This window comes from Nycticebus coucang, chromosome 1 (genome assembly GCF_027406575.1).
Source record: "Nycticebus coucang isolate mNycCou1 chromosome 1, mNycCou1.pri, whole genome shotgun sequence".
NCBI classification, from domain to species: Eukaryota; Metazoa; Chordata; class Mammalia; order Primates; family Lorisidae; genus Nycticebus; species Nycticebus coucang.
The window spans coordinates 195,128,353-195,254,172 of record NC_069780.1 but is presented as its reverse complement, the minus strand read 5'-3'; the positions used below and the strand labels follow the sequence as shown (position 1 = coordinate 195,254,172).

The window sequence follows — 125,820 nt, the reverse complement described above, 5'->3', positions numbered from 1 at the left end:
TTTTTGAAGGGGGGGTTCAGTCCTTGCATTGCAGGATTTCAGGAGATGATGCCATCTCGAACATGCGACATGCCCCTCCCAGAAGGACTGAACACCACCAGCTGCAAGGAAAAGGTGTCAGCTCCGGATGGGGCCCTCATCAGCTGGTGAAGAAAACAATGGCTTCTCCAGATTTGGGGGGTCAGTTAATAAAAGGAACACACGCTAGAAACGAAACACACTTGGGGGGACTTGCAAGTGCAGGAGGGCACAGTTGTGACCCAGACCTACAGGGAAGGAAGCAGCAGCGGCAGGTAACCGGCGGGGCGGCCTCTGCTACTGACACGTGCCTCACAGTTGGAGAAGGCAGGGTCCCTGATGCACAGAGTGCACCGAGGCGGTGCCCCGCATGGAGCACCCGCACATGTGTGACACACCTGCCGCAAGAAAGAGAGAGTTCCTGCCTCCAGGGCCCCACCCCGGCACCACCGGGCTCCCAGCCCCACCAAGTAGGATAAAGATTAGTTGAGGAGCTGTGCATGTTCTCAGTGCAGAACAAGTACAGCAGCCACCGAGGACAGAGAGAAAGCTAAGCAACGACCCGATCCATGCCAACATCCTCTCACAACAGAATGCTCTCTGGAATTGCGCAGGTGGAACCAGTGAGGTTATGAGCTGATCATACTTAATTTAGTAGTGACCTTTGCGTGCCTGGAACTTTGCCCCGGCTGCCAAGCTGGCTTTATCTCAGAGGTGGCTGCTGTGCTGAGGCCCTGGCCGGATGGAGCAGATGCAGCCGCAGGTGCCGTGCTCTTCCTGCTCGCCCTCCGTGCAGGTGCGTCCTCTGCCGGGGCCGCTGCAGCTGCAGAGCTGGCAGGGGGAGGCCAGCAGGGCCCTGCCAAGCAGCCTTGCCCCAAGCCTCACATGCAGCCCCTAGAGGCCTCAGAGCTGGATGTTGCCCTGTGCTCTGGTGTGCTCACAGGTAGTGACTCCGAGATGGCATCGGCTGCCCGCCTGCCTCTTTTGTCCATGCTGAGGCAGGTGTTTACAGAGGAAGTCTGAGGGGAGCCCACTCCTGCCCTCCTCACTGGGCAGGGAGGGCAGGAGGGGCCTCCCCCACCCAGCCTCTGCTGTGGTAGGGCCATTTGCTCACAGTGTGTACTAAACCCTCTGCTTTGTCCAGATGTGAGGACGTGTGAGGTGGGCACGGACATGGGTCCCGTGAGGTCAGCTGCCAACCCAGTGGGTCAGGGTCCTGAGAGTGATGGACAGGGGCTGCCGGGAGGGAAGCCCTGCTGTGGCCACAACCTCCTTATGCCTGCTGGGTGCCCACCCCGGAGGCCCTTGTTCTATCTCTGGAGCTCCTGGGGAGGAGGCAGACCCTAGCACACTCTTCCTCAGGGGGGATGGTCCTGGAAGCCACGTCTCCCTGTCCTTGTACCTCACGCTCTGACGTGCCATGTTACTGGCTCTCTGGAGCCACCAGAGACTTTGAGAAACTGGTGGCAGTGATTATGGAACCCCAGGAATAGCGACACCCCCCCATGAATGTTCTATCCCTGAGACCCTATGGAGAAAGCTGGAAGACCAGGCATATTGTCTGTGCTGCTTGGCAGTCCCTAAGCCATGGCCTCTCGGGTCCAGCGTGACCCCGACTATGTCAATGATAGCTGGTATCTCCTGCACCACACGCCCACAGTGCGGCACCTGAGAGCCTGGAACCTGCACTTCCTAAGTGCCATCGCATTGGGCTCAGTGTAGGGTCTGTTCATGGGAGCACCTGCCTGGCACAACGGCAGCAGATCCTATTGGCCAGAGGGTGGGCAGCTGCAGGCACTCGGCTCTTGCGGACACGGCACAGGTTCCCTGCCATTCTTCTGCCCTCTTGCTCTGGGTCCCTCCAAACCTGTGAACAAGTTTTAATCTAATTCTCTGCACAGCAGCTTGTGTTCCTTTCTTAGGATTGATTTTGTTTTCCTTTGAGTTAATAATTGCCTGTTTTTTCTTTGGTTGATTTTTAGTGCTCCTATAAAGTACACATCTCCTCTAGATAAACTGAAACATGGGAGGCGGTGTGCCAGTTTTTGGTGTTTTATGGGTGGGAGCTATTCAGCTATGGCAGCAGTTCTCAACCTGTGTGTCGTGACCCACAGGAACTGTATTAAAGGGTCGCGGCATTAGGAAGGTTGAGAACCACTGAGCTATGGTGTCCCTGAAGCCTTGCTTGGTGTGTGAGAATGAGCATATCTGGTGAACCTCTAATTTGTCACCACAATAGACTGTGGTCCCTCGTCCAATCCACATTTCAGAGTCCCTGGAATGAAAGGGCTACACACACACTGAGGAAGGCCATGCCACCTAGACATTCACCAAAGGGACTGGCGATCCTTTACTGGGTGACTGTAAGGGGAGCAATGAAACCCATGTGTGCAGGGAGTTGACTCTGAACTTACGCTGACCCCCAGATATCCGACTTGCTGTGAGACTCTCAGAGAGGAGCCTTATTAGGCAGGTGGCAAACGCAGTTTTGGTCAGGGTTACTGCTCACCATTACCCACCAGTCTGGAATGCATAGTTTAACTGACGTGCTGAGTACCTGGCAGATTCTCCATTTTTTTTTTTTTTTTTTTTTTTGAGACGGTCTCACTATGTTGCCCTTGGTAGAGTGCTATGGCGTCACAGCTCACAGCGATCTCAAACTCTTAAGCCCTTAAGTGATTCTCCTGCCTCAGCCTTCCAAGAAGCTGGGACTACAGGTGCCCACCAAAATGCCCAGCTATTTACTTATCTATTTATTTAATGTTTTTTTTTGCAGTTTTTGGCTGGGGCCGGGTTTGAACCGCTGGTATATGGGGCCAGGGCCCTACTCCTTTGAGCCACAGGCACTGCCCCGCCCAGCTATTTTTTTGTTGTACTTGTCATTGTTGTTTAGCAGGCCCCGGGCTGGGTTCGAACCCGCCAGCCCCGGTGTATGTGGCTGGTGCCCTAGCCACTGAGCTAAGGGCGCTGAACCAGATTCTCCACTTTTCCTGGCCCTCAATGGCAGGTTGAGTGAAGTGAAGTTTGATATGCCCTGCTTTGTTTTTATTCACTTCAAACTATTTTCTAATTTCTCTTTTGATTTCTTCCTTGACCAATTGTTATTTAGATATGGGATATGTTTCTAAATATTTGAGCTTTTGGATATAATTCTTTGATTTTTTTCTAGACACATTTATTATGTTAATATCAAACTTATTTACCTTTTTCGTTAGAGTACATACTTTATATCACGTGAGTCCTTTTGAATTCTTTGAGAGCCTTTTGTGGTCCACACAGCGGCCCATCCTGTTAAGCTTTTCACATGTATTTGAGAAGAATGTGTGCTCCACCATTACTGGGTGAACTATAATACACACATCACGTTAAAAGTATAAACACAAAGTGGGTGAAGCTAGTAAGCTAGTCTGTACTGTTTTTTAAGTTTTCTATATCCTTAAAAGTGTCTGCGTATTTGTTCTATTAATATCGGGAGAGAGGTGTTGAGATCTCCAAGACCAGCTGTGTGGACTGCTCTATTATCCTTGTGGGTCTATCAGTTTTTGCTGAATTTAGTTTGAAACTCCGTTATTGGGTGCACAAACATTTGGACTGTGACATCCTCTGGGTGAACTGTCTCCTCTATCGGGCGGAGTCCAATATCCTTGCTCTGGAATGTTTTTGTCTGATATTAAAGCCGCCATTCCACTCTCTCCTGGTCAGTGTGAGGACACTCTTCCATCCCACGCTTTTCCTTTTAACCTATTTGTATCTTTATATTTAAAGTGTGTATCTTATAGGCACCATACATGAGTCCACTTTTGTTTTTGTTTCTATTTTTGAGATAGGCTCTCACTGTGTTGCCCAGGCTAGAGTGCACTGGTGCCATCGGCTCACTGCAGCATCTACCTCCTGGGCCCAAGGGATCATCCTGCTTCAGCTTCTCGAGTAGCTGGGATGACAGGTGGCTGCCACCATGCCTGGATAATTTTTCTATTTTGGGGAGGGTCTCACTATTTTGCTCAGGCTAGTCTCAAACTTCTGAGCTCAAGTGATGATCCCACTTCAGCCTCCCAAAGTGCTGGGATGATAGGTGTGAGTCACCCCACCTGGCCAACTCTACTCTTTCATTAAGGGGCTTGAAGATGAATTGATACAGGCCGTCCCTGAGTTACAAATATCCAACTTACATACAATTCACACTTACAAACAGAGGCTGTTACAGTAAGTCCCCAAGACACAAACATGGGACTGATACACGACTTGCACTTTTACGGAAGTTATTACAGGTAGCAGGTAAATGTACCTGTTTCAACTTACATACTAATTCAAGTTAAGAACAAACCTACAGAATTTCCCTTTTTAAAATTAAATCATAACTGTGTACATTAATGCATTTATGGGGTACAATGGGCTAATTTGATATACAATGCGGAGTGTTTACATCAAACTGGTTAATATAACCACTACCTCACTTACCTATTTGTAGTGTCAGACATTTATACTCTACTCTAAATAGAATTTTGAAATGTACTGTTGTACATTGCATTGTGCAGAGTAGCCGAGGGACTACTTGTAACAGAAGCTGGGTAACCTAGGGGCTGCCTATATCAGCACCTGGGTAACCTGGGGGCTGCCTGTAACAGCAGCTGGTAACCTGGGGGCTGCCTGTATCAGCAGCTGGGTAACCTGGGGGCTGCCTGTATGGGTTGCTGAGTAATCTGAGGACTGCTTGTATCAGTAGCTGGGTAACATGGGGGCTGCCTGTATCAGCAGCTGGGTAACCTGGGGACTACCTATAACAACAGCTGGGTAACCTAGGGGCTGCCTGTATCAGCAGCTGGGTAACCTAGGGGCTGCCTTTAACAGCAGCTGGGTAACCTAGGGGCTGCCTGTAATAGCAGCTGGGTACCCTGGGGGCTGCCTGGATCATCAGCTGGGTAACCTGGGGACTGCCTGGATCAGCAGCTGGGTAACCTGGGGGCTGCCTGTGTCAGCAGCTGGGTAACCTGTGGGCTGCCTGTATCGGTTGCTGAGTAACCTGGGGACTGCCTGTATCAATAGCTGGGTAACATGGGGGCTGCCTGAATCAGCAGCTGGGTAACCTGGGAACTGCCTGTAACAAAGGCTGGGTAACCTAGGGGCTGCCTTTAACAGCAGGTGGGTAACCTAGGGGCTGTCTGTAACAGCAGCTGGGTAACCTGGGGGCTGCCTGGATCGGCAGCTGGGTAACCCGGGGGCTGCCTGTGTCAGTAGCTGGGTAACCCGGGGGCTGCCTGTGTCAGTAGCTGGGTAACCCGGGGGCTGCCTGTGTCAGTAGCTGGGTAACCTGGGGGCTGCCTGGATCAGCAGCTGGGTAACTTGGGGGCTGCCTGTGTCAGTAGCTGGGTAACCTGGGAGCTGCCTGGATCAGCAGCTGGGTAATTTGGGGGTTGCCTGTGTCAGTAGCTGGGTAACCTGGGGGCTGCCTGATCAGCAGCTGGGTAATCTGGGCTGCCTGTATCAGCAGCTGGGTAACCAAGGGACTGCCTATATCAACAGCTGGGTAACCTAGGGGCTGCCTATATCAGCAGTTGGGTAACCTAGGGACTACCTGTGTCAGCAGCTGAGTAACCTGGGGACTGCCTGTGTCAGCAGCTGGGTAACCCGGGGGCTGCCTGTGTCAGTAGCTGGGTAACCTGGGGGCTGCCTGGATCAGCAGATGGGTAATCTGGGCTGCCTGGATCAGCAGCTGGGTAACCAAGGGATTGCCTGTATCAACAGCTGGGTAACCTAGGGCCTGCCTATATCAGCAGTTGGGTAACCTAGGGACTACCTGTATCAGCAGCTGAGTAACCTGGGGACTGCCTGTGTCAGCAGCTGGGTAACCTGGGGACTGCCTGTGTCAGCAACTGGGTAACCCGGGGGCTGCCTGTGTCAGTAGCTGGGTAACCTGGGGGCTGCCTGGATCAGCAGATGGGTAACCTGGGGGTTGCCTATGTCAGTAGCTGGGTAACCTGGGGGCTGCCTGGATCAGCAGCTGGGTAACCAAGGGACTGCCTGTATCAACAGCTGGGTAACCTAGGGCCTGCCTATATCAGCAGTTGGGTAACGTAGGGACTACCTGTATCAGCAGCTGAGTAACCTGGGGACTGCCTGTATCAGCATCTGGGTAACCTGGGGGCTGCCTGTGTCAGCAGCTGGGTAACCTGGGGGCTCTCTGGATCAGCAGCTGGGTAACCTGGGGGCTGCCTGTGTCAGCAGCTGGGTAACCTGGGGGCTGCCTGTGCCAGCAGCTGGGTAACCTGTGGACTGCCTGTAACAGCAGCTGGGTAACCTGGGGGCTGCCTGAATCAGCAGCTGGGTAACCTGGGGGCTGTCTGGATCAGCAGCTGGGTAACCTGGGGGCTGCCTGTGTCAGCAGCTGGGTAACCTGGGGGCTGCCTGTGCCAGCAGCTGGGTAACCTGGGGGCTGCCTGTGTCAGCAGCTGGGTAACCTGGGGGCTGCCTGTGTCAGCAGCTGGGTAACCTGGGGGCTGCCTGTGCCAGCAGCTGGGTAACCTGGGGGCTGCCTGTGCCAGCAGCTGGGTAACCTGGGGGCTGCCTGTGTCAGTAGCTGGGTAACCTGGGGGCTGCCTGTGCCAGCAGCTGGGTAACCTGGGGGCTGCCTGTGTCAGTAGCTGGGTAACCTGGGGGCTGCCTGTGCCAGCAGCTGGGTAACCTGGGGGCTGCCTGTGTCAGTAGCTGGGTAACCTGGGGGCTGCCTGTGCCAGCAGCTGGGTAACCTGGGGGCTGCCTGTGCCAGCAGCTGGGTAACCTGGGGGCTGCCTGTGTCAGCAGCTGGGTAACCTGGGGGCTGCCTGTGTCAGTAGCTGGGTAACCTGGGGGCTGCCTGTGTCAGTAGCTGGGTACCCTGGGGGCTGCCTGTAACAGCAGCTGGGTAACCTGGGGGCTGCCTGGATCAGCAGCTGGGTAACCTGGGGGCTACCTGGATTGGTGGCTGGGTACCTGGGGGCTGCCTGTGTTAATGTGGTCAGATTTTAATCCACCACCTTGTTATTTGTTTTCTGTATTTCCGATGTGTCCTGTTCTTTTCCTCTCTTTTTCAGCCTTCTTTCGGATCAAGTAGTTTTCATTTTACCCTGCTGCCTTTATTAGACTGTGAGCTGCACGTCCTGGCTCTGCTAGTTTAGGTTGCCCAGTGTTTGTAGCTCCCTTAACCCGTCAGTCTGCCTTCAAGGGAGGTCACACCGCACCATACGCCAGGCGAGGACGTCACACAGTACACGTCCATGTGATCAAATATTTTACCTCAATACATTTTATGAACTCCGGAATACATTGTCAACTTTGCTTTAGTAATTAAATAGTCAATTATCTTTTAAAGAGGTTTAAATAACGAGGAAAAAAGTGTTTCAGTTCACTTAATGAGCATTCCTGTTACTCCTCACTCCTTCCTGCGGACCCAGATTCGGAAAGGGTGTCCTTCTTCCTTCTGTGTTAGAGACCTACTTTAACATTTCTTGTATCACAGGTCTGCTGGTGATGAATTCTTTCAGCATTTCTGTGTCTGAAAGGTTTTGTCTTTCTGTTTTGAAAGACAGTTTTGCTTGGTAAAGAGTTCTGGGTTGACAGTTTTATTTCTATACTTTATAGATGTTCTTCCACTGTTTTCCAGCTTCTATTGTTTCCAATGAGAAATCTGCTCTTTTTTTTTTTAAAGGTATTCAAATGTCAATTTTATTGATTGTCTACACACACTTATTTGCTACTACAAAGAAGATACAATACATCAAAACTTCCTTTCATTGCAATTTTTGAAAACCAGAAACTCTAATCATTTAAGCTCTAGCCAAACTGCCAAATGTTTCCTTCACATTCTTTTCCCACAAGTTACTTTGCTGCAAATTCTTTATCCTGCAGACTTCAGGCTTCTAAAACTCATGGGAATACTTGAGACCTATTGGTGATTCTTCAGGTCAAATAAAAAAATAGAGCTAAAGTATACTGGTCATTCAAATACATGCAAACTACACTGATACATTCATCAGTTACTGGGAGAAATCTGCTCGTACCTATATTTCTGTTCTTTTGTATGAAATGCCTATTGCTTCTGGTTGATTTTTAAAAATATATTTATTAAATTAAAATAAGTTTTGGAGATAGGGTCTTGATCTGTCACCCAGGCTGAAGTATAGTGGCAAAATCACGGCTCACTGCAGAACCAAGGGGGTAGCTTACCACATCCATTGTTAACTTACCAGTTTACCTTCAAATACTATTAATCCTTTGTGCAGAACCAAAGTTTTGGATGGTATTTTTATATTTCTGCTTGTAGAACTTTTAACATTGTTGATAATGATGATTTGCTGGTAATGAATTATCTCAACTTTTGCTTATTTAAAACGGTCTTGCCTTGAGTTTTGAAAGACTTTTCTTTTAGCACAGAATTCTAGGTTGACAGCTTTAGTATTTAATCTCGTTGAAGAGGTCACCTGTCTCCTGTACAGCATAATTTCTGCTGAGAAGTCTGTTGTTACTCTTACCCTGTTCCTTGTTATTATGATACGTTCTTTTTCTCTGGTTGCTTTTAAGATTTTCTCTTTATCAGTGACTTTCAGCAACGAAAGTAACTCTTACGCTCAGCTTTGCTGTATTTTTGTTACGCTTATCCTGTTTGGTGCTTATTGAATTTTGGGATGTCTGAATTTATAGATTTGGAAAAATTCTGGCCTTATTTTGTCAGATAACTTTTGTATTCTCCCCCCACTTGCAGGAGACCGGGCTCTTGGCCTCGTCTCACCCCTCGTCGCATCCTACCCGCCTTCTCCCTAAGCTTCACTAGGCTCCACATTGCTGTCCACTTGGCCTCGTGGGTACTTCCTCTTGGAGCACCTCATCTCCTGCAGTCCTGTTCAGGGCACAGCACCTGTGGACGTCAGCCTGCCTCTTCCCCAGACAGCCCCAGGTCCACTTGGTGGACTCACTCAGATGCTGGCAGAAGGATGGGTAATGAGTGTGGACCAGCAACACAGACTGATGACCAGCGGCAGCCCAGGCCGATGTGGTCCCCACTGGATTCCCCACCTGTCAGAGTAGGGCCCAGTCTTAGTTTTTGGTGTGGCACCAGTCCTGGTGGGTAACTGACCAGTCCCCATGAAGGCTGACCAATCACCCTGGGCCATCCTCCACTGAGGGGACCATCTCCTTGTTTTAATACATCCTCGTTCCCAGGCGTGGATTTGTTCTCTGCCATCAGCACTTTTCCACCAGCACCATCTGGACTCAGTGACCGGCTCATTCATTATCTCTGTCCTCACCCACACTGTTGAGGAATTTATTGTACAGCAAGGCAGCTGACCATAGGCACACACGTGTAGTCTCTGCTCACCCAGTCCCTGCAACCCAGAGGCGCTGTCCTCATGGAATGGAGGGTGACTTCCTTTGGGGGAGACAGCTCCCCCATGCTGATTACTGTCCTCATGCTGTGATGGTGCTCTGAGCTGTGGGCCTGCATACAGTGCTGTCATAGCCAGAACATCTGTGATGCTGAGGGGTCAGGGGCGGCTCCCATCACCACCATGTCCAGGACCACCCCAGGGTGGCTTGTGTAACTGTGGAGGGGCCCTCCCTGCGGGACCCTGCATCCCTGCCCCCTGGGTGCAGATGCGGCTGTGTGGCTCACGCAGGCTGACGAGACGGGGGGCATATTCCAGATCTGCACCTCCCGTGTGGCTCATCACCTCTCTTGTCCCTGTGTCACTTGACTGAAGAGTCCCGAGAAGGGGCTTCTCTGCCAGGCTGGGGGATGGTGATGCTGACACAGAGCTAACCTTACCTTTGCCACCCTACACGAATTAGCCTGCACAATTGATGAGCTCACATTGTTGCTGCTCTCCGCGACACTCGGCCTCTCCTCTTCAGAGGTCTTGGTTCCCAAGGTTGCAGCCTCCTCCTGGGACCACAGTGTGACAGTCCACTACACTGAGCGCTCAGGCCACCACCGGCCACTTGGGCCTACTCATGCTGTTGAACTCACAGGGCAAGGAAAATGTCCTCTATGGGATGGAACATCTCGTGCCAGCAACAGTGCCGTCATCACCTTGGGAATCCAGGACACAGACTCTGGGCGCTTCTTGGAATGCCCATGACTAACACCGTGACTAGTAAAGGCAGGATGATGAAGGCTCAGTCACTTAGGAGTGGACGTCTGAATGTGTCTCCAGGTAAAGGACTCTGCCCGTCCAAGGACAGAGCCAAGGAAATGCGGAAGCACTGACAGCTGACTGCGATCACACTGGTCATAGAAATGAGGGCAGTAGCAGGCGTGCAGATCATCCTTGCTCGGTTTGGGGGCAGGTGTATTTGGACATGTGTTGTGAGCAGCCATGTCGTTCTGTCAGCCACTCCTCAGCACCCTATTTATATGGTGAGCACCGGTGAAAGGACTGAGAACCTTCGTTTCCTGTGTTAGAGAATATCTGATGGGCCTAGACTAGGCCACAATTAACACGCCCCAGGAGAGGAGGGGCCTTGACCCTGCTGGGGGAAGGTAAGGTTGTCTGGAGGGGCAGTCCCAGCAGTGGCAGGAGACACAGGACGCAGACCTGCACATGGACGCTGAGCGGCCACAGGCACTGTCTGTGCTTGGCTGCGGGAACCAGGGCTCCCTCCCTCACTGGCCTCTGATGGGGGACAGTGAGCCATGGGGGAGCTGGTGGAGAAGGGCAGTGAGGGGCAGGGCTGACTCTGTCACCACTGCTGGGCTCTGATGGCGTCTCCAGAGCAGAAGCTGGAGCTTATTAGCTCTTGTGCGGACACCTGGAGTGGGGTCCCTCTGTGAGTGCCGCTCCTTTTGTCCCTTCCTTACAATCTGGGTCCTGCGCTGAGTGCAGCAGAGCTGAGAGCTCTGGGGGCAGCACCCGCCATGCCTTGTCCCACATGTGCACACAGGGCCACCTAAATCTTTTCCTGATGTAATAGGATGGAATGCAGGGCCACAGAGGCCACCCCTTTCCTCTGTTTTTACACCAGCTGACCCTCAGCAAGCACCCAGTGCAGCTTTGAATGCGGAATGTGTAGAGTGTCTCTACCCCTTTATTTAAGAAACTTAATTTTAAAGGCAATGTCCATTTATTAAACATGGTGAACGCATGAAAGCATGACAAAGTGAATAAAAATTGCTGTTATGGGTTGAAGAACAGCTGCTGTGTGCTCTTCCTTGGCTTCTCCTGTGCCCACAGGCCCCGCAGGCCACACAGGGCACACAGGCCACACAGACCTTGCAGCCTCCTGCTGTGACCTGTTTTCCTGAACGATACAATCATTACTCAACCCATCACACTGGAGAATACATAAGCTGGTTTTCCATAAAGTCTCTAGGAGTCTAACACAGTAGGTCTATTTCTTTTACTTTCATTTCTAAATCTTTTCCTGATGTAATAGGATGGAATGCAAGACCCCTTTCCTCTCCGCCTGACATGCTGAAGGTACGGGCACTTCACCTATGGGAAGCACAGAAACCAACACCCCAGGCAGGGGATAGCCACACCAGTTTGAATTCTGTGAAGTGTTTGCTGCTGTCCACATAATATCAGACACACCAGACTTCACAGCAACCTTCTGACCCCCAGAAAGCTTTTTCTATAGAATTTCAATTACTCTGTTTTCCAAACATGCTAGAGCCACACCACGAAAATACAGGGGTTGTCTCCTGTCATAGTGTCTAATAAACACACACCAAAATACACCTGCAAGTCTATAAGCCTTCGTGTTTTATTAATTCCGCTGAAAATCCAAAGTTCTCTGCGGTTGAGGGCAGGCGCCGTGGTCATGCAGAAGGGAGCCAACCCCATACTATGTACATTCACAGTTCCAAACACCGTGACATTGCGGTGCAAGAAAAGAGAATCAGGAGGAACAAACATCCATTCAAAGTCTGTTTATCAGAGATTTTTTTTTCTGAAAATGCACAGTGGCATTTCGTTAAAAAAACCCTTCATCCGCAGACTCAGGGAGGGGAGCTGCGGGCCCTTCCTTTGGAATATCTTAGTTTATTAACCTCCTTCACTGGTCACGTGCAGGCTGTTCTCTTTTAAAAATGAATCTTTATGCATTCTATAATTATAAAATCAATTGCTACCAAGGCTACGTTAGCATTTCTCCCGTGTCCAATAAGCCAGGAGCCCAGAAATCGGCTTCTGTCTGCCATCCCTGTCTGTGTTTCTGGCAGTGCTTGTGCTAGAGCCACGGGGTGACGTGACCAGGGTGGGCGGCTCCTTGACGCTAATGCCTGTCAGTGGGGAACGCAGGGCACCACACTGAGGAGGTTAGTAAACATTTTCTCCTGCACTTACTGGCCTCGTGGTCACTTTCTACAGAGACACCCTGAATACAAAATCAGTTCACCTCAGAAAAATTTGTTTCCCCAAATAAACCCAGAGGCTTTGCTTAGCAGACAAACCGAAGTCTATAGTTATTATTGTGCTTTATAGGCCAGCTTCTCATTATACCATAAAAATGGTGGAAAAAGTGGCGGCAGAAGATAAAGGTCACACCGAATGTCTCCAGTCCCAGTGCCTCAAAGCCCCTTCCTCTCCCCCTTTAAGAGGGGACAGAACCACCTACTCCTGGGACACACCCGGCCCAATGTCAGGAGGTGGTGCTGCAGGGAGGCACCACCTGGGCCAAATGTCCTGGTCCTCCCACACGCCACCATGCGGCGTACCCCTCCCTAAGCGAAGGCTGCACACAGGAAGGTGGCTGGTCAGCAGCTGCCACATGCCACACCCTGAAGGCCAGAGAACCCAAGCAGAGAGGAGGGAGGAGCTGCCCGCCTGGCCAGAGTCTCCAGGGCTGCTCAGGAGGTCACACACTACACAGCTTGGTGACCTCCCGCTGCTGCCTCTGCCTCTCACTTCCTACCATGTTCAGTCCCGACTGGAGGTGGAGGACACAATGAAGTAGACTGCGTTATAGTAAAACAGAAATACCCAACTGGTAACGTCGATACAAAAGAGGGGGGTCTTGAAAAAAGATCAAAAAAAGCAGAAAAAGTGTCCTGGAGCTGGGACCGGGACCTTGTGGCTGAATCTCCCCTGCTGGGGCCCAAACGGGAGAAGAGGAGTTTAACCTGGTGGAGAGAGGCCCAATAGAAATTTAGGTCAAAGCTCGAAACAGCCTCGAATGCTATCAAAAAAGGCCTATAAATAAATAGTCTCTGACCCTAAAAGGAAAATGAAGTAGAAAAACAATTTTCTTTTTTTTAAAAAATGTGGAATGTTTCCTGAAGTACCTAAATGAAGTTATAAAATCCTCATGAGTTTCACACAAATATAGAAATGTTTAAAAATCAGGCAATACCCTGCCACGCCATGATCCCACAGAGGTGGGCAGAATTTTGTGCTGGAATCACACGCAGGCGGAAGTTCTGCTTCCAGTGTGTGTGCGTAGGAGGCCCTGGCCTTGTGCACGAGGGAGTGAGAGACTGAGGGAGACCCACAGCAGGACACTGCAGCTAGCACCCCAGAGGGGACCAGCCAGGGGGAGCCCCTGCCCTCCACAGGTGGGGACACGTGCAGGCTCCTTCCGAATTCTCCACTCGCTGGTCTGAAATGGAGACTTCGCAAAGAAACGAAAACAAACCCCGAAGTCGTCTGTAACTTGGGCCTGGACACAGCGCCTGGACACGGGAGCAGGGAGCGAGACCCGGTTGCCACTTGCAGGGGGGCCAGCAGCTGCCTGGACGCAGGCAGTCATGCTGGGAGAGGCTGTGTCCCTCTGCAGCCCCATGCTACTCCAGTTTCTTATGGGATGGCCTCCTGCCAACGTCCACACTGTCAGGGCTGAAGTCAGTACAGAAGCCATTCGGGGCTGCTGCAGGTGGGGTCTGGGCACTGCTTTCAAAGTATGTCTGATCCGGATACAAATACTCTTCTGCAAAGTTGGGGTATGTTTCTGCAAACCTGCTGAAGTCAGCTGGAAAGATAAAGCCACCTTTGGTTACTGGGGTCTTGGAGGAGCAAATGCCTAGATTTTGGGGGCTCTTTTCGCTGGGTTCTGGTGGCACCACCCAGTGCCCCTCTGGGAGGTGGGAATCACAGGTCGACACTTTGGGGGAGCAAGAAACCTGCACTCAGCTTCCTGCTGGGCCCTGTCTTCCTGAGAACAAGGGGCAGCCAGCAAGTCCTTTTGGCTGTTCCTGCTTTTGGGAAAATCTAAAGTGAGCTTGTGACTCTGAATTCAATAAATACATCCTGGGTATCTGGCACTACTGGTTCAGTGGCAAGACCAAGGTCCAGGGGATATCTGACCCTGTGTGAGCGATGTGGGGAGCCAGGCACGGGAGCTACTTTGCAGACCCTGCACGTGGCCCTTTGGGAGCAGAAGCACCCAGGCTTCCACCTGCCACACTGCAAACAGGTTTGGCAGTGGTGGAGGATGGATGCAGGGGATGTGGGACACCAGAGCCCATGCCTACCTGTGGGAACCCGGGAGCAGTTGACAGCTGCCCGTGCTGACGTCACAGCAGAGCCTGAGCAGGCCCAGGAGAGTGGCATGGTCAGCACGGAACACAGTGTCTGAGCTTGATGTAGTTTTAAAAACACCCAAACAAGATACAAACGATAAACCATTTCAGAATTCCTTATCTTTCTGAGCAAATGCCCACTTGATTTGTGTTTTGTTTTTAGGGAAAATATACGTAAGTTAGAAATGAACCAGGGCTGCCCTCTGAGGGACCCTGACCGAGGGGGGGCCCTGAGGCCCTCTGCCACCCTCCCTGGCTCTGGGACCCCTCACTGGGCAAGATAGTTTTCCCAAAATTCTAGCTCTGCCCTTCCCAGTCGCTGGGACTCCTACCCTGTGTGTGTTGCAGGGAAGTGCAGAGAGTCCCTAGTGGGGGCATGGCTGGACTCTGAGCCCATCTCAGCCTCGAGGGATGCATCACCACTGCCCACACTCTGAGAAGGGGTGCTTTGGCAGAGGTTTGCCAGTTTTAAACAGCAATTTACAATATTATCTAGCCAAATGTCACCAGAAAAGTGAGTTGTTCTGGAGTGAAAATCACCCTCCCATCATGTCTGTGATGGCTCAGGAGCACCCACCTCCCTGTGCCCTCCTGGCAAACCGCCCAGGCAGGGGAACGTGCAGCTTGGAGCCCTGGCTGTCACTGACAAGGCCAGCACTTCTGAGGGAGAGAAGACCCTATAGCAAGGGCTGCACGGAGCCAGGGGTAGACATCCCCCTGCCCCTGGGAGCTGCAACAGCCTCTGAAGATTGTGTCCACACTGGGGCCCGGGGATCCAGAGCTGGGCTTGGTATTTGGTTCCATAAACTGCCTGAAGAAAGCCAGTTTCAAAGCTCCCTGCCTACCCCGGCCAGGTTCTGGGAAGAACCTTTCTTCTGAGGACGTTCTGTGTTGCAGGAGATGCAGGGCAGCCTGGTGCACAGAGGGGAGCCTGGGGACGCTCCAGGGGCATGCTCAGGCCAGCACAATGGTGAGTCCTTCCCACTCACGGTGTGACCCCACCTCCGCCACTCACCAAATGTGATCTTCCCCTTCTCTTCCTCATCAATAGCTCGAAAAAGGTCTGTGACAGGAAGTTCCGCCACCCCCAACGCGGTCTTGAGGATGCTGGACAAGTCGCCCTCCCCTATGCTGCCATCCTCCTGGGACCCATACATCTGCAGGGCAGAGCAGAGTAGACCGTCACCTCACGGCCGCCTCCTCTGTCCTGGCCAGGATGGGCCAGTGACCCCACAGATGTCCTGGCTCTCCAGCAGCCCCAAGGCCCTGAGAACTCGGATGCTGCTGACCTGACCCCCAGTGACCAATGAGCAGGTCAACAACCTGGTGAGGCCAAAGCCGACCCGGCCCCTCCTGCTGCCTGTTGGACACAACGGAGGGACCCATTCCTTGTCCCACTTTTTATACTGAGAAATAAACCCAGCCTCCCCTCCTGCTGCTGTCATCCCGCTATAGGCTTTACTGGGGGACTCTGGAGCAGGTGCAAACCCAGCCTCCCCTCCTGCCACCGTCATCCCTCTACAGGCTCCACTGGGTGACTCTGGAGCAGGTGCAAACCCAGCCTCCCCTCCTGCCGCTGTCATCCCGCTATAGGCTCTACTGGGGGACTCTGGAGCAGGTGCAAACCCAGCCTCCCCTCCTGCCACCGTCATCCCACTACAGGCTCTACCGGCGGACTCTGGAGCAGGTGCAAACCCAGCTTCCCCTCCTGCCACCGTCATCCTGCTACAGGCTCTACTGAGTGACTCTGGAGCAGGCGCTAGGGGGCTGTCTGAACAGGTACAGTGAGGCGGGGTCAGCAAAGAGGCCACAAATCTGTGAGGCCTGGGCCAGATCAGGCCGGCAGCCTGCCCAGGTCTGGAGGGAGGCCAGGGTTTCTTAGAAAGCGGTGACCACATGGTGACACTGTCCAGTTAGTTCCCCTGGTGTGATCAACATGAACCACCTCTCCATGTGGGGACCCCCAGCACTGCTGCGGAGAGGCTGTGCTGGGGCCAGAAAGGTTCTCAGGGTGGGGAGATAAGCCACTTCCTCACTTCTATTGTCCTGGGAGTCTAGCTGATGAGAGTTGTGCTCACTCGGGAGTCCCTGAGGGAACGGTCTCTCCAGACAAAGCCTGCCCAGCTCTATTCTAGATCCAAGTGTCCAGTGAGGCAAGCCCCAAGGCTTCCTGGGGGGGGGGGTGTCTGTGGGATCCCCCCAGTGGCAAATGGCTCAGCTCTGGCAGGACACATCCTGCTGGGTGTAGCCTGGGGCAGCTCCGAAGCCCTGCTCTCTTCACCAGGCAACAGGCCAACAGGGAGGCTGTGCAGGGAGAGAGGAGGTGTGCCGCCCCTTGTGAGACATGCGGACACAGAGCAGGTGGTGAAGTGACACCTGCCAGCCCGGCCCTGGGGTCTGGGGTGTCACTAGTCTATGTCTTTATTACAAGCGTGGGTTGCTAATTTCAGTTAGTCTTCTGGGTGTTTTATAGACAACAGCCAGCAGAGGCTCACAGAACAGCAGTTAGGCCAAGTCCCTTGCCCGCACCAAACTCATATGAGCGGAACCCACACTTGCCTTGAATGCCAGCTGGATGGTGTCCAACGTCTTGGCCGGCCGGCAGACCACAGACAGGGCGACCACGTACTCTCGCAGGTCCATCCAGCCGTTGCCCTGTGGGGAAAGGCCCTGTCAGGCATGCAGAGCTCCAGTGCTGCACACAGGTCCCGCATGTCACCCAAAGGGTCAGTCCAGGCTCACTTGACGTCTGGCTGTGTGAAAGGCGCTGTGGGAGAAGACTGGTAACACCTGGACCCTCTAAGGTCACTGTACTGTGCATGTGATTTTTGACCATTACCACGAATTGTCCAATTCTAAGACCACGATGGGGAGCTTCTCAATAAAGCATGTGCAAAATAACGATAGTCACCTGCCAAGACTTGCATTTTGAAAGACAAACCAGTAAGCACCAATGCTTGCTTTGGGCTCTAAGCACTTAGTCTGATTGTGGCAAGACGTGACAGGGAGCCCAGCACAGGGCAGCTCTGGGCTTCAGCCCCTGGCCTGCTGACCACCCTCAGGTGTACTTGTGGCCTCTACAGGGTGAGCTGCTGTTTTGGTGAGCGGGCTGGTGCTGTGCTGTGTGAGGGACAGGCCAGGACTGACAGAGATGGGAGACCACACTCCTGTTGGTGTTGGGCACACCTGGGCCTGGGAAAAAACCACCCCATCACTGAGCACAGAGTGCAAATGAATACCAGGGGAAGAAGGACTCCTTGGTCTAGAGGAAGAGGTAAGAGCACTTCAGGGCAGAGGGAAGACTCCCTGGCTAAAGGTAGAGGGGCGATGCACCCAGAAGGGGAAAGAGGGTTTCTTAACCAGAGAGAGGAAGTGAGGAGCACTCAGGGTTGGGAGGATTCCCTGATCAGAGGAGGGGAGGACCGCCTGGAGATGGAGGGAGGACTCTGATCAGATAGAGGTGGTGAGGAGCATTGGGGCAGAGGGAGGACTCCCTGGTCAGTGAGATGGTGGCAGAGGTGAGGAGCACCATAGCACAGGACAGCATAGGAGCCAGAGCCTCCCCAGTAGCAAATGGCTCGGCTGTGGGGCACATACAGGTCCCTGGGGCATTTCTGTCCTCAAGGCGTGGCATGGGTGGGGAGGTGCTCCAGGGAAGGAGGTGGGCACAGGTATGTTGAGTTTACTTCTGACCCAACAAGAGGACGAGGTCCTAGTTCTGGGAAGGAATCCCCTCTGGGCCTGAGCCCTGTGAAACAGGCAACACTCCCACCTCAAAGGATCATTATGAATTTGAAAGAACAGAAAATAGAAAATTAACAACTGTTTGTTGAATCAACATCTACGGTCTCATATCTGAAACTCGAGGCTGCTTGAAAGCATCTCAGTGGAAATGCAGCCAGAGCTGCGCTCCTATAGGAGATGAAGTCTGTGCCTGCCTCCGCTGCCCAGAGCTGCGTCCAGCACAGCCATCTGGTCTGCAGCAAAAATCACTCAATCACACCACCAATAAAAGGTGGCAGTGGCTCACACGCTCTGCACACCATGGAGGCCTCACGATGTTGAGGCCACTCTCTTGCTTCCCCTGGGTTCTACCGAAGTCCATGTACAGCTGTTCCTCATTGGTATAAAGAGCACACCATGTTGTCCCATGGCACACACTGTGATGGCAAAGGGACATGCTGTAGCTTCACACAGAACACGCAGGGCTGAAGGAGCCCTAACACGCCACGGGCCCAGCGGGACCCACAGCTCAGGTATCAGTGCCCTGACACGCACCTCCAGGTCAGCTTAGGTTCAGGGATTTCTGAGAGGCGTGACAGCCTGTCCCCCCTCAGGCACCACCCATGCCTTCCCAAGCCCCTCAAGGCCACCCACATTTTTAAGCCATGACAACATAACGTGATTGTTGACTCCCTTGGCTACCGTGTCTGACTTAAGGATGTGATGTGGAGGGGTGATGGGGCTCTGGGGGGATGGGGCTCTAGGAGGGGGGCGAGGGAGAGGGCGCAGTGGGGCCGCTGGGGGAGAGGATGTGGGGGAGGGGTGGTGGTCCTAGGGGAGAGGTCCTCACACGCTAACACAAGCCCACGGGGAACCTCTCAGGGGATCTCTTAGAAGGGGGCACAGTATCTAGAAATTCTGGTGTGCGGAAGAGACTCCAGCTGAGCTGGCTTGTGGTGGTTTAGTGCAGGGTCCCTTGGAGATCCCAGTATGGGGATAGCCTTTTGGAATCATTAGAACTTCAGTACTGGATACAGCACGGCAGGAATCTCTCCCTGGGACAGGGTGTGTAAGGAGGGTGGCTCCCCCTCTATGCTTGAGGAATTGTCTAATACGTGCTCGTATTACATTGAGGACAATTTACACGTTGAAAGCCAGAGGTTTCACCACCCTCAGTGGTGGCCCCACCTCATCAAACAGCGAGAACATGTCTTCCAGCACATCAGACACCGGGACTTCTAGGTACGCGGCGAACTCTGAAACCCCGATCTTCTCTTCTCTCATGATCTTAACACTTTCTGAATATTTGTCCAGATCTTTTTCAAGTTTTTCTGGTTTTAGCCTAGAAAAAACATTTACAGAGTTATCAACAAGAGGTTTACTGTTATGACTCCTTGAAATATTAAACTACTTTGTATGAAGAACACGTCGGTTTTCAAGGAAAGGCACCGTAGTGACTTGAGGGTGCACAGTAGGTGCTGAGTGTCTAAAGAGATGTTTGTGCTCCGTGGTTCTGTGGATGCCCCTTGGGCGGGGTGTCCTACGGGGTGACCTCCTGGGGCAGCACCTGCAGGGAGAGCTGCCAAGCATGGAAAGTTTTAAAGACAATCCTATGTGGATTGATGCTGGTATTTGAAAAACAAAGAACAGAATAAGCATTATTAGCAATTATCTCCTTAACTGCCTGCCCTGACCTCTGGTAGCCTCAGCTGGACCCTGGCAGCCCTGGTTCCAGCTCTCTAGGAAGAACGGAGAACTTACCCGAGGCCACGCACGAGTCTGGCAAATTCTAAGAGGCAGGTGTCAGCAGGGAGGCGAAGCTGTCCTTCTGCCAGGGCCAGCTGGCAATCCTCAAATGTATAGTCGGTCACAGAGATGCCCAGGGCCCTGCAAGAGAGCGCGGGGACCCATCAGCATGACCCCAAGACCTCCATTCTCACAGTCCCCTCCAAGTAGCTGAGCAAAGGGCTCTTCCCCTGGCTGTGTGTCCAGAGGATGGACACAGGGCAACGTGTCCACACCCAAAGGAAGGTTCTAGAGATGTAAGAGGTCGGCAAGGGTCACCAAATGTAACAGAGGCACCTTTGCTTCCCAAGGCACCATCTGGGGCTCTCTCGAATCGTCTTTGAGAACAGAAATCCCTGCAGTGGCCAAGGACTGCATGTGGCGCGTCCTGCTCTGGGACCATATGTCTACGTCATGGGGTCATCTGGCCAAAACAATGTGTATGGGTAAGGAGTTTCCTCCCTTGGTGGAACCCAGGCAGAAACAGCCTGGTGCTTTCACTCAGGCTCCTGTGATTTTATTTTACTTTTACAGTTTTTTGGCCGGGCCAGGTTTGAACCTGCCACCTCTGGTATATGGGGCTGGCGCTCTACTCCTTTGAGCCACAGGCACCGCATAATGTCATTTCTAGGTTGGTTATACATTAAAAAGAAATTACTGTGAATACAAGTGGGGGCCAAGCTGAAAGTGGAAGTCATGAACAGGATGGGTTTTCTAAGAATAGAAACTTCCGCCACCCAGAATTAGGCTGACTGTTTGTATGGAAGGGCCTTGGGGTGCCCTCAGGGCACAGGGAACTATCAACTCAGAAAGAACTTGAGGCAAAAGAAACCACCCCACACAAGAAGAAAACGGCATGAAAACCTTTAAAAATGAGTCTGCTACTCTAAATATGTGAGGATACGTCTGACCAATGGGCAGATCCTCTTTCACCCCAGTTCTCTGGGGGTCCCTGTCCAGCTGTGGGTCACCTTCTCCCACCTGTTGGCACATTAAAGGCAATTTCCAGCAATTCCAAAAGAAAAAGTTACAGGCAACAGAAGAAACTCATGATAAAGTTTATTTTCCCACTTAAATGAACCAGGGAAAGCAGGGTCTGCACACACCCCAGGCTGTCTCCCGAGCTGCTCAGTCAGTGCAGAATGGGTGGGAAAAGCCACCCCCTCTCTAGGGGATGCAGAGCACTCCCCCTGCAACTCTTCCCTGGTAGTGGGAACCTAGCAGGTGGCGGGAATGGGCACTGGAGGGGCTTTGGGCAGGTGTGGCACCCAAACCTGCAGCCTAGACACAGTCCTCTCCCCAGAGCCCTACAGGGACAGAAGACACCTCCTGAAGGTCAGGAAAGGTGCTCCCACCCCTGCCCCTGCCCCCAGAAGCCCTTATCAGAGACCCTGGGAGTCCCACTGATGTCTGTGTTCAGTGCTGAGCACACTCCTGCCTGGCAGCTCTCCCCCCCCGCCCCCCCCCAGCTCTCACTCGGAACAGGGGCTGCCCCTCACTGTTGGCTCGTGTCCTCATGGTTTCTGTCCTGCTGAAAAGCATGTGGTGGCCACATGGCTGCCATTTCATCCTGTGTATCCAATTCTACTCTAAACCAGTACAGCACAAGCCCTGAAATCCTAACAGCCCCACTCCACATGGGCGCATGCAGGGAACCAGGGCATCTTCACCAGTTGTGGCCCTGACCCCAGGACTTGGGTATATAGAGCGAGGTCTCAGGGCAGACAGTCTCTCCCTGCTTACTAAAACATGTTTACGGTGGAATTAACCAAGCATAAAAACCCAAACATCACCCCTCCCCTAAGGAATCTCCATATTGAAGGGGCTTTTAATAATTTCCCCAACACAGGGTGCCTTGGAGACACCGTGGGCTTGTTTCCAGACCCATGGTAAAGCGAGTGTCACGACGAAGTCACACACTCCTGGTTTCCCAGAGCATGAGAGGTTACGTCTACACAAGGCTGTAGTTTAAGTGCGACAGCATTATCTCTAAGAAACATGTACATGGCTGAATTGAAAATACTTCATCATTAAAAAAGGCAAATGATCATCAGAGGCTGCTGGTGGGGGTCCTGGGCCTGAGTGGCAGGTGCTGAAGGTGGGGTGGCCGTGGCACTTCCTTAGATGCCGACTGGCTTTTCCTTTCACCAAAGTTCTCTGTAGCAAGAGACGCTGTTCAGCATTATACACAGAACTTCCAAACTGGAGTTGATCCCTTCAAACCCTGCTGCTGCTCTACCAGTGAAGTGCATGGAGGATTCTAACCCCCTGACGGTCATTTCAATGGTGTTCATGGCATCTTCACGAGTAGATCCCATCTCGAGAAACCACCATCTTTGCTCCCCAGAGAAGCAGCTCCTCCTGGTCTCTTCCAAGCTCCACCGTGTGATGACATGAACTAGTCCCCCCTGCTGACTCCAGTTCCAGTTGTCACCTCTGCCCCATCTGCAGGTCCTTCCTCCTCTGAAGTCTGGAACTGGGACTCCCACTGAAGTCTGGGAACGCAGTCTCCACGGGGTTGGAAGCCACGTCTCTCAAACTCCTGATTGAGACCTCCTCCCATGAACCAAGAGTGTTTTGACAGCGTCCAGGATGGAGATTCTGTCCCAGGAGGTTTTCCACTGACTTTGGCCAGAGCCATCCAAGGAATCAGTATCCATGGCAGCTACAGCCTTATGAAATGTATTTCTTAGATAAGACTTTTTTTAAAAAAATTAAATCATAGCTATGTACATTAATGCAGTTATGGGGTACAATGTGCTGGTTTTATATACAATTTGAAATATTTTCATCAAACTGGTTAACATAGCCTTCATGGCATTTTCTTAGTTATTGTGTTAAGATATTTATATTCTACATTTAGTAAGTTTCACATGTACCCTTGTAAGATGCACCCTAGATGCATCTTTTTTTTTTTTTGAGACAGTCTTACTATGTCACCCTTGGTAGAGTACCACGGTATCACAGCTCACAGCAACCTCAAACTCTTGGGCTTAAGTGATTCTCTTGCCTCGGACTCCCAAGTAGTTGGGTTCACAGGTGCCCACCACAATGCCCAGCTATTTTTTTTTTTTTTTTGTTGTTGTTGTTGCAGTTGTCATTGTTACTTAGCTGGCCCGGGCTGGGTGCAAACCAGCCACCCTTGGTGCATCCATAGCAACCGCTGTGCTATGGGTGTCAAGCCTTCTTAGGTAAGTCTTGAAAGTCAAAATTAGTCTTCAATCCAAGGGCTGAGGAATGGATGCTGTATTACAGGCATGAGAACGTGAATCTCCTGTGTGTCTCCGTGGAGCACGGTGTCACTGAGCAGTAATACTTAGGAGATTGTTTTCTCCTCTGAGCAGGTCTCAACCATGCTGTAAACAGAGGTATTGTCATCTAGGTTACTCTGTGAACGCACAGCCAGAGTAGACTTAGCATGGTCTTTGAGGGCTGGATGACTTTCAGAATGGTAAATGAGTGTTGGCTTCCACTTAAGGTCACCAGCTGCACTGGCCCCAATGGAGAGGGTCAGCCTGTGCTTTGAAGCCAGACATGAAGGTCCCAGATGGCATCTTCTTCCACTACGCGGCTGCCTCATCCACACTGAAAACTTGTTAGTGCAGTCACATTCATCAGCGATTGTGCAGGTAACTTGCTGCGGTTTCTCTATTAGTGCTGCTGCCTCACCTTGCACTTTTGTGTTGTGGAGACGGCTTCTTTCCTTAAACTTCATGAACCAACCTCTGCAGCTTCCAAATTTTCTCCTACAGCTTCCTCACCCCTCTCAGCCTTCAGAGAAGTGAAGAGAGTCATGGCCTCACACTGGATCAGGCTTTGGATTAAGGGAGTGTTGTGGCTGGTTTGATGTGTCCAGACTCCTCAGACTTTCTCCGTTATCTGCAGTGAGGCTGTTTGGCTTCTGACTGCTCGTGTGCTCACTGGGCAGGACTTTCATTTCCTTTGTACTCACAACTTGGCTGTTTGGTGCAAGGGCCTAGAGTTTGACTTGTCTTGGTTTTCTATGTGGCTTAGTGCAGTGCAGAACTTGCCTCCGACACATCCCAGGACCTGCTACAATGCTGGAGACCCACCAGGAGGCAGCGCCACTGGTGAAGGCGCCCATCCCACCCGCCGCACCCCCGCCGTTATTTCTTCCATTTTCTTGGAGAGGATATTTGTGACGCAGCAGACCCCCCCTGACCCCCCCACCCAGGAGCCCAGATGTGATGATAGAACATGGTTCCCAGCCATTTGAAGGATTTTCAGAGAAGTCTGAATCACACAAAGGAAATGGCAGACCCATTCACTGACTGGAGCAAAACCTTCCAGTCCCTCAAAGTGTGTGAGACAGACAGATGGCTCTCAGGGAAGCAGGGGCCGCTCAGCATTCATTGAGTTTCATAACACATGTTCTCATCCTCCCATGTCCCCAACAGCAGACAGCACCACAGCAGAAGCCTCGAGTGACGGGCTTGGCCTGGACGGGCCAACGCACCTTCCCCCCAATTCAGTGTCCACTCGGCTACACATTCAGAGCAGCCTGTGGTGGAGGCTGAGTGACCTGTTTCCACCCTCGGTGCAAATGCTCTGGGAGGGAGGGCGCAGGAGTGGGTAACCCAGGCTGCCTGTGGTGTGTCCACAGAGTGTAAACCAAGGGACTCAGAAATGGGAGCCCCGAACTGTCAGCACCACCTGACCCACTGTGTCTGTACTGCCCTCAGCAAGGGAGCCTCCTGGGTGACCTGCTGTGTCAGGGTCTCAGGGGTGTCAAGGAGCCTCTTGGGTGACCTACTGTGTCAGGGTCTCAGGGGTGTCAAGAAGCCTCTTGGGTGACCCACTGTGGCGGAGTCTCAGTGGTGGCAGGGAGCTTCCTGGGTAACTGGCTCTGTCAGGATCTCAGAGGGTGGCAGGGGACCCTCATGGGTGATTGGCCCTGTCAGGATCTCAGGGGTGGCAGGGGACCCTCCTGGGTGATTGGCCCTGTCAGGATCTCAGAGGGTGGCAGGGAGCCTCCTGGGTGATTGGCCCTGTCAGGATCTCAGAGGGTGGCAGGGGACCCTCCTGAGTGATTGGCCCTGTCAGGATCTCAGGGGTGGCAGGGAACCCTCCTGAGTGATTGGCTCTGTTAGGGTCTCGGGGGTGGCAGGGGAGTCTCCTGGGTGACTGGCTGCAGCTCAGGGCTGAGTGCCACCCGCCACAGGTAAGATGGGAGTGGGGACAGACCCCAGTCACTTACTCTGCCATGATGCGCCGCACGTTGCTGGCGTACAGTGCGGGGCTCCTCTTCTCCTCCTCCGAGGGTGTGTAGACAGGAAGGAACTGTACACAGAGAAGCCACGTTACCTCCGAGAGCACCCGACACCACCCTCATAGCACCACCAAACTGCCTGTCCGCAGAATGCGGGTCACCTTCCATGTTGACACAGGTCTGTGCACGTGTGACGCAGGCGCTACATGCACACACACACCCACACGTGTGCAATGCTCCCAGCAGTGCCCCAGGCAGATGGCCTCACTCACGGCACACTGTGTGGGGCCTTAGGGAGGGGTCTGGACTTTAACTGTGAAAGAATTACATGTGTGTTTCCATTTCTAAAGGTCTGTTTTGTGTTGGGATAGCACAGAAATTATTTCTACATTGGAAACACACCATTAGCAGTTTTTTTGCCACCTACAGGATTTTGGAGTTAAAATAAATCGTTCTAGTAACATGCCCTTACCCGAGTAAATGCTTATACAGCATTTTGTAAGCCCCACACCCAGCCCCTGCTCCACGTGAAAAGGCAAAAGTCTAGCTTGGACTTCTCTTTCTTTAACCCATATTTAAGAACGCAGGAACATTCTGAAATCTTAACTATTCTTACTGTATAATTCTAATCTCCTACATTTCTAAAGATTCTATAAATTGTTATGGTTCCTCATAGTAACATTAGAATCTCATATGAACAACACAAGTAAAGACATTTAGTATGATTTTCCAAAGCAATTCAGTTTCTTTCTTTCTTTCTTTCTTTTTTTTTTTTTGAGATAGAGTCTCACTTTGTTGCTCTTGGTAGAGGGCTGTGATGTCCTAGCTCACAGCAACCTCAAACTCTTCAGCTCATGTGATCCTCTTGCCTTGGCCTCTGGAGTAGGTAGGTTAATAGGCACCCACCACAATGCCCAGCTAGTTTTTCTATTTTTAGTGGAGACTGGGTCTTGTTCTTGCTCAGGCTGGTCTCAAACTCATGATCTCAAGAAAACCACCTATCTCAGCCTCCCAAAGTGCTAGGATTATAGGTGTGAGCCACCACACCTGGCTAGCAATTCAGCTTCTTAAAATGAGAAACCAGGTCTGAAGTAGCTGCTCAAAAGTGGTGAGCCATGGAGAAGCATAAGCTCATACTCCAGGCTTCCATCCTCGGGGACTGGCCTGCATTCCCTCCTGCCCAGGACAGAACCAGTCACATAAAGCATCCTGATCAGCAGGGATCACCAGCCTCAGCCTCAGACAAGACACTTGGGCTAGTGCTTTGCAATTGGAACAGCTTACACGGAAGTAAACAGCCTCACTGAAAGCCAGTCTGATTTATACACTTAGCATCACTCTGCAATATTTATTGGAAGGTAGCAAATTGTTCTATTAAACATTTAAGTTGCATATGACTCATCTTTAATTTTCAGATGTAGAAATAGCATATTAGTTCATCTTTTTAAGAAAAGCAACTTCCTTAACCACTCAGATAAAAATTCACAGGCTGTACCTAAGTGACTGTACTTCACTTAGCCAACAGGACAGGCACCACGACCCTGGAGACCCACAGGCTGAGGACTGGGTGGCAGGTTCCACTGTTAGGCCAGGTACTGAACAGAGGATGGTGACAGGCACTTATCACAGCATGAATTCAGTATTAGCAACAGGTGAAACTAAAACCTAAAAAAATTATTCATTGCATGTGCCAATTTAATATGCCCTTAAACTATAAAAGTTGGCTTTCTCGATTTAAAAAATACTAGAAGAATGGTTCAAAATCATACAAGGAAAACTAACTGATGCAAAGTGATGGGGAGGCCCCTCCATGGAGCCCTGAGAAATGGAGAGGGATCCACAGGAAGGGCAGGGGACACCAGGTAGTGCTGTATCCAGACCAGTTCCGGGGTAGCACTGTGTCTACAAGTCACAAAACTCAGCCACCCGTAACACTGTATTTATACAAACCTCAATTTCCACTTGATTGTGAAACTGACACAGGGTAAGCCACAGGATTTTAAACCTTAAAAACATCACATTGAATAGATTTACAAGTCTGGTTAAAAGCTACTGTTTTTAATTTCTTTTAGTTACTTTCATTCTGGAGCAAAATTTCTAGTCCCACGTGTCTCTAAAGGGCACTGCTGTATAGTTAATGTCCCTTCAGAGAGGAGGCTGAGCCTTCCCCAGCTCAAACCCAAATGCTAATATATAGCCACAGGTGAAAGGCTCCTTTGGTCAGATGGGGTATGCACTTTTCTCATCCAACACCTGCTTGCATCTTTGGTTCATCTCTCCACGTTTGCCCTCCAGCTCAGGAGACCTTGTCCACCCCATGCCTGTCCCTTTACAGCCATCCCCAGGCAGCACAGGCCCTATTTCACGCCACCCACAAGCCTGGCCCCAGAGTGCCTAACCTCCTTGTTAGCAGGAGTTGGGGCAGGGGACCACCGGAAGCTCTATCCTTAGGCTCAGGTCCCCTGATGGACAGTCCACCTCTGGACTCCTTCTACACCAATCCCTTTCCACCCTGTCATGCAGGCCTCTGAGACCCCCAGAACCTCTTCCCAGCTCTTCTCCCACTGCAGTTAACTGCTCATGGATCACCTGCCAAGCTCCAGTGTGAGAAGCACTGACAGCTGATAGGGCCACCAGATGTGCCAGCAGACCACTGCCTCCCAAGGTCCCTGGGCCCCACCTGCTCCCTCAGGCCACCGTCCTCCAGATGTTAGCCCAGACATAGCCCCCGGAAGCCCAGCTCCTGGTTTCCGTGGGCTTGTTAGCCACTGCACTGCCTAGCTTCAGAGTCTGTCTCAGGGACAGGGACACTGACTACAGTAGTCCCTGTCCCTCCTTCTCCGGCACTGCCCTGCCCTGTGCCTGCACTCTAGGGGCTTCTGGACACCCCAGAATCTCTGCTTCCTTTACTGGGGCCACCAAGGGGGTGATGGGACGAAGACTCAGGGAAACCTGAGATGGGACGAAGACTCAGGGAAACCTGAGATGGGACGAAGACTCAGTCACTTTCCCGCTGGACATGAACCAGACACCCTTGAGGAGCACCCTCGGGAACATGAGAGGGCCACATGTGCACCTGAGTTCTTACACCGGCTGCACCTGACTGTTAAAGGCACCACTGCCACAGTAACTAGAGCACAGGGCAGTCCCCATTCACAGGACGGTAGGACAAAGAGGACATGTGGCCTCCAACTTACGCTCCAGGGCCTTGCCACGTCCACGTGATAGTGTCCTGAGGAAGAGAGAGCAGAAGCTGTCAGTCCGGGCCGGGTGTCTGGTGCCTGTGTGTGCCCATCTCCACCCCCACAGAGGTACTAGGGCAAGGGAAGAGGAGGGTGCTCACCCCCAACTGCCCAGGGCTCAAGGACCAAGACCCTATCAAACCCCAAGGTCACCAATTTCGCCCCAACCCAGCCCTTTTCTGCCCTCCCTTTCTGGGTATTCCTCAGCCAAGAGCAGGCCCAGGGCCACCCCCCAGGGGTGTTTGTGAAGCTCCATCCCCAGACTGAGGCCTCCTGCCAGCCAACTGGTCTGTTCTTGCCTGACACCATCACCTCACACAGGTGGACACTCGGCTTCCGTGCACTGAGCTGAATACTTCTGGGAGAGGCCAGTTAAAGCCACATTGCTTCAAACAAGTTGAAACAAGCTTCACAAATCTAGATTTCTACACAAGATGGCAGGTCCCTTATTCTTGATTGTTTTACTCCCGGGAGCTGCCTCTAGGGTGTGGCTTCTGTAGCTCAGGAGGGGAGGGGTTAGGGGGAGCCCCCACTTCAGAGCTTCTGTTAAACATAGTCTAGAATCCTTTGGTCTCTGTGGCCATGGCCATGGCTCATGCATTAACTGGCTGCTCAGAGGGCCTCTCTGGGCCTTGTCCAAACACCTGCCCCTTCTGGTGGAGTGCAGCCCACAGGTGCAGGGGCTGGGGCACAAACCTTGGCATCACACAGGCCAGATACTGGGGGTGGGTGGGCTCAAAACCCCTTGTGTCCACACAGACCACTGCATTTGCTACACTCATTCTGTCTTGTCATGGCCCCTGTGTGTCCCTCAGTGAGTTTTCCTTTGCCACCATGAAGGTGAACAGCTGTGTGCAGCAGCTCACAGCACTGAGCAGCCAAGGGCAATTCCACTGGGAAGAGCCACAGTGAGCCCAGGGCTGGGCCAGGGCTGTAGGCAAGGTGCGTTCATGTGAGCAGTTTCTGCTGCAAGGGCCTAGTCCAGGGGTGAGGACACTGCTCAGGACGGTCACAGCAGCAGGTACAGTGCGGCTGGCACTGAATAGGTGCCCTAGGGAGCTGGGGCCAGGCCTGAGAGGTGCATGGCGCTGGGGTGCTTACTGCACCTTCGGGGTGCAGGATGGAGGCCAGGACCTGATCTGAGGCCTCACCTGGGCCTTCCACCCTGAAATGGGGGCCCGGTAAAGTCGCCCCAGGAGTTGAGCTTCAAGTATCCCTCTGATTATTTTGTTCTTAAACAAACCCTGGGCACTGACGGAGGCAGATAAAGGCTGGTTAGCTGTAATGTCAATTCTTTCTCCTGCCTCCATCCCTCCTAAAACGGAAAGTCCTGAATTAAAAACTGCCTGGAGGATGATCTGGGTGTTGAGAATAGCTGAGGACATGGGGGTGGAGTGTCTCTCTCCACAATGTCAGGGCCACTGCTCATCTGTCTTTCATGTGTCAATTTAAAATTATGAGGTTTATTGGAAACCGTAGAAGAAGCCCACGTGCGGCACAGTCCCGGGGCCAAAGCTGGAGAGAGGGATGTGGCGCATCCCTGGAGTTGCCGTGCCCTGTCCAATACCGAGGTGTAGACGCAGGGACACAGACACCTTAACACCTTCCTGCCCAGCTGCCTCCCCCTAGCACTGACTCCAGGAAAACACAACTCACCAGTTTATTAGGGTATCGTAGAACCACAGGCTGGACGGGGACGCCGGGTATGAATGCACCTGCCAAGGAAATAGACAGCTGTTTTATTTTTGCGGCCGCGGGTAAGGCAGGGAGGGCACAGCCTGGGCCGCATGCCTGTGTTGCTCTGGAGTCAATCAGCTTTTCTGCTTAGACCTTCCCGGTCAACAGAGTCACCACTACCTGGATGATCCCAATGTCCCTCCTGACCATCAACACAGGGCAGAGCTCCAGGGTCAGGGCACCAGCCAGTGAGAGACTGGGGCACAAAAGTGCCACAGGATGAGGGCACTGCTGAAATGGGCATGCACTGGGAGGGGCCTGTGGGAAGTGAGCATCCCCATGCTGTACCCAGGGGTCCACAGGACTGGCTAAGCTCCATCCATACTACAGGTTGGGGTGGTCAGCATTGGAAGGGGCCTGTGGGAAGTGAGCATCCCCATGCTGTACCCAGGGGTCCACAGGACTGGCTAAGCTCCATCCATCCTACGGGTTGGGATGGCTCCTGCCAAGCACACTGACCACCTCAGGTCTCTACCAGCTGTGCTGGCCTGGCCCTGAGCCCTGCACCCACCTCTCCCAGCGGCTGCCACCCGGTGGGCTCCTAAGGAACTGGAAGAAGCCCCCAGCAACATTAGCCTGCCACTGGAGGCCCCAGGAATGTCCTAGTTCCTGGTGAGGTCACGGACACAGCCCACTCTGTCTTCTACACTGGGCACATCAGACCCTTGGAGGCCTCAATAAGGCTCCACAGAACTGTCCTGTGTCGTTGTTCTGTTTCTATTCTAAGTTCTGTTTAAAGATTTTTTTTTTAAAACTGGAAAACTCAGGTATCAGAAGTAGTGAAATTTAAAAACACAGACAGATGTTTGTGGAGGACACCACTGCTGGCCAAGCAGTAGGGCTGTGTCATATCTGAGGCAGCACTTTCCCACAGACCAGCAGTGTCCAGACAGGAAGGGGCAGCATCAGCTCTGGGGGTGGGAGGGAGAGTCCTACGGGCCCTTCCGTTCATCAGGAAATCAGGGCTGGTCCTGGCTTGGGGATTTTGCACAACTCTGGGAGAATTAAGGCCACGTTGGCCCTGGGCCTTCTAGGAGCTCCCATTTCTAAGGCTGCTTCCTTTATGGTGGCCCAAGGCCAGAGGCCAGGATGTGAGCTGCATCCCTGCATGCATGGCCAGCCTGCACAGATTTCACCTTGCACAGGATGTCCTCTTGCAGCTGCAGCGTCTTGCCTGGAGGCCCATCCCCAGCCCGTTGTGCTGGGTTTCTCTCCACACCCAGGGCTGCAGGTGTCTCTCCCTTGCCGTGGGCCCAGCAGCACATGGGGACATGAATATGGTTTGGTCCTAACTTCAGGAAAAAGGAATTACAGGCAGTATAGCCCGTGGCAAATGCTCGCCACCCACGTGGGGACCTGGCTGTGTGTGAAGCTGGACCTTGGCGGTGCTAAGCATAACTGCATACATGGTACCATGGTGCCTCTCGATGCAACACTTGGGGCGGGGGTCCCAGGGTACACAGGCCTCTCAGAGCTGGAGGCTTCATAGGAGCACCAGTGGGAAGGCCTGCGGGAGTCTGTGGCCTCCCCAGTCTCTGAGGGGCCCTGTGAAGGCCAGAAGCACCTGGACCCTGCTGGTACCCAGAACCTGATGCACATGGACAGTCAGGCTGGGAAAAACCAACAAGGGAGCCCAGACCCAGTGTTTCAGAGCAGAGGGACAGGGAGGAGAGGCAGGGGAAACCTTCTCAACTGGACAGAAACCTCGATGTTCACATGCCCTGGGCTGGGTGAGGGTCTAATGTCACCTGTTCCAATGACAAGGCTGGGACAAGACAGCCAAACAGATGCCCCACCCCCATGGCCTCAGAAACCAATTCCCACCTGTTCAGACCTGCATGTCTCCACAGCACGGCACTGGGAGGAGTAGCCCCTGTTGCCAGGAGAGCCACATCTACCACCGTGTGGCCTCACACGAGGAGGACACATCACCCGGCAGAGCTGCGTCCATGGTGGGGCCACTGCACAGACCCGACCCAGCCCAGCCCAGCCCCTCCACTCAGGCTGCCCATGCCTGTCTAGGCTTGTGTCACTGCAGAAGCACTGGTGTCCCCCTGTGGTCTTCCTTCAGGTCTGAGATCTCAGTCTAGGAACAGGTGTGTAGTGAGACAGCTTGTCAAGGGTCTGGGACCCAAGCCTGCTGGGGGCTGTCTTTGGGCCCCTTGGTCAGCTGATCCCACCAAAGTCCTGACTGCTAACAAGTGGCCAGTGTGGCCTGTGGGTGCTAGAGCAGGCCAGCATGTCCCATCTGAAGCATCAGGCTGTGTGGGAGCACCTTTGTCCAGCGGCTCTGGGCAATTGCACTGTGAGGTGTCAGGGTCACGGCACTGTTCACCAACCTCACCCCCAAACAAGACATTCAAAACCTGATTGAAAAGCTCCTGGCTAAGAGGCGAAATGCCTGTGGAATCCTAAACACGTGACAGGAGGTAGGGATGGAGCTTCATGCCAAGGACAACGTAGCTGGTGCTCACGCTGGACCACAAACCCACTAAGCCTGGGATTGGAATCTGGCTTCTCCCTGGACACTACTGGGGCCTGCTGGGGACAGCCCTGTTTTTTTATCCAGCACACTGTAAGTTCTCGTCGCACCTGCTGCATGGGGCCCACCACATGTGGCTTCTCTCCATGTCACCTGAGCCCTGCTGACCTTCTTGACGGAACTGTACATCCCCCACCATCTCTGAATTCCTTCTTCCAGGGAGCATGGCTGGGAGCCCTTCTTAGGAGGCTTCTCACAGGAAGAGGACCCTTCGGCCTCAGAACATTTTCCCCAGATGACTGGGCCAGCTGGCAATCCCCACACCTGCTCCTGCATGCTCACCACGGCATTGCTGATGCCGTCCCTGTCATTCCTGGGGGGAGCCCGCCCAGCATACAGGCCACACCTAGAGGATGGGGTGGGGCACACAGTTCTCAGGCCTGTCCTCCTCATAGTCACCAGGTGCCGTGTCAGTCTGCTATGTCTCTGCTTCTGATCAGGACAACTTAGAACAAGTTATGAAGATGATGACACATTTGGGACCCGACTTTTCCTGTACTGCTGCACTTAAGTCTTTGCTTGTGCAACCTGCTATTTGTCCCCTCACAAAGAGGTGAGTGCAGGGGTGAAGCCAAGCCCATCTGAGGAGGGCAACCTGCTATCTGCCCTCTCACCAAGAGGTGGGTGCAGGGGTGAAGCCAAGCCCATCTGAGGAGGGCACAGCCATGTGCACCAGAAACCATGTGCACACACGTGGGCATGTGGCTCTGGATTTCCTCAGCCAAGCTCTCCAGAAAGCCCAGACATTCGGGCTGTGACCCCAGAGGCAGGGCAGCCTGAGGGGTCAGCCCCGAGCAAGGCACTGGCAGCTCTGGGAACTGGCCCACAGGCCCTGTGCACACAGTTTAGAACCACCACCACAAGCACACCAAGTGACAGCACAGGGCCCAGTGGACCTGCTGACAAGCATCCGCGGCTGTGCAGAACTCTAAGCACATTCCACACGGAGAGTCAGAACAGTGGGCTCTGCCCACCCTGACCCCAGCAGTGCATCTAAGCTCCAGCTTAGATAAGGCAAGTGCAGGAGGGGGTCCATGTGTTTGTGCATTTCACGCCCACCCGCCCTGCCTGCAGCGAAAGAGCAATATCAACCCGGGCCCTGAGGATAGGAGCAGAGCTCAGCCACTGGGCCAAGACGCAGACCAGGAAGGCAGGTCGCAGAGCAGACCCCAGGGCACTGTGAACCACTGCCAAGGGCACAGAGCCCCTTCCCGACATGGGGTCTACCACTCTGGGGCTCAAGCCAAGGCGAAACCGCCCCCCCTCACTGCAGATGCCTGGAATCGTGATCTCTGCACCCTCGAGCAAACACTGTAATCCTGCCTCAAACTCTGAAATTTATTTTGTTACTTTTCTTAGGAATATTTCTAAGAACCCCACATGCAGGGGAAAGGTAGAAGTTCTTATTAACATATGACATTATTTTAAAATATCACTTTAATATATTGTTCTTCCTAAGGAGAAAAACAAACAACTTAGAAGTTGACATACCAGGTTTGAAGGTGATTAGGCAGGTCCTATTTGTACACGTTCCTTCTGGAAAAATCATTATCTTGAAATAGAGGGAAAAAGGTCAGCATTAAGCCACACATGATTGTAATTCAGACTTCGTAAGTGCCAGTCTTCACAGTACAGGCCCTACTACCATGGACATCATCTGAAAACTCTGATCATATTCAGGTGAGAAGCATAAGATCGTGGAAGCAGACACAGATTCCCACCCTGTTGCTCATCAAGGCCTGGAAGCAACTCACATATGCAGACAGCACATGTCTTAGACCACTGCTTCCCCCAAACAGAGTCAGTGTGGTGCCCGCATCACAGGTGCTGTGAGAATCAGGCTCAGTTAAGGTAACCTGCAGTTAGCACCAGACAAGCACCCGACAGAAAGCAGCACCTCATTAGGAAGGAAGGTCAGTGGGAACACGTCCCCAGGTGGATGGACTCAGAGGGTGGAACCGTGGCTGTGCGCAGAGGGTAAGCCAGGCAAGGGGAGGACGCATAGCACCAGCAATGAAGAAACACCCTGTAACAGCTATGGTCAGACTGAGTTGCAGCAATGCTAATGCAATTCAGATTTGCCCCACATTTGCGGAGGTCCAGCCTACACGCCTGTCTTCCCTTCCAGGCTCTGAGGGGAAGGCAGTCCTCAGGTGAGCTGTGTGGTTTCCTGAGCACACCTGAGGGTTGGGCAGGTAATGAATGGAGAAGCCCGTGCTTGTTGGGGTGGCAGGGGGCCCCGGAGAGGCTGCCCCTGGGCACAGGTGGCCATGGCCCAGCCCCTGCAATGTTTCCTGAGTGACCAGAGCCCAGAGAGGCCTGTGAGATTTCCAGCTGTTAATGTTGGCTTGACTGAAAAGAAACAGCACGAGCCAAACGCACATATCTAAGCTGACGACCCCAAGGATGTGCCTACAGGGAGTTGGCGCGTCTGATGTTGCCCATCAGGTGGGCTAGGGAAGGTCCCTCAGGATTTCTGGAAGTGAGAATGTGCAGGCTGACATGTTAGCTCAGAAATTCAACTCCACCCAGGAAGGTGGGCTGGCCAGCCTCTAGCTGAGTTAGAGCTTACTTTCAGAAGGGATCATTCAGGAAACTGAAATGCATTTGAAAATCATTTTTCCTCATTTTCACTTTAAAACAGACACCATAACCAAAGGCAGCTGATACTCAACATATTCCTAGATTCAGATATTCTCCAAAAAAAAAAAAAAAAAACAAAATCCAACACCCAGTAAAAAATGTCCTAGCTCCTTTCTTGTTCTTTTGCCCCATTCTCCAAGTTCCTACCTTTAGAATGAAATCCTCAGAACACACAGGGCAGCATTACCTGTGGCCACTTTCCGTTGGACTGCGCCCGCCTCTTGATTTCTTCTACTGTCTTCCTGCGAGAGTCCTGGTCTGAGCGGGACACGAACACTGGGCGAATGTACTTTATTAGAGCTGGAGGAGAGAGGTGGGAGAGAGTGAGGGGGTGTGTGGCTTCTGCCTCAGCAGGACGGGGGTGCTAGGAGGCTGCCCACGGCGTGTGGAGAGACGGGAGCCTACAGGTCCCTGGGGGCTGTGCTGCTGGGCAGATTCTGAAGCAGTGCCTGACACTTAGGAAGTCAGGGACCTGCTCTGCCAACGGCCTCACATGATTTTAGGGATGCTCTGCAACTTACAAGGCCAAAAGTAACAGGAAGGAGCCCACGGGGCCACTGGGCAGGACAGAGCACACAGGAGTCACAGGGCCACGGGGCAGGACAGAGCACACAGGAGTCACAGGGCCACGGGGCAGGACAGAGCACACAGGAGTCACAGGGCCACGGGGCAGGACAGAGCACACAGGAGTCACAGGGCCATGGGGCAGGACAGAGCACGCAGGAGGGAACCAGATTCCACCAGGAGGCCAAGTCCTCGGTCACCCGTGTTAATGCAGCAGGGGCTCCAGGGCTCCAGCCCCCATGGGGGCTGACTGCATCCTCCAGAAGATAAGCTGAGTCCCTGCCTCTGTTAGCTGTGATTGGGACCTCACTCGGAAATGGGGTTGTTACCCATGATCAGGTTACAAGGATGAGTACAGCCCCCCATGGTCTTTTTGTCAGAGAGGAGACAGAATGGGGGAGCGGGCCGTGTGAGGAAGGAGTCAGACTGCCGTGATGTGGTTGTGACCAAGGAACTCCAGCCAGTGCTGGGAGCCGGGCGTGGAGCCTTCAGCACAGTCCCAGGTGGCCAGAATCTTGATTCTGGGCTTCTGGCTTCCCAGAAGTGAGAGCAAATCCTTGTTGTTGGAGCCAGCTGGTTTGTGGTACTTGAGGCGTCCTCAGGAGATGCACTGTTTCCGTGGGGGTGGGGGCTGGGTACAAGGGACCTGCCCTGTAGTGAGAATGGCACCCAACCCACCACACCAATAGCAGGGCCACAGCATCGTCCTTCTGCAAGAGGACGATGAGTGGAAAGATGAGTCTCAGAAAACTTTGAGTGACTTCTGAGCCTTGCTCTGGAGACAGGATGGTGAGCGAGGGTACGGTTTCTCCCTGGGTCCCAGTTTAGCTGATTCAGGTCTCTCATCATTTCTATTACTTGTAAAGAATCGTATCTATAACCTCTCTTCCCCCAAAGAGCAAGAGAAGATTAAAGGAAAAAAAGAATTCCTCTATCTTGCAATTCCCTGTTGGGTCCACGGGCCCTTCTGTTAACGGGCAGGGGGATGCAAAGCTCTGAGGTTTTCTTCCTGTGCCTGGAGTTGCTGTCACTTCACCATCCTCAGAGCCGGTTCACCCTTACTCATCAGGAATTCCCAATGCTGCCAAGGAGGAGAAGGAAGGCAGGCAGGATCGTCTAGGACGAGGCCCCAGGAGGGACAGTGACGCTGCCCGGGGCTCTTCCAGCTGTCTTGCCCAAAGTCTCCTGCCATCTCCCCAGAGGGATTCAGAGGTCTGGAGACATCACTTTGTAGCCTCAATGGCTGGTTCATTTCACCAGAGATGAAGTTTCCCTTTTCTGTCTAGAACAGTGAGGAAAAAGCAATGAAGGTGTGAGGCCCCCCCTCCATCCTCATGGGGTCTGGGGCACACACAGGCTGGCAGGGCAGCGCTGGAGCCCAGGAACGTGGCAAAATGTCGGGCTGCAGGTTGCCAGATGAGCCTCCAGATGGTCTCACTCAGAGAGCTGGAAACACGACGTCCGTCTGAGGCCAGAAAGCACACGGGCTCCTTCCAGGGAATCTGATGGCCCTGTCTGTACACTGTGGTTCCTGACTGCCCATTCTGCCCTCCCTACTTGGAGCATTTGGGCCCCAAGTGTTAGTAACAAATGGGTGGGTGTGTCCACAAAGGTGACTGCAAGGAAACTTACCACGGAATAAAAATAATTCATTGGGTTGGTCACTCTAGTTCATATTGATAAAAGTGAAAATAATCTGAGCATTTCAACATTCAGATCTTCCACGGCTCACAATTTTGTTGAAGGGGCCAAAGAGGACCCCGAAGTGTGACCAACTGGAACCCTTGGGGAACACTGGGCTGAATGGGAATGTGCTCAGGCCAGCACGTGCCAGGAGAGTCATTTGCTGTACTCCTGGGACAACAACCCTTCTAGGCGTGCATGACCTCAAAACCAGGCAAGTAGGAAATAAAACTTGGGAATATTTGAATTCTGATTACAATTTCCAGTAAGCTTGTCATAATCCTTCGCCCTCAGGCTGTGAACCACAGTGACAGGAGACTTCATTGCACCTGTGGAACAGCCATGGCCCTTCTTCACCCCACACTGAGTGAAGGCCAGCGAGGGCCCTAGAGCCTGAAGACTCAGCCCACACAGATGGTTTTGACACCCTGGCCTTGGGGCACCACCCTCCTGACACAGAGCTCCCCAGAAGTGCTCCTGTTGCATGGACCAAAGCCTCAGCAGGACCAGCACCAGGCTGCCTCGGTCCCGTCAGCAGGGACACGCTCCCTTGCATGTGAGGCCTTGTGATGACTTGTCAGTGTTACCAAAGGGAGCTGTAAATTTGCCAATTACCACAGTCTCCACCTGGCTCTCAGGGAATTTTGGGGATTTCATCTGATGGTCCAGGCACATGGCAGAGAATTCTCAATTACTGGTCTATGTCCACAACTGACATCTGAGCGTCTCAGACCTCCCTCTAGGATACTTGGTTGGGAAGGAGGTAGCCCAGCTTGCTGGGCACCTGGTCTGCTGCAGGCAGCTTTATTTTATAAGCAATGTCCTCAGATCAGATGGGTCACTTCTAAGCAGAGGACCTGATGCCACTCATGGGGCCTCTTAAGACTGTGTATGTCCTGACTGTTAGCCTCCTCACAACACCCTGGCTGCCTGGGAGGGTCAGCTGAGCCCAAATGAACTGAACAAAGCCACTGGGACTTTCACTCTGTGCCCAGGACAAACCACACCCTAGCTCATCATTGCTGGCCACATCCCAGCCAAGGAGGCTGAGTCCACAGCTTAGAGCAGATGAATGGATTCATCCTTGACACACTCAGCCCCAAACACCTGGCTCAGGACACAGCAGTCCTCACACCAACCCTGTGAGGAGGACATGGCCCTTCCATAGCAAAGCTTAGGGGTGAGACCTCCCAGGCAGAAGCTGTTTGTGGAAGGTCTGGGCTGGGCTGAGGAAGCGTCTGGGGAGTCACCAGAGAGGCTGTGCCTGCAGTGGGAGGGGTGGGAACTTTGCCAGCACCTGTGCTGTGGCCAAGGGCCAGCTCTTCAGCCTCCCAGAGGAGGGGCAGGTTAACAGGAGCTCACAGTCACGGTCACTGGGCACTGGAGTGTCCCCTGTGCAGCCACTACAGATGTTTCCTCAGGGTCTGGCAATGCGTCCACAGTATGTGTCTGGTTATTCTGCAGGAGACGGCTCAGCCAGTGTTGCAGGCCGTGGGGGTTTGGAAGCTGCGTAGCTGACGCCTTCTGGCTGCAGCTGCAGAGAGGATTACTGGGGTGTGGAAGTTTGTGTTGACAAAATGCTAGTTAAAAATGCCCGTTTGTCTTAGATTCTCAGTAATGAGGGAGGAGAACAGGAAAGAATAAAATTGAAGGACGTTTCAGAGAAGACATGCCAGCCTTTTGCCCACATCGGGAGACTAGCCTCCATTCAGAATATGAGAGTTACTAAGCGTTAGCCTGTGCCCAGGAAAACGGCTCCTCAGTGTACCAGGAACAGCCACAGTGAAACATTCAGCATCTGCTTTGCAAACAGCACACCACAGGCAAGACCTCCTGCAATAATTTCCTATTAGAGGAAATAGAACCCACACAATACTGGGCATGTGGCCGTTACACAAATGTGGATGCTGTCAGGTGTGCTGTGCAGACGCGAGCTCAGGTGCCCAGGCTTGTAGCCAAGGAGCTCCCTTCTTCCTGTGCAGCACTCACTGCCCTGTGCCTGCCCAGAACCTGCCGAGAAGCTGACGGCACCTTCGAGGGCACCTCAAGGACAGGGCTGGCGAGGCCAGGCTGTTTGTGGGCAGGTGTTTTCATCTGCAAAGTGAGGAGTGGTGGGTTGTCCAGGGCTCCTTATGGCTCTCACAGAGCAATGATATCGTGGTGGGCCCAAAAGATGTGTCCGAGTCTCACTCCCAGACCCTGTGAAATGGCTTATTTGGAAAGGAGGTCTTTGTAGGTCAAGACAGGGTCACTCTGGATGATCTGACCGGTCCCTCTAAGAGACACAGGGGGATGCACAGAGGGGAGACCCTGAGGCTGCGGAGGCTGGAGCCAGTGGCCATGAGCTCAGGACATCTGCAGCTGCAGAGCTGGGAAGAGCCCTGGCCCAGGACCTTGGGAGGGAGCTCAGCCTGCCAATCCCTGGAGGTGCTTCCGTTCTCCAGGAGAGAGAATGAATTTCTTCTGTTAGGCTTCCTAGCACCGGTGATTCCTTATGGTAGCCCTGGGACACATAAGCCCCCGAGCTGCCCCCTTCTAGCTGCTGTCTGATAAAGCTGATGCATCCTTGCCAAACAGACCTGAAGTGAGCACGCCAACATGGAATGATGTTGCGGGCACTTGGGTGCTGACAAAAGTGAAAACCACACACTAATATTACAGAAGAAAATAATAAAGAGAATGGGATGCAAGCCTGGTGCCCACTTCTACGGGTGCGACCTCCACGGCAGGCTCTGTGTCCCCACAGTGACCCATGGTCCCAGCAGGGGCTCCTCCCTGGGGTGGGATCATTCCAGCAGGGGAGGTGGGGGCAGTGGGGGGGCTTGTCCCTTCTTCTCAGTGGGGCAGGGAAACAGGGACTCACTCACTTCCCCAAATCGGGATGTCTCTGCTCTCCGCCTTCATCACGATGGAGGACATGGTCATGGTGACGGGGATGGCATCAAAGTAGGAGGAGTGCGGTGCTAGCGTGAGGATGGCTGCCTCGGTGGGCAGCGCCTGCCGCCCCTTCACCACCACTCGGTGGAAGCCGCCGGCAAACCACATGGTACGCATGATGATCTTGAGCAGGATGTCCACAACCCTGCAGGACAGGGCACAGCTATCAGACAGAGGAAGAGGGTCCACGGCCCCCTGCAGGAGAGGGCGCAGCTATCAGACAGAGGAAGGGGGTCCATGGCCCCCCTGCAGGAGAGGGCGCAGCTATCAGACAGAGGAAGGGGGTCCATGGCCCCCCTGCAGGAGAGGGCACAGCCCTCAGACAGAGGAAGGGGGTCCACAGCCCCCTGCAGGAGAGGGCATAGCTGTCAGAGGAAGAGGGTCCATGGCCCCCCTGCAGGAGAGGGCACAGCTAGCAGACAGAGGAAGGGGGTCTACGGCCCCCTGCAGGAGAGGGCGCAGCTATCAGACAGAGGAAGGGGGTCCATAGCCCCCTGCAGGAGAGGGCACAGCTATCAGACAGAGGAAGGGGGTCCACGGCCCCCTGCAGGAGAGGGCGCAGCTATCAGACAGAGGAAGGGGGTCCACGGCCCCTTGCAGGAGAGGGCGCAGCTATCAGACAGAGGAAGGGGGTCCATGGCCCCCCTGCAGGAGAGGGCGCAGCTATCAGACAGAGGAAGGGGGTCCATGGCCCCCCTGCAGGAGAGGGCGCAGCTATCAGACAGAGGAAGGGGGTCCATGGCCCCCCTGCAGGAGAGGGCGCAGCTATCAGACAGAGGAAGGGGGTCCATGGCCCCCCTGCAGGAGAGGGCGCAGCTATCAGACAGAGGAAGGGGGTCCATGGCCCCCCTGCAGGAGAGGGCACAGCCCTCAGACAGAGGAAGGGGGTCCACAGCCCCCTGCAGGAGAGGGCATAGCTGTCAGAGGAAGAGGGTCCATGGCCCCCCTGCAGGAGAGGGCACAGCTAGCAGACAGAGGAAGGGGGTCTACGGCCCCCTGCAGGAGAGGGCGCAGCTATCAGACAGAGGAAGGGGGTCCATAGCCCCCTGCAGGAGAGGGCACAGCTATCAGACAGAGGAAGGGGGTCCACGGCCCCCTGCAGGAGAGGGCGCAGCTATCAGACAGAGGAAGGGGGTCCACGGCCCCTTGCAGGAGAGGGCGCAGCCCTCAGACAGAGGAAGTGGGCACGGCCCCTTGCAGGAGAGGGCGCAGCCCTCAGACAGAGGAAGGGGGTCCACAGCCCCCTGCAGGAGAGGGTGTAGCCCTCAGATAGAGGAAGGGGGTCCCGTGGTCTCTGGTTCATATGGAACCTGAAGGTGCAGTGTTTGCTGAGGGTCATCTGTGCATAGCCCAGGCCGGGAAATCCCTGCAGGAGCTGCTGATGTGGCAAGAAAACAGCTACTATGTTGTATGCCCTCTGACCATGAGCTCGACAGAGGGTCCTGTTCACTATTTACCAAAGAACAGCAAAGGGCTTGGTGCCCTGGAGTCTCTGCCAGAGCACAGGACTTCTGAAAACCAACAGAAAAGCCACAGGCCCAAACTAAGGGTCTCTATATTGTAAATGAGTTTATCCTCATTCTTAGACAAAAGAACATTAAACACCTAAAAAACTAACCCTACCTACAATGTTACTGGAAGGGGAGTGAAATCAGACCTGAGGTCAGGAGCGGACACCTGAGTGTGGACAGCCCAGACCTCGTGTACCTTGGACACCCAAGGTTCCTGGAACCAGGTGTGATGTTACTAAAATGAACTCTTTCTGGAAGAAATTTGGACAATAAACATGGAAAGTATAAATCAGCCTAGATTAATGGAATATGTAAGAACTGAGCATCTTATATGCACACGTTCCCTTCTGCACTAGTCTCTGATGAGGATACATGTTGGGTCGCTAGCCAGCACATCACCGCGACAGCCCACATGGTGAGTGATCCTCAAGGAACCACAGGCCTCCAGCCTGTGTCCACGGAGAACAAGACTGTGTCCACGGAGAACAAGACTCACCCTTACTAAGGGTGGAGTCTTGTTCACTAGGTGGGGATTGTGGTGGGGGTGGGGTGGGGGACCTGCTCTGCCACTGACTGTCCTTCCCTGGTGTCATTTTAACGACTCTGATAAGATCAAACAAGAAAATGAGTGGAAAGAAACCCCTCTCCTTCCCGAGTACCCTCTCTGCTGGGCAGGGTTCAGGCACAGAGGGTGGAGACAGGAGCAGCTGCCTGCCTGGAGCTTACCTCCTAGTGGCACAAATAAGATCTAAGAAAACAAGTGAAACCTGGAATACATTTGCAGGAGACGGCATCCATGGAAAAATAAAGATCAAAATGAATAAAAATGAAAAGGGGAACAGAGTAAGGGGGGCCAGAAATAGCAGGGAGAAGCACCTGGGCAAGGGAAGGGCAGGGGCAGGCAGAGGACAGCCCGGCAAAGGCCCAGGGGGTGGCAGGTCCTGAGTGTGGATCCCATTGGGCTGGGGTATGGGGAAGGACAGCTGGGCAGCGGGGCTCTGTGGGGCTGGAAGGGCACAACTTCTGGTCACAAGGGAGCTGCCTGCTCAGGGCCAAAGGCGGGGGGCTGTTCTCTGACCCCATCTGTCAGGAGTTTCTGTGGCTGCTGGTACAGAGGGGCAGCAGGTCAGGGGAACCTCCCGGACCCAGGAGGACCAGGACCAGTCACATTCCAGGTGTAGTCTGCATGTGGACCCCACACGTCCTGCAGTGTGGTGGGAGGCCTGAGAGGGAGGAGGCCCAGGGACTTGCATGGCATCTCTATTGGCCAGCACAGGTGGAGAGGGACCCCAGAAGTTCCCTATGGAATTCAAGATCATCTGCAGACAGCAAAAGGCTAGGAACAGGGCTAGGTGAGAAGTTAGGAGGGATGCAGAGGGAGAGACCAGAGCAAGCTGAGAACACCAGGAGAGAATCTGCAAGGACAGAGGACAGCAGATGCCTGAGAGAGGAGGCCATGGGGCACAGGGGCTGTGGGAGGGGCCTCCAGGAAGCCGGGAGACCGGGGTCCAGGAGGGAGAGCAGCGGCATCATCTTGAACTGCTGGTCTAATACCCTAGGCCTGGTTCTGAACCCTGAGCCCCAGGGTGAGGCTCCCGAGGCCCCCACCCCAGGGCCTGTGTGTGGAAGAGCAGGGCAAAGCACTGAGCTGTTATAGGTGGAGACCACTGCTCCATGCATTTCAAATGGTCCCAGCAGGTGGAAGAGCTGGCCCTGGGGAGGAGATGGCTGCTTGCAGGTGAGCAGATGGGGAGGGCACAGACCAGAGGAGGGGCCAGGAAGAGCTGGAGGGTCCCCAGGGCAGCAGGCGGCAAGGCCGTGCTGGGCCACAGATACTCCACTGTGAGCTGTGGGTTCCTCATAGGTAATCCCAGGCTGAGACATAGGCAGGGACAAGGGAAGAAAGAGAAAATGGTTTGAAGTTCCCACCTCCAGCTGACTTCCATGGGGGAGCTAGAGCCACCACGGGGTAGACCCCTCCAACCTGGAAATGAAAGTCCCCACATAGCACTCAGGAAAAGGGACAATGAGGCGTCCAGTCTGCTGGGGTCACCAGAGGACCCCCACCACCTGCAGCAGCTCAAGACTCAGCCTGGATGGTCAAAAAATCAGCCCAGAAGGTTGGATTTTACAAAAAGATGCTGTGGGTTTTACAACTCTTTGCATTTTGAACATAACTTAAGGGCGGCGCCTGTGGCTCAGTGGGTAGGACGCCTGCCCCATATACCGAGGGTGGCCGGTTCAAACCCAGCCCTGGCCAAACTGCAACAAAAAATAGCTGGGTGTTGTGGCGGGCGCCTGTAGTCCCAGCTACTCGGGAGGTTGAGGCAAGAGAATCACCTAAACCCAAGAGCTGGAGGTTGGCTATGAGCCGTGATGCCATAGCACTCTACGGAGGCCAACAAAGTGAGACTCTGTCTCAAAAAAAAAAAAAAAAAAAAAAAAAAAGACAGTAACTTAAAATAAGTGCCTTTTGTGAAACTGTGTCATTCATTGAAAGCCTGAGATTTTTATTTTAGGAAGGTCTGAATGATACCAACTCACATGCAGTAAAAGTTCCCTTTACTCTCACGTCGATCTCATCAAAGCCGCATAGCCCGGCACCGCGGGAAGCTGCAGTCCCCAGATGACCATGTAGTTCTCACCCAGCAAGCACTGCACACACGGAGTCCCACCAATCCAAGTCTGTCTTCTCCTCACACATCCCTGACTAAGGTGCTCTTATTTTGACGTCTCCCTTGAGGAACTCAGCCTGAAATGTTTCTTTCTGTTCGCCTTTGAGCACCAAGCCCAGGCCAGGTATGAAGCGAGTTTCCAGCAACTGCTGCTGAGAGGTGGCCAGGCTGTGGGGGAAGTGGGGGGGTCTCTGCAGTTGTTTAAAAACACACACAGAGGCACGCATGCTTACAGATGCGTGCAAGTGCAAGCGGTACTCAGATATGCTCACGCAGTCCTACACATGTGTGCACTTCCACATGCATGGACACGCACGCACGGTACTCAGACACACACGCATGTGTACATGTGCAGTCACACAGGTATCCACACGCACTTCCACATGCATGGACACGGTAATCAGACACACACATACATGTGTACAGCCATATACATGCACACAAACACACGCACACGCATACACGAAACACCCATCTGCAGTCACAAGCACAGCATGCACATACATTCCACTCTCACACACGAGCACATTACACCCATGTGTGCTAAGATACTGTCACACTTGTACACACACATACCACATGTGTGATTCATGTGTCCTGTCATAGGGGAGACCAGAGTAGGAAGGGCCCGAGGACGGCACAGGAGACTAAGTGATGCAAAGCAGTGCTGAGCCATCACTGATATGAGAACCCAAACACTCTGGAGCCCCAGCAGTGCTGAGCCGTCACTGTGATATGAGAACCCAAACACTCTGGAGCCCCAGCAGTGCTGAGCCGTCACTGATATGAGAACCCAAACACTCTGGAGCCCCAGCAGTGCTGAGCTGTCACTGATATGAGAACCCAAACACTCTGGAGCCCCAGCAGTGCTGAGCCGTCACTGTGATATGAGAACCCAAACACTCTGGAGCCCCAGCAGTGCTGAGCCATCACTGTGATATGAGAACCCAAACACTCTGGAGCCCCAGCAGTGCTGAGCCGTCACTGTGATATGAGAACCCAAACACTCTGGAGCCCCAGCAGTGCTGAGCCGTCACTGATATGAGAACCCAAACACTCTGGAGCCCCAGCAGTGCTGAGCCGTCACTGATATGAGAACCCAAACACTCTGGAGCCCCAGCAGTGCTGAGCCATCCCTGTGATATGAGAACCCAAACACTCCAGAGCCCCAGCAGTGCTGCGCCATCACTGCATCATGAGAACCCAAACACTCTGGAGCCCCAGCAGTGCTGAGCTGTCACTGCGTCATGAAGACCCAAACACTGGAGCCCAAGCAGGGCTGAGCCGTCACTGCATCATGAGAACCCAAACACTCTGGAGCCCCAGCAGTGCTGAGCTGTCACTGCGTCATGAAGACCCAAACACTCTGGAGCCCCAGCAGGGCTGAGCCGTCACTGCATCATGAGAACCCAAACACTCTGAGCCCCAGCAGGGCTTAGCCGTCACTGCATCATGAGAACCCACTCTGGAGCCCTAGCCGTCGCTGCGTCATGAGGACCCAGACACTCTGGAGCCCAAGCAGGGCTGAGCCATCACTGCAAGGCCAGCCAGTTTCAGAGAGGAGGCAGCAAGGGGACAGCAGTGCCTGTGGAATGCTGGGCTCAAAAGGGAAGACAGACAGACCCCAAGCAGACAGACAGGACCCTGGTGAGAGCAGACCAAGGGCTGTTGGCTGTGTCACCCTATCCCCCGCAGAGCCCCAGCACCTGAGTGACTCACCTCCGCCACAAGGCCAGGGGCTGTTCAGGCTCCTTCTCAGCACATCCCAGAGATGCAACGAGAGCGAAGGGCCAGGCCAGCAGCATCATGAAGGCCGCCACGAGCAGCCGGACAGGGAAGAGAGTTAGCGTCATGACGGCCACCTGGGAGAACAGAGGGATGTTAGCTGGAGGCACACGGCCCAGCTACCAGTCAGCTTCACACGGAGCTGTCCTTGTCCACACCTCTTGGGGGGGGCGTAGGCACACGCAACTGACCAGTACTGACCAGTGTGCTGCCTCCTCACTGAAGCCACTGAGGGGTGGCTGAAAACAACATGAGGCTTTCTCCTGCAAATTCAAGGGTGGCTCTGACCCTGAAGGTACAACCCCGGCAGCCCTGCCCCAGGACGCAGAGCTTGAGTACCGAGTCTCCCCCAGCATGAGTTTCCTATGAAACCCTTGACGTGGACACGGGGATGCTTCCATGGTGCCAAGCACTACCTGCAAAGCAGTGAAGTAGCTGGTCTGGAGCTTGTGGGACCCACCGGATCTCAGACCACAGAGGAAAAAGGAGCTGCAGTGCCAGGGGTTGAGGCTGAGGAGGTTTACATGGGACTGGGACAGACCAGAGAGAACCAGGAGCCCAAGGCAGCTGTGACATGCTCTTTGTTCTGGTCTGGGTGGCCAGAGAGTAGGGGACGTGGGGACAGCCACCTTCATTCAGCGTGCAGGGGTGGGCAAGTGAGCATAAGGCTTGTCTCCCTCACCCACCCCAAGTCTGCACCCCAGCAAGCCTCAGAGCTTTAGATATTGGCCAGAACGACAATGAGTCCAAATCAACTACTAATGACGATTACTTAGATAACAGGTACCTGCAGCTTGATCCTGGTCACTCAAAATAATCTGGTACATCGTGGCCTTCAGGCGAGAAAGCCTAGTTGACTCATCTTCCCCAGTGGAATGAAGGTGGGACTGTCCAGCCCAAGGAAGACCCGGGCAGGAGAAGGGGCCTGAGACGTTCTGGCACCCAGGACAACAGGGGAGCCCAAGCCAGGGCCACGAGAAACTGTGGGGTCAGACACAGACCACAGTCCTGGCTGGGAGGGTGTGTGCAAAGCAGGCGGGGACTCCTTGGGGAGACAGATGTGGAGCCCAAGCAGGCCTTGTGGGAGCCAGGACAGACCCCAGGGGAGGAGACCGCAGAATCAGAAGCATCCCAGGGAAGGGACACGGTAGCCAAATACATGTCCTGTGGTGCAGGCTTTCCACAGAGTCTGAAAGGACAAGGCAGATGGAAGTCAAGGGTCTGCTGACCATGCCGTGACTTCTGCTGCCTGCAGTGTGAGGCCTCCACTCTGGCCCCTTGGGTTTTCTGTAGATTCTTTTGGGTTCTCAAGTGAGAACACAGCCCAACAGAAATACAAGGTAGCCACATACATAATTTAAAATTTTCTGGTGGCTACATTTAAAGAAATACAAAGGTGAGGACATCTAATACATAGTTTATTTCACCCAGTATATGAAACACCATTTCGGCATATACTGAATATAAAATTAACGAGAATATTTCACATATTTCACGCTGTCTGGGACATCTGGTATTTTTCACAGCACACACCAGCCCACACTCTGCACGCCTGAAGTGTCAGGCGGCCTGTCCAGTGTAGCTCTGGACACTGGTCTGCGAGTGATGGACTCTGACAAGTCTCTCCTTCCTGCCCTCTCAGGACTGCTCCTCTTCCCCACAGGACCTCCCAACGCAGTGTGTTCTTTTCTGGTGAGGATGCACCTGCCCAGGCCCCGTTCTCCAGGAGATTTATTTTGGTTTAACTCATGGATGGGTGCTGGATTTATCAAGCATCTTCCCTGCATCTGTTGGGCTAATCATGTGCGAGCTCTCCCCTGACATATTAACGGGCCGCACCGAACTCAGTTTCCCAGCACTAAACTCCTGCTTACAGTACTGTGAAGCCACCTGTTAGGACTTTTTTCACTTTGCTGGCTAATGTGTGTTTGGGGTGGGCTCTTCACCAGCTCTTAAGCAAGACTCACACACTATTTCCTGTCTGCTTCCTCATGTGGAAACGACATTGCGCCACCAGCGGGCGCCTCTGCTTCTAACACTGTTGTTCATCTAGATTTTCTATTTTTTCTTAGGTTAATTTCGGTGTTCTTGTCAACAAGGAAGTATTTTCTGAAAGCCGTCAGATTTTCCCTCCTGCTACCAAATTTCTCCTTGAGTCTGTTTTCAAGACAACTGAGTAAAGTTGCCCATCACATTCTCCTAGAATTTACATCCATGCAGATCTGCAGACTCACTCTAATGTTACTTGTGTCTGCCAAGACACTTCTCAGCCTACGTCACCAGAGACTTACCTATTTTTTAAATCTGTTTACAGAACCAGTTGGGAATTGCTTATGCTCTCTCTCACTGACTTCATCACGCCACTTTTGCCTCTTGCAAGTTTTCTATTCTGAATTTACTCTAATGTTCTTTTAAATTACTTTTTCCTTTTAATTGATTAAGGTAAAAGCCCAGATCAACTTCTGAAAGATCTCCTTTGGCATACTGACAGACAGCTGGCTGTCTCTTCCTAATTTGCAGAGAAATTAAGTTACTGGATAGGTTTATTTCTCATTCCCCTAAATTGTTCTTAAAACCTGGTGCCTGCACAGGCAGACAGAATGCAGATGTGGCTAAGAATATTAACAGAAGGCTTGGTGCTTGTAGCTCAGTGGCTAGGATGCCAGCCACGTACACCGGAGCTGGTGGGTTCGAACCCGGCCCAGGCTTGCCAAACAACAATGACAACTACAACCAAAAAATAGCTAGGCGTGTAAGAGGGACTTTACCTAACAAATGCAATCAGTATAACCTGGTTTCTTGTAACCTCAATGAGTCCCCAACAATAAAAAAAATAAAAGAGAGAGAGAGAGAAAAAAATAGCTGGGCCTTGTGGCAGGTGCCTGTAGTCCCAGCTACTTGGGAGGCTGAGGCAAGAGAATCGCTTAAGCTGGAGTTTGAGGTTGCTGTGAGCTGTCACGCCACAGCACTCTACCAAGTGCGACAGTGAGACTCTGTCTCAAGAAAAAAAGAATACTAACAGAAAATTAGGGAGTTGGTGGTGCTTGGGCTGCGCTACAGGAGCATCCACACCCAGGTGTGCTTTCCTATCACACATCTGCTCTGCGGCCATGGCCGCTCCCACCATAAACAGTGGAATAACACAACAGTATCCCATGGTGTTTCCCCAAAGAGCACCTGGCTGCCAGCTGCCCCAAGCCATGTGTGTGGGGGCCACCCCCTAGGAAAGAGACCCCGAGTGGCCCAGGGAGGTGCTGGGAGCCCTGCACAGTGGAGCCTGGCATGGCACCTGGGAGCCTGGCGTGTGAGCTGCTCACACTTCCCTAATTAGCACATGGGCTTCCCCTGCCCATCCCACGGGGGACGATACACGGCCACATTTGCGCCTCAGCTGAGACATCTGTGTGCCTGCTCACAGTGCGTCTTGGACCACACAATCTCAAGTTCTGGGTTTTTTCCCATTTGTAGCTTCCCACTTTATTTTTATTTATGTTGGTCTATTATGGGGTATTTTGGTTACATGAATTGCTTTTTTACAGTTTGAGTCAAAGTTGTAAGTGTCCCCAGCACCCAGATACCATTAGGTGTGGATTTACCTGTCCTTCCTCCCCCCTCCCAGGTGGAGTTCTGCAGAAGGGACAGGGACTGGGGAGCCCCAGATGAACTCTGACTCGCAGCAAACAGGCTGGGGAGTCAGAGGGCAGAGATGCCAAACAGGGACGGGGACAGAGCTCTCCACACCTCGGCGACCGTGCTGGCCCTGCCTGGACGATGGGGAGCACTGTCTCCTGGGCAGTGCTATGTGGACTACTTGGAAAGGGAGTGGCTGGCTCTGAGGTGAGGAACCCAGGTGTCTTCACAGCTGTCCTGCCTTCCACTTGGCCCAATCTCTGGGCCCATGTGCTGTAGGGGGCATCCTGTTAGCCATAGAGAGGCTGTCCTGCCAGACCCTCAGGTGAGGCTCTCGGTGGGCAGTAGCCCTAAGCAGGCAGTGGACGGGGAGGCCAGCCCAGGAAAGCTGGGGCAGTGGCCAGGCAGCTTGGGCCAGAGGCTGGATTGGGGGAGGCAGACATGAGAACACTGCAGTACTCCAGGCGACAACTCGCCAGAGGCTTCAAGCGGCAGGACACTGGGGAGGGTGCTAGGACCTGGGAGGATTAATGGCCCACAGACGCTGAGGCTCGAGTGCTGGCTCTCCCAAGGCAAGAGCTGACAGTGGGGGCCAGCAGGGAAGTGAGCCCCATCACCCCTGAGTGCCAAGTCGAGCACACAATGTGTCACCTCGTCAGCCGTCAGAGAGGGTTAGGGCGCACTCTAGGAGGAGCCACGTTTCAAGCTGAGGTCGAGTGAAAGAATTTGAGCTGAGTATAAACCACCATTGAAGGGAACTTAACCCCCCAGAGTGCTGGCACCACACTGGCAGCACCTGCATCACCCGAGGGGCCGACTGCTCAGACTCGCATCTCCTCTCCAGCCTGGCACGGCTTGTGGCGTGTACCCACACACCCTGGGAGCCCGCAGGGCGGTGACCCCCGCATGTAAAACTCAGCTCTGGCTGTGGCCCCCAAACACCCCTTCCTATCAGAGGGGCCAGGGGCTCCCTGGCGAGGCTGATTCGTGGTCTGGGTGGAGAGTGTGGAAGACAAGCAGGGGACACGGGAGTGGGGGCATCCTGTGAGCATCGGAAGCATCACACACGAGGCCACACACCACACACACTCACATGTGCCCAGCCACCTGTGAACCAACACCTGAGAGTGAAGCTGGTGCCTTTGGGAAGGACGAGGTGTAGCCATCCTCCCTGTGAGAACCGGCCCTCAGGCAGCCAGGGTTCCCGACTACCTCACACACTCTCGGGACAGCCACCCATGCCGTGAGCCTGGCTGGAGGCACACGGTGACGGCCCAGCAGGGACAGAGCAAACCAGAAGCTTCCAGAAAAAGCAGCTCTTTGACCCCCCTCATCTCTGCCAAGGCCACCCTGGGCCCTGAACATTATCCAAGCACCAGGATTGTGCAAGCTCCTCTAGTGTGGTCCACCTGCAGGGTCAGGGGACGGACGCCAATTGCCCTGAACAGCTTGTGGGCTCTGCTCTCCTCCCAGCTGGCAAAGGCAGCCAGGCAGGTGTAGCCTTCCTGACAGGGCCAGGCCCCAGCCCCGAGCACACATCACCTTCAGGGCCTCGACACTGCACACTGGCCCCCTGACCCCCAGGGAATCCCCTGGCTGCACACCCAGATGGCCCCTTTCCTTCTGCCCCCATAAAATCCATGGTCCTTAGTCTGGGTCCCCAGACAACCTAGGGTCAAGAAGGGCCAACTCTCCCTGACCTTGGGGAGCTTCCCCCGGGGCTCTGGGCTGGTGTGCATTAGTCCTATGTCCACTCCGGGTGGGGGCTGCTCCCCACATCACCCAAGTTCACATTCTGTCCTTGTCAGGGGCAAACTCTGCCCCTGTCCTGGGCAGACACCCACGATGGCCCATGAGCCATGGCTCCAACCCGTCCAGGCCTCACTCAAGAGCTTCCCCAGCTTCTCTGAGCCCATCCTGACCTTCATGTCTTACCACTGTGTTGGTGGCTTCAATGTCTGCACTGGGCAGGCCCCTCACTCACTTGGCCCCCTGCAGTCCTGCAAGCATCTGCCGACCCCCAACTCAGGTCTCCCCTTGTCCGCTGCTGCCTCTCCCCCACAGGGCTATTTCTGAGATCTGTGAGAAGAGCCTGGACAGTCCTACACAGATGTACGGGCAGCATCAGGAGGCAGATGCTGCACTATGTGTGGGGCAGGTGGGGCTAAGGTGGGGCCTGTGAGCACTGGCCCCGCAAAGGGGACAGCGTGAGGCTGCTGATGGCATTGCTGGTGGCAGCAGAGCTGATGCCTCCCGGGGTGCCACCCTGGGACAGTAGAGTCAAAGGTCACCCGCCTGATGGGTACCACCTGCCAGTTGGGGAGGAGTCAAAAGTTTCACCGAGTACCAGGGACAGATCCCAAGGTGACAATTAGCAGAAAAGGTAAGAAATGGCCAGGGGCTGGTGCATTCATGTTGTCTGTCTAGACAGTGTTTCCCAAGGATCACAGGTCCAGAGCAGTGTGTGAACGTGGATGGCTGGTGCAGCACAGATCATAACTGGGGCAGGGTCTGGGTGGAAATAACGGCTACAGCACAGTGAACGCGAGGGGCATCGACATTGCGCCCACAGCACCTGTGATCCGATGTGTGCAGGACAGACAGGGTGCTTGGCCCTGTGAGTGCCCCATGAGGACAGGGGCAGCAAGGGCCACCCCATGGGCCCCTGAGGGGAAGTGCCAGGGGCAGGGCGTCCCAGGAGGGACCCAGTGCAGTGGGCAGGGGCAGCAGGCACCACCCGCTACAGGGCACCAAACAGACGGTGAGACCCCCTCCTGGCCTTCCTTTCCCAGCCAAGTGCTACTGTCCCTCAGGTCCGGCCACAAATGCTCTGAGTCACAGCTCTGTGGTCGCCCCCAATTTCTGTTGGCTGTACCTCCAAAATAAATTAAGAGTGCTCCTGGCAGATGGGCCTTCTAGCTTTCTGTGTCTGGGACCACTAAGCACAGCTGCTCTCCTGCAGGGTAGCAGGGTCCCCAACATTCATTTGCTCCTCCATGTGATCCCTGGATGAGCCAGAAATAACAGCAGGCCAGCTGGAGCTCAGGACGTGACACTCCAGGGCTCATTCAGAAGTGACAGGAGTGGTAGCTTCTGGGCTGGGTCTTGTGCCTCCTTTCAATGCCACTGTGGGGCTGGCCTCACCCCAAGAGGATGAGGACTTCCCAGGGACTGAGGAGATGAGCTGAGGGACTCAGCACAGGGGCCCCAGGTGGCGCAGCCAAGCAGGGCAACTGCGTATGGGGAAGTGGGCGCGTGCACTGCTGCAACCTACCAGTAAGTATACAGCAAGTTGTTTCCTGAAACCTGATTCAGAGTAGAAAACACCTGGAAGCCGAACAGCTGATGCCCCCAGGTGTGTGGCCCCCAAGGAGGCATCTTGGCAGGGCCACTAAGGAACACTCCATACCTAAGGGCCAGCCTCCCGGAAGCAGGCTGTGGAACAAAGACACATCTCATTGTGTATTTCATTTTTTTCCTTTTAAAGAAAGATCAACTTTGCAAAGCATAGAGGTCCTCACAGCCACTGAGCACTGTCATCAGGAAACCCTGCCAGCCGCTTGAGGGCTGGAGAGTCTGCAAGTCGCCACTCTGGGGTCCAGGTGAGCACACCAGCCTCAGAAAACTCATTCCTCTGCTTCCCCCAGTCACCAAACACCTTTATTAAATAGGAAATACCCTCTGGTCCAAATCAAATGCTGCATTCAAATATGGAGCAGTCGTGTTCACAATGAACTCCAACAGTAAAATACTGAAGGCAAAAGTGAAACAAAGGTGCCAACCCCACAGACTACTGCCAGCTGGTCCTGTCACACACACGTGGCCTGCCAGCCAAGACCACGGATGGGGGCTCACACCCCAGGGCCAGCACCAGTGGGAGAACATTATGTTTATTACGTATTTGTACTTCTGTGTGATTTTCCCATTAACATAAATATTTTGCCCAAATCCATAGTGGGTCCACCTGTTGTCTCCACACTAACATGACTGTGGATTGTCTCCTGGATCTTGGGTCTCAGCCATGCCGTCTTGGGAAGCCTTGCACTCACGGTGCGGCTCTGGGAGGATGCAGACCTGCATGCAGGACTTGCCCCGACTCCTCACAGCTGCTGTTGTCTCACTCCACAGCCCCTACCCAAAATCTCGGCACACATCACCCCATCTGGAGGCTTCTCGCTTGCAGGATGGGTAACTTAGTGCTCCGCTCTGAACCTGTAGTGCTGCCTGCAGGGTGCTGGACCACTGCATCCACCATCTTCAGCACACCCCAGTTCAGGGGCATCTTACCAGCTGCACAGCCCTTTGGGATCACAGCCACTCTGGGCTGGGGCAGCCATAAACCAGGGAGTGTTGCCCCCAAGGTGACAAGCACAGTCCACTCATCAGGGGCCACACAAGCTGCAGAGCCTCACAGCAGGGCCTCTGGTGGGGAGGGGACAAGTCAGTGCCAGGTGAAGGGCTTGGTGCTAGGATGGGCAGGGGCCATGACCTGCTGCACGGCAGAGAAGATAAATGAAGGGTGCCCAGGGCCAGGAGGGCCTGGGAAGGGGAAAGAGGCAGGGCCTTTGCCACTGTGCCAGGGGATTCCATGTGTCTTGGCCACAGAGCTGCTTCCAGCAGGCACAGCCAGGGACCACAGATCTCCATGGCTGGGGTCAGGCTGCACCTGTAGGGGGCCAGGCCCTGAGCCCTCTAGTAGGGGCTCACCCACAAGCTGCAGCTCAGGGGCATGCACCTGCACAGAAAGGCTTGTGTTTCCCGGTTACCAGGAGGCCAAGACCTCCCCCGCTGCCCCTCAGCAAGCAAAAGTCAGTCAGGTGGTGCATCACTCGGGTGATCCTGCCATGCTGTGGGAACATGCAGTCCCAAGCTCAGCAGCTTGGAGCTTCTCAGTGTGTGACCCTGGGGGAAGTGGGGCTGGGCCCCACCAAGGCATCTCATGGGGAGATGGCAGGTGGCAAAGGCTACACCATGCTTCAGGTCCTGCTCACCTGTCAGCACAGCAACCTGCAGGGCAGCCGTCTGGGACAGGAGTCTCACAAGTGGCAGCGTCTAGGACAGGAGTCTCACGAGTGGTAGCAAAGACGGCTCCCTAAAGCCCTTACTCAAGTCTGACCCTGGCACAGGGAGCAGCGCCTGACAAACTGAAAGGCGCTCACACATTGCTGCTGGTAACTGAACAGAAAGGCGTGTGATAGAAAGCAGGGTACCTGCCCACCAGCAGAAACCTGCCTAAGTGACAGGGATCCAGCCAGAAATGAGAATGATCGGGGCCCACAGTGCCGCCTGGCCCAGACCCTGTGGGTAGAGCCAGTGTGAGGCAGCACAGGTGGGTGTCCGGGATTTAAGCTGAGATTGAAGGAATTCGGGGAGCAGGGTGGGGCTCCTGACAGCCGGGGAGAGGCCTGCATACTGGGGAGGTGTGTTCAAAAGCCCGGTAGCCAGGGAGGCCCAGGGAAGCCAGCCACAGCGGATACCCAGTCCTGCTTTACATGATGGATAGCAGCACACGTGGGGCCCCCTCTAGGGCCTCCCCTCCTGCTCCTGGGGCTCTTCGCACTTCTCTATACAAAATCTCCTCCCTGCAGGTTTGGGGAGCCCCCCGAGCTCTGCCTCTGTGGTCCCCATGGTTCTTACCTACACCCTGAGCTCTGAACATGAAATTCTGTAGCAATCCCCACCACAGGCCAGAGGCCCTTCCTCCACCTGGCCACTCCCGAGGGCCCAGCATGGGTGCTCAAGAGAATGGATGAGAGACAGGACCAGAAAACCCCCAAAAGCCCGAGAGTCTGGGCTGGGAAGGAGGCTCAGCTTCCAAAGCGGACACTGGCTGCACATCCATCTGAAAGCTGCAAGCACTTGGCTGCACCTGACCTACTTCCAGCTTTTCACCTGGGGGTGGGAGGACTGTAATTACATTTCCTTGGAAAGGGAGATTTTGGGGCACTGTGCTCCCATGTGAAGGATGGCCCAGGAGGCTTCAGCCCCAGGAACAGGGAAGACATTCAGAGGGGAACGTGGCCACCAGCAGGACCCAACTGGACCCGCACCCACCTGCCAGGAATGTGCCTCCCCAGAGACCCTGAGCAGCGCTGCTCCCACTCAGCAGGGTCCAAACGGACCTGCTCTAGCTCTGTGGCCAAGGAAGCTTCTTATCTCCAGGCCCTTTCTGTGTGGTCAGAGTAGAAAGAATCCTGAAATTCAAGATTTGTGGCATTTCCAGCTGTTCCCACTTGTTGAGTAAATATCTGCAGAAAGGCAACAGGGCTTGGGCTGAGTGCACTAAAACCCCCTCCCCAGCAGTCCTGGGCTCCTCCGCCTTGGGAAGCCCCCAAGCATATCCTGGGTCATCAGACTCCACCAGCTGCAGACAGCCCAGGGCCTGCCCTGTACCCCCCACAGACAGAGGGAGTACCCCAGAGCACCCTGACTCGTCCACCCCCAGCTGCAGGGGCTCCTCCCTCCCACCATCCCAAGTCTATCCTCCGAATTCAGGGAAACCCCCAAGCACATTCTGGCTTGGTCCCCAGCTGCCAGGGTGGCCACCTGGGGAGAGGCAGAAATGACCCAACCTCTCTGGGCTGGGGGGAGGCAGGGCTCCCATTCTGCTAGTGAACTTTGCCACTGGCTGCAGGTATTGGGTGGTCTCGGAGGCCACGAACCACCAGGACAAAGATAGCCTGGTGTGTAGGGGACAAGACAGGTGCAGTTTGGGATGTGCTGAGCTTGTGACCACATAGGGACCGTATGGGTATGTCACAGTGACAATTCACACAGCACAAAGTGATCAGCCCCTCACCCTATCAGTGAGAAAGACTCTCTGCCCCAGACAGGTGGATTCTGTGATTTGCCCTACACATGGGGACAGTTACCCTCTCCTGGGGTAGCCAGAAAGAGCAAATGGGCTCAAATATTAAAGGTGATCCCCTGGCCTGACCTGAACCTCACCCAGCCCAGCAGCATTCCTGCTCTCTCAGAGGTACTGAGGCCCTTGGAGGCTGTCCAAGACAGCTCAGCCTGTGGGTTTGAAATATTTAAAATTGCAGATGTTTTGTTTCACCTTTTTAAAAGGCTTGCATGTGGTGAATTACTTTTTTAGGAAAAGTAACTCACTCCTTTGGCTTTCAGAAGGACATATGACTTTCAAGGGTAAAATCCAGGCTTTGCAATGGCCTTGCCCCCAGGTGCCGGAACGTCCCTGCAGCGTGGTATGAGGCTGGGCCACGGCCAGCCCCTCTGTCCAGCATGGTTCCTGGCAGGATCTTGGGGGCCCACCAAATGCCACGGAGAGAGGGGGCACTGTGCCCAGGGAAGTTGGAAGTTGACAGCGCAAGTACAAGAACAGCATCTAAGATGTCAAAGCTCATGATGCTGCAATGTGGCTGAAAAAGCTAAAAAACACATTAATTATTCTTATTACACTAAAAGGCAGTATGGAGAGCTGCAAAGTGACTTGGCTGGGCAGGACAAACACTGGTCACATTCGAAAATAACGTTACATCCAAGCATTGCCCTTTCCCACAGGGCTCATCTTCAAAATAACTCACCCCCAGAGTGTAGCTAAGGAGATGGTAGGAACATTAGAGACCCTAACTGGGGGATGGTAAAGATGCCGGGACACACCGCAGGCTGGGTGGGGAGCGACGGCTGCCCCTGCCCATTCCCATTCCCAGGACACTTTCGTCTTGGGCTGTGTCTGGGTGAGGGGCTGGGAGGGGGCAGGGTGGCTAGAAGTCCCTCCTGGAGCCTGTGGGACAGATGGGGTGAGGACGCCTTTGTAGACAGGTGACTGTGGAAAATCTCACATAGATGCTCCAGCCAGCTACACCCAAACAGGAAGGCCCGTGGCACCTTCCCAGACGCAAACCCTGGAAAGGTGTGGTGGCTGCCCAGCAGGCACACCCGAGGGCACTCTGCCCCAAGGCACGGCCCAACACCCAGTAAGTGCAGAGGGAGCCTGCACTTGGTCCTGGTGGTGTGGCGCTCCAGCAGCCACTGTCTCAGGCACAGAGCCCCTGAGTTTCGATATGAGAAAGAGATAATTACATTGCCAAAATCATCTGTTAGGCAGAAAATATTTAAATGAAAAGGAAGCAGGTAGAGATAACAGCTTGAGGTTTTCTAAAGACTGTAGTTCATAGAGGAGCAGCTCCATGCAGCCTCTTACTAGAGTGTGAGGGTGGAGATGCTTTCAGTGGGAAGTTTGGGCCCCCGTGTGAAGCTGGCAGCAGAGAGCGGGAGGGTCTGGCTGGGCCGGTAACGTCACTGGTAAAGGCTCTCTACAAACTGATGTGCATGTGGGCCTGGCGGCGAACGGACAACTTGGGGCTCCCACCCCACATTGAGAGTGTGGCTTGTAACCCACCCACTCCTGAACACAGGAAACACAGGTGGGGCAGGGGCCAGTGTCCCAGGGGAAAGATGAAGGGTGTGTCCAGCCAATGCCCTGCTGAAGAGGTGGTGCTTGGCTTCCACCAAGAGGCCTGAAGATGGAACATCCATGAGAAAAATGCAGCAGAGAAAGAGGAGCCTGCAGGACATGTCCGACAGCTCTCACCCTGGGCACCCAAGTCGGACTGTGAGCAATGCCTGCAGGCGTCCAGAGATGTTCTCTGGCATGAAGACACCTGCATTTTCTGAGCACTCCCCAGAAGCAGGGTCAAAACCCAGGAGTGCCGAGAGAGCACAGAGCAGCGGCCCTGAGTGGTGCCATGAGCACCAGCAGGGGAGCGGCAGGGCTCCTGTGACCCAGCTGCCAGTTGGCTTTGGAACCAGCACGGGACCAGCAGTGAAGACTCAGGGCAGACACTTTCTCAGAGCAGAACATTAGTGAAAGGACATTCAGACGATTACGTTTAATAATTTAATTCCAAAGGCTCAATGTTAGTTTAAGACACGCTTTGTGCCATAATGACAGGTTTCTGCATAAAACCAACTGCTTTGTTCAGTCAGGTATAAAACAAAACTCTGTGTACACTTATGTGTGTGTACATACACACATACACACTCATGTTAAAAATCCACATTTAAGGACAGGTGGCTATAAAACATGAAAAATAAAAGCGTTTTGCAACCTTAAATCCCCCTTTCTACTTTTCAAGGTTAACCATGACTAAGCTTTATGTGTGCGTCCACTCAGGAAACAGACAAGATTACAGGGACACACTGGGTGACTTAAAGGAAGCCAATTCCCTAATGTCCAGGACTCTAGTGGGGTTGGGCAGACATCTGCCCCAAGCTAGTCCACACTGCCCAGGGCATTGGGGATAGCACAGCGCTCGACCTCAACACTATGGCAAGGCCTCACTTGCCTCCCAGTGGCTTCCCAGGACTGCACAGGCAGAGATCAGGGGTGAGGGCACTGGTGATGACTCTAGGAGATAGCCCGCTCCTGGGCCACAAACACCCAGGATGTCAGAAGGTGGCCAGGGCCATGGGTGTGCTGCCTGCCGCAGGGCCTTCCACGACAGTCTTATGAATCCCTCCCCTCCTGAGGGACACATGCCCTCCAGCAGAGCTCCACCACAGTACCACAGCCCCCACACTCACTGCGGGGTATGTTCCCTATAAGCGCCAGGGGCAGCCCTGTATCCACACAGCTGTGCAGTGCTGACCACGGAACTGCTCACTGTTAGAGCTCGGGTGGAGCATCCAGACACCCGACAGGCTGTGGGAGCAATTCAGGGAAGCTTGAAGAGCTGCCCTCCCTGCACATGTGTACAGGGTGGGGCACCCAGGGCCGAGACTGACTCCCTGCTCCAGCATGGCCATGTCTGACCTAGAGGCAAGGCCAAGAGAATGGGAGTCCTGCTTCCAATTTTTTTTTTTTTTAAATCACAGCTAGGCATTTAGACAAAAACTTGCAGAAAACAATGGCTGAGTTTTGGTTAAATTCCATGTGGGTCTGCCATGCAGGGAGGGGTAAACTCTGTCCTAGGTGCAGACCTTGTCATAATCCTCTTTGTGGCTTAGTCTGGGCAGCAGGGTGCTCAGAGGCTGTCCCTGCCAGCAGCCTGCAGGGACACTGAGAACTCAGCTTCACTTTCCAGGAAGTACATTCCCACTGACTCTGGTTCTGAGCAGCAGGGACTTCAGAAACCAGGGAAGCACACACAGCTGGGTGGGTCATACTCATACCCACGGGAAGTACCGTGGGTACATATTCCAAGGGAAGTACCGCAAAACCCTGGTGACAGAAAACCACTTCATGATTCCAAAAGCAACAAATTAACATGTGACTGTGAAGCACTTGAGCTGACATCACCAGGACCCAGTGTCACTCTACTCATGGCTTGGTACTTAAGCCCATGTCCTTGCATCAGCCAGGGGGTCTCATAAACCTCAATGATTCTGATCCTAACAGGCTGTTTCCTGTCCAAAGAGATGCTTAAGCTCCTCACTAAGTCTGCAGTTAATGACAGATGGATGGGCCAGAGGAGGAGGTGACCGCACAGGGCATAATCCGAGGACACATGACAGCCCTCTGAATGCTCATAAGTAATCATGGGTACTCATGTTCATCTCAGAATTCAGTGGGTGAGTGTTCAGTTACCACAGTACCCAGTTCTTCCTTTATTTGGGGAGCAGCCTTTCTATGAAAGATAGGCTATTTCACACTCTGGAAACTTTTGATAATATAGCACATAAATGTAAAAGCTTTGCAAAGCAAAGCTTTTGATGAAAAGCAAAAGGAGCAAGGTTCTGCAGGGGGGAACTTTGAGAGCCTTTACAAACTATATCCCTGGCCACACACTGTAAACATCTGAGCTGTAACATTTTGTTACAAGTGCACACAATTACTCTGACTGGGGCTCCCAGTCAACAAGCAACAAGGTGCATACAAAGCATCCCTCCCGTTAAGGGAGGCTACAACATCCCCACCTGTTACTTTCCTCATCCAGGAGCTGCCAAAGCCCAATACCAGGCTCTGAGCCTCACAGTCCTTTCTGAGAACAGCCTGAGGAAGAAAGCCTCCAAGCTCCAAATCACATGACCAGGAGCCTCTCAGTGACCCCTCCCTGAGACCATCTGGGGCGAGTTGCCACCCTGAACTCCTGGGGCAGAAAGTAGGCCCTGGGCTGGGCATTCTGACTGTGCTGCCATCTGCTCCCAGCCCACCTGAGTCTCTGCCTTGCTTCCTGCTGGGCAGTGGGAACACTTTGGGCAGAACAGACCTGGCCCCTGTGGGGCTGTGCTTGTACACAGAGGTGTCCTCAGGGACCTGAAGGGAGGAAGGGGCCCGTCTGATGTTTCACTCAAGACCTAAGGGAGGAGTGATGGGAAAGGAGAAGACCAGAGGGGCATCCTGAACCAGCTGAAGTAGGGGGCATAGGGGACCAGGCTAGGGTGGGTGGTAGGCTGGAAGAGGGCTCCGACACCACACACAGGGGCAGGACTGCATCGGGGTGCCCACGGTGGAGGAGTGCCCCACACCCACCCACTGTGTGTATAGATGGATGCTGCAGAGGGGGCTCCAGGCAGAGGTGTCCCTGCAGAGAGTTGATCCTAACACCTGCCAGGCCTGGGCTCCAGTTTAGGGACAACCTTGCCCTGGGTGTCCCAGGGCAGATGGCACGGTGGTATTCTCAATCATCCGCTCATGTTCTTCCCACGGACCTGTAACTTAAATTCTCAACCCCTTAAAGAAGTTGTCTCACAGCAGGAAACACGCTCCCATAAACTGCAACCACAGGGGCCCCCGACACCGCCCACTTCTGTGCATGGTGTTGAAGTCGGAAAAAGCCCCCCTTGCGATCTCACAGACCCGCACCTCCCAATCTGGAATCTAAGCGACAGCAAAGTGCTCCCTCCCACGTGGGCACCTGGGCGTGTAAAGTTGATTCTGGTCCCCCAAAGGAGGGCCCCCCAAAGCAGGAATAATGTACTCAGCCCGGAAAACCACCGTAAATATAGAGGTGGAAACACTCCCATCTCCAAGGCACCCTCCCCCCTGCACCCGCTGTCTCGGGCACTGATTCAGATGATCAGAGAAACCCCCGCAAAGTCAGCCTCCCGCCCGCTGAGCCGCCCCTGGCTCCGGGGTTCCCCGCGGGCAGCGCGGGGCCTGCGACGTCGGGACCCGGGACCGCGACCAAACGCGGGGAGCCGAGCCGGGCTCCGGGTGGGGTCGAGATCAGGGTATCGGGACCCAGAGAAAGGGATGTGGGGCCGGCTCAGAGTACGCGATCCGGGTGTGCGGCCGAGTTCGGGGTGCGTGACTGGGGTGCAGGGCCAGATTCAGGACGCGGGGACCCGGAGAGAAGGGGTGAGGAGCGGGATCTGGGAAGTGTGGGGACCGCAGTCCGCGGGGGGCTGACGGGCAGCCCCGGGGTGGGGGGCCGCGGCTCGCAGGGCCGGGCCGGGCCGGGCCGCATCAGGCCCCCTCCCCAGTCTCCTCCCCGGCCGCGCATCCCGCCCGTGCCCCTCCGGGCCGGCCTCGGGGCGGCGGCGCCGAGCGCGGCGAGCGCACCCACCTGGGCCTTCTGCAGGGCGCGGAGGCGCAGCTCGTGCACGAAGGGGTTCCGACCCGGGGGCGCCAGCCGCCGAGCGTCGCCGGCCCCTACGCCGGAGGCGGGGGCGGCCCGGGGACCGCATCCCCGCAGCCTCATGACCGCGCGGCCCAGCTGCAGGGGAGCCGGGTGGGCCGGGCGCTGAGTGGGGCGCGGAGCAGGGCCGGGGCCGGGGGGCGCCGGGCGCTGGGCGCGGGCAGAGGATGCACCGCGGCTGGAATGGGCCGGGCGCGCGGCCGCGCAGGCGCGGAAAGGCGGCGGCGTGACGCGGGCGGGGCGGGGGCGGGGCCGGGGCGCCGGGAGGGCGGGGCCGGGGCGGGGCGTCTCTGTGCCCCACCCACCACCCGCCGCGCGGGGCTGCCCGGAGCGCACCCAGCACCCCTGCTGGCTGGTGGGGACCCGGGCATGGGCCGCCGATTCCGCGGGCGCAGAGGCTCTGGGGTGGGGGCGCCTCCCGCAGTCGCAGGATTCCCCCGCTGGGCGGGCTGCCGGGAGAGGGGGCGGTGCCCATGGTCTGAGGCCCGCCACGTCGCCCCTTCCGCTGCTCAGCCAGCCAACGCGTGGCCCGCGGCCGGATGGCCAGCGCAGACCCACAGAGCCGCGGGACGGAGGAAGGGACCGGCACGCGGCCAGCGCGCACTTTCCAGGCTGTGGGTGCCGAGTCCCAGCCGAGGCTCTCCTCCCACTCTAACCCCCAGGGACCAGGGGCCAGGGGCAGGGCCAGGGCTGTCCTGGCTACACGTGTGAGAGGCCAGTGAGGGTTCCCACTGGCTACTGGTTCCACTGTGACCATAGGGCCCAGTTGGACCACAGGGCCTCCTTTGGACACAGGGTCCACTCGGACCTTAGGACTCAGTCGGACCACAGGGCCTCCTCCTCTGGACACAGGGTCCACTAGGACCCCAGAGCTCAGTCGGACCTCAGGGCCTCCTCTGGACACAGGGTACCTTAGGGCTGCCTCATGTCGGGGCTCCAGACAGGAGGATGCCCACAGCGGCCCTTCCTGAGGGAGATCTAGAGGTTCCAGAGGCAATGATGTAACCCACGTGGCTCTTTCTCCCTCCCCAGCTACACCCTGGCGGCACTCGCCTGTCAGGGCAGATGTTTGGAGATCCCTACTTTGTGGCACATCATTAACTAGGGCAAAAACATAGTAGCCTCCTAGTCAGCATTTGTGCATTTAAAACATCACCGAGTCCTGTAGCAATAATGCTGAATGTCTCCACACGCCTTTCCTTGGGGCCAGACAGGCGGCAGGTCTTGGATGGGGAAGGATTGAGACAGCCGGTGTCTAGCCCACCCTGTGAGTTCACATGGACATCTGAGGTCACCAGGAAGGTGCCTAGCCCTGGGACTTCCTGCTGACACCTGCAAAGCCCTGTGGCTCCTGGCAATGTCACTGCTCTGAGGCTCCCCAGCTTCATCTTTCTCTCTGCAGAGGGTCAGGGAGTGACCCAACCTCTCTGATAACCTGGCCGATAGGCTCGCTGGACAACACAGGGAAGTGTGGCTGTGCTGAGGCCCTTCTGTGTTTGAGGCCTGAATGATGAAAGAGACCGGCAGGGCCAGGGGCGCAGGGGCAGGGGTCCTGGCACCTGTACAGTGTTGACACCTCTTCACATTCTTGTTCTTGACTGTGGCCAGTGACCTTCCCTGGGACCCCTGTCCCTCCTGTAAAGCGCTATTCTTCCTCTGTGCCCTGTGTTGATTCTTTCTGGCTGGTGGGTGTGGGTGGGCTATGTTTCAGGGGCCTCCTGGCTGGGCCATCAGCCTTCAACTGGTCTCTTGGGCTTTCGGTTGCCACTTGTTCTGGGTCAGACATAAGAGCTCAGCATCTGAGGCCACCCAAGGCTGCTGGTGAACCTGATTATTAGGAAAACCCCACAGCACAAAAACCTGTCAGCCGCCAGGCAGCACCTTCATGCCAGGTGAGATGGGCTGGCCCCAAATGTGTCCTTAGGGCACCATATCACAGGATTTGTGTGGCCCCTGAGTAGTACAGGAGTGCTGTGGCTGTCCTCCCAGAAACAGGTGCCAGGTGGGATTGAATCTTCCCACTGTGTGTTGGAAGAAGTGCCTGGTGGAGATGTGGCCGGAGCCTGGCCAGCCTGGGGGGGCTGTCTGAGTGTGCTGTGTGCTGCATCATGCTCTCCAGCAAACGCTGAGGTCCTCACACCTGCATCATGCCCTCCAGCAAACGCCGAGGACCTCACCCCTGCATCGTGCCCTTCGGCAAACGCTGATGTCCTCACCCCTGCATCGTGCCCTCCAGCAAACACTGAGGCCCTCACCCCTGCGTTGTACCCTCCAGCAAACGCTGAGGTCCTCACCCCTGTGTCGTGCCCTCTGGCAAACGCCGAGGTCCTCACCCGTGGGGACTTGTTTGGAACCAGAGTCTTTGCAGATGGCCGGGGGAGCCCGGCTGGCTCCTTCATCTTGGATCTTGGCCTCCAGGGTCCTGAGAATAATATCTATTGTTTTAATCCAGTTTGTGGTAATCTGTCACAGCAGTCCGAGGAAACTCAGAATAAAACCTGAGTCCGAGCCCAGGGAGCGGAGACTGGGGCAGCTCCCCACACGGCCCCGCAGTCTGAGTAAGTTTGGCAGGCCAGCTGGGGTAACCTCGTGTCAGGCTCAGAGTCCACACCCCTGCTCTGCCCTGCTTGGTCCTTGGCATAGTCACCATGGGCAGTGAGGCCTCTGTGTCAAGGCTCAGGGGGTCCTGAGTCATTCCGTTTGAGGAGGTCTGGAGGCTCCTGCTCTGGTGCCTGGAGGGTAACCACATGTTGGGGGGGTAGTTGCAATGAGGGGCCATCAAATGGACTGAGGGTGGGGACCTGCTTACCCTCTTCTCTTCCCCTGGCTGTTTCCTGGGGATTGGAGTGGGGGTCCAATCTCTGGAGCATGAGATTCGAGTGGCCGTTGCTGGGGAGGGGTCTTCTGACCTGCCTTTCCTAGAGAGACAGGCTCTGTGGGTGCCCTCTGGCCCCTCCCTCCCCTTCTTGCAGGCCAGAATGTGTGCGCAGCCTCTAATGTGGCAGTGAGTCACCCAGTGATCAGGGGTTGGCAAGCAGGGGGGTAAAAGTTGGCACCCTAAGGGTGCAGAGTGGAAAATGCAAAGACTATGTTCCCAGGACTCCTGTGGACCAGCACTAGTAATAGGCCCTCTTGTTTGTGTCAGGAGCGAGCCCTGAGTGTTTAAGCCATATTGGTCGGATGCTCTGATGTGTGCAGAGAAGTGATTACCAATCTGATGGGGAGTTGGTACAAAAGTGCATTTCTCATGGACCCTAACGATGGCTTTCCCCGTACACCTCTCACTCCAAGGGTGTCAAAAAGCTCTCTGGGAAGTTCAGAACTGTGACAATGTCTGGAGAGCAGCCAGGATCGGATGAGGGAGTCCTAGGGAGTGAGAGTGCAGCAGGACCCACGGGCGGGCTGTCCCATCCAGGGGCCCAGCCAGTGGTGATATCTGTCACAGCAGTCCGAGGAAACTCAGAATAAAACCTGAAACTCAGAATAAAACCTGAAATGGCGCATCCAGAGCTGATGGTGAATGCTGTTATCTGGTCTCCGGTCATGGAGACCACCCTGCACGGTGCCATGGAGTGGCCAGGGATGGGGAGATCCAAGAGACCTGGGCGCCCCTTTCTCAGCAATTGATGGGTCTTGCAGGGGAGGGTGATAATCCCGAAAGGGACTCAGGAACCTGCTGTCTCAGGCCCTGGCCAATCCCATGGGAGAAGATGAAACCCTGTCAGGGGTGTGATGAGCCATCTTAGGTGGGAAGGACTCAGAACCCAGGGGAAAGGCTCCCGGGCCCTGGAGTGGGGTAGGGACAGCACCCAGCACAGACTCACCTTGGGGTGCAGAGTGGGGTGCCCTGTGGGTGCAGAGTGGGGTGCCCAGAAAGTCCCCAGCTTTCTGTTGGGGACTCAGAGGAGTGGGGCAGAAGTGTGGCTGCAGGCTTAGAGGAGTGTATGGGAAGTTCCTGGCTCAGTGGTCACTCATGCTTAGGCTTCAGTTAAATATATGATGGAATTTTCTAGAATGTCTGGAAAGTTTTGAAGGCTTAATTAGGAGAAACTGGTCTTAGGAGAGAGGGTATAAAAGGTTTTCCTTCCATAGAGAGGGAAATACTTCAGTTCATTGTTGGAACATTGTTTTGGAAAAGCCACTGCATGCTTGCTCTGCAGAGCATCCCAGGGAGCAGACACTTCTCCTGGGTGGGGCCTGAAAGGGAGGGAAGCTGTGCCCTTGTCTGCTTCTGCTGCAGAGCCTGGACTCACAGAGAAACATGTCCTGTGCTCCAAAGGCTCTGAGAACATGCACCTGCTTGTTCCTGTGGAGCCGAGAATCTTGAGGTGGTTTATTTTTGAATTTTAGAGTTGTTTATGGGAGAGAAAGAGATATTCTCCTTCATTATTTTCTAATGTTTCTAAAGGTATGTTATTAAAACCCAGTGGTCCACTACAGACCAGTGGAATGAAATGGCGCATCCAGAGCTGATGGTGAACGCTGTTATCCTAAATAACCATCACGGGCAGGGTGCTCTGGGCAGGCCCTGGCGGGCTGATAAGCCTGCATGCTGCTATCTAGAGCTGCGTATTCACGGGGAAGGCCTTCTGTTACAGATAAAGTTAGGATCTGTGAAGTTAGGTCCTTGGATGTGCCAAGGACCATGGTGCTGGTCAAGGGCCAGAGTAAGGAAGAACACTTAGTAATGTACTTAGTAAGATACTGGCTATGGATTTACTCTAAAGTAAGAACGCTTTGAAGTATACCACTTAAAGGTAGAGAAATATTGTGTGACCTTGTGACCTATGAATAAAAGCCTGTTTAATGTATATTAATATTTAGTTTTATTGTGAAAATATAAAAGTAACAAAGAGAAACAGGAGAGCAGAATAGTTCTTTGAGGAGATAACCTCTCTGTTCTCTAGAATTTCTGGCTTTTCTGTAAATAAAAGTGAAATTGTTTATCTCTCATTCACTTCTTTGTTGATTGGCTAGGGTAACAGATGGATGGACTCCTTGGTCAACAATGGCTAGGGTGACAGATGGACGGACTCCTTGGTCAACAACACATTTTTTGTGACCATGAAGGGACCCTTATCTGGTGGCTTTGTGAGTGTGGACTCATGCGGGGTCCTGCTGATCCTCCTGCACCAGCGAGCCTGCTCGTGCCTCCTGGCTGCCCCTTGCTGCGCTGCTGGAATACTTTCTCCCAGGTATGGCTGGTGTGGCATCCTCCTGCTCTTGCCATAGCCTCACATTTATAAAGAGAGACTTTTCACTTTTACTCAGGTGCACACTAGGGATCAGAGCCCCATAGGCTTTTATTCATTTGGTCCTACACAGGAGTCAGAGTCCCCATCCAGTTGTGCACATGGGTCAGAGTCCCTGCCTGGTCATGCACAAGGTCAGAGTCCCTGCCTGGTCATGCACAAGGTCAGAGTCCCCACGTGGAGCTGAATGGGGGTCAGAGTCCCCATGTGGAGCTGCATGGGGTCAGAGTTCCCATCCGGTTGTGCACAGGGGTCAGAGTCCCCGTCTGATCATGCACAGGGGTCGAAGCTCTTGTCTGGTTGCCCACAGGGGTCAGAGTCCCTGTCTGGTTGTGCACAGGGGTCAGAGTCCCCATATGGTCCTGCACGGGGGCCAGAGTCCCCATCCAGTTCTGCACATGGGTCAGAGTCCCTACCTGGTCATGCACGGGGGTCAGAGTCCCCGTCTGGTCCTACATGGAGGTCAGAGTCCCCATCTGGTCCTGCATGGGGGTCAGAATCCCGTCTGGTCCTACATGGGGATCAGAATCCCCATCTGGTCCTGCATGGGGGTCAGAGTCCTATGTGGAGCTACATGGACGTCAGAGCCCTGTGTGGAGCTGCATGGAGGTCAGAGTCCCGTGTGGAGCTGCATGGGGGTCAAAGTCCCTCTCTGGTCATGCATGGAGGTTGAAGGTCTTGTCTGGTTCCCCACAGGGGTCAAAGTCTGTGTCTGGTTGCCCAGGAGTCTACATTTTTCATGAAGTGCAACTGTGGGAGCTCAGTGGTCAATTTCAGAGCATGGACCTTTGGGTCATGTATTATCTAATTGGCCATCTTATGGGTACGCACCTATGACCAAGAAAAAGATGAGATTTTACTGTGGTACGGCCTGGCGTATGTATAATCTTAAAAAAATATGCCATTAAAAGGATCCTGAAGTTACTATACCACTTTACACCTAGAGCTCTTCTGTGAAAAGAAGGCAATGGAAATGTCAGGGAAATGGGACGAGATCCCCCACGTTCAGATTTCTGTTTTTGTTTGTGTGAACACCTATCATGTCTGTGTGTGCTATACTTGTCTCTGTGTGTGTGGATACACCCGGACAGGAGCCAGTGAGACAAGTTCTGTTGGATTGGGCCACTAAAAGGAAATTAACCTTCCGCTGTAGCCCTGTTCAGCCTGTGTGTGTTCTGAGTTCTGAGGAAGGATGGCTCTTGAACAGTTCCTTGAATTATTATACTACTTTACAGCTGTAATTGTTTTTCAGTGGCAAGCAAAGTGAGGTGAATGTCTACAACTTGTTATGTCTTTATATAACATAGATGCAAGAAAAAATGGGCATCTTCTAATAGTGCAGAGAACAGAGGGGGAAAGTCAACCACTCAGGAGGAAAAGGTTACAGTTCAGGGTGAGGATGAGCTCTGTGAGGTGTTAAATACTCCAGCTACCCTGGCTGGAGAAGGGGCTGGGAGCGTCCACCCTGCTTACCCAAGGGCAGGGCCTGGGGGTGGTGTCCCCCCTGCCAGCCTGTGAAGGAACTCAAGGGCCCGGAGCTCCCCAGGAGCAGCTGTGTTTCTCTGGGTCACTTTCCTTTTGCTTGCTTTTTCCTGCATGCCTTGCTGAGGTTCCAGCTTGCCAAGCTTTCTGCCCTAACTCTGCCTGCTCTCACCATTTCCGCTTTCCAGAAAAGGTGTCTCTGGATTCCCTCATTCCCACTTTAGATCCTGAACACTAGCAAGAGACGATCTATCCTGGCCATGCATTCCATCTCCCAGTCGACTGTGATATTTGGCATAAACTCCAAAAGCTTGTGAAGGAGCCTCAGACTCCACAAGCAGAATTCCAAACCTTTGATGACTGACTGGAGACAGAGAGAAGGGAGTGAGAAGATGGTCTGCAGCAGGCCCCGGAGCAGAAAGCTTTTCAAACGGCTCTAACACTGTTTCAGAGGCAGAGGTACCCTGGAGGCTCAGGCAAGCTGGGGGCTGCACCTGGTTCCTCTGCAGCCAGCTGGGTCTCGGAGAGAAATGCCCCAGGGAGCAGAGCTGCCACTTGGAACTGGCTTCCCCCGAGCTGGCATCCTCCACACCCATGGACCCTCTGGGACTCTCTGGGATGACTTCAGCCTGATGGACAGACCCCAGCCTCAGAAGAAGCTCAACTTTGTCACACAGGAATGGCTGAGCCTGGAGCAACTCTCTCTCTGTTTAAAACACTGACTTGAATAACACTGGAGCCACTTCTGTTTTCCCTGTTTGAGACTTCTATCTCCCTCTGCTATCTCCATGTTGGAGTCAAAGATAAAATACACCCCCCTGTGTATTCCAAGCCTCTCTGTCTGCTGGGAGCTCATGCCTGATTGCCCTGCCCCACTGTTCTAACGGAATCTCAAGGTTATATTAAATGCCTAACTCTTTTAACCTTACAGCCTTCCTTTTTCAGACTCTTAGAAAAGCTTGACTAAGACTTTATATACAACCTTCTTTTCTTCCTTTTCAAAGTTTAAAGTTAAAATAAAAAAAACAACAGTAAGTAAGGGAGTGCTAGAAAGATGTGTAAAGAGCTGTGAATTTAAAATGCACTTGTTTTTTTTGGAGTTTTTGGCCGGGACTGGGTTTGAACCCACCACCTCTGGTATATGGGGCCGGTGCCCTACTCCTTTGAGCCACAGGCACTGCCCCTAAAATGTACTTTTAATAAGAAAAAATATAAAGAAAAATAATTTTATATAAAAAACCTTGTGTAAAAGATTTCTTTCATAAAATAACTGGTGGTTTAAAAAAAATTAAAAAACAGAGTACTTAAACATGTCAAAAATAGTTCATATAAGTTGTAAAGGTTTGTAAAGAAAAATTTAAAAAATTATATGTAATTAAGTTAAACATAAAAAAAGAGAATCTCTAGTTACAACAAAATTTTCTGTTCTGTGTTCATTAGTTTAAAGCCTCTTAGATTTCTGTTCTTGTGTACATGTTTAAAGTAATAAATAAATACATCAAAAGTTCAGAACTTAAAGGGTCAATCTGCCACTATAAAGTTAAAATACAAAGTGTATTAAACTGTTTATCTTTTTGCCTGCTAAAAACTGTGGTTATGGAGTGATGGGTGTCCTCGAGATAAGGTACAAACATTCAGCAGAAGACCCAAAGTCAGTTACTCATTTAAAATTAAAGAAAAAAAGAAGAAAAAGAGGATCTTCTTTACTTTTTAAAACAGCACCTGTTTTTCTTTGCTAGTTGGCTGCATCTGTCTCTTAAGATAGCTGGACATATTCTTAACAAATGACTACTTCGGTTTATACTGTAGTCTAAGACTTGATTTCTTCCCTTCCACTTGTACTGAAAGGTGGTCAGGGGAGGAGAACCAGAAATTAACCAGTTCTAATTTTCAAACCCTGTATTTTCAACTATATAACAAGATTTATTTCTTCCCACTTAGTGGCTATCAGCTTACAGATGCTGGTCTCCACTGAGTGTCAACATTTACAACAACAACCAGACATCCACCTGTACAAAAACAACCACACGTGTCAACATTTACAACAACAACCAGACATCCACCTGTACAAAAACAACCACACGAGTCAACATTTACAACAACCAGACATCCACCTGTATGAAAACAACCACATGTGTCAACATTTACAACAACCAGACATCTACCTGTATGAAAACAACCACATGTGTCAACATTTACAACAACCAGACATCTACCTGTATGAAAACAACCACATGTGTCAACATTTACAACAACACCCAGACATCCACCTGTACAAAAACAACCACACGTGTCAACATTTACAACAACCAGACATCCACCTGTACGAAAACAACCACACGTGTCAACATTTACAACAACCAGACATCTACCTGTATGAAAACAACCACATGTGTCAACATTTACAACAACAACCAGACATCCACCTGTACAAAAACAATCACACGTGTCAACATTTACAACAACCAGACATCCACCTGTATGAAAACAACCACATGTGTCAACATTTACAACAACAACCAGACATCCACCTGTACAAAAACAACCACACGTGTCAACATTTACAACAACCAGATATACACCTGTATGAAAACAACCACATGTGTCAACATTTACAACAACCAGACATCTACCTGTATGAAAACAACCACATGTGTCAACATTTACAACAACCAGACATCCACCTGTATGAAAACAACCACATGTGTCAACATTTGCAACAACAACCAGACATCCACCTGTACAAAAACAATCACACGTGTCAACATTTACAACAACCAGACATCCACCTGTACAAAAACAATCATATGTGTCAACATTTACAACAACCAGACATCCACCTGTATGAAAACAACCACACGTGTCAACATTTGCAACAACCACCAGACATCCACCTGTACAAAAACAACCACATGTGTCAACACTTACAACAACCACACATCCATCTGTATGAAAACAACCACATGTGTCAACATTTGCAACAACCACCAGACATCCACCTGTACAAAAACAACCACATGTGTCAACACTTACAACAACCACACATCCATCTGTATGAAAACAACCACATGTGTCAACATTTACAACAACAACCAGACATCCACCTGTACAAAAACAACCACACGTGTCAACATTTACAACAACCAGAAATCCACCTGTATGAAAACAACCACATGTGTCAACATTTACAACAACCAGACATCTACCTGTATGAAAACAACCACATGTGTCAACATTTACAACAACAACCAGACATCCACCTGTACAAAAACAACCACACGTGTCAACATTTACAACAACCAGACATCCACCTGTATGAAAACAACCACATGTATCAACATTTACAACAACCAGACATCTACCTGTATGAAAACAACCACATGTGTCAACATTTACAACAACAACCAGACATCTACCTGTACAAAAACAACCACACGTGTCAACATTTACAACAACCAGATATCCACCTGTACGAAAACAACCACATGTGTCAACATTTACAACAACCAGACATCTACCTGTATGAAAACAACCACGTGTCAACATTTACAACAACCAGACATCCACCTGTATGAAAACAACCACATGTGTCAACATTTGCAACAACAACCAGACATCCACCTGTACAAAAACAATCACACGTGTCAACATTTACAACAACCAGACATCTACCTGTACAAAAACAATCATACGTGTCAACATTTACAACAACCAGACATCCACCTGTATGAAAACAACCACACGTGTCAACATTTGCAACAACCACCAGACATCCACCTGTACAAAAACAACCACATGTGTCAACATTTACAACAACCAGACATCCACCTGTATGAAAACAACCACATGTGTCAACATTTACAACAACCAGACATCCACCTGTATAAAAACAATCACACGTGTCAACATTTACAACAACAACCAGAAATCCACCTGTATGAAAACAATCACACGTGTCAACATTTACAACAACAACCAGACATCCACCTGTATGAAAACAATCACACGTGTCAACATTTACAACAACAACCAGACATCCACCTGTATGAAAACAATCACACGTGTCAACATTTACAACAACCACCAGAAATCCACCTGTATGAAAACAATCACACGTGTCAACATTTACAACAACCACCAGACATCCACCTGTACAAAAACAATCACACGTGTCAACATTTACAACAACCAGACATCCACCTGTATAAAAACAATCACACGTGTCAACATTTACAACAACAACCAGACATCCACCTGTACAAAAACAATCACACGTGTCAACATTTACAACAACCAGACATCCACCTGTATAAAAACAATCACACGTGTCAACATTTACAACAACAACCAGAAATCCACCTGTATGAAAACAATCACACGTGTCAACATTTACAACAACAACCAGACATCCACCTGTATGAAAACAACCACACGTGTCAACAACAGCACACCACTTGCTGCGGCCCTCTGTGTGGACATCCACTCTGCCCTGACAGAGAGCTGATTGCAGAGCCCACTGCTCACGCTGCCCCTTTCAGTGAAGAAGCAGAGTGGTCAGTGGCCCGTTTCCCATAGAACTGGGCTCTGCAAATCAGAGAACAAATTTAAGCTGTTTTAGACTGACTTGGAACTTGGGGGCCTGAGTTGTCATGCTGAATTAGAATGAGAATGGGACTGATTGAAACCTCACAATTTCCTCAAGTTAAAAACCAGTCAATGTTCCAGAGACTTTCTGATATAGACAGATAGATGTGGTTGCGTGTCATAATAACTTGGGTTGTTTTGAAAACAGCCTGATTAAGACCCTGGGGAGAAGGTCCCCAAGAAAAACAGATAACATGTCAAAAAAGTCTCCAAAGACTGACCAGATGTTCAGTCTGCAGTAGAAGGTCTTTAACACACATGTTAGAGGTCTTTAACATCAACGTTGTTACGTTGATGAAGTAACAACGTTCCCAAATCAACTATTCTGAACACCTGACCGGGACTTGTGGGCTGTGATGGAGCAAGAAGACTCAGGCTCTGGTTAAAGTGTTGCGTCCCACCTTGTTAGCTTAACTTCAACTGTAATAATCTCTCAAAATGTGAACATTATGCCTTTCCATCAGGCTGAAAATGTGTAGACTAATTTAGTTCACACTATAATAAATATATCAGATTTTTGATAAACAATAACAAAAAACCTGTGCAAAACCAACACTTACATCCTGTCTGATAGAAATAGTCCTTTAAAACTCTTAAACTATGTTTTCTTTAAAACCAAAGACAGTAACTCCAAGTGACTCTTGTGTGAACTTCACAGGGTAGTATATTAAATGTCAATCCTTAACAAACCAAGTCCTCCTATGCAATCAAAAGGCCACCCTGTCTTATGCTATTACACATCTTAGAGTGGCAAGGGGATGGTCTTCCCTTTGTTTTTTTTTTTTTTTTTGTAGAGACAGAGTCTCACTTTATGGCCCTCGGTAGAGTGCCGTGGCATCACACAGCTCACAGCAACCTCCAACTCCTGGGCTTAAGCGATTCTCTTGCTTCAGCCTCCTGAGCAGCTGGGACTACAGGTGCCCGCCACAACGCCCGGCTATTTTTTGGTTGCAGTTTGGCCGGGGCCAGGTTTGAATCTGCCACCCTCGGTATATGGGGCCGGTGCCTTACCGACTGAGCCACAGGCACCGCCCGGTCTTCTTTGTTGACCCTGAACTTACTGTCATGTCCCAGCTAACAGTACTGATGGGCCCTGTGCTCCTGAGAGTCCTACACCTTTCCTTCCTGGTATACAAAACCCACCATACCCTCTCCGTGTGCCTTATATGTGTACCAGAGAGTCAGCCTGCCCAGCCCTTATCATGGTGATGGTCACCGCTTGGGTCCTACTAAATCAGTGGTTCTCAACCTGTGGGTCGCAACCCTTTGGGGGTCGAATGACCCTTTCACAGGGGTTACCTAAACACATCCTGCATATCAGATATTTACATTACGATTCATAACAGTAGCAAAATTATAGTTATGAAGTAGCAATGAAAATAATTTTATGGTTGGGGAGTCACCACAACACAAGGAACTGTATTAAAGGTAATGGCATTAGGAGGGTTGAGAACCACTGTACTAAATAAATCTGTCTTTTTGTCCATTTTTGTGGTGCCTGGAATGACAGTCTTAACATTCAAACAAACAGAATGACTCATACCATGACAAAAACTCTAAATGCTACTTCTCAAACTTCTCTAAACACTATTAGTAAAACTTGGGACAGATTGAAGAAACAATATTAAAAAATCAGACCACAATGAATTACTTATTCCTAAAGAATAACCATTAGTACCAGGATTCCAAAGATAACCCGTTTCCCTGAAAATAAGACATCCTCCGAAAATAAGACCTACTTACAGGAAAGATAAGAAGTCCTCTGAAAATAATACCTAGCGCATCTTTGGGAGCACACCTTAAAATAAGACACTGTCTTATTTTCGGGGAAACAGGGTATGTATGTTTTAATTTGTAAGATGATATTTACATAATTAAAAACATACAGACTTAATAGAATCCAGGACATAACTTAGGAAAAAAGATTCTTTGACTCAGAAGTACAAACACTGCAGTCCTGGTTACCGGACACTGAGTGACCCACAGCCAGAGCTGTGTGGGGGCCCCTGGGGAGGCCCCTCACATGTCCCTGCATGCGCTGCTCTGTGCAAAGCTTCTGCTTCCCTGTCCCTCTGCTCACTGCGGGGCCACTAAAGTGCCTTACGACCTCCAAGTTAATACTTTAAATTATAGCTGAGATCCGTAGATATGGACCTGTAAACAGTAAGAATAAGGACTGATGGTGAACGCTGTTATCCTAAATAACCATCACCGGCAGAGTGCTCCAGGCAGGCCCTGGCAGGCCGATAAGCCCACGTGCCGCCATCTGGAGCTGCGTATTCACGAGGAAGGCCTTCTGTTACAGATAAAGTTAGGATCTGTGAAGTTAGGTCCTTGGATGTGCCAAGGACTATAGTGCCAGTCAAGGTCCAGTATAGGAAGAACACTTGGTAATGTACCTAGTAAAACACTGCTATCAGTCTAAAGTAAGAACGCTTGGAAGATACAACCACTTTAAGGTAGAGAAATATTTGTAAACTTGTAACCTGTGAAGAAAAGCCTGTTTAAGGTATATTAATATTTTGTTTTATTGTGAAAATATAAAAGTAACAAAGAGAAACAGGAGAGTGGAACAGCTAGCTCTTTGAGGAGATATCCTTGCTGTCCCAAGGCCAGCCAGGAATTTCTGGCTTTTGGGTAAATAAAAGTGAAAATGTTTATCTGTCATCTGCTTCTCTGTTGATTGGTCTGGGTGATAGGAAGATGGACTCCTTGGTCTGACAACAGAACTATTAATCGCTTTATAAATACTTGTGTTCATGCTGCAAGTGTGCCCGTGAGTGTGAGAGAGACGGTGAGTAGCACTGAGAGCTCGGATCACCACGTGGAGACGAGTTTTCAGATGAATGAAGAAACAACCAGGAGAGGCGGGGACACCAGGGCGGGAGCCTTGACTGTGGCTCCTGGGCAGGATGGTCAAGGAAGGGAACACATGTGTGGTGGCCAGATTGGAATGTGTCAGTGGGTTCTGGGGGCAGAGGCTGTCCCCAGGTGTCCAGTGCCCAGCCCTGTGCTGACTAGGGCAGGGGAATGGTGGCCCTGAGCACCGGAGCCAGCTCAGGAGGTGGCAGGTTGAGGGTGGGTGGTGGGTCTGCGTTGAAAGGCAGGCTCTGCCCTCATGACTGCACAGTCACTGGCTCTGAGAACTGGCTGGCCTTGGGACAGGCAGTCCCTCCAGGGTCAGCAAGTCTCCGAGACTTCAAAGCATCAGAAAATACACAAATTAAGAAAAATAAATTGAATGAATACTTTGACATTTTAAGCAGTATTTTTTACCAACAGTATTTTTCTTCCATTTATTTAGTCTTTTTTGTCTTTTGATTTTTCTACATAAAGAGTCCACATTTTTATTAGATTAATTCAGTTTTTTATATTTATTTATTATTATTTTGAGACAGACTCTCACTTTGTTGCTCTCAGTAGAGTGCCCTGGCATCACAGCTCACAGAAACTTCAAACTCTTGGGCTCAAGCGATTCTTTTGCCTCAGCCTCCTGGTCATGTCACACTCTGGTCTCCAAAGCTTTATATTAAGTCTTCAATCAGATAATGGAAAACCTCCAACTTTGTTTCTTTTCCAAAAGCCACAACCCCTGGCTATTTTTAGAGACAGGGTCTCGCTCTTGCTCAGGCTGGTCTTGAACCTGTGAGCTCAGGGCAATCCACCCCTCCTTTGCCTCCCAAGTGCTAGGATTACAGGTGTGAGCCACTGTGCCCGGCCTATTAGGTTAATTCTGGGTATTTTATACTCTTGCAGTGGAAAAATAATTTTATTTTTTAATTACTTTAAAAAAATGTTTATGGATCATGTGGAGAAATACCATGATTCTGTTGGCCTGGGGTGTGTGTGAAGACAGACCCCTGGGGACAGAGGCCAGCTCCACACAGCCCACAATGAGGGAGCCCAGAGTGCTCCATGGAGGAAACTCCCACACCTGAGAATCACGAGCAACCAGATTGCTGTGGTCCCCATCTCTGGGGCAGAGGTGGCTTGTTCAGCAGTGAGAGTGTCTTTCGAAGACCAGAGGTTTTGAAGTTTGATAAAGTGCAACTTACCAGTGTTTGCCTTTTAATGGCTCATGCTTTTGGTATCCTCTTACACAAATGTTTACCTCTGCCCAGGTCATTCAGTGACCCTCAGTGTAAACAGGAGGCGAAAGGATCATCTCCTCAGTGGGTCTTTAGGAAAACTAAACAGGTTTTTGAAAGGCAGTTGCATGGAACTGTTGTTAGTATTTGAATTCATCCTTCTTCATATTTTGGGTTTGCAGATGTGTGTAATTTCACTTCCTAAAGTGTCAAAAATGGCACAAATATGAAAACAAGTGTTCTCAAGAGTGATCTTTGATGAGAAGACTACTTACACTAACACCTTCTAGCTGGCTTTGAAAATACCACATCGGATTTTTCCCACACACTTGGGAGCAGGGAGCACGGTGCAGGGCGTGGGGTTTCCTGGCCATCTGCAGAGCCCCAGCTCTGACTACCCAATGAGGGAGGCGTGTCTTTCCTGTTAAAAGCATGGTTAGATGGGCCAGGCTCTGTGGCTTACGCTGTTTTACCCAAAGCGAGTAGAATAGAGAAACACCAGCAGACTGAGTCCAGGGGTCCTTTACTGGCCGGGGGTCAAGAGCAGGTTAACGCCTCAAAGTCTCTCAACCCCCAGAGGCAGGGGTACAAACTTTTTATAAGGTGCTTTTGGTAGGGGAGGGGAGTCCTTAACACAGGCCAAGTCTCCTAAAGCCAACACCTGCAAGGTTAGACCTATAGGATAAGGGGAGTGCTTCCAAGGGAGAGCTGTGGTTTCACAGCATTTTGCAGTTTTTGCTAAACTCTGCGGCTTTCAGTTGAGCTTAAACAGGGGTTGTTGAAAACCTTTAGCAAAGTTCTTAGCAAAATGGAGTCAGTTTGGCTCTATGTACAAAATGGAGTCAGGTCATTACAATGCCTGTGATCCCAGTACTCTGGGAGGCTGAGGGAGGTAGATCGCTTAAGCTCAGGAGTTGAGACCAGCCTGAGAAGAGCAAGATCCTGTTTCTACTAAAAATAGAAAAACTAGCCAGGCATTATGGCCAGCACCTGTAGTCCCAGCTATTTGGGCGGTTGAGGCAGGAGGATTGCTTGAGTCCAGGAGTTGGAGTTGCTGTGGGTTATGACGACACATCGCTCTACCCAGTGTGACAGACTGAGAGACTCTGTTTCAAAAATAAATAAGTAAAAGCACAGTTAGTCCTATATTTTCTAAAAACTCAACGTGGTTAATTATAGCATCTCTGTCATTTGTAAGGAATTCAATGTGAAAAGTATTTCCTCGAAGTGGCAAAGGCAGAGCCCTCCCTGGCTGGAAAGGAGGGAATCCCCTGTGCGGGGAAGGCAGAGGCTCTGGCACCTCCCAACACAAGTGCAGCCCCAGGGTAAAGGCTGAGCTTCCCAGCCCACCTGGTGCCCAGGTGTGGTCTTGTGACTGGGTCCTGCCTGCAAGTTGGACGGAAGCCCAAGATTGGGGAGCTTCTGGGAAGCTTCCAGAAAACTCCCAGGAAGGGCTTTTTAGAGGGAGGGGCCTCCTGCTGGCTAGAAGGTGCACGTGATGGCTGGAGCTGCAGCCTCAGGAGGAACCCCCCAGGCTGAGCTCTCTGGGGCGGGGCCAGCAGGAGTGGGAGGAGAAGAAAATTTGTCTGTCCTAATGGATGCGCCCTGCTGGAGGTGCTTGGGCTGAGCTCACAGGGTGTTCATCTCTGCCTCCTGTATAGATACCAGCCCCTCTGGACACTCTCACTGCTGCCCTCCCCAGCCCTGGTGGTATTTCTCTTTCCACCTTCTGCCTGGTCCCTTGCCCTGCCCTGTGTTGCGGACTCAACAGGTGTTTCTTAAGGATGCCATTCTGGCTCTAAACGGCCAAGACACTGGTTACGTAAGATTCACTATCTGAGTAAACAAAGAAAATAGACTCATTTGGAGGATCAAAAATTTCATTTTAGAAAGATTCAGTTGCACAAATCCACATATTAATTAATGCCTAACCCATGTCATACCACATTGTACAACATGGAAGTGAGGGTAAGCATGTGGACTGTGCCCCCCACCCCCCGCCTCCTTCCCTGCTCTCCCTCTGTTCTGCAGTCACAGTGGGACATGATCCAGCTCCTTGGGGGGGCCTCACGTGCAGTTGGATGGTGTCAGTCCCCCACTCAGCCCTGGAATGAGCTGGCTCAGCCAGAGTGAGAGAGTTGGGTAGTGGAGAATGAGTGTTCCTTTATACACCTGCACCCGCACATACCTGCCCTGTGCACACCTGCCTGCACCTGCACACACACCTGTCCTGTTTGCATCGCCTCACAGGTACCCTGACACTCGAGCTGGAGCAGCCTGGAGGGTTTGCTTTGTCCAAGTAGCTCTGGGGTTAGCAAACAGGGAAATCATCCTGAGCTGAAGCACTTGGTCTCTGATAACAGACTTGAGAGTCACCTCATCTCACAACCCTTGTGCATATTTTCAGCCTGAATTGATAAGGCCAAGAACTCTTATTCAATCAGAACTGTTTTGTAAGCCACTTGATTTTAAAGACAACATAGAGGACATAGCTCTCGAAATGCAACACAGAGGACATAGCTCTCGAAATGCTGAGGAAGAGAGTTTGTGTTTGAAGGAAGAAGGACATTTGAGTCAAGATTTTGTGACACAGCTGGGTATGAGGTCCATGATTTCTTGGAATGTTTGGATCAGTCAAAATTCTTATATTTCAGTATATTGGTGTGTTTCTAGAATGATCCCTACTTAGAAAACACATTGATAATCCAGAATGAACTCATTTTTTTGCAGTGATATTTTTCAAGCTGAAAATGAAATATTTCCCTACAGACCCTTTAATCAAGTCCATTTCCAGTGAAATGGACTTTGCTCCGGCTCAGCCATTCTTTAGGCAGACGTTTATCAAGGTGAGGCTGCTGGATAGCAGTGTTTTTAGCAATTCTCTCCATGTTCAGAACTAAAGAATTATCCAAGAAACCCATTTGTAGCCAACCATTGTTCTGAAGCTGGGACAAATGGACATAAGCCAGGCTCTTTTTGCCGCAGGAGTCGCACTCCTTGGCACAGGCAGGCGGCCGTGCGGGCAGACAGGATCCTGGGCTCAGCCCTGTGACTGGGAAGTGACTTGGCTTTTCTCTGCTTTGCTTCCCTTCATCCTGTAAACGGGACACGCTAGAACTCGTCTTGAGAGTTTTGCGATGTTCAGAGAGTGAACACAGATTTCCAGAGATGGGGACTCTGGCTCTGGCAGGTGCTTCCTGGTTGTGTTTGTGGACCACCTGCTCTGGAGCCTCCTGTCTGCACTCTGGGGTCACTAGTCTTTCCAGGAACAAGTGGGAAATCTGGGGGTGGCCAAGAGCACGCCACTGAATTACCTGTAGTGTTCAAGATGTCCTGGCCGGTTAGTTGTAGTTGTCAAGCATAGATTTCTTTGCAAGTGTTTGAGAATTAGTCACACTTTTTTTTTTTTGAGCATTAGATCTTGGGTTGCAAATGGGTTTTATGAAAAGCTAAGTATTTCAGCTTCAGGTACCAAATAAATTACCACAAAAAAGCCCTGCCAATTTAATGTATTCCTGTACAACTCCAGGCTTGGCTAGCTCTGATCTCTGGAGGAAGAGGCAGCACACTCTGTCTGGAGCAGTCCAGCACCTCCTCTTAGAACATGCGCCCTTTTCTGCAGGCACCGGCTAAGTCTGGGGCCTCCGTGCTGTGACTGTAGTTCCTTCTCTGGCTGGTTTGAGGTTGTCAGGACACACACGGGTTTCTCTGCCCAGAGACAGGGCTCCTTCCCTGGTATGAGTCACTGGAGTGACTGCCTGGGTTTACTCTGTTGGTCCTGTGGGGCCACCACCTCTGCTGGTGGGAACATGGCTCCCACTTCCCCCTGTGAGTGCAGATCTGGGCCTCTGCAGGGCCCTCTCCTGGAGACTCAGAGGAATGGCCCTATCAGGCTCCTGGGGCTGTGGCTGGAGCAAGATGGACTGGACTCTGGCCTCGAAGGGAGGGTTAGAACCCAGCACCTTTGCAGATTTCTGACAGTACACCAAAGGCCGGGCCTTCCCCGCCTGGCTCCCTGGAGTCCTCACAGGGAAGTGTCCGTAAACGCTGCATTGTGGGCCGTCAGAATCCCCAAGCATTCCTGGCGCTAGGTGCACAGGGCTCTCTCCTCCCTTCCTGCCTGGTGTTATCAGGAGCATGGCTGGCACCCCGTACTCTGCCCTGTCCCTGACACATGACCCCTGCCCTGCCCCGGGGCCTGGGTATCTGCCGGCTCAAGGCTGAGGCTATCTTCTATCTGGGCTCTGCTGCTCAGGAGCCGAACTAGCTGGGCCTGTGCCTGGCTCCACCCTGCTCTCTGGGCTCCCAGCCACCTCCATAAACTGTTCGAAAGTCTGGACAATGGCCCTGTCTTGTGTATCCCGGGACCCCTCCCCACTGCCTGGACTAGGGGTTCGGACCTCCCCACCCAGGGAGCTCAGCTTTGCCTTCTGCCTGTGCAGACAGGACCCAGCGTACCCCCAGGGGTACTCATCAGCTCCTGGGGAACTGCCTGAGAGGTGAGCAGGGCTGAGGAACGTGGCTGGGGAACTTCAGCCACCACCCAGGCTGATGTGGGTTGCGACCCAATGGACAATCCTGACCCCTGTCCCCAGTGGACAACCCTGTCCCTTGAAGAGCCTCCCACCCTTGCTCAGCACCACATCTTCCCTTCAGTTGCTTGCTGTGTCCACAATGCCTGTCAGCCCTGCAGGGCAGCGTCGCTCCCACCTGGCACGGGGGCCGTGGGCTACAAAGCAAATGGGCCGTGTGCAGTGAGCTGTGGACAGAGACGGTGGGGATGGGCGCACGGCACCGTGAGGAACTATTGGCACCGATTTGTACACTTAAAATGGCAAATTTTATGTTATATTTATTTTCTTTGCCAGAATTAAAAATACCCAGGTGAATGAGTGACAAAATGTGGAAGAGTAACCTTAAAGTTAAAAAATAGGAGATTATTTTAATGACTTTGGGAGAAAGTCAGAGAAAACACTAATACCTTTAAACTAGGTGACATTGTCAACATCAGCACAAACTGTCTAAAAATGAAAGTGACAAATTGGGCAAAAACAATGAATGTAACTGGAAGAGAATTAGCGCGAATTATAAAGAAGTTTTACAGAGCTCCAGGAGAGTAAAACAACAGAAAACAGGCAAAGCGTGAGAACAGGTGACTCGAAGAAGAGAAAGCGCATGGGGAGGAAAAGCAGGGAACCTGGCCTGTCACTGCACGAGGAGTGAGGCCGCTCTGCGGGAGAGGTGTGTCCTGCCCTGCAGGCTGGCGAAGGGCAGACGCTTGGACCAGGCCGCGCACTGGGGTGGCAGAGGCTTGGGGACTGGGCGTGTGGCCCGGAGCGCCGCTCTAGGGCAGGTGCAAATATCCAGCACAGGACAGCGTGCAAACATCGAGACCAGGAACTTGCCTTCTGCGAGTGTCCCCAGAAGAGCCCACACCTGGGCAGGAGTTTCATCTTGGAAATGTAAGAAACAGCAAATGGCCTCTGTAAAGGAAGCCGGAGGGTGGAAGAAAGTGATGAAATGAAGTTTTATTCGATTATTCATCAAATCCTGAACTGAGTCAAATTAATAACCAAGAACTGAAGGCACCCACCGCCAGCAGCAACATCAGCACAGCCTGAGCCCAGTAGTTGAGTGGGAATCATTTTTGGTGGCGCTATGGTCCCTGTTCTAGGCAGCTTCCAGGTGGGGCCTCAGGTCCCGGATAGGACACAGAGGGGATTCCACTAGGAGGGAAGGCGGGCGATGAAGCCCCACTTGGAAGGTTGGGGGTGGGTGGGCAGACACTGGGCCATGTGATCTGGAACCCCCTGGGGTCTCTCTTGCGGGCCAATGGCAGGATCCCGGAGCAAGGTGGGGATGTGGGCCATGGAGGTTTGAGGGTTTAGTCACAAATTTATGCTTAAGTTTTTAGTTTTATTTGATTTGACGATGAAACTATGGTTTTATATTTTTTATTTTAATGTCAGCTTTTAAAATTTTATTTTACAATCAAAAGTAAGACTATTTTCCCACTAGTAAGTCCCTTTCTGCTCGCAGCTTTTGTCTGGTCTGGTTTTTGCTTCAGGTCGGCAGCCCAGCCCTTCTGCCTTCAGCACGGAGCTTAGGAGAATCCGCCCTCGTCCCTGGCTGTTGTCTGGTGGTGTCAGCACCTCTGTGACAATCAGCCTTTCCTGGGGCTTAGGATGCCAGCAAAGGGATTATTTCAGGCTGATGCTGGCATAGGCAATTCTCAGCCAAGTGCATTTTGGAAGAGTAGGATTTGTTCTCAATTATTCCACTCAGCTTTGTTGAGCAAAAGTGAGGGAGAAAAGAGTTACCAACTCCCGTCCTGCCATATTTTCATTTTACCTAGACGCGGTGACACTGGCTGGCGCCCAGCTTTCGGTGTGGACTGACATGGCAGTGGCTCTGAGTGAGCAACCTCATTCAGACAAGCCAGAGCTTCATGAACAGCTGCCCCACTTTCCTGCCGAGCTGTGCTGTGATGTTGACCCAACACAACACACAGTCCCTTCTGTCTCTGGCTGGGTGCTGGCCAGCAGTTCTCAGCCTCCAGAGCAAGAGCCCCAGTACATGAAGCCAGCTCAGCCCTGGAAATCCCAGGGCAACAAAAAGCCTCTGTTCCTCTTGAGACCAGGTCTGGACAGAAGAGGATGGCCTGAGGCTGAGGGTGGGGGATGCGGATGGCTTGGGAAAAAGCTCCTTAATTGGACCGGCCAGGTGGGGAGGGCATACCCACTTCTAGCCACTTCTGAATGCGGAAGGACATCGAGTGTGTCTAGATCCCTGTCCGAGTTGGTGCTCCAGTGCCAGTGGGAGTCTTGGCCCCGCAGTTGATGGCCTCCAATCATGTGGATTTTGTGGCAATGCCCTGTCCAGTTCCAATTGTTTTCACTTTGAGATCTGAGCTGTTTGCTGTTTCCTTGACATGGGGGGACCCCTATGGCTGGGGAAGCCCTTGTCCAGTAAGGCTCTCCTGTGGGCCAGGACGCTGGGCCTGCTGAGCCTGACAGCTGTTCCGGTCCTCTGTCCAAGGTGGGGAGGAATCCCCAGCCCTCACAGCTCATGGTGGCTGTGTCCACCCCTGACCTGGAAGGTGAGACCTCAGCAGAAGCTCACGGTTTGGGTGCTCACACTGAGGGCTGGAGATGGACATGGCAGACGGAAGGCTGTGGGGAAGGTGACGAGGGCGTGAGGTTCCTTGGCTGCCCCAGGAGGGTGGGAGTGGTAGAGGAACTGGCTGGAGGGGTCTTCCTGGGGGGCACATTGGCGAGAGCTGGAGGTGCAGCAGGCCCCATGGTGCAGCAGGCCCCATAGTGCAGGCATCTGGCTGGCTGTAGCGTGATTTGTTTAATGTGGCTTGTTGTCCAGATAAGCACACCGAGGTTCCTACTAAGACACAGTGCTGAGTCTCAGTGTCCAGAAGCTGCTTTGCTTTTGGAAATTGGGAGAGCAGTGGGAAGGAGTGATGCTGCCCTTGCCCTCCTTGGGCAAAGTCCCCCAAGTGACAGTGGGCCCAGGCCCCCAGTGTAGAAGCCCCTGGAATCACAGCTGGTCCCTCAGCCCCCAGGGGCAGGTGAGGCTGACAGCTGTGCAGGGCAGGTAGCCCCCTGGGTAGTGGCCTTCCCAGCCAGCCCTCCTCTTCCTCTCTGCCTGCCAGTCATGTTTAGGCTTTCATGCCTGTGTTGGGAAGGTTGGCCCCTGGAAATGGGAGTGTCCAAAGCTCATCTTTGTTCATAAGCGACCTCTTCTCTTATAAAGGACAGGGTGCGGAGGACACGTCAGGCGGTGGTACTGAGGGGGAGAAGGGGCAGGTCCTGCAGCCAGTGTGGCCCCCGGGAGGGAGGCCCCTGTGTGCACAACCCCAGGCCTCATCCTGGTCCTGGCAGCCTCAGGTGTTGTGTGTGGACCCGCGTTAGCGGGAGCTGGAGGTGGGAGAGGTGTATCTGAGTTGGATGACATGAGGTGTGGTGAGGGGCACCTGTGTGGACAAGTTCTGCAGGCACAGGGCAAATGAGGCAGGGACCCAGGTCCCTTGTGTCCTTGGTCAAGGCTTGGGACACTTGCATCTCCACCTGCCTCTGTGAAGTGAGGGCTGTGGTCCTTCCATCCCAACCTGTTCATAGATTTTAACCCTTTTACAAGGCAATGGCAAAGACATGTGCATGCAAGCCACAGCCTGCAGGCAACACGCCAGGGTCCTGGTCGGAGCAGCGTGTAAATGAGTGGCGGGAACACGCCCAGGGCACAGGGCAGGGCACCAGCACCCCCGCACTGTGCCGTGCTCCTGAGGGTGCAGTGGTTGCTTGGTACTGGTGTACCTGGCTCCAAGATAGTCTCTATCTAAAGGTTTATAAGACAGATTAATTTGAAAATTGTTCTACTAAAATCAGAATTATTTGGCCTTGCAGAAATGACTCTTAGTTTAAAAATTTCGACTTTCAATTGACTTTCAATCCCTTTTAGGCATTCAGCCACATGAAGCCCACCACTGCCTGATGCCTGAGCCTGGCCTCCTGTGAGCAGGAAGGGAAGGAGCAGCGTCTGGGGTTCCTGGTGGGGCCGTGGGAGGAGCCATCACAGACAGAGCCCAGGCTGGAACCTTTGTGTCCTGCTGACGGGACCCACATGGGGGGTTCCTTTGTGGGGAGCCTAGAGGGAGGGTCACATGGTCCAGCGCCCTCCCCCACTTGAAGGGCAGCTGACCGTGGCAGAGCCTGTGTGCTCACAGTGCCCTGAGTGTCACACGCTGAGCTAATATTTGCTAAGCCATCGAATCGACGATTTCCTTCCTGAAAACGTCTGTTAGGTGTTTGCTGAAATAAAGACACATTGAGATGGCCCCTTAGCTGCCACTTCTGTCCCTTTGCACACACCACTGAGCTTCCAGTCATGCCTTTGATTTTCCACAGAGTTTCACCTACTCGAAACACAGCTTCCCAGCTCTTGTCATCATCTCACAGGTGACGAGGGCTTTGTAGATGTGGGGGGAGCAGGATGGCCCACCAGGCACAAAGAGCTGCATTCACTGTCTGTCACATCCAGGCAGCGTCCGAGCAGAGGTGCGAGGGCGGTTGTGAGCCAGTTGTCCACGGTGAACTGTGCACATCAGGCCTCACCTGGCTTATTTTTTTTTAGTGGAGTGAAGCAGAATATAGGAGTGTCACATCACTGCAAGGACAGGCTGAGGTCTGGGAGATTTAGGAATCTAAATCAATCTAAATTGAGGAATTCATGCCCGCCAGGACCCTGGTGCCCTTTCTGACCTATTGCACAGGTGAGAAGCCTGAGGCTGAGGCAGGAGGGGTGCTGAGCTCTGAAGGCCTCCTGGGCCAGCCCCTCGTCTTCCCTCCTACCCCAGCAGACTCCGGGTCCAGCTGTGCCCAAGCTCCAGAGCCTCTTCTCAGAGTCCCTGGCATAAGGCCTGCAGAAGAAGAATATTTTTTTAACTTCTGGCCATTGGCTGACCTGGACATGTAGATGACCACCATCCTGCCCCTTCAACTATGCCCTGGGGTCAGGGTGGCCCCTGCCCATGGCAGCACTGAGCTCATGAGGAAAGTAGTTGGAGCTGCTGGGTCCCTGCTACAGGCCCCTGCCCCATTGAGAAGTGGAGGGACAGGCTGCCTTCCCAGGAGCCAGTGGCTGGCTGGGCTGTGTGGGGCAGGGGATTCTCTGCTGCCTCCTGCTTGTCCCCATGTCCCTTCCTCAAAAGCCACTGGCTGGGATCCCCATTTCAGGCTCTGAGAGGCTCAGGGGCAGGTGGTGTCCCTGGAGAACACCTCCTTGGGCACAGTGGGAGGATACGGTGGGCTAAGGAGGGACTGGGGGGAGAGCAGCACCGGGCCACCCTGCAGGGGCAGGACAGCCTCGTGGGAGAGGGGCATAGGGATAAGGAGAAGGAAACCAAGATAGCCAGCGTCGGGGGAGCCTTTAAAACTGCACCTTTGCAGACCTTGTGTGACAGGGAAACTTCTGAATACCACATGAAAATGGCAAGACATGAGTGAAACCACACCTCCTCAGCCCCGAGCAGGTGTGAGCGCAGAGCAGAGGCCCGTGGAGGTCCACACCGTGATGCTCATTTTCCTCCTTTCCTCTACCCCCAAGTTTTCCAGGGTTGGCACATATTGTGGGTTCACCTTAAAATGTTAAACTCCAGGTATTTGGTCAATTCTAAACCTGTTTTGGGTGACTATTTTTCTCAGTTTCTCGTAAACCAGTTGGGCTGGTAGAGGACACTGACTTTCCCAGGCAGCAGACCTGGGGCATGAGGCCCTGTGCTCAGGTGGTGGACAGCGAGGGGCCTCCTCCTGGAGAAGCCCACACTCCACCTGCTCCTGTGCAGGTCTGTAGGCCATGACCACTTGAGGGCTGTGGTTTTCACCAGGGAAAGGCAGGCCCCCATCACCGCCTGCCTTGGACAGGAGTTGAGTGGATTCCTGAGTGTGGACCTCCGAGCCGTTGGCCCTGTTAGCTGGGCCCAGATGCCTGCAGCTGGGCATCTCCAGGTCCCACCTCTGTCTGGAGACTCTGCCTCCCCCTAGGGACCTTGTGAGTCCCAGGCGGGTCCTTGCACCCACCTGCAGGCAGGGAAGCTGGGGCACCCATAGCCTCATGGGAGAGAGCCCGGGAGGGGAGAACTCCACAGCTCCCAGACCTCGGGTGGGAGCAGCTCCACGGAGGCTGTGCCAGGCCGTGAGGCCCAGCCCGAGATGAGTGTAATAAATGGTGACTGTCAACTGTCATCACTGAGATGTCTCCAGTGAGCACATCTGCTCTGCTCTGTCCAACAACAAACCACTTTCTAAGACAAAAACAAAAAAAGCAAAACCAGGCATTTGAGCAGTTGCCCTATATTTCCAGGAACACCTGGGACTATGGCCTGACGAGTCTCTCAGTTAAGATCAGCCTTGGCAAGACCTTCACCTCTTACTGAACGTATTCAGCTGAGGAGAGGAGTGCTGCAAATGGTTCAGGACAGCAAAATGACATGAAATTCTTTGAGGGTACCTACTGAGAAGCAACATAAGAACACATTGTGGGTACACACAGACATGGAGGTGCCTGAATTCAGGTCGCAAATTCAGTGAAATGAGTGAAGCACATTGGTGTGTGGCTTGCTCAGGTCTACACCACCCTCACAGAGAGCAAGCTGTGTTTTCAAAAGGCCCCTCCGACCAGAGGTGAGTCTCAGCCGCCCCACTGCTCTGCCCTGCAGGCCCGGATTTTGAGCTCCTGAAGCATGACCCCTGGCCCTCACACCTTCCCTGTGCCTCTGGCCTTCCCTTCCCTCTTGGGACTCCTACTCATCCCTCAGAATCCCATGCGAATGTCTCATTCTGGGAACCTTCTCTGACCTCCCCCCACCCCAGCTGTCATGACAAAGGGCACTATATGTGAATGTGCTTAATGTTTTTCTGAATTACATTTAAAATTTTAGAAGAGAAAATTTGCCTATGTTGATTTCTGTCAGTAGAAAGCCTTTTTAGCATTCCCTGAAAGATCTGGGTTCAATGGGGGACAACTGGGAAGAGCCCCCAGGGGCAGATAGGAACCAGTCCCAGCAGCTCATGGAGGTTTGAAAGAGCCAGTGGGGGAGGCCCATCCAACCGCCAGCTCCGTGGCCTGTGGTGGGGCGCAGAGGGAACAAATGACCCTGAGAGGTGGCCCTGTGGCTCTCTCTGCAGGAGGAGGAACTGTCTTTATCCTTCATTCAGACCCTGAGAACCCACCCATAGAGCTGGCTTCCCAGACTGCAGGGCAGCTCAGCAGGGCAGACACATTGGCAGGCATGGATGCTGACCCTCACGCCAGTGTACAGGGGCCAACACTGCGTGGTGGACACAGCCTCGTTAGTGCTCCACAGAGCCTGCAGGGTCCCCTACACCCCCAAGGACACCAGGTTGGCATTTCTGTCCCTGGGAACTGAGTGGCAGGGCAGTGAGAGGCTTGGAGAGCTGCGTGCCTTGACTGTGGCTCAACACTGATCAGCCACAGGCACTTCTGGCATCGGGCAGGGTCTCAGGCAAGGTGGTAGGAGCCCCCGGACTCACTGGGAATTTCAGATGGGAAGTGGGAGGTCCTCTGGAGGTTTAGTGGGCCATGGTAGCCCCCAGAGGGGGCACAGAGCCCTCACTTCCAAGGGTGGGGGATGGGGCGGGGGTGCCCTGTGCTGAAGGAGCCTGTGCAGAGACTTCCAGTCAGCAGGATCTGTGCCCAGTGGATGGCTCCTGTCTCAGAGGAAGCTTGTTAGGACCTTGAGTTTGTACGGGGGACCCGGAGCCAGAGTGGCTGTCCCTGTGTCATTCTCAGTGTCATCTTGTTTGCAGGGGCCTCGCTGCTCATGCACCTTGGATGTGTCTCTGTGCAGTGAGTCCTGGGGTTGTGTAGCTAGGACACCCTGGGGTGCCTATGCGATGCCCTAGCCCACAGGACATGGGTGCCCATACTGTGTGGGCCGAGACCCCATCTCACGTCGTTACCACAGTCAGTGGCCTGGTGTGATTGTCCTGCCCCAGGCAGAGCGTAGCCTCCCACAGGCATCTCTAACAACCCCCACACAACCTGGCCACTCCCTCCATGTCTGGACAGTCACTTCTGGGACACTGGGCTTCAGGCTGGGGTCCACTGGGAGTGGGGCTGGATGAGTTGGGTGAACTCTGAGTAGAGGGCGGGGCCTGTGGGTGAGGACAGTGGGGGATGCTGAAGGGTTCTCAGCCCTGTGGTACAGCCTCAGGAGCTGCCTCGCATGAGGTCCCCTCTCCAGCAGCAATGCAGGATTCCAAGGCACAGCCTCCTGTTTGCTGGGTTCATCTGTTTCCCAGGCCACTTGCACCTCTCACAGGCATCAGCCCCCAGGACAAGCTGATTCTGGGACCCTCTTTTCTTGGGCAGCTCTGCTCTCAGTGACAGCCCCCCTTCTTCCATTTCCTGGCCATCTGCCCTTCTGGGCTGGGTCTCAGGAGCAGGCAGAGGGAGTGTGGCATCCTCACACAATCGGGCTGTGATGGGTAGTGCCCAGCAGTCTGTGCTCCTGGCTTGGGGTGTGCACAGTTCCTGCTGCCCCTGAGGGCCCTGAATAGACCAAGCAGGTGATGTGTGACCTTGACGGGCATCAGTGCATTGGGGGAGCTACCCCCTGCAGAAACCACCACCATAGACTCCTTGTGCCAGGAGTTGTCCTGATGTCACCATTACTTGGAACCCTGAGGTAGCAAAGTGCCCTGGAGCCAGGAGGCAGCTGGCATCACCCCAAACCTCACTCACCAGCTTTCCCTCCTGGCCGCCATTCCTTCCTTCCTCCCCGCCAGGGAGAGGAGGCCGGTGGCTGCAGAGCTGCGAGGAAGTGAGGCTGCAGGTTTCATTTCCTTCCCAGCCAGCGCTGGACACCGCCAGCCTGGAGCTGCCCAGCCCTGGCACCTCGAGGGCCATCTCAGGACCCAGCCCATTCTCTGCCTAACCTGTTTTCTGGACAAAGAAGACAGTGGTCACTGGCCGGAGCTTCAGGGCACCCTGGCCGTCCTTGGGTTCTGGGGGTTCCTGGTGGTGGGGGGTTTCACGCCTGCACCTCAGGAAGAGAAGTGCCAGGGGCTCAGAGCTGGCCATGCTGCACTTCAAGGGGGCTGTGGCTATTTGTTCTGTTCATTCTGGAATATTCCTTAATCCCACTTTCCCCATAAGGTGAATTATAAATCAAAATAGTGCTTGGAATTTCTAGGCCTTTGAAGAAATCCCAGAAGAGGAGCCGTGATGAGCTGTATTGCAATTAATTAGCCTGAAGTGGATGGACGGGTGAAGACAAGCTTTAAGACACCTCTAGCAACTCGGGTGAAATGTTCTGCAGAAGAATGAAGATTCTCTAGGAAAACAGACGTGCCTGGAGCAGACTCCCCAGGCAGAGAGGCCCTGGATGGGTGTGGGCAGACGGGCACAGGTGATGGGCCATGTGGGCTCGATCCCACCTTCTCGCCTGCTCTGACTGTGGCAGGTGCTTCTTGGCGCTCTTCCTCTACTCTCCAACTTTGTTTCACTTCTTGTGTCTGTGGGGGTCTCATGCCATTCCCCACCTGGCACCCTGGCCCTGAAGGAGGACCACAGGGCTGTCCGCACCTCTCCCGAGGCTCTAGCTTGTGCTCAGCCCTGAACTTTCTCTGCAGCCTCTGCCTCCTCCTCCTAGGGGGTGGCAAGGGACACCTATTCCTCTCAGCCCTGTTCAGTGAAACTGTCTGGACAATTTCCTTGTTAAATAATACAGCATGAAAGCAGGCCTAAAGCTCCTGACATCAGGGCAGGACCACATGTGCCCAGACGGTGACCTTCACGGTGTGTCCTGGATTAACTGGTGACAGACCAGCAAATCTGATTGTGCTGGTTTAAACAGCCAGAGTCACGGTGTCTTGGCTAGGAGGTGAAAGGCACCATCCTGGCCCTGGGCTGGGTCACAGCTGGATTGGATGAGACTCTGAGGGGACATTGCCCTGTTCACTGGGCATACTGGCTGGGATTGCTCCTGCAGACTCAGCTGGCCACTGCACCCACCAGAGAAAGACCCCACCTTGTTCTATAGTCTGATGCCCCTCCCCAGCCTTTGGCTCTGGGTCTGGGCCACCTCCACACCTGCTGGCTGCAGGGCAGAGGAGCCCCTCCCATCTGAGCGCAGCCCAGTGCTCATCCGCAGTCAGCCTGGGGGCAGAGCTCTGTGCCCACTGAGGCTCACATAGCAGAGGATGGAAATGAGGAGACCGCTGTCCCGTATTCCACGTGGCTGAGAGGACTCTGCAGACAGAAAGGAAGTGCTGGCCAGAAAGAGGCCACGCCAGCCCAGCAGCTGGCCTCCATCTGCTAGGCCGGCTCAGGGGCACTGTCCACTAGACACAGACAGAAAGGGCACTTAGGCTCGAGAACTGCCCAACTGTGAGGAGGGATGGGCACCCCGTCCTGGTGCTGTCTGACCCAGCTCACACACTGCCCCTGCCTGCTGCACACAGACGTCTTGGCACAATGCGTTCCCGCCCAGACCATTTTCCTTGAGCCCATTTGGAAGCACCTGTATTCAGGGGAATGAGAAGATAAAATGCGAACATGCTATTTTTAATCTTTGTTTGCTGGCAGCCACACATGGGGACACACTGCACTATGCATGTCCTGGCTTGGTCTGTGTTGCCATGCGGGGGTGGGGGTGGGGGTGGTGGTCAGGACCTGCTGTCAGCAGGCCACCTGCCCCAGCTGGCAGTGTGGACACCAAGTGTCCTCCCCAGCAGGCTGTGCCCAGAGGGCTGCTCCTGTTTCCTCTCTGGCTCTTCTCTGCAGGGACGCGGTGACTCAGGGGTGGGCTGTAGGCTTCCCCAGCACCCTAGGGCCCATGCGTCGTAGCTCAGGCTACTCGCCTGGAGGAGGACCAGCTGCACAGTGACACGCAGTCTGGGGCAGCCACAGATGCTGCCCGTGTGGCATGGGCTCCCCGCTCCTCAGAACAGGCCCAGGTCCCTGTCACTCCCCCCGACTCCTCCCTACCTGCTCAGAGGGAGGCTGTCCCTCCTCATTTGCCTTCACATCAGGGATAATCGCACACCTGTGAGCTGCCGCCATTTAAAATGAAGTGTTAACTTTAGAGCAGTTTTCCATTTATGAAAATTATGCGAGGAGGGGGGTGCACAGAGTTCCCCTGGTGCCTTGGGTCCACACCATGAGCCCCGTTGTCATCATCCGCCTTACAAGGGTGTGAGAGCCATTACTAACTTGGGTCCCTGCCTGCACTGGCCTGGGGCTGACCCTGACAGCTGACCTGGCGATGGCAGCATGTGGTGGGGACTCTGCAGACCCCACTTGCTTCTTGGGCACCTTTAAGGCTGCCTCATTTCTTAACAGCCATGAGAGGCAGGGTCTTTAGAATCTGCATAAAACTCTGTCCTTCCTCAGTTTCCCCCACATACCTTTCCTGTCACAGAACCCCAGGAGCCCACGGGGCACACGGTCTCCATGTCTCCCCAGGTTCCTATGGCTCAACATTTCTCACTTTCCCTTTCGAGGACCTGAATAATTTGGGTGAGTTCTGGAGAATGTCACTCAGGAGGGGTCAGCTTGGGCTCTGTGTCTTGGAGAGGGATTGTTACGTCTGGGGCAGAAGCAAGCAGAGATTTTTAGAAAGGAGCAAAGTCACCACAGAAGCAGCGAAGATGAGGAAGTCTGCCCCTCACTATTGGCCCTGGGTGTGGCCATCCCCCGACACAGCCTGGCCCCAGGCTGACCCTGACAGCTGACCTGGCGATGGCAGCACATGGTGGGGACTCTGCAGACCCCGGGCTGACCCTGCCAGCTGACCTGGCGATGGCAGCATGTGGTGGGGACTCTGCAGACCCCACTTGCTTCTTGGGCACCTTTAGGGCTGCCTCATTTCTTAACAGCCATGAGAGGCAGGGTCTTTAGAATCTGCATAATGTGCCCAGCACTGCCAGGCCCAAGTAGGGATAGACGGCTGCGGGGTGAGCCGGGGTGACCATGGGGCGTCCACAGGGAAAAGACCCCACCCCACCACCGGGGAAGGGAGCGGGCCGGAGGCTGCTGTATCAGAGGCCCCAGGCCAGTGCAGGCAGGTGTCTGGAAGGCGTGTGCCAGGCCAGGCCAGCCCACTGCACCCTGGATGCCTCATTCTGCCTGGAGCTCCTGTCCCCACCTCGCTAAGCGGCTTTTCCTCAGGACAGAAAATGCAGGAACCTGCAGCTCATTCTGTAGTTCCCCTCAGCAGGTGGGCAGCTGCCCAGACGCCTGATTAAAGGGTTATCCCTGGGTGTGTCACGAAGGTGTTCCCAGAAGAGAGCAGCATTTGCTTCTGTGTCACCGACCCCTGACAGAAAGGGTGAATGGCCTTCTGGGCTGGGACGTCTGGCTCCACCTGCCCTCAGCGGGGACTTGTGCCCTCAGGGTCCCTAGTTATTAAAACTGAACTGCCAGCTTCTCTGGGTTTCAGAGCTCAGATCGTGGACTTCTCATGGTAAGTTACTCTCCCGCCCCCATCATCTCTCCGTGGTCTCCCACGGCTGTCTGCCTGCTGTGGCTTAAATGCTCATTCCCCCAAACTCAGCTGAACCTTAGCTCCTAATGTGCAGTGCTGGGAGGTGGGGCCTGCAGGAGGTGACGAGGATTAACCTATAACGGACCAGTGGGTTAACAGGTTAATGGGTTATCATGAAAGGGGAGCTGGCAGCTTTGGTAGAGAAGGAAGAGCCCTGAGATGGTGCGTGAGCATCCTCAGACCCGATGTGTGACACCCGGGCTGTGGGGGCTGTCTCGGGGCCCAGAGGCCCCAGCAGGAAGGCCTCCCCACATGCAGCCCCTGACTCTCAGCCTCTGTAAGAAATAAATTCCTTTCCTTCATGAATTACCCAGTTTTAGGTATTCTCTATAAGCAATAGAAGGAGAACTGTCATCTCCCTTATCAACCACCTACTTGTTCATTATCTACCATCTATCATCTCCATCTACGGATTACATCTGTCCCTCTGTCATCCGTGTCTGCCTATACCTGTTACATCCTCTCATTATCTGTCTGTCATCTGTCTTTGCTACTGTTAGCCCAGGCTGACCACAGGTGTGGCCCCTCTGCCAGCCCCCAGGAGGAGCCCCAGGCCCTGGCAATCTGCCCCTGCACCTGTTTTGACCTTGACTCTCCAAGGTCCCCAAAGTCTCCACGCTGGCTGATGGTTGGTCTCCTGGCTCATCTGCAGAGCAGGACCTGATGCCCTGGTGGGTTCCTGCTCATGGCCAGTCCTCACAGGCACTGCTGCTCCCACTCATACCACCTCGGGAGACCCTGCAGAGCCCTCCTTCCCTGGCTCTCACTGGTGCCCTGCTCACTTGCATGGCCTGCCTCGGCCACCATCATGTTCCTTCCCTGGAGGCAGGATGTCATTCTGCATCTAGGACGGTACCTGGCTGGGAGTGATGGGTGTGGAATGGTGCAGACGCTCCAGCTGTGGGTGGCAGTCCACCTCTATAAGTCCCACCAACCTCCCCTGCTGGAGGATCACTGAGCCCTGGTTTGAGCCAGTGAAGACTCTGAATTGGAGATTCTGTGTAAAGAAACACAGGTCAGTTTCATTAAAATAAAGGAGAGATGGTAACAAAAAATCAGTAACTATCCATGTGGTTCCAAGAATGCCTGCCACGTTCATTCTAATGAATTGATATTGCCCACATATTTTATAATTCAAAATTATTCACTCAAAAACAGATGCTTTAAAAAGTAAAGACCTCATGTTTACATGGATGGAGCTGGAACATATTCTTCTTAGCAAAGTATCTCAAGAATGAAAGAAAAAGTGTCCAATGTACTCAGCCCTACTATGAAACCAATTTATAGCTTTCATATGAAAGCTATAACCCAACTATAGCCCAAGAATATGGGGAAAGGGGAAAGGGAGGGTCGGGGAGGGGGAAGGATGGGTGGAGGGAGGGTAATTGGTGGGACCACACTTATGGTACATCTTACAAGGGTACATTTATATCTACTAAGATTTAACATGAATATAAATGTCTTAACACAATAACTAAGAAAATGCCGTGAAGGCTATGTTAACTAGTTTGATGAAAATATTTCAAATTGTATATAAAACCAGCACATTGTACCCCATGATTGCATTAATGTACACAGCTATGATTTAATACAAAAAAAAAAAAAAAGAGCGAAGACTGTGTACTCTGGGAAGTGTCGTGAATAGGCTTTAATCTCGTGCTTTCTCCAACACAGGCCTCTTAAACCTGTCTTTCTCCAGAGTGGCTTTGGAACAGCTGCATTGGGGGCCGGAGCTTCTGACCCACTGGATCATCTGCATCCGACTGAAGGTGGGGGTGGGGTCTGCAGGGTAAGACAACTGCCCACGGGCCCTGGGGGGCACTGTGGTGCTCCGGCCTCTGTTGTATCCCTCTCCTGGCTGATGTGTAAGCATTTGGGTGGCAGCAAAGAGGAATTCAAACACCGGAGGAGGCATTGCTGGGCACAAGGAGGGTCCACATGGTGGGCTTCAAGGTTGTCTGGACCATCGGGACCAGGAGGGCCCCGTGATGTCTTCCAGGAGCTTGTGAGATTGCTCACTTCCCTACGAAGTGCTGGGCTGGGGTCTTCTGCCGACAGTCCAGAGCTGATCTCAGGAATGCCCCATCACTTTCTCCACCCATGGTCTGAGCCACGAGACACACGATCTTCCTCGCCACCTCTTGAGGTCTTTCCCTGAAGTGGAGGCCTTTTCCAGAGATGACAATGAACTCAGAACTCTGGGTTACCTTCTTGAATTTGCAGAAGTTTGGGATGCAGCCGAGACAGACCTCACTCCCCTCTACTCCTCTTGCAACTCTTTTTCACACCTGTCGCTTGTGGTTAAAGCATTTTTATTCTTTTCTGCACTATTTTCTTTCTTTCTTTCTTTCTTTTTTTTGAGATAGTCTCACTACATCACCCTCAGTAGAGTGCTGTGGCGTCACAGCTCACAGCAACCTCAAACTCTTGGGCTTAAGTGATTCTCTTGCCTCAGCCTCCCAAGTAGCTGGGACTACAGGTGCCCGCCACAACACCTGGCTAGTTCTCTGTTGCAGTTGTCATTGTTGCTTAGCTGGTCTGGGCCGGGTTTGAACCCACCAGCCTCAGGGTATGTGACTGGCGCCAAAACCACTGTGCTATGGGCGCCAAGCCTTCTGCACTATTTTCTTCACCAGATTTTTCATTTTGGGGGACCTTGCAGTTAAGTTCACTTGCACATAAAGCTACAGTAGAGAAACTGTCACACATTGGGAGCCGAGAGAGGCTCATGTGTGCACCTGCACTCCCTGGGGGGGTGTAGAAGCTGCCCCTGTGTGTCCTCACAGGGAGAGGCTGTGGCTCCCCAGCCTGGGGCCAGCCAGGCATCCCAGGAGGCTTCAGACAAAAACCCACTGTGTTGACAAACTGGTGACTATGAATTTGCTTGAACCCATGAACCGGCAGTTCCTGAGTTCATGCACTCTTATGAGCTCGAATCCCTGTCAAAATATCACTTCTTCCATCATATTGATTTAGACGAAGAAGCTGTTAATCAAACAAAACAATGACAATTAGAGAATAATATAATTTGAAAATATAGATGAAATGGAAAATATCTAGAAAGATACAATTAACCAAAATTGACATGAGAATATTGTCCTCATGGGCGGCACCTGTGGCTCAAGGAGTAGGGCGCCGGTCCCATATGCCGGAGGTGGCGGGTTCAAACCCAGCCCCTGCCAAAAAAAAAAAAAAAAGAGAATATTGTCCTCAGAAAAGCTGTATCACTTCTGAAGATCCCTTATAAACAAAAGTTGTTGCTGAACAGCATCTGGGCAGGGCAGGCTGGGCAACTAACAGAGGTGAGCTGAGATGGTGAAAGTACTTGATTAATCAAGAGGAAAGCAAGAAAATGTGAGCACAGGTGCATGAGTGTGTATGCATGTGTGTCTGTGTGCACACGTACGTGTGTGGATATGTGTGTTCCCGTGTGTACATGTGTTTGTATGTGTGATGTGCACGTGTCTATGTGTCTACGTGTGCACATACATGTATGTGTTTATGTGTAAGTACATGTGTGTATGCGTGTGTGTGTACGTGTGTTCATATGTGTGTATATGTATATGTGTGTTTGTGTGAATATATGTATGTGTGCATTGGAATAAATAAATATATCACATTAAGAAAAAAGAGAAAAGTCATGCCATCTTAATAAATACTGAAAAAGAATTTCCTAAATTTAATCACCCTTCATGACAGAAGGAAAGAAATAACCCATGGAAAATTAGGAAAAGGAATTTCTTAATCTGATAAGGTTATTGTCAATATGCTCACACTTTGTACTCAGCAGCGCACCAGTGAAAGCTGATGTTTTACAAAGAAGGACCCTGCTATCACCATTTCTGTTCGACACTGCTCTAAAAAACTGCTCTAAAAAAAGGTCTATTAGTTATTTTAAGAATCAGTTGCATTTATAGATACTAGTGATAAACAACTAGAAAATCAGTTTAAAAATATTTACAACTGTACCAGAAAATATGAAATGATCAAGAAAGATGTCTAGACAAGTATGTTCAGAATAATTTACAAAGATCTTCATATCATTCTGGAAGAGTTCACAAGCCCTGAGGGATAGAGAGGCAAACCGCTTGGCGGCTTTGATGCCTTCTATTTAACTAAAGAGACTACATCCCTCCAAGGTGACTTGTAACTCACTGTGATCAGCATCAGAATCTCAGCAGACTCTGTGTGTAGACGTTGAAAACCATTTCTAAAATTTATATTGAAACACAAAGCGCTGACAATAGTCAGTGACCTTGAGGAAGAACAAACTTGGACTATTGCTGGATTTTGGCCTCAATTTAAAGTTACAGTAAATTACTGAACATAGACCCTTGGAAGAAAAATGGACAATGTAACAGCACAGGCCGCAGAGACTTATGCGTTGGGCGTCCAATTCACGCCCAAGTTAGGAGCTTCTGCTCAACACCGGAGGGGCTAAGATGAAAATGATAGAAATATGAAGCAGTGGCCTAACCGTGGGGCAGGGGTGTAAACTGGTGCTGCAGCTGGACTGGAATGCCGGTGACCTGGCAGGCTGGCCCTAGCACACACCCAACAGAAAAGTGCACATAAGTTCCCCAGAGGCAAGACTGAGAATGTTCACGGCAGGTGTATTCATGGCCCAAGCCCAACTCAACCCGGTGCCCACTCCTGGGATGGATAAATTGGTCATGGAGGTGTCACAGCAGACTCCAGTAAAGGACAGCACACAGGCTGCTTGTGCACACAACCGCACAAGGCTCCAGGCGCATCTCACATGGTGTCATTTGTGTGGAGCCCAGAACGGGGCAAGGCCAGCTGACAGTGTCAGTCTGGACAGTGGTCCCTGCAGGGCCAGGTAGCAGAGAGCTGTGTCCACAACACCTGCCACAGTGTGAAATACCACACATCATCAAAGTGTTCTCAAAACACAACAGTGTTCTAAAGCAGGGCCCTTGAATGCACTCAGGACACATAAACAAACAGTTTAAAGCCAATGTTATTTAAAAATCACCGGTTTAAAGATATCTCAGTGACAGCAGACTTGTTTTAATCAATGGCATTATTTGCTAAGCTATGAATCAGTGTTTCCTCTTTGCTTGGACAAGTTGCTCCTATGTCAAAGGGCAGATGGGTGATGAGATTGCATGTGGCACACATATTCTGACGCGCACAGCCCAACGGGCAGGGAAGGTCAGAGAGAGACCAGTTCCGAGCAGGGCTGCCCGTGGGGCCCCGTCCATAGCAGCCTCTTCCAGGTCCTTGTCAACTTCACTCTCATTTCCTACAGAACACAGAAGTGCCCAGAGTTCCTCAGAGAACAACTGGTAAAGCACTGCCCCTTCCACTCCCCCTGCCAGCACTCTTACAGATTGTGTGAGGTGGTCTGCACCATCCGGAGGATGGAGGCGCAGCATCCCTGGGTCTTGTAGGACCAGAACTGTGTGATGGGTGGACAAAACATGCAAGTAGAGTCTTCCGCCACGTATGTTTTTCTGACGTCACTAGGCATGCAAGGCAGAGAGCCCTGTGTGTGGGTTCTGCCCCGATGTCCGCCCGCTGCTGTGGGTGGGAGCGACGGAAGTGTTCAGTTTTAGCTGCACACACCTGAATTGTCACTTTGTCGTAAAGCTGGGAGCGTCCACTTGTTTCCATGACTCAGGCGGTACAAAACATATCTCTAGAAACCCCCAAAGGTTTCCCCCGGGATTATCCAAGCTCTTTAGTGCATTTATTTAAGCCTCATGAGTGATGCCAAATGACTGAAGGGGCTGGGTTGGGGGGCGGAACCTCAGCGTCAACCTCTTGACCCCTGCGAATCTGTGTGGTCGCCACAGGCCTGAGAACTGACCTCAGATTTAACGTTTCAGAAATTGGATTTCATTGCCCATCTTGGGGTCGGTTTCCAAGCATCTTTCCCGGACAGAAGTGATGTGTACACCTGCTTTGCCCAGTGCTGCCAGTGACTTTTGGACACACAGCTTGGTGTGTCCTTGTCCCAGGCACTTTGTCCAGGAGGTCATGGGCTCAATGAGCCTGCTCTTTGGTGACCATTAACATAAATACATAAAGTTGTAAAAGCACAATGTGTATCTGTGCAGCTCTTAAGGCACATTGTGGAACCAGGGGCAGGTGTGCCCCACGTGGGGACACATTTTTGCCTGGTGTGTAGGTCCAAGAAATTCTCGTCCTCCAAGGGCACTGGGAGAAATGGTCCAGAGGTGAGACCCTGTGAGAGGACCACTGTGGTCAGGAGGATAACAGCCTCATCCCAGAACCTGTCTTGGGCCAGTCACACAGGGCCTCACACTGGTTCAGTCTAATGGAAAGAAGCCATCGCACTTACATTGAGGAAGTATAGTTAATGCCAGACTGGTTAAAAGAAAGCTTCTTGACAAGAAGCACAGCTCAGAGTGGGGTGACAGGTTTGTTCCAACAATGTTGTTGGGGTGCAAATTGATACAGGTGCTCTGGAGGAAAAACTGTCACTCAGCATCTGTCCCAAGGCCAAGTGCACCTGCCCTGGGGCTCCTCACCCTGGGCGCAGGCTCATCACCCACACACGCTGGTGGGAGGGCACACAGACGGGCAGCCTCCAAGCTCATGGGAGCCCCCTATTCCTGACATCAGGCCTGCCAAGTCCACGGTGGCCCCGGGACACGTGTGTGGCTGAGGAGGTATCCAGGGGCGCCAGGTGAGGTGGGCTCGCTGGTGCTCTGTGTGAGCGTGAGTTTTGCCCTGGATGTCCGGCAGAAGGAGATGTCCCTTCACCACGTGCTCTGCTGGTGTTTTATCTGGTGGCAGTTTGTGTGACGGTGGCCAGGATGATGCTGCCTTGTCCGCACCCGTGGACAGTATCAGCTCAGTCATTGATGAAGTTGTCGGCTGAAAGTCTCAGTCACCTTCAGGGACTTCTAGGAGGCGGCAGGAAAGTGCACCGTGCTGCCGGCAGCGTGAATTCAGAGTCATTCCTCAAGTTCATGGCTTAGTGGTCCCCGGCGTGTGAAATTATCACACGGGCACAGGCCTGAAGGAAGCTGAGCTTTCCAGGGAATTCCTCCCGGGCAGTGAGAATGTGCCCCGGGGCCCTGTCTGGGATCCCCTGCACTGTGGCAGGACTGCAGGGGGCCCTGAGTCCTGCACCCCAGAAGCGTCTCCCACCAGGCCTCTGTCCCCAGTCTCCAGGCTATGGCCACTGTCCTCTAGCCTGTCTCTTGTTCACAGGCTGTGGCACCACAGCCATGGAGGGGCAGCCTTGTCGGGCCTTCATGCACACAGGGGCATCCACGTGGAAAAGTTGGTTCAGTGTTAGTCTCTGGGCTTCCTGCTTCCCATGGAAAGTTCTACCTGCAGCTGTGGGGAGGACATACACTCTGAGCTGCCCTGAGGTCCAGGCAGCCGGGGTCCCCGCACCCCTGAGGCTGGGAGCCAGGGAGCTTCTCTGCTCCTCTCATGTGGATTCAAAGGAAACCACCCAGGTGGCCCTGGATGCTCACTCTGTCCCTGAGGCCTCTCTGTCTCCACCTTGCTGCTCTGATGAGGCCCCTTATCCTGGGAGGGAGGGGCAGACAGCACCTAGGTACACGGCCAAAAGCTGCTGGACACTGTCCACATGGGTGTGGCCCTCAGCAGTGAGCTCACCGGGGATGGGCTTCTGACTTGATTTACCTCTCACAGCTTGGGCAGGAGGGGTGTGCCAGACCCACACTGGTGACCGGGCACATACTGTCCTGACTCAGTCTGGGTGCTGGGCTGTTGACAGCACAGCCAGGGTCTGGCCGCCTCTGCTATAGTTCCAGGATGCAGACATACAGTGTCCACTTCTGCAGCTGCCTCTGCAGCCCCAGTGTGTGAGTTCTGGGGCTTGAGGGCTCTCATCTGTGACCTGACACCCCATCGAGGGCTCCCCCTCCGTGACTTTACCTGTCTTATCAGGTAAAGGTAAGACAGGTAAAGACAGGTAAAGGTAAGACAGGCCTTTACCTGTCTTATCATAACATTTTTCTTCATTGCCAGATCCGTGAGATGCAGCTCTGGCTGTGCGTAGTGCCCCTGCTACTGAATGTGCACTGTCACCTGGCAGGCAGGCTCTGCTCCTCGCCCTTAGTACACATCTGAGCTAGTGGGATCTGCGTGGCAGACACTGTGTCCGACAGCCCCTGGTGGGACCTCTCACTGGTGGAGCTCCCAGCTCCCGGCAGGAAGCTCCTGTCTCCCCAGATGGAGTGGGTTGCTCTCCTCTGCACCCTCAGCCCTGCCTCTCCTCTGCCACCAAACCTGTAGACATGTCAACCACAGTCATGAGACCTGGTGCTCCATACAGACAGAAGTCACGGCCCGGCGCTCCACATGGACAGACGCCACGGCCCGATGCTCCACACGGACAGACGCCATGGCCTGGTGCTCCACACGGATAGACACCACGGCCCGGTGCTCCACATAGACAGACGTCACGGCTTGTCATTTTGCAGCACCTGAGCAGTACGGGCATGGGTAGGACTGGGAGGTACTTGTCTGATGAAAGAAATAAAGGAAAGAGGAAAAGTAAGAGAGGCCTTCCTTGTCCCAAGTCCTATGGGAATTCTGGGTGACACTGAATGTATAAGATCCAGGTGATCTTTCTAGGAAAGCAGGCCTCCAAATGCCAGGCTCACTCAGCCATCCCAGGGTGCTCTAATGAGCATTCACTTCCTGGCCTCCCCCAAGTTAGCTGGCTTTGCTGCCAAGACCCACTCTCCGGCCAGGCCTCAGGCAGGGCCCAGCTCCCACCAGACAGGGTCCTCCAACGGCCCACGCTCCTACCACTGAGTCCAGGCTTGACCCTGCCTGTCTGGTACCTCCCTCTGTGGGCTTGGAGGTGCACACACCACACACCATATTCTGCCGCACACCCAGATTTCTTCTGCTGGTTTGTTGGTTTATTTCTGTGGTGATATTTCAATGTTTTATTTGATACAGCTTGATAATATTCCTTACTACTTGGCAGTGAATGTGCCTCTTTTGTTTAATGTTCCCAGCAACAAAGTGTGAGAGTTCCAGTTGTACTTTTTCTGTGTATTAGCAAAACATAACGGAAAAATGAAATTCCAAGGCAGAGGAAATACTTATGTAACTGGAGGGAAATACCACATTCTCAAGTAAAATTTGTCAATTCTATTAATTATAATCCTCATCAAAATTACAACAGAACCAGGCTTCTAAAATTCATGTAGAAGAATCAACTATAAAAGTAACCAAGAAATATTTGATAAAATATTTGATGCAGGAAAGGATGCCGTGGGTCACCGTTCCACCACTACACCTGTTTTTACTCGAAAACAGCACGGTTGGAAGCAGTCCTGTCCCCTGGCCTGAGCAGGGCTCCAGTGAGTGGAGGGGCCCAGGTGGCACAAGGCCTGAATTCCCCCGAGGACAGATCTGCCTCCAAAGGAAGGACATGAGACACCAGTCAGGGAGCTCCTCGGACCACAGCAGAGGCCAGAGATGAAGGTGCAGGCAGGGCTGGCCCTGGGGGCGGCTTCCAATCAGCCTGTGGTTTGCAATGCACGATGGCGGGGCATCTCCCACCATCGATGGGCACATCCCTGTGCACACTTGTAATTGAAGTAGAGGCCTCATCAGGCTAAGGTGGGGCCAGGCGGTGGGCTCGGCTTGGGGGTCAGCCTGTGGTCACCCTTCAGTTCAGATGGCTGTCCCAAAATAAGGGGCAGAGGGCCCTAGGGCATCTGGAAACAGGGTTTATTCTAGCTCAGGAGGCCCAAAGTTCAATGTCAAAGTGTCTCAGGGCTGTGGTCACTTGGGAGGCTCCAGGCCTCCTGGGCTGTGGCCAAATCTCTCCAGACATGTCTTCACGTGGCTTCTCCCCGAGTCTGTGTCCAATCTGCTTCTCCAACTGGTTGGTCCAGAATAATTTCCTATCTCAAGATCTTCAACTTAATCGCAATCAGAGACTTTCCTCTATTTGGAGACAGGTTGAACACGAAGTTCTGGATCAGGATGTGGACGCTACTAGCCAGTCACCTACCCACCCCAGTGAGGATGCGCAGGACCCAGAACCATGGGGCAGATCTGGTCTGGGCTTGAAGGCAAAAAGGCTGCTTTGCCCAACACAAGCACTGCCAGTGCTCATAGGGGTGCCAGGTGGAATCAGAGTTTTTGGGGATGCAAGAAAAGAGCTCCTATGACAAGGGGAGGCATCAGGCCAGAATATAGCCACTGCTCAAGCCCAGGAGCTGCCCAGCCAGGGGTCCAGCCATGGCTGCTGGACCCTGGGAACCTCCGATGGGCCAGCCACTGCCCCTAGAACACTTTCTCTTCGCATCAGGCTCTTGATGTCTGCAGTGGGCCACGTGGAACCTCTCAAGGTGGGGGGCCTGGGAGGGGACTTACTATGTAAATATGAAGCCCAGATCTCGGTGTCACAGCGTGGCACAGGGTAGGACCATGGCGTGGGTGTGCAGAAGCCCCCTGGCCTTGGGGCGTGGCTGTACAGATAGAAAAGTACAAGCGGGTAGTGCCTGTGGCTCAGTGAGCAGGGTGCCAGCCCCATATACCGAAGGTGGCGGGTTCAAACCCGGCCCCGGCCAAACTGCAACAAAAAAACATAGCCGGGCGTTGTGGCGGGCGCCTGTAGTCCCAGCTACTCAGGAGGCTGAGGCAAGAGAATCGCCTAAGCCCAGGAGTTGGAGGTTGCTTTGAGCTGTGTGACGCCATGGCACTCTACGGAGGGCCATAAAGTGAGACTCTGTCTCTACCAAAAAAAAAAAAAAAAAAAAGAAAAGTACAAGGTCCAGGAAGATGGTGAGGGGCCCAGCCCTCACCATCGCGTCCTCCCCTAGATGTCCAGCTCACCCTGGGGGGGAGTCAGTGACCTGGTGTCTTTCTTCTGCTGACCCACAGGTGCCCAGGGCATCCCGAATGGTGGTGTCGAGGTCACCAGTGCTCAGTGCAGGGGAGGGCTGTGCTGAGACAGAGCAGCAGGCCAGCTTCCCAGACTCCAGCAGTAGCTGAGAGCAATTTATAACTTTGTAATTAGCACTGATGGGCTGATTAAGGTCAGAATTGTCCCAAAAGAGGGGAGGAAAGAAAATATTGCCCTTTAGTGATAATTAATATAACAGCAAAGAAGTTGTTTTTTAGATCTTACAGGCACTTTCTTGATTACTTGCACCCATTTAATCAAAACAAAACAAATTCTATAACATTGTTTATCAAGTTGAAGATGCCTGTGAAATTTAGCAGGGGCTAAATACAGGTGCACAATACTTTACTGCACAAATTTTATTCCAATGCTACAGATGGGCACGTAGAGCATGTGCAAGTTTTCCTTTTTGTAATGAATCCTGCCATGAACATCTTTCTATATAAACCTTTGTGAGTACTTTGCAAATTTCCTAAATAAATTAGAAGAAATAATGGATTAGATTATGTAAACATTTGGGGCTATCGAAGTGGAGTTTTATAAATTACATTCTTAATGCAGAGGGATGATAGTGTGTCTGGAGGTCTTCCCTGGGTGTCCACATTTGCGAGGGCGTGGGTACTGCTGGGGCAGCCCCCCCTCTAAGTAGAGTGGACAGGGCGGTGGGCCTTGCCAAGGTGCCTGGACAGGAGGGATGGAGCTTGGGGCTGAGGAGGGGGTCTTCACCTCTTCCTCCTGTTCCCACCCCCAAAGCTCCAAGAATAGTCCACAGTACTCACAGACACAATTAGCCAGTGTCTAGTCTGACACCCATCCTGCACTTTGGCTAGAGTTACTCAGAGAGTCCGGGCCATAAAGCTTCTCTGTAGATTTAGAACTGCTGGCATTCCGTCCGCAAGGCGACAGGCCCTCTGACCCCTGGCCTCTGAGCCCCACCAGCTTGTTCTGCACGTGATTCCAATTCTGCTTGGACTTGGAGCGATGTGGAGCCACACGTGGCCTCCCCAGTCCGGCAGCGCACCTAAGCCGCGGCGTGGTGCGGCGCTTTCCTCCAGACCTGCTCACTTCCAGAGCGGCGGGGCGTCGGGAGGGCTCCATGCTGAGGGTCCCTGGGACGCACGGTGCCGTGAGAGCAGAGGCTGGTGCTGGGAAGAGGTGGGAAGGATCCCGCGGCCTCTCCCGCCAGTCCCCAGGATGATTCCCAGGCCCAGATGCTCTGCGGACCAGGGGACCCGCCACTCTGGGACTGTCCTGGTTCGGGGAAAGCCCCGCCTCCCAGGAGCCCCTCGGTCGGGCCTGTCCCCGCTCAGAGCCAGCCCTGATTCTCGTGGAGGTGGGGGGGTCCTCACTCCAATGCTCCCTAGCCCCAGAGCCGAGGCTGAGAGGGTGGACATCAGTCAGAGAAAGTAGAACCTGGAGCGGGGTCGCGCTGTCCCTGCCCCTCGTTCGTCCGGTTCCCCTGAGATGGGACAGAGAGTCCTCCCGCATCAGGTGCTCCTCAGGCACCGTTTTTTTCTGGGCAGTTTTACGTGATAACTGGAAATGAAGTTTATGTCTTAACACAATAACTAAGAAAATGCCAGGAAGGCTATGTTAACCAGTGTGATGAAAATATGTCAAATGGTCTGTAAAACCAGTGTATGGTGCCCCATGATCGCAGTAATGTACACAGCTATGATTAAAAAAAAAAAAAAGTGAAGCAGAAAGTTACTCTCACAGGCACTGTCTCTCCCCTGCCCCCCGCGCCGAGTCCAGCCGCGCTGGTCTCTCCACGAAGTCATCTCGCCCCCCGCGCGGGGTCCAGCCGCGCTGGTCTCTCCACGAAGTCATCTCGCCCCCCCGCGCGGGGTCCAGCCGCCCTGGTGTCCCCACGAAGTCATCTCGCCCCCCGCGCGGGGTCCTGCCGCCCTGGTGTCCCCACGAAGTCATCTCGCCCCCCGCGCGGGGTCCTGCCGCCCTGGTGCCCCCACGAAGTCATCTCGCCCCCCGCGCGGGGTCCAGCCGCCCTGGTGCCCCCACGAAGTCATCTCGCCCCCCGCGCGGGGTCCAGCCGCCCTGGTGTCCCCACGAAGTCATCTCGCCCCCCGCGCGGGGTCCAGCCGCCCTGGTGTCCCCACGAAGTCATCTCGCCCCCCGCGCGGGGTCCTGCCGCCCTGGTGCCCCCACGAAGTCATCTCGCCCCCCGCGCGGGGTCCAGCCGCCCTGGTGCCCCCACGAAGTCATCTCGCCCCCCGCGCGGGGTCCAGCCGCCCTGGTGCCCCCACGAAGTCATCTCGCCCCCCGCGCGGGGTCCAGCCGCCCTGGTGCCCCCACGAAGTCATCTCGCCCCCCGCGCGGGGTCCAGCCGCCCTGGTGTCCCCACGAAGTCATCTCGCCCCCCGCGCGGGGTCCTGCCGCCCTGGTGCCCCCACGAAGTCATCTCGCCCCCCGCGCGGGGTCCAGCCGCCCTGGTGCCCCCACGAAGTCATCTCGCCCCCCGCGCGGGGTCCAGCCGCCCTGGTGTCCCCACGAAGTCATCTCGCCCCCCCGCGCGGGGTCCTGCCGCCCTGGTGTCCCCACGAAGTCATCTCGCCCCCCGCGCGGGGTCCTGCCGCCCTGGTGCCCCCACGAAGTCATCTCGCCCCCCGCGCGGGGTCCAGCCGCCCTGGTGCCCCCACGAAGTCATCTCGCCCCCCGCGCGGGGTCCAGCCGCCCTGGTGCCCCCACGAAGTCATCTCGCCCCCCGCGCGGGGTCCAGCCGCCCTGGTGCCCCCACGAAGTCATCTCGCCCCCCGCGCGGGGTCCAGCCGCCCTGGTGCCCCCACGAAGTCATCTCGCCCCCCGCGCGGGGTCCAGCCGCCCTGGTGCCCCCACGAAGTCATCTCGCCCCCCGCGCGGGGTCCTGCCGCCCTGGTGCCCCCACGAAGTCATCTCGCCCCCCGCGCGGGGTCCTGCCGCCCTGGTGCCGCCACGAAGTCATCTCGCCCCCCGCGCGGGGTCCAGCCGCCCTGGTGCCCCCACGAAGTCATCTCGCCCCCCGCGCGGGGTCCAGCCGCCCTGGTGTCCCCACGAAGTCCTCCCGGAACCGGAGGAACGCAGCTTCCGCGCTGGAAACCCTGCGCACAGCGCCACCGCGTGGCCGGCCGGGGTGCGACGGGAGCCGGGCTCTGCCGCGCAGGGCGCTTTGGGAAACAGCGTTCAGCAAGCCGGGAGCAGGGTTCACCCTGCGCTCCTGAGTTCACACCATTGCGGGCTGGTTTTGAAGTGTTCCAGCTGCACAAAGCTGCTGGGGGCCGGCTTGGGTGCCCAGCCACACCCCCGAGGCTGAGTCCATCCCAGCCGGGCTTTAGTGGCGTCCCCTCAGAAAAGGCCCTCCAAGTTTGCCCAGTGGGAGGTGAGTCTGGGGGCTTGGTGCCAGCAGAGAGCTGGGGCCTCTGAGATCTCAAAGACAAGACTGAGAAAGAGAAGGCGTCCCTCCGGAGGAAGCAGCGCCTGACCCTAATGATGGAGGAAGGAAAGTGACTGAGTGACAGACACTGCTTTTTTCACACCCCCAGGCAATGTGTAAAGGTTAGTGACACTCAGCCTGGGGGACGTGGATCAGAGGCCTTTTGCCTCTGGGCTCTGCACCCCATTTCTCCATTCTCAAATTTGGTTGAGGATGGATTTTGACATTTAAAATGGTCATCTACAAACCCTATGGAACAGGCACCAGAGGTGTCTAGCCCGCCTGTGCCCGCACCAGCCAGTCTGCTTGAGGTACCAGGGGCACCTTGCAGGTCCCAAATCCATTGGTGCCCCTGCCCTGCTTGGTCCCAGTCAGGACACCTGTGTCCAGGCTTCTCCAGTCCCCCTAGGGCTGGTTGGGTCACCTTGCAGCTCTCTGGCCTCACCACTCTGCCCCATCCCCAAACCCTGGCTCTGTCTAGGCTCTGCAGGCCCCGGGAGGGCAGCTGGGGTCAGGTAGGTGGCTGGCCTCCGTTTTCCCAGGCATCCTGCAGAGGAGTCCCAGGTGCTGCCCTCAGCAAACAAACTGTGCTAACATGTGCTCTGGCAGGAAGGGCTTATTGTAGCTTCGGTTTTTCTGTGGAATTCTCTGCTTTGCAGAACAGAGAAGCGTTTCTGTGGTGGTGAGTTCATGGCTCTCCTAGCCCTGTCCCCAAAAGGGAGTGTCTAGAAAAGGTTTGAGCACAGCTTTAAACCACTGCTTAGAACAACAACAACAAAAAAGAACAGAGTATTACAACGTTTGGAATCTGTCATATACCTGTTGGCTGTTTGTACCTCTTCTTTTGATGAAAGTCCATTCAGATCCTTTCCCACTTTTTAATGGAGTTATTGGTGGGTTTTGCTGTTGGGTTGTGTAAGTTCCCCCTGTACTGAGATATTAGTTGCAACAGGTGTATGAAAAATGCTGAACATCACTTATCACCAGGGACACGAAAGAACCGCAGTGAGCTATCGATCGTGTCGCCCCTGTTAGAACGGCTGTTATCAGAGAGACAAGAAGCAGCACATGACTGCAGGGCTATGGAGAGAGGGGAACACTCCTTCCCCCCACCCTGTTGGTGGGAATGTAGATCAGGGGAAAACAGCACGGAGGCCTCTCAAACCACTAGAAGTGGAACCACTACCACTGGGCACTTACCCAAAGCAGGGGACACAACAGGGGTCCACCTCAGTGGCTGTCAGAGGATCAGTGGGTGCATGTACGTGGTACAGACTCCTCCGCCGTGAAAAGGACGAAGCCCTGTCACCCAAAGCAACACGGATGGAGCTGGAGGTCATCACTTTAAATGAAATAAGCCAGACACAGGAAGAAAAGTGTGGCAGGTCCTCCCTCGTATGTGGGGGCTGCACCAGCTGGTCTCACGGAGGCAGAGAGGGCGTGGGAGGAAGAGGCGGTCAGGCCGGAGGAGCAAGTTCCCACTTGATGGCATACTGGGGATGGTAGTCAACATCGATTTACTGTGTGCTTCAAAATAGCCAGAAGAGAATTGGAACGTTCCCAACACAAATAATGATACATGTTCTTGACGGATATCCTAACTGCCCTGATTTGATCACACATTGTAGGCTTGTTATCAAAATATCACATGTACCCTGTAAATATGTGCAAATATTATGTATCAATAAAATCTGTTTAAGTTTAGATTTAATTACGAAGACATCAAAACTTTCATTACTTCAAAAAACGCTAGAACAAAATAAAACTCAGCAAAGACTGGGAACACTGTGATGGTTGTGACAGAGAGACTACAGGGCTACACTGAGCTTTAAGTGAAATGTGGAAATGGAATCACAGCAGTCAAGCAGGAGGCAAGTGCAGTTTGGTTTCTGCCCCTAAATTCAGCAACTCATTAAAAAAGGTGTCAATATTGGCAAATATTCAGAGGTGCTGCCAGTGAAACTGTAAATCAGTATAATTTTTTTCCTGGAGAGAAACTTGGCGGTGTGTATCAAAAGCCTTAGAATTTGGCCTACCTGATAATTCTACCTTTAGGATGACCACCTAGGACACGGTCAAATCCAGTCTGTGGCCTGTTTCTGCACAGCCCAAGAGCTAAGAATGGATTTGACATTTCTGAACGGGTGTGAAGACAGAAGAACAAAGATTGGCAGGGGGCAGAGACCGTGTTAACACAGAGAGTTTATTGGGGCCAAGGGCAAGGACTGCGGCCTGGAGGCTCCTCTGGGTGTCTTGGAGCAAGATGAGGCCCAAGTGCCTAAAGAAAAATGCAACTGGGAGAGGGCGTCACAGTGGTGTCACAGGGGTTGTTGGTCGGGAAGAACCTGCTCTGCTTTGCCCAGACAGCAGGTGGCCAAGGCAGTGACACAGGATAGCCGCTGCACTGCAAACAGTGGATCACTTGAGGGGCTCATGAGCCTCAGATAAAAGGTCTTTTCTCTTCTTAGCCACAAGCCAAGTATTTACTCTGGCTACCTGCAGAGTGAATCTGCTGCCTCAGTCTATGCAAAGGAGAGAGCCTGTTGGTAACAATAACAATGGCAACAAAGCATCCCCATGTTCCTCATGCAGCATTATTTTCTGTTGGTAGAAATAAAGGAATAAGGGATTTGATTATCTGTCTCTCAACCATCACGCAAGTAGTTCAGCAGATTCTGGCAAATTCAACTCCAGTAATATTTGGCGGCCTTTCCTTGCGGTGTTTTTGAAGAACTTCCAGTAATGTGGAGAAACATTCAATGCTAAGTGGGAAAATTATTAAATTATGTAGACATCTTTATTTTAATTTTATTTTAAGGTTGTATAAATAGAAGAAAACTGGAAGAAAATACGGTATTAATGATTTGGCAGTGTTTACCCCTGCTACAGAGAAGGGAGGGAGAGGAATCCCTGCCAGATGACTCCTGGGCCCCCAGGGCAGGCGGCTTCCAGGATAAAGCCCAGAGGGGGTATAGGCGGAGAGAGCTGGGTTGTGGAGAGAGGAGGAGGCGTCTCCAAGGGGCTCAGGCCATAGCCTGTAGCTTTTGGGAGCTGAGTGGAGGGCAGAAAGAGACTTTGGGTGGGGTGTGGGGGTGGACTGGGGGCTCCTAAGGTGGGAGAACCTGGTGGCCTGGGCCAGGCAGGGGAGGGCACGGCTCCAGGGAGGGTGGCCCAGATTGGGGAGAGGGTGAGGAGGGGGCTGCTGGGGACCAAGGATTTGGCAGAGAACTGGTAGGACCAGGGTAGGGGGGAGAGGGATGAGCTGGGGCATGGCTGGCCCGGACTTGCTTGTCCTTCTTGGAGCTCAGGTGTCTGTCCTCTGACTGGTGCCCAAACTCTGAATGGGTCCAGGACACCGTCTGCTCTGGGCCTAGGGTCTGGGTGACTCTTTCTTCCAAGACATTAAAAGTAGGTCCTATGACATTTTTCTCTTATTCTAATTATGAGATTAATAAGTGTACTTTAGAATATATAAAAATAGATAAAAGGAAATTAAAACGGCCATAATTCCATCCCCCAGAAATGAGGGAGGGTAGACTTGGTGAGAACAGGCGGCACCCCCCCACCCCCCCAGCGTCTTTCCAATTGACCTTATCTACCTGACGTTTTGGTCTTGATTATTTCTTCTGAGAGGATTAAGTAAGAGCTCCAATTTCTCTTTACCTGTTCACCTTCAAGTATAGATGTAATTTTGCACAATGTGTGTTAGAAGCTGCCTGGTATCAAATGAGAAATTTATTTGAACACAACCCGGGGTCACCCTTCATACCAAAGGTGCCTTTCTTATAAAAATATAAACCATTTTTTTGAAATGTATCCAGAACTTTCTATTTTCCCCAAAGTGACATTGACCCAAGTTTATTGAAGTAAATTTTCACTCCCCACACTGACCTGGTAATGCAGATGACGCTTAACCCGTTTTATAACCTTCACACCACCACCCTAGCTGGCACCATGGCAGCTGTGTGTAGTGCAAGATGGGCGTGGAGACGGGAGGCAAGTGTGTGTCCTGGCTCTGCGTCCTGTGGCCTCTGGCTGGGCTGTAGTCCCACCGTCCACACTGTCTGGTGCCACACTGCTCTGTGCATGGGGGTGACCATGTGCCCAGCCTGGCTCCTGGGTCCCAGACAGGAGCTGGAAGTGCAACAGTCAACTTCCTAATCCGGCCTGGTGCGGCCGATTGTGGGCACATACCTTGATAAGGCTATGAAAGACTACAGCGCTTATTATGCTAATCAATAGATCATCAATAGCTGGATTGTTCACAAAACAGATACTTGTGTTCTAAGCAATTTGACAATTCTGGCTGCGGGCTTGCTGGTCAGCAGGTGCTCACCTGGGAGTGGCCAGGGCTGCCCAGGACCAGTCAGGCCTGGAGAGCTGGGACCCAGCCAGGTGCCCAGACACAACCAGGGAGCGTAAGACCTGCCTTTGATCGCAGCAAGTGGAGGGCCACATGGCACTGTCACCCACAGCAGGCTCCTCTCCCGCCTTCCACACTCCCTGGTGGTGGTGGAGGGAGGCAGCAGCCTGGCATATGGGGTACTTGTGCTACAGAAAGGGCTGCAGGGTCCCCATCATGGAGTCAGGCACTGCCCCGCTGACCCTCCAGGGGCCACCCCACCCGTTGCAGCCCACGCAGGAAATAGGAAGTGCCCTCCGGGGTCAGAGGTGAGGCTGGTGGGTGTCCTGCCCACTGCCAGCATCAGGTTGGTGGTGGTGGTGGTGGGGTCTTCCAGGGACAGCAATAGGACCAAAGAACATCCCCAGGCCAGATGGGGCCAAACCAGCACCTGCTTAGTGTTCTTTACCCAGGGGCCCAAAGATGCCAGGAGGGGAAGGAGAGGACGGAAATACCAGGGAGAGGAAGGGAGAAAGAGGAAGGAGAGGGAGGGAGAGAGAGAGAGACAGACAGGGAGAGAGAGGGGGAGAGAGAGAGAGGGAGAGAGAGAGAGAGAGAGAGAGAGACAGAGAGAGAGAGAGACAGAGAGAGAGAGAGAGAGAGGGAGAGAGAGAGAGGGAGAGGGGGAGAGAGAGAGAGACAGACAGGGAGAGAGAGGGGGAGAGAGAGAGAGGGAGAGAGAGGAAGAGAGAGAGAGAGACAGAGAGAGAGAGAGACAGAGAGAGAGAGAGAGAGAGAGGGAGAGAGAGAGAGGGAGAGAGAGAGAGGGAGAGGAAGAGAGAGAGAGGGAGGGAGGGAGAGAGAAGGAAGGAGAGAGAGGGAGGGAGAGAGAGAGAGAGAGGAAGAAGAGGAGGGAGAGAGGTCTTCCTGGCCTTTAACACACTAGAACCTGTCCCCACTGCTGACACTCCTGTGGGGTCAGCTGAGCAAGACATTTTGGAAGTGCTTCTCTCAGGAGCCGACCACCTCTGAGCCTGCTCTCTGCTGCAGCTGCCTGACCGCAGAGAGGATGAGCCTGCACAGACTCTGCCCACAGGCCCCAGGCCTTCTCCACCTCCCCAGCTCTTCCTCACACCCTCTGGGCACACCACAGGGGACCTCTTCTTTTCCTAAACTTGTGGTCTCCTGAGTAGCAAAGCCAGTGGCCGCAGGCTCCGTGAGCAGTAGGTGGATCCCGCACTACTTTCAGAGACCCCACCTACTGGCTATAATTTATTTTAAAATAAGAACTTTTAAGTCAAAGCTATGTTTTAATATACGGTAATACCTCCATCTTTATTCAAAGGCTGTCACAAATAAAGCTCTCAGTGCCCCTCAGGGAGGGGGCACCCCAAAGGCAAGGGCAGCTCTGCCCACCGTGGGCCCTTCCCCCCAGGCTTGGCCTCAGTGTGGTGTCCTGGGGGTCTTCTCAGCTCCTCAAAACTAAATGCAGTTTCTGAGGAGTACCTGTGGTTGCTGTAACAAAGCTCCATACACTGGGCTTTCAGACAACAGGGTTCTCTGGGGGGGTCTTCCGGGGTGCGCTGTGTGCGTCCCCCCAACTCCTGTGCTGAAGCCCTTGCCCAACTGATGGAACGAGCAGGAGGGGTTTTGGGAGGTGACTAGGTTCTGATGAGGTCCTGATGGGGAAACCCCAGAGTTTCAGGGCCCTGATAACAACAGGACAGACCAGAACATACGGCTCTGAGTCCCCGTCCCTGCCATGTGAGAACACAAAGAGGAGGCACCAACTGCCACCTGGAAGAAAGTCCCCGTGGCCTCGTGTCCCCAGGCCCCACACAGTAAGAAGTGCACCGCTGTTCCAGCCCCCAGCCCCTGGTACCTGCAGGCTGCCCAGCACTGAGACGTCTCCCCTGGCAGTCCCTGGCTCTTGTCTGCCTCCCTCTGTCTCTGTGTCCCCACATCTCTCTGTCCCTCCATCTCTGAGTCTCTGCGTCCCTCTATCTCTGTCTCTACATCCTGTCTCCCTGTCCCTCCATCTCTGAGTCTCCCTGTCCCCTCGTCTCTGCCTTTGTTTTCACATAGCTTCTTTTCTCCGTGTCTCCTCACACTCCCTTCTCTTTGTGTGCATTTGGTTTTCCCCTCTAAGGAGGCACAGTTGTATTAGCGACCTTGGTGCCGTGACAAAGAACCACCAGCTGGTGGCTTCGACCTCACCAATCATGGGTTCTGCAATCATGGGTGACCAAAGCATTGGCGGGGCCACACCCTTCCACAGGCTTGGGGCTTCCGGGGGCTTCCGGGCCTGTCCATCTCTGTACTGGTACTGCTGGTGTCCACCCCCATCTCTGCCTCTATCAGCAAGTGGCCAGTCCTTGGGTTAGGAGTCTAATCTACTCTGTAGTGTGACCTCATCTTAGCTTGGTTATGTCTGCTAGGACCATTTCCCTAGATGGGGTCATATTCTGAGGCCTTGGGGGACACTGACTGCTGTCTAGTCCAACTCCCATGTTTCCATGCATAGCCGTCACCACAGCGTGGAACTGTAGTGTGAGCAGGTGACCAGGTCTGCATGCCGCCCCGCCCCCCGGGCTATGTAGAGAACTGAACCTCCACCTTGTCTGTTTCACTGAGACGGCCACAGCCTGGTGCCCAGTGGAGATCCTGGCCCCAGTCCACCACTGTGTGCACAAGCAGGGGCGGCTGCACCCATGCTGCCAGGACAAGACGCTGCCCAGCACCCTTTGTGGGGCACACACGCTGAGTCCCCTTTAAAATATCTGCTGACTTGGGGTGCTGGCTTACCTCTCCAAGATTACAGCATATCTGCTCCTATTTGCAAAGTGTCCCAGATTGAAATTTGTCCCTTCTGTTTCATAATTACGAGTCCCATAGAGTTAGTTGTTTCACACGATGTTCGCACAGTGAACACGTCTGTTAATGTCGATGTACTTATGTACATGTACAAAGGCTTAAATGGTTAAACATCTAAATCAAATATACTCAGCGAATTGAAATCAAATCTTATTTTCTTTTAATTTCAGAGTTGTCCGTGGAAAGCTGACTTGAAAGACATTGAAATTGGATAGGTAATTAATTCACACGCACCTACAAGAGAGGGGAAAGAACGCGCAGATTATTGTAACATTTTGTAAGCACTGAAATTAATGTAGTGTGAATTTGTCATTTTTACCAAAAGTTACAGATTTTCTATATTATAATTTAATCTTCTTAATGTAAAAAGAATAGAAATTTTGCCCTTTCTGGCCTCTCGGGAAGCAAGAACTAGTGTATCTAATTATCTGAACACATACGAACTAAAGAAATAGCAAGGAGTGAAATTATAAATCGGCTGGAACAACTCCTTGTTTTCTGATTAAACTCTCTTTCTGGGGCCCTTAGCAATCATGTTGCCCCTGTGTTCATCGTAATTGCATGTGTCAAAGCTGAGGCTTTGTGTAAATGGGACCGAATGAGCTACAATTTTAATTTAGAAAGAGATAACTGTATCCGTGGCTTGCTGGCCGGTGGGCAGGTTGGGAGCCTGGTGGGGCGCAGGGCAAAGGCCCCAGGGCATCAGGTTAATGGCGGGCGGGGATCTAATCAGCCACATCACAACAGTGGAATTTTTAAAGAAGAGAAATGCAATTTACCAACACAAAACCAACCACCTGCTCTCTTTCCTGTATTATCCATGTAAAGAAGGGTGTCTAATTTTTTTATAGCTCAAGGGCAATGAATTTTAACAATGGAGACTGTGTTGATCATCAAAATGGTAGCATGCTTAAAATGAGATCTTTTTGACAACCTGGCATCTCAGAAACAAAGCAAAATTCCATTTATAACTTTAAAAATGCTCACAAAACCCAAAGAAACAGCCACTTCTTTTAAACAATGTTTTAAAAGGGATCTGAGCTTTCTTGTTTTTTCCAGGTACGTTGATGAATTTTGTCTTTGAAGTTCTTTTTGACTGAAGGACATATTTGATTGCTTCCAAGCAGGATATGCTGACTTAGTCATTAACAAGGAACATCCAACAAGCAAACCTTTCTGTCTCTGAAATCACCTTTCTCTAGTGTGGAAGGATTGATAGCAAGGCCCCTACTGGAAAGCACCTTCGTAATCCCAGGGGGAATTAGTGGGCCTGGGGACTGACTTTGAGGTACAGAGCCTTGGCCTTGATTTCTCGGCACCTGTGTTGCACAGAGCTCACTGTGGCCACTTGCATCGCTTCCTGTGGGCTCTGGACACGGCCTTCTCTCTGGGGAAGAGGGTGGCCACATGCCTGTAGGTGCTCCAGTGTGGTGACCCACTGCCTGGAACTTCACTCCCTTCTCTCTTCCAGCTCAGGGTCCCTGCTGTCCTCTTCTGCTGACACACAAAACACCAGCATTAGATCCTTCTGTTCAGACAAGCGAGGCAGGGTGTGGGGCAGGATCAGCAGGACTTAGACTGGACCACAGTCTCAGCACTACAGATGGGGCTTCAGCTGGGGCTTCAACAACAGAACATGATTCCTCACATTCTGGAGGCTGGAAGTCTAAGATCAGGACACGAGCACGCCTGGCAAGAGAACTCTCTTGCTCCACACCCTCTACCTGTGTCCTCACTTAACAGCTAGAGAGAAAACAGGTTTGCTGTCATCTCTTCTTCAAGGTCACTAATCCCATCATGAGGGCCCCACCCTTACGGCTGCACATAATCTCAATTATCTCCCAAACACCACTAATATTATCCTCAAGCCCCACTTGAGGGCTTAAGCATATGGATTTGTGGGGTGGACACCAATCCAGAGCAGCTGCATGACTTGCTGTGGTGAACAAAGCAGGTTCATTTGCTGCTGAGAGGATCCTGCCTGGCCCAGTGTGTTCCTGCTGTGGGGATGCCCAACTGACGACCCCGTGCCTTCAGCCCAACATCCTACTGAGCATGTCTCTGTAAATAGCAGTGCTGATCTCATGAGGCATGTGTCACCATCCCTAACTTATGGATAAGCAGGCAGACTGGGGTGGCAGTCGGTAAGCTGCTCGAATTGTCCCCATGTTGACTTGGCAATTGGGGCTGGAGAGAGGCTGCCTGCCACCAGAGCTCTCTTATGCTCTCCAGACAATCTTGTGAGGCTGGATGGTGATGTCCTTGTCTGCTTCAAGCGCTTCCTGTGGTTCCACCTCTGCACAGCCAAGCCACCCTCAGGTAGAGATTGTGCCCTGCCTTTCTTCAGCATGACTGACCACAGGAAGACACACACTCAGGTCACAGGGAACAATGTTGATACACAAAAATCATCTGACTTTCAAAACTCAAAGAGGCCATTGGGCTTTCCAAGGTTGGGAGAGGGATGAAGATTGCATTGAATTTGTAAATAACTTTTGGTAGTTTGGACATTGTAACAATAGTGATTACACCTTCTCATGAACATAACATATTTTTCCATTTGTTTGTATGTTCTGTGATTTTTTTTCTTCAGAATTTTGTAGTTTTTTCAACTCCTTGGTTAACTACATTCCTAGGTATTTTTTTTCTTTCTTTTTAAAAATTAAATCATAGGTGCGTACATTAATGCAATCATGGGGTACAATGTGCTGGTTTTATATACAATTTGAAATATTTTCATCAAAAAGGTTAGCAGAGCCTTCATGGCATTTTTTTCAGTTATTAAGACATTTGTATTCTACATTTAGTAAATTTCACATGTATCCTTGTAAGATGCACCATAGGGGTAGTTCCACCAATCACCCTCCTTCCACCCAGCCTCCCCCTTCCTCCCTTCCCTATCCCCTTTCCCCATATTCTTGGGCTATAATTGGGTTATAGCTTTCATATGGGTTATTTGTTTCATAGTAGGGCTGAGTATATTGGATACATTTTCTTCCATTCTTGAGATACTTTGCTAAGAAGACTATGTTCCAGCTCCATCCATGTAAACATGAAAGAGGTAAAGTCTCCATCTTTTTTAAGGCTGCATAATATTCCATGGTGTACATAGACCACAATTTATTAATTCATTTGTGGGTTGATGGGAACTTGGTATTTTATTTTCCTTGTAGTTATTGTGAATGGTATTGAGTCTTTGATTTGACTTCAACTTGACTGTTATTAGTAAATAGAAATGCTATTGATTTGTGTATATTGATTTTGAATTCTGAGACTTTGCTAAATTAATTTATCAATTCCAGGAGACTGTTGGTGGAATCTTTGAGATTTTCTAGATACAAGATCATATCATCAGCAAAGATGATAGTATGACCTCCTCTTTCCCAATTTGGATACACTTTGTGTTCTTCTTGTGCCCAACTGCCCTAGGTAAGACTTACAGTACTATGTTGAATAGAAGTGGTGACAGTTGGCACACTGTATTGTTCTAGTTCTTAGAGAAAATGCTAATGCTGTCATCTTGTCTCTATTCAAGATAGTATTGGCTGATGGGTTTGTTCATTTATGGCTTTTATAATTCTGGGATAGGTTTCTTCTATGCCTAGTTTGTTGAGGGTTTTTATCATGAAAGGGAGGTGGATTTTGTTGAATTTTTTTATCTGCGTCTATTGAGATGATATTATGCACTTTGTTTTTGCTTTTGTTTATGAATTGAATTTATTGATTATTTATTTTTCTGTTTTTAATTTCAGATTAATGTGAGGGTAAAAGCAAGTAGGTTACAATGTTTGCATTTGTTAGGTAGAGTCCCTAGCATTTATTAATTTATGTATGTTGAACCATCCTTGCATTCCTGGGATGAAGCCCATTTGGTCCTTGTGGATTGTTTTTTTGATATGCTGTTGAATTTGGTTTGCTAGTATTTTATCAAGGAGTTTAGCATCTATATTCATAAGGATATTGGTCTGTAGTCTTCTTTTCTTGTGTGTTTTTCTAGCTTTAGTATCAAAGTGATACTAGCTTTGTAGAATGAGTGGGGAAGGAAGGGATTGAGCACGATGGTGGTCTAGAGATGTCTCTTTTGTAGTTGCTAGTGGTGAGATCAGGGAGAAAGGACTCAAACCACCTCTGGCTGGGGTGTCCTGCCTGGAGACATCACTTCAAGGGAGCAGGGAGACATCAGGAGACTCCAGGAGCCAACAAAGAGGTCGGGAACAGTGGAGAACCAGCACAGAAGGTGAGTGCTTGTCTGCTGGCAGAGGGTATCTGGTTCAGTGGTGGGATTCAGACAGAGAAGGCCAGTCCAGAAGTTTTTTTTTTTTTTTGACCTGTGTACTTGTCAGAACTACCTTGAGAGAGCTTGAGTGAGTGATCTTAAGATGTGTTCAGGGTCTGGGATTTAGCCACTGGTTGGGGTGGCGATCTTATTTGGTTGGTGGCAGGGTGCTGCCAATGTGGAAGAGATGCCTGGGACAAATAGCCCACAGGATTCTAGAGCCAGGTTGGTTCTGGTGCACCTGCTGAGCTGGGCAGCCACCTTTGGGGAACTTGAGCAAAACCCACTTTTCTGGGAAAGCCACTTTGCGGCCAAGGGGCACTAATTGGAACAATTGAGAGGTGTCTCTTATGTAGGCTGACTAGAGTTTTAGGCTCCCAACCCTGCAGGGATTGAGGGCAAATAAATCAGGTAGTTGAGATGTGGTCACCTTAGCAACCAGATAGTGGCTTCCAACCCCCATCTTCTACAGCCATATCAGCATTGCAATTACCATCTCCTAACCCCAGAACATTATCTGTTGTCCAGAAAATACATTGAGATATATATATATATTATACATATATATGTATGTGTCGTATCCTGTGGGCTATAATACATATATATATATGTATTTTATTTCCTTTCCCCCCTAATTCCCCCAGGTTTTTGTCTGTTTTATTTTTTTATTTAAAAATTTTAAAATATTATTCTCTAATAGTAATGGCTCCGTTTTTGCTACAGTTTTTCTGCTCCTTTTTTTCTTTTTTTCCCAAATTTTTTCCTTGGGTTTTTTTTTGTTGTTGTTTTGCTTTGTTTTGTTGTATTTTTATTTTCCGTTTTTACTTTCTTCAATAATAAGGGATCTGTTTTTTGCTATGCTTTTTCTACTCCTTTTATTTGTTATTTCCTTTCAATTTTTATCCTTTTCACTCTATCTTTGTAAAGATTTTTCTATTTTTCTTATCTTTCCCACATAAATTTCTCAAATAACAACTAAGATATACCCACCCTTTTTTGTATCTTACAGAATTTTATTTTAAAATTTCTTTATATATTTTTATTATTATTATTATTTTTTTTCTGATCTGTTTTATTCTTTGCCAATATGTATTTCATTTATTGGACAGAGCCTCACTATGAGGCTTGGGCTGGGGTTGGGGGTCACAGCATTGGCCTGGGTCAAAGATACCTTGATCCCCTGGTCTAATGTGTCTTTCTAGCTTTGGCCTTCAGGAGGATGCTATTGGTAGGTTCCCACTGCAATATACTACTGTTTTTTGTTTTTGTTTTTTTCTCTATTTGGTATAGGTAGGGTCTTATTTTTGCTCAGGCTGGTAAGGAGCTCCTGACCTCAAGGGACCCCCTCAGCCCAGCCCCTCAGAGGCCTGGAATTGTGGATGTGGGTGAAAGCACCCCGCTGAGCACCACTATTATTCCTGTCTCTCTCTTTCTGTTCTTCTTTTCCTTTAGTCAACCTTTCCTGTCACTACCTCCCTCTTTCTTTTTCTTTTCTCTTTTTCTTTTTTTTTTTTTTCATCTCAAGTTTTATTCCATGATGGTCCAAGAAGATGCATGGAATAATTTCTATTCCTTTAAATTTACTGAGGTTAGACTTGTGACCTAAGATGTGATAGATTCTGAAGTAAGTTCCGTGGGCTGATGAGAAGTATGTGTATTCAGTTTTGTTGGGATGAAATGTTCTGTAGATGTCTGCTAAATCTAAATGCTGGATGGTTAGATTTAAATCTAGAATTTCTTTACTCAGCTTTTTGTTGGAGGATCAATCCATCACTGCCAAAGGAGTGTTAAAATCTCCAACTATTATAGAGTTGGAGGAAATCAAGTTGCTCATGTCTGTTAGAGTTTCTCTTATAAATTGAGGTGCATTCTGGTTGGGTGCATAGATATTAATAATTGAAATCTCATCATATTGAGTCTTACCCTTAACAAGTATGAAGTGACCATTTTTGTCCTTCCTTACTTTTGTTGATTTAAAGCCTATTGTATCCGCAAATAAAATTGCAACTCCTGCTTTTTTCTGGTTACCATTTGCCTGAAATATGGATGACCATCCTCTCACCCTGAGTCTGTATTTGTCTTTTAAGTTAAGATGTGACTCTTGTATGCAGCAAATGTCTGGCCTGAGTTTTTGTATCCAGTCAGCTAACCTATGTCTCTTTAGAGGGCAGTTTAAGCCATTCACATTAATGGAGAGTATTGATAAGTTTGGTGAAATTTGGGGTACTGAGTTTTTTGAAAGTCCAGTGGGCATTTTCAATCCTTTTGCCATTGTGGAAGTTAGAGTTTGATCAGAAGTTTCTGAGTGAGTTTACTTTTGTAGTAGAGGATTGGGTTGGTTATTATGGAAGATAGGTCTGAGAATATCCTGAAGAGCTGGTTTGGTTATGGTAAATTTCTTTAGCATATGTATGTCATTAAAGTATTTAATTTCTCCGTCATAAATGAAACTCAGTTTAGCTGGGTACAAGATCCGGGGTTGAAAGTTATTTTGCTTGAGGAGATTAAACGTTGATGACCACCTTCTTCTGGCTTGAAAAGTTTCAGCAGAGAGATCTGCAGTCATTCTAATGTTCTTCCCTTTGAAGGTAATAGATTTCTTTCGCCTGGCCACTTTGAGAATTTTCTCCTAAGGTAATAGATTTCTTTCGCCTGACCGCTTTGAGAATTTTCTCCTTCATATTAACTTTAGTGAAGTTAATTATGATATGCCTGGGGGATGTCTTATTGGGGTTGAGTCGTGCTGGGGTTCTGAAGCTATCTGCTATCTGAATTTCAGGTTCTCTTCCAGGCATGTCTGGAAAAGTCTCTTTCATAATTTCATGCAGAAGGGCCTCTGCGCCCAGTGAGGCCCCTTTATCTGTTTCAGGAATTCCTATGAGTCAGATATTTGCCTTCTTCGAGTTATCCCAGAGCTCTCTGAGTGAGTGATCCATTTTTGCTCTCCATTTCTCTTCTTCTTTGAGAGTTTGGGAGTGTTCAAAGGCTTTATCTTCGATGTTGGAGATCCTTTCTTCTGCTTGGTCCATTCTGTTGCTAAGGGATTCTACTGTATTTTTCATATCTTTGAGGGCTGCAAATTCTTGTTTCAGTGTGTCTAAGTCTTTGGTGGTTTTGTCTTTAAATTCGTTAAATTCTTGAGACAGCTTTTGAATTTCTCCACGAATTCCTAATTCTATTTTGTTAATCTTGTTTGCTATCCAAATTCTGAATTCGATTTCTGACATCTCAGCCAGTTGTTTGTGAATGGGATCTTCAATTACATCTGCCGTATCTTTCCTTGGTGGGGGTTGATCTATTCTGGTTATTCATGTTACCAGAGTTTTTCCACTGATTCCACCCCATGATTGTTTTACTCCTTTTGATTTTCCTCTGGTGTTTTGTCGAGGACCCATACAGTGCTATGGCCTGAGAAACTGGGGCCCTGTTTGGTGTAAAGGGGCTAAGTGGTTCTGTCTTGTTTTCAGCTGGTTTCTATGTGACCCTAGTGAAACAGTTACTCTGGGTTGAAGTCTCAGCTGTGGAGAAATACCAGCAATTAAGTCACCCCACCCACCACAGGCAACAAATGGAAAAGGAAAATCAAACCTTCCTACAACCACACACCCAGGGCACCACCTGGATAGTCCCCAGGTGAGTGACTCAGTTCAAAAGGTTGAAGTCAATTGTCTCAGTCAGCAGCTGCCTCGGGTGGGAGAGTTCAAGCGGTCCCTGGGAACTAGATCACAGGGGTCTGGTGACTGCTCTAAAATGGCTTGCTCCAGTGTTGTGTGGAGTCAGGAAGAGCCACCAGTTAATAGATCAGTCTGGGAAGATTGATGCCTCCTTCCCCACCTTGTAGCTCTGTCACACCCAGTCGCTGCTAGCCCCACAGGGCTGTGACCCAGTCAGTTGTCTGCAGTAAGCAGATACTCCAGGGGTTTGCACCTGCCTAAGTCACAGGGTAGTCTGTGTCTGCTTCACTAGGCCACTATTCTCTGTCTTTATCCAGCAGGGGGTGGTGTGGCCTGTCAACCTCAGGCACTTGATGGAGGCTGGAGGTGTTCACTCAGTTCCAGCCCCACCCTTAGCTTATGTTACTGGGTGAAGAGAACAACCCTGTGGGAGTTTGTTTCTGACCTTGCCAGATTCCTCTGCAGAGGAGAGGCTGATTTGAGTTCCCAGAACCTGTGCCTCAGGCCCTGTCTTTAGTCCTGCAGGCTATGGGATATCTGGGGGTGGGCCTTGTTATTGCTGAAGACGGCTGTTGCTCTGCACCTCGGGGCACCACTGCTCTAGTGTAATTCCCTCTCAGCCGACCATCGTCTTCTCACTCCTTTGCTACAGAGTCAGCACTGGCCAGCTGCAGTCCAGGTCCTGTCTGCACCTCTCGAGAGTTCACCCAAGAATCTGGACTCCTGGGGGGGCAGGTATCCAGATCACGGAGTGAGAGTGGAGGGGAGTGTTAGGAGCTCAGAGTTGCAGGTCGTAACACCAAGCTCATTGAGACCAAATGAACAAATAAACAGATACAAAGGTTACCAGGCACACGGGCCCATAGATACAGAGACAGATGGAAACACATAGACATACAGGTAGCAGCCACGACAACAGCAATATAGAACAACTGCAATAAAAATAGTGATAATCGTAAAATAATTGAAAGAAAGGAAAAAAAAGAGAAAAAAGTGGTGTTAGAAGGAATGTTAAATGAGAAGAAAGAAGAAATTAAAATTAGAAG

General features: G+C 52.3%; 1 protein-coding gene across 1 annotated transcript; it reads right to left on the bottom strand.

Moving 5' to 3' along the window:
* Positions 1 to 11,103: 11,103 nt before the first annotated feature.
* On the bottom strand, positions 11,104 to 62,917 carry LPCAT1 (lysophosphatidylcholine acyltransferase 1). The gene is made up of 14 exons (XM_053593386.1): positions 62,664 to 62,917; positions 46,495 to 46,637; positions 40,520 to 40,734; positions 35,593 to 35,705; positions 34,254 to 34,314; positions 30,140 to 30,198; positions 28,439 to 28,473; positions 27,192 to 27,246; positions 25,230 to 25,312; positions 19,988 to 20,113; positions 19,415 to 19,568; positions 17,063 to 17,158; positions 15,519 to 15,660; positions 11,104 to 13,953 (listed from the first exon to the last, which is right to left on the bottom strand). Exons 1-14 carry the CDS (start codon positions 62,796 to 62,798, stop codon positions 13,769 to 13,771), a joined length of 1,602 nt encoding a protein of 533 aa, XP_053449361.1. The 5' UTR covers positions 62,799 to 62,917; the 3' UTR covers positions 11,104 to 13,768.
* Positions 62,918 to 125,820: the final 62,903 nt, after the last annotated feature.

Coding starts and splice junctions, on each gene's coding strand:
- LPCAT1 (XM_053593386.1), bottom strand. CDS start 62,798: ATGAGGCTGCGGGGATGCGGTCCCCGGGCCGCCCCCGCCTCCGGCGTA. Junction 30,199..34,253: donor CCTAATCACCTTCAAACCTG/GTATGTCAACTT, acceptor TTTCCTTGGCAG/GTGCATTCATACCCGGCGTC. Junction 25,313..27,191: donor ACAATCAAGTGGAAATTGAG/GTTTGTATAAAT, acceptor CTCTGTGTACAG/TTCCTTCCTGTCTACACACC.